Here is a 132,009-nt window from a genome sequence, read left to right on the forward strand (position 1 = left end):
AAGGGCTTGTGGGGGGGAAAGTGATTCCCTCATTTCTATCGACCCCTTTTGTGTCTGGACCTGGATTTTTAACCCTTGTTAACGAGTAATCCTTTAATCTCTTAATCCTTTCAAATAACCATATTTTTCTATAGGAAGGCAACAAAAATTAGATATTTTTTTCAGTTTGCTGAGGGCCAAAGCGTGCATCGTGTGCCTGGATTTTTCGGCACGCTCCGTAGTCCTGAACAAACAGGAACATAATCTCCGTCTGCCTTGAGCTCAAATGGTTTCAGTATGATAAAAAATATGCTAAATAATTTATTATATTTTTTAAAAATAAAATTAAAGCAAACTACTTAGTCTTTTCACTAGTTTTTATTCCATAATTTTCTCCCTCTTTTATATATATGTATATATTTTTTAGGGGGTTACTCTGAGCCTGATCATTTTTACAAGGGCTCAGCTCAAATTTAGCAGGGATTTTGGATACACGAGAGGTTTATTTTATCCATCCTCTACATCTCCTTTGCCTGCTAAACCCACCACATGCATACCGCCACAAGATACTGGACATTAATTTGTACATTCACAGGGTATTGTATTATATTACATTATATTATATTATATTATATTATATTATATTATATTATATTATATTAATATATAATACATATATTTACTGAGTTATTTGTCAGATACAAATATGGCCATCGGCCTTATGGAAATGAGATCTAATTTTATTCCAGCTGCCTATATAAAAAAAAAGGAAAAATTATTTAAATTTAAAACCTCTAGAACTTTTTTTTTTTTTTTTTTGGGTTTGTTTTTTTTTTTTTTTAATCACCATCTGCTCCCCCCCCCCAAAAAAAAAGCCACTTCCCTGTTTTAAAGCTGAAAAAAAAAAAAAAAAGGCTGAAACGAGCAGTTCCCTCGCCTCGTCCCAGCTCCAGAAGCCTCGAGGAATGTAAACTCGGCGGTAACTCTGCTCGCAGAGCACAGTTTGCATTTTCTGCCCGGCTCTGAGTGTGATACAGTGCAAAAATAAACCCTGGGAAGAATTTGCCAATTTTTAACCGCTTCCAAGGCCGCTGTGGTGCCCACTGGCAGCTCCCTCTCTCCTGCCAGGGTTTTTTTTTTCTCCAGTGATTCCTCATCTCCCCTGGCCTGGCGTGTTTTGCGGGGGATGTGAATATTTGGGTTCAGGCTGTGGGAGATTTCAGGGCTGTGCCAGACTGGCAGTGCCAGGGTGGAAGAAGAAGGGAAAATGCGAGAGAAAGAGCAGGGCTGAGATTTTATTTTCCTTCTGCAAGGCCCTGGGGTGCAGGGTGAAGGGGAAGAGGTTATTTATTTCTTAATGATAAGTTATTTATTATTTATTATAAATAATTGTTTATATTTATTTATAATAAATAAACAACTGCAGTGGTTATTTATTTTTGTAATTCTATTAAAAGTATTCCCTGGGTGATTCAAAGCTGGGGCTGAAGGGCTGCTTGCTTTGGTTTTGAGGCATCCCTGTGGGTTTCCAGTGGCCCAGTGGCACACCTTGTGTCCTTCCAAATTCATCCTGCAATCTGTTCCCCTGAAATGATCCCATTTCTCCTCTGTCAGCTGGGACTCATCCTGCAGGAACCATAACAGCACTGGCCAAGCGTGGAAATGATTTCAACGCAGTGAGTGGCACCTGTCCCCTGGTACTGGCAGGGCCAGAGGCAGAGTAAAGGGCAGCCCGAATCCTGACCCCTGATCTGGGAGTCACTCGGCCCTGGGGGTGCTGCAGGATTTGGGGTGCCGTGGGCCATGCTGCCCATGGGGCTGGAGAGCTGCCACCAGGCCCTGTGACAAGTGTCCCCACTGCCCCCTGCGCACTGCAGCCCCCTTAGCCTGAACCCAAATTCCTAGTGTAACACCCTGGCAGAAAAACACTAAAAATACAAAAATCCTATTTTTTTTTGTGTTTCCAGGCTGCCTGTAAAACAGTGTTTTGAGGATAGGGGTGGAATCCAAACCCAATTTAATTTTCCTGTGCAGGTCATCCCTGCTGCCTCAAATAAAATGAAAGCTGTGCAGTGGATTTGGGGCGCAGTTCTGTTTCTCCAAGTGTTTTTTTGCAAGGATTAAAGCCTGGAGGTAGAAGCTGAGTTACCCCGATTCCAGGGAGTGGCTGGATCAGGCCCTTTGTTCATTCCTTGGGTTTTTATCCTGGCCTGTTTGTGAGCTCACGACCCCGTGTCTATAAAACCAGTGCTTGGAACAAGTGGAAATTTGTGGGGGCCCCCCTCAAAGCTGGATTTTATTTCTAAAAGGGCGTTTCATGGTTGATTTGTGCTGCTAAGACACCTCGATGCCAACTTTTGGGCTCAGCCAAAGGGGTGCAGATACCCATGGAGCAGCAGAGGGCTGGATGCCCCCCCATCACCACGGGAAAATATCCCCCAGCCTCATTAACCCTTTTTTGGGGCTCATTTTTAGCATTTTTGCAGGGTTTTTTCCAAGGTCCCATTCTACTGGGTGCAACGGCACGGCTGAGCCACGTCCCTCTCTGGAAAGAGGGAGAGAAAGGGAAATCCATGTTGGGATAATTTTGTTACTGCCTTTCTTTGTTTTTAAAATAACTTTTAAGGAGAATATTCTGGTTTTGACCAGAATTTATTTACTTTATTCCTGCATATGGCTCTTGGCCTGGGTCCCAAACAGGCAGAGGTTCTGGCCTGGCTCGATTCAAAGCCAAAACGTGCAATGAAAAGAGATTTAAAGAGATTTTTTTTTTCCCTCCCTTTTCTCTTTCTTTCTAAAGCAGGTTTTTAACTAGTGAAATTGTTGCTGACAAGGGGGGGGATTTCAGTTTAAAAATTGCTAGCAGATTTCAGGGAATTATTCTGCAGGAATTTCAAGGGTTTCTAGGATTTTTGCTGTGGCTTTTTATTGTTGTTTTGGCTGCAAGTTAGATGTAAAAAAAAATAATATGAATCCCAAATTTTCCCCCTCCACTCTGTATTTTTCCATTGGCTCAAACATCACCTTTCCCCCCCAGATTTGTTGGAAACCAGCCCTCAAAGAGCTCGTGTAGCCCTTTGCCTGCTCTCACACAACGTGGCAGAGGGAACTGTGACTTCACCGGAGCAAATCTCCCCAAAAATGACCCTAAAACTTGGTTTTACATCAAAAAGGGGCTTTGTGGGGGTTGTCAAATAGCTTCAAACACCACCACGGGCTCATGGTGCTGCTGCCCTCCCTATGCTGGGGGCTTGGACCAGGATTTTTGCAGCCACGTGTAGATGGAGACACCAGGAATTCTTGCAAACACCAAAATTTCACTCATTTAAAAAAACCAAACAAACCCTCCCAACAACAACCAAACCCCAAATGCAACCAGGAAACATTTCCTCACTCGGGTGTTTTTTTTTTTGTTGTTGTTTTTTTTTTTTTTTTTTTTTTTTTTTTTTTTTTTGGTGAGTGTGTGTGTGTGTCCACAAAAAGACATAAATCAAATCTGACCACTCTCCCAGGACTGGTTTTCATGTTGGTATTGGGGAATTTGGGGAAATTTCTGGAGTGGGAAGAATGGGGAAGAATATGACCCTGAGTCTTTGTTTGGAGTGAGTGAATCCCAGTTTGTTTTTTGTCTCCTCCCTGCAGACACAGCTGGCAGAGGGGGATTCTGACATTGTCCCCATGTCACGATCACACTGCCATGGCAGCCCCCTGGCCCCTGCAGCTCAGATTTGGAAGAAGGAACACCTCAGTGCCAATGACCCCAGTGACATCCTCGGCACAAGGGTGTGGTTCTTTGCCACCACACTGGCCAGGAGGGTCCCCCCAAAATTTTTGTGTGCCAAGGGGAGCAGCATTCAGGGGTGAGGGGAGGACAGAAATCTCCCCAAATACAGTTTTGCTGGAGGGGAGGGCAGAGGAACAGGGAAGATTTGGGGAGCTGAAAGTGAAAGTGGTGGGCAGTGGGTGCAGTGAGCACTGTGAGTATTTTGGGGACCAGCTGGCACCCTGTCCCCTGGAGGATTCAGTCCCCAGGAGCTGGGCCTGAGGAGGGCAAAAGTGGCCAGTGGTGGTGTTTTGGAGCCCCAACAGAAGTGGGAAGGAATCTTGGGGGAATTTTAATCAGTTGCCAAAGCAAACAGAAGCGCAGGGAGGTAATGAGGTACCTGCTCCTGCCGCTGGATCCAACACCTCTGGCTCGGCCCCCGCCCAGCCCCCTTCCCACAGTGTGTGCTGGGCCCAGCGCTCCAGGGCCAGGCCGGGACAAACACCCTGGCAGCAGTGATGAAAAACCACCAGTGCCCAGTTGCACCAGTTCAACACCGGGCCCAGGTGGTGGGTCACACTCCCAACACTGCCCTGGAGCCCAGCGCTGGCTCGGACCCTCCAGTGGCCCTTAGATGAGGCCTTTGCTGTGGTAGGAAATGGTTTCTCTGAGGATTTTGTTTGCCAGAGGAGAAAACTGGGCTGGAATTTGCAAGAAGAAAGTTTGAGGGGAATGGCAAAGAATTATTGTATTAGTTTTCCAGAAGGAGCTTCCAATTGTGCCAGCACAGAGTGACGTGTCCTGGAGCGACACAAACGGGGGGAATACCCAAAAGTGATATTAGGTGAAGGGTCCCTTTCCTGGGAAAAGTTTGGCAACTCGAAGACTCCGTTGCTAGCCTCTGTCTGCAGCTAAACCAATTACTGCAGACAAATTGGCATGGACGTTCGCCTCACTGAGCTCTCGGCTGCACAAGGGGCTCGCTTTCCCTCCTCGCCTTCCCTCCTTGATTTCCCTCATTTTCCCTCTCTTTCCCCCTTCCCTGACATGATTTTATGAGGGAGGAAAATTACTCGGATGCTGAATGTACTGTAAGTAATAAGGGCTTTGAAAATAGGCTCCTAATTAAAAATGATACCACTGCTCGTTTGTTTTTAAGCACATATTAAACTTTTTTTCCCTTTCCTGCTGCATTCAAATGTTGGGGTTGCTGGCTTGGGTCTTTCTTTGTGAAAACTGGCTTTCCGTGCCGTGATTCTGGTTTGATTTGATTCCCCCTTTCTGCCCCCACCCCCCCCACCCCACCCCCCCACCCCCCCCGCCAGGGTCTGCTTCAAATTAACGAAAGCCAAATCCAAGAAGCTGGAAAGGGATATTATAGAATTTTCCATGTCCTTATTATTTTTTTTATTAGCAGGACCAGGCAGCTCAGTAGAGCAGGGAGGGAAAATGGAGTTTGTGATTGGGGGGGCTGTGTGAGGCACTGGTTTGGGGGGCAGCAGCCCCCACCTGCAGCTCAAGGACCTTGGGCTTGGGGAGCATATGGCCCAAGTGTTTAGCATAGGGATTGAGCTGCACCAGGAGATAGGATGTTCTGTCTGAACATGGGATTTGCAGGGTCACCCCTCTGCAGCACTCCAGGCTGGTGGCAGGGGACCCCCAGAGCTGGCGTGGCACCCGCACCATGGTGTTATGGCATGCACCAGCCTGAGCATATGGAGCAGGCACCGAGGGATGCTGTAACCTGCTGGAGGCTCCCTGGGGGATATGGTGGCACTCGGGGGTATGGAGACTGCTGGCTGTGACAGTGCCCCAAGGCCAGGCAGTTCCCTGGGGAAAGTTGCCCAGTGGGCGCTGGGTGCTGTGAGACCCTGTGGGGTCAGTGCCAGGGCCAGGCACCCTCTGCAGGGTGGGGGGGCCTTGGTTAACCCTGGGAAGGGTGTACAGGGGCTGTTTCATGGTCTGGTCCAGCCTTGGCTCACAAAACCCAAATTATCACAGGGGCTGGGGGCATTAGCAAGCTGCGTGGGGACAAACAGCTCAGTTTCCTCACCCCGCCCCATACCAGGGCGAGGGAATTCGGTGGGTTTGGATTTGTTCCCTGCCTGTTTCGCACTCAGGGCACTCGGAGCAGGGCCTGGAGAGTTAACACCAGGCACGCCAGCTCTTGGCTGCCGGCACATGCTCTGCCCGGCCCTGAACTGCCGCCAGCTCCCGCTCCGGGAACAACAGCCCCCATTGTGTGCCAGGCGCCCTGCGCCAGCACCCAGCTGCCGCCTGGGCCGAGGGTGCAGCGCAGGGCCACAAGTGGACTTTGTATCCCTGCTTTGGGCTGCTGGGTGGTGCTTTTTTTTTTTTTTTTTTTTTTTTTTTGTAATAGGAAGCAAGGAAACAGGGCAGTCGGCTCCCGGCGTTTCACCCAGCCGTTCTGCAGCAGGCCAGGAGGAAAAAAAAAAATTAAGACAATTGTTTGGCTCATTTTGCCTTTTATTTTTCCTTTTTTTTTTTTTTTTTTCATTTTCCTGGTTTGTTTTTTTTTTCTTTCTTTCATTTTCCTTTTTTTGGCCTTTCATTTTCCTTTTTTTGGCCTTTCGTTTTTTTGGGTTTTTTTTTGGCCTTTCATTTTTCCTTTTTTGCCTGTTGTTTTTATTTTAACTTTTACCCTCTTTTTTTCACCTTTCTCCCCTTTTATTCCCCCAGCTCTTTTTTTTTTCTTTTTTCTTCTTTTTTTTCTTTCCTTCCCCCTCCCCCCTTCATTTACCGCTTTTTTTCTGGTTTCTTGGATCTCTCTCTACGGTGGCCTCGGGTGCATCGCCTCTGAGGGCCTGTGTTTACCCAAGTGGCACCATGTTTGTCACCGGGGCTGGCTTGCTCCGGTGTCTAAATGTGGTGGAGGCACGTGACGGCGGGAGCAAACATCCTCTGCTGGCTGCCAGCGTCGGGGCTGTTCCTTCTCCCGTAGGATTGCGGCTGAAGCCTCCCAGCTGCTGCACCCAAATGCTGCCTTGGGGCTCAGCCCAACCCTTCAGCTGCTTTGGGGTGAAGAAGGGGATCTGTGGTCCCCACCCCAGCCTGCCTCCCAGGGCCCAAGGCAGGATCTCTCCCTGCTGTCCCATTCCCATGGAGCTGCAGGAGAAGCACCATGTCCCCCTGTGTTTTGAAAGGGGAAATCGAGGCACAACTCCTTACTTGCAGGGGAAAATCACACCTGCTGGATCCTGAATCTTTTAAAATCAACATTTTGGGGCCTTTTGGGGTGAAGGCTGTTGCTGTGGCTGAGATAGGGGGTCTTGCACACTGCTCCTGGCTCCCATGGCACTTTGGGACATGGGTGAACTCTGTGCAAGGAGCATCCCTGGCTGAGCAGGGCAGATGTTGGGGAAGGTGCCCAGCCCAGGTGTACAGGAGAGCACTTGGTAGCATGGAGCCAACAGGACCCGCAGGCTCTCACTGAAATGCCCGCGCTGGCACTCCCACCTGCCCAGCCATCCTGGCTGAGCTCCCAGAGCAGGGAGAAGGGGGAAGGCAGCATCACAGGCCAAGAAGCTGAGCCAAATCTCAGCCCAGTGATAATGTTGAACATTGATTTCTGTATTCCCCTTCCTCTGGCCTGGCAGGACTGTGGGGTGTGTGGAGCCAACAGCTCCTGCAGCTGGAGCCTCCATCATGGGGCATCCTGCATCCCTGTGTGTCCTGCATCCCAGCCAGCTCTGAGGCCCAGACCTGCCAGGGGAACTTCAAGGCAGAAAGAACCTCCAAATAAAGGGTATTTTGGAGGAATGGAGGCACCATTTCTGAATCCAGGGGGGTTTTGGCTGTGAGCAGGCCTTTCTGGGTGCTCTGCTGTGTCCAGCATGTGTCAAACTGAGTCCCGAACTCCAGCCCTACCCTGGGGTCCAGATACCCCTGACACCCTAAACACCCCTGACCCCGCCTGGATACCCCCATGCTGCTGCTGTGTCTGACACTAAGATGGGAACAGGGCTGTGGGGAGTGCAGTGCCATCCCTGGGCTCCAAAGTGTCTCAGAAATATGGGTTTAAGGTCACATTCCCAAATCCCTGGGGATGACACTCCAGCCCCAGCCTTTTGCATAGAACATGGATCTCTCCAGCCTGGTGCAGCCCAGACCTGCCAAGGTGCTGGTGCAGGTGTCACTCTGCTGCTGCCCCATCATTCTACCAGCTGTGGAGGGACATGGCAGCACTGGCACCCCACAGCAGCCCGGCAGCACTGTAAACCTAGCTCCAGCCTTGGAACTGGGAAGTCTGTCTCAAAACCAGTCTGACTAGAATAACTGGGAAGGCAACTGTGGTTTCTTTTCAGGAAAACAGAGATCTCGAAAAAGAACTGAAACTGTTTTCATTTGGACAAAAATATTCCTAGACATTTTTCCACATTTTGCCAGCAAGAACGAGCATTTGCTTTTCATTTTTCAATAGAAACCCAGAGAAATGTAATTGAAAATGATGTTTTCCCTGAGAAAGAAGAAAAAAGCAATTACTGTTAAAAATCCATTTTGGTAAAAACAAAGCAACTTGGTGAAAGAAAACCCTCCCCAAACCAGGCCTGGCCTGTGCTGACACAGTTCCCCCTGAGCTCTCATCCTGCTGGGTGCCGCATGCTGGGGCTGGCTGACGGCTGCTGGTCATTCTGACCCCCTCCCTCCCGGAATGGCTGGGAGCTGGGAATGGTCAGGAGCTGGGACCGGCCTGACAGCAGGAGTGGGACACGGCAGGACACCCCCACCACGTCCCACCACGTCCCCGCAGCCCGCCTGCATTTTGGAGCAGGGTGTGAAGCAAACATGAGACGACCTCAAACACTCAGTCCCATGGTGCTTTTTGGAATAGTGATAATTAAATTCAGACTTTTTTCCTTTCAAAATGCCCTGGAAAAATCCAATCACTTTGCAAATCAAAATAAGCATTTCCAATTAATCCTCTAACTTGAACCACATGGCTTTTAGGGAACGCGGTTGCACTCTGCTGAGATGCTATTTTTAAACTGGTGACGGCTCCGGCGATGTTCCGAGCGTGCTGCAGACAGGCACGGCACGGCCCGGGCTGCCGGGGGCTGCCGGAGGGAGCTCGGAGGCACTTTGTTCCCCTTCCTGTCCCCCAGGTGTGCAGGCAGTGCCCCCTGGCCAGTGCAAGGGCAGATGACAACTCTCACTGAACATCCGGTGGCTGCAAGGACACAAGCTTGAGGCTTCCTGAATTCAGCTTTCCTCCTCCAGCGGTGGTGGCCACTGTTGTAGAGGAGGCAGACAGCCACAACCTGCTCCCTCCAGCCAAGGGGTCTGAGCAGCAGCACTCCCAAATTCCTCCCCTGAAGGCTGAGGCTGCACAAACTCATCACAGGCTGGCTGGGCACTGGGGCTGTGCCAGGGGCAGAGGTGCTTGGGGGTGTTAGGACGGCATCCATGTCACAGATGGAGCATGAGGACATTAAAGTATCCTCCCAAACTCCCTCCTGGATTACTGCAGAGACTCTGCCAGCAGGGAAAAGCCCCACTTGCAAGGCCACTATGCCTGGCACCACTCCCAGTTGTGCCAGTGGGAGGAACTGGTGGCATACTGGGTCACCTTCCTCTCTGACACCTCTTTCGTCCCTGGGGAGATCAGCCTTGAGCCCGTGGTGAGCAAAGGCACCCAGGTGAGGGATGGGGCCACCTCCTGCCTCCCAGTCCCTGTCCCTGCTCCACTCCAGCAGTGGCATTTCTAGGGCCCCTCCATGGCGGTGCCAAGGCAGTGCTGAGTAGTGCCAGGTGCCACCCGCCGGGCCTAGAGGGTTATTTTTAGCCCTAGCTGGGGATTTGGGTGCTAAGCAGCCGGCACCTCACAAGCTGATTTGAGCACTAAGCTGAAAAGCTGGGGATGTAGCCAAGGCAGGCACGGATCTGGCCCTGGCCCCCACCTGCCCCCAGTGCTGGGGAAAGGGGAACCAAGATCTCTGCAGAGGGGGTGATGGGCAAGCCTGAGGTGCTGTGGGGTGGTACCCCCATCCTGCTGCTTGTGCCTGTCACCTCCCAAAGCCCAGGGGTGCCAGGGCCAGTGACATGGGGGGAATGGGGCTGTTGGATCCCCTCCAGTCTGTGGGGACTGGCCCTGGGAAATGCCACCGTGGGATGGGCAAGGTGGGGGCAGGCCCCAGCCAAAGTCAACTCAGCCACTGACATTCCCAGGCTCCATGTGCTGACGGATGCTCCAGTGCCCGGGACCTGGGCAAATGAGGTGCTATTCACCCCCCCAAATCCTCCTCTTCCTCACACGTGTGCTCCTGCACATGTTTTTCCTCTGGGACTGTTTTGGGTGCAGCCAGGAGCCTGCAGCATCCCATTTCCTCAGGGGCTGAGGCTGTGGCGGGGCCAAGGCTGGGTTTGGCACTGCTTTGGGCATGGAGCCAGCACCTGGAGCTGAAGCCATGGATATACTTACAGCCCAGTTCATCCCACTGTGGGGATACTGTGGATCACCCACATCATCCATGCAGGGAAAAATTAGGGTGCTGAACTGCTCTGGGAGCTGTGGCAAAGGAGGGACAGCAGGGCGAGACATTGGAGTGCTGAGAGTGCCCTTGGCCTCAGCACAAAACTTCTCACTGTGTTCCCTAACCAGCTCCTTGTCACCTTCATCACCTCCTGCTCATTCCTTGTCCCCCATGCTGGGGTCCCCAGCAGTCACGCTGCTGCTTGGGAAGGACCTATTCTCCTGGGGACACCCAGCATGGTGACATGCTATGGGTGGCTCATCACAGCAGGTGAATGGCAGAAGGCTTGACCTTGGCCTGTCACCCCATCGCCCCTTACCAGCTCCAGAGTGGTGCCCACTTCTTGCAGAGCCCACAGCCTCCCCGGCACGCCAGCTGGCTGCCAGCCCTGCCTGGTACCAGGGCCTGCCCGCTCCTGCCCGCACATGCCAGTGGCAGAGCTGGGCCCAGCCCCGGTGCTCAGCACCTGTGCCAAGGAGTGCAGCCTGACCCTGCCGACACCAAATCTGGCCCCACATGTCACACTTTGCTCTTGTACCAACGAAGGGTTCACTGCCCACAGTGGGGCTTGCAGCACCTAGCACCCGCCACGCCTGAGGATGGACAGTGTGGATTCAGCCAGCTCCACTCCCCCTCCCGAGGGAGCTGCAGCATCTCTGGCTGCGCCCGGGCTGGTGGGTGTTTGGCAGACGGGCGTGGAGGCGGCTCTCGGCACTGTACCTGAGCCAAGCAGGCGGCTCCGAAATGCTGCTGGTGCCAGCAGGGCATGGCTTGACCCCAGTGGTGGCCAGGGTTCCCAGGGGAGCTGCTGAGGGATGGGAGCAGGGACCAGCCCCAGCCCTGGGGGAGAAGGGCCTTTCCCTGGTTCTGCCCAACAGAGTTAGGGCCGTTCTGCGGGAGAAAGGAGGCGGCTGCATGCAGCGTCCGGCCCTGCCGTGTGGGCTTCCCAAGCTGCTTGCCGTTCATTTCAGAGCTTATTAAGAGCTGGGCTTTGTCAATAAGGCACCATATAAAGCACATTGTTGTCTCTTAGCAACCTTAACTAGTTTAAGAAGAATTTTATTTAGTGGTGTTTTTTTTTTTTTTTTTTTTTTTTTTTTTTTTAATATAGAAGAAATGTACCAGGAAACGGCTGCGCCAGCCGAGTTCATCCGGGAGCACCCGCTCTTCCCGCACGAGTCAGCGGCACAGCACAATGGCTTGGCCCCAGCTCCAGTCCCGGCTCCCAGCGAGCAGTGCCTGCTCCCAGTTACAAAATGGGAGGGCAAGGAGCACTGGGAGGCTGCTGGGGGAAGGACACAGATCCAGGGATGGCAATGTGGTGATGGAGAGATCACCAGGCTCTGCCAGACCCCATATGGGCAGCCTGCAGGAAGGTGGGAAGGGTGTGGAGTGACCTTGTACCTGGTATGAGAACAGGAGGGAGCCTTGGCCATGTCCCATTATTCCATGTGTCCCCAGCCCTGGCCCTGCACAGGAGCTGATGGAGTGCCATGGCCAAGGCACCAGTAAAGTGGTGGCAGAACCACAGGTCCTCCACTCCTGCCTAAGTGGAGACACGGCTCCCACCACATCACTGCCTGGGTTGAACTGGGATAACTGGGCCCCAGCCTCTCACTCTGCATGGCGCTGGAGCTGGTTAATGGCAAACGGCGCCTGGGAGCATTAACCCAAGCCGGGGGCGGGGAGGGGGGGAGGGGGAAAGGCGGGGGTACAAACAGGCGCTGAGGGTGAATCTGCAACCACAGGAAGTCAGTTATTAATTCGAGGGAGACGTTTTGCCCCTTGATTTACTGTCATTGGGCTTTTATGTAACGGCAGGGGCAAGGGTGGGCAATGCTGTGGGGAGAGGATAGACGAGGCAGGGTGCAGTCCAGCATCCCTTCAGTGCCTCCTTCTGCTGCTTCCTAAGCCCCCATCATGTGAAAGGAGAAGGGGATCAAGGGGATCAGGGTGGGAGCCCACTGGCTCAGTGTGCCACAGCGTGCCTGGGGAACACAGAGGACCCTGAGAGAATCCTGTGCCTTCTCCATGGGACTTCCTCCTCCCTGCCTGCCCCCCCCCCCCGCCCCAATTCTCAGTCTGGGCCCTGTTGTCAGTCTGTTGACATGGCTGGGGCCTCATGTCCTCATGTCACCTCCTTGGTCGGGGGACAGGAGCTGGCAGAACAGCTGCTGCCTGCATGGTGCTGGTGTGCAAACATGGGGGTGTTTGTGCATGGCTGCATTTGCACATGTGGATGGAGGTGCACGTGTAACCATGTGGGCATGTGCACATGCCTGTGTGTGTGCAGATGTGTGCACACATAAGTGTGCTTGCATGCATGTTTAGATGTGTATGCACACAGGTGCATCCTCTCAGCACACACCCTGGGCACCACCATGCACACGCTGAGGAACACACATGCACATGCAGGAGGGACAGGGGACATGAGGAGTGTGGGACCAACAGCAGCCTTGTGGCAACACTGAATGTCAGGGGACACAGCAACCCTGTGGCAGAGGACATGTGGTGTGTCAGAACCCCACGGCAGCTCTGTGGTGGGGGGACACGTGGGGTTCCAGGGGACACAGCAGCCCTTGGTGCTGGCTGGCAGGTGGCCCAGGCAGGAGAGGGTTGGGGGATGCAACACTCCCCTGCCTTCAATTGGCTGAGCGATAAATAAATAAAAGGGAATTAAATAAATAGAGGCGAGTCGGTTTATATAATCGCTGGTACAGTTTGTCCTGAACCTCTGCACGGATTAGAAAGCTGGCACCAGCCGTGGGTCATTAGCAGCTGGGCTGAGCCCCCCCAGCGCGACTGCCCTGGACCCAGTCCCCACCAGTGGCCCCCAGCCTTGCCCCCTATTTACCTACCCGGGTACTTTTTAACGAGAAACCTTGGGAAGGGCTGTGCATGTGTGTGCACGGATGTGAGAGTGCTTACAGGGATGTGTGTGCATGTGTGAGCTCTGTAAATGTGCACAGGAGGACACACAGATGTGTGCAGGCACCTGCCTTGCCCAGGTGTGCCAGAGCAGGTTGGTGTGTGTGCAAGGAGCTCTGTGTGTGTGTGCGTGCTTGTGTCCACTGTGTGTGCATGTGTGTGGGGGTGTGCACAGGAGTGTGTGCATGCACATGTATTTCATATTTGTGGGGGGGGGGCAGCACACACATGTGCCTCTGCACACGGTGTGCATGTGCAGATGTGGGGGGGGCACCTCACACCTCTGTGTACAAGCACGTGTGGATTTTCCTCCTCTGCTCAGTAAAGCACCTTTCTCCCACCGCTCCAGTTTCTTCCTATATGCTGGGGTGTTCCTGCAAAACAATTTGGTTTCTTCCCTGCCTTTTGGAACAGCGTTTGGGAGGTGCATTTGTTGAGGTGTGCGGAGAGCCCCCTCAAAAAGTGAGGCACCCAGGGCAGGAGGCGTCAGTGTGCCACAGGACATACTGGGTATCAGCTGGGCAGGGTGCCCATTTCCCCAGCCCCTCCCCAAACACTCCCACAGCACACACACACCCCCACGCCCCCGCCCCGGCCCACTGTCACTCGCAAACCTCGACTCCTCTCCTCAGCTGCCCCAAATTGCTCCGAGTGGGTCACGGCAAAGCGTCCCACACTGGGGATGGCCAGCGGAACCCCCGATGTCCCCGGGCTCATCCCAGACTGTCCCCGCAGTGCCCCGCGGGGGTGCCCCGAGCCCCGCAGGACGCGGCTGCGCTGCCGCCAGGTGCCGGGGCTGAGTATGCCCGTGACGTGTCTGTGCCTGTGCCCGTGTCTGTGCCGCTGCTGGTGCCCCTTCCCCTGCCGGTGCCGGTGCCGGTGCCGGTGCCAGTGCCCCTTCCCATGCCCGTTCCCGTGCCAGTGTCCGTTCTTGTGCCCATGCCCGTGCCAGTGCCCGTTCCCGCTCCCGTTGCCGTGCCCATGCCCGTTGCCGTTGCCGTTCCCGTGCCGGCGGCGGTGCCCGTTCCCGTGGCGCGCTCTTCTGCTGCCATCTAGTGCCCGTGCACGGATCCCCGCAGGGCGCCATTCGCTCGTGGCCTTCCCCCTGGGCGGTGCCTCGGCTCGGTCTGCCCTGGAGAAGCCATCCGTACCTTGGGGACACCTTGGCGCTCTTTCTGGGAGGTGCCGGTGGGCTGTGCCCCATGCCTTTGGACCCTGAGGTGGTGGTGGGCCCTTGGCTCTGGGGGGATGCGGAGCAGCATTCCCCCTGGAAACTGGGAGAAACCCAGCAGAACCATGGTGCCTGGGAAGAGGTCAGTGGCATGGGTTGCTGTGATGGCACTTGGATGTCCTGCCACACCCTTCTCCCCAGCCACCCCCATCTCACCGGGCACAGGCTGTGGTGGAGGGGTGCAGGATCCTGGTTTTAGCCACCAGTGTCCATCCTGGTGCTCTGTGGAAGGGACAGTGCCATGGAGGGGCCATGAGTGGCACCAACCTCAGGCTGCACCAGTAACCTCGTTGCCGTTGCAGCTGTGAACGCCCGGCCTGCGGATCCCACCACAGCCATCTCCGGCAGAGCCATTCTATGCAGGATGATGGAGAGCAGCTTTCCTGCCTCTCATCCCCAGCTCCCTGAGATGGATGGACGGCCTCGCCCTGCGCTCAATACCTGCTGACTCAGGGACTCGTGCGCCAGCATTGACGGATCAACCTCTGCATCGCTGCCGGGGCTCAGCAGTAAATCGGCTGTGCTGGAGCCAACCGAGCCCACAGAAAAGTCGTGTGTGGATGCTGGCCCTGCCCAGTGAGGAGGGGTGATCGATGGGGTGCCAGCAGAGATTCAGGCTCCTTGGGGCTTTGCTCAGGGACGTCTCAGCAGGAGATGCTGCAGAGGTATTTTTAGCCACGTAATTCATAGCTACCTCCAGCCTGATTAATTTTTTTCTCCCTTGGTCAATCCATCACACATTCTTACCCGGTGGATGGATGCGTGCCGGGAGCTGGGCATGCTGGGAGGGGTGGAGGCAAAACCTGGACACTGGGTCCATTTCAGAAAACTTCATGTGATTCTGTTTTTCATGGAGTAAAACAAAACACCTGTATGAGGGACCTCAAACGCTCAGAAAACCCCTGTCTCAGGTGCCCCCCAGCAGGCCAGGGTGGATGCAGCGGTGAGCTTCTGTGAGGCAAAATTGATTCTGGGACTGACCTGGACCACTTCCTGGGGTGCCCCAGCCTTTCCCAAGGCACTTTCCCAGCCATAGATGCCAAAATGGGAGCCAGGGAGAGGCTGCAATGTCCCACACCTGTTGTCTCTGGTGAAAGCATTTCCACTCAGGCCTGATTCAGCATTTTTTTTTTCCCCCAGTTGCTGCTGTTTTCCCAATTGCTGCTGCACCCAGGATGGGGACACACAGTCCTGCGGGCAGCCGGCATCTCCCAGGGGTGCGGGCACAGAAGGTGAATCAGGCAGCTGATGTGCTTGTCCCCTCTTTGGGAAATGTGAGCTTAGGGAGCTCAAAGGACAGGTCTGATTTGTGCTTTAGGCTCCCATTTGCGCTTGCACCCACCCCCGTTCTGGATCCTCACAAACTCCGTGAGCGCCACGGCACCAGCTGCGCGGGTGGGACCCAGCGTTTGTGGGTGCACCGCAGGGCACGTAGCAGTGGGGTCACCCTGACACCCTACAGAGGCCCTGGGCTCCTGCCAGTCCCTCTTCCGGCCGGCCGAGCGTCACTCTCCGCCCCCGTGTCCTGGCGCGACCCAGCTTCCCTGCGCCAGTGGCTGCGGCCCGAGGCAGCGCGGGGCTGCGGGGGCTGCCTCAAAGGGCCAATTTTCTTGCTGTGAAGCGCCGGCTCTGTTCGGCGTCAGGCAGGGCAGTGGGATGCTGGGGCAGCGTGGGTGCTCCTGAGGGAAGGGGCACTGTGCTCCCGCTGGGCATAGGCACTGTTAGTGCCCCCCACCTCCAGCTCTTTGATTCTGGCCCAGCCTCTTGCCCTGGAAACTGCAGCTGCCCACGGCAGGGTTGTGCAGGGCAGGATCTGATCTCCTCTCCCTGTGTTCTGTGTCTGAGCCACAGCAGAGCTGGCATGATGCCAGGCAGCATCCCTGCATGAGGAGGGGGATACCCCAGTGTCCCCAGGGTTTGGTTGGCTCTGACTGGGTTTTCGGGGTTCCTTTGCAAGCCTGAGTGGTAGCAGTGGCAGTGGTTCATGCTTCCTAGCAGGAATCTGCTCAGCCTGTCTGTTTCCCAGTTATCCTGTCCTGGGAGAGCTGCGGGGTCCCTTGCAAACAGTGATGCGTTTTTGGGAGCTTGGGGACTGCATCCCCTGGCTAAAGATTTGCTCTGAAGCTGCAGAGAGGTTCCTCTGCTTCCCAAAACCAGTCCAGGGTTGTACCCAAAGAAGTCTTAAATCCAGTTTAAAGCAATTCACAGCCCCTGCCTTGGGCCAGTGCAGGCACTGGGAGATGGACAGACAGACACCCAGACCCCCTTTGCTGGCGCCATTTCAAGGACAGCAGCTGAAGGGATTGGATGGGGCTGGCAGAGATGGGATGGGGCTCACACCAGCAGAGACCTTCACTGCCAAGAGATGCTGTTTCTTGCCAGCAGCAAAGATTTCTCCAAAAACACGTGAGTAAAGCACCTGGAGTGAGCTGAGGCAAGGACACTTAGGTTGGGACCCAGGGCAAGGCTGGGATCAGTGGGAAGCAATAGAAATCCAAACCCTTGAAACAGCAGGATGACCACTGAGCATGTGTGGGTCAGTGGGTTCCACTCCAACCCTCCCTCCTTGCCTTGGTCCCAGCCAGCGCCATGGCACAACCTTCCTGTCCTTGGCCCCAGGTCCCTCTTTTGCCCACAATCAGCTTCCCCCCTCCAAAATCAAACAGCCAAGAGCTGCCCTGCACCCCTGACCCGGTTGCCCTCACTCACCATCCACCAGGTCTTGGCTCTCACATCGTAGCAGAGCTGCCACCTCACTGAGCCTCCGGCTGCCGGTGCCACTGCTGTGCCTGCCGCCTCCATCCCCACCAACTACTCCGAAAGGTGGCTGGCGTATTGCCCTGCTCCCAGGGCCATCACAGATTTTTTTTTTTTTTTTTTTTTTTTTTTTTTTTTTTTTTTTTTTTTTTTTTTCCCTTTTCCCTCTAAAAGCACAGAGGGCAGCTCCCAGCCCTGGGGAAAAGCAGCCGGATGGAGGCGAGGAATACTCCCAGTCCAGGAGTTCCTGGTCTGCCCCCGGGGAGGCGGGTCGGCTGCTCTGGGTGAGCTGGTGCGTGGTCACTGCCGCGCAGAGGCTGTGCCAGTAGCTGGGCATGCCAGAGGGACAGCACCCACGTCAGCGGGACAGAGGGACTCTGGGGGGTGGGACAGCAAAGGGATGTGCTGGGTTTGGACGGTTTGGGAGTTGCTTTGGCTTTGTCTGCCCAGGGAAGGGGCTGCTGCAGGTACCACCTACAGCCTGCCAGCCTCCACTCCAGGGACCCCGACATATCCCTGCGTGGGCTCCCATGTCACTTGTTACAGTGCTGTCCTGTGTTCCCCAACACACATGTGCTCAGATGGGGGGACCCTTCTCCTTCTCTTTCTCCTTCTCCTCCTTCTTTCTCTCCTCTGGCTCTGTAGAAACTCAGGGATGAAAAGGGGCTGTGTGGGAGTCTCACTTGAGGATCTGGGGGAGCCGGACACCAGCAGACCTGTGGGGACTGATCTCTACTCCCAGTGTTGGGGCAGGATCTGGTCACTGGGGATTCCTGGCCCTGTCACCCTGGTCCCAGCATGACCTGGCCCAAGTAGGTTGGAGGGGCCTCAGGAGTGACATCCTTCTGGTCCCACTGTTTCCACATGCACTGTGAGGTTCCCCAAAAGATCCCAGTGGGGATCACATCTGTCCCCTTCCCTCTAAGACTGCTCCTTGCTCCCCATGAAGGGATGAGCCATCCTGGATTTTGGGCTTTGCCACAGGGAATTCTGATCCCAGTGAGTGCTCAGTGCTCTCAGTTGTCCATGTCACCATGTCTGTTTATCATCTGTTCTCCTGGGAATTGTGATTTGATTTGGAGTTTGGGGGTCATGGGCTGACCACCCCCATGTGTGGCTGAACAGCTGGCTCTGGCTTTGTTATTCTCAGGTTCAATCAGATCCTTCCCAGTGCTGCCTACTGCGACAAACTGGTCCCTGCTGAGTGCCCTGCCTTCCCTCGATGTCCCCTGTGCCCCCTGCTCTCCTGTCTGCTTGCTTGCAGACTTTCTAATCCCAGGGTTTTGCTGCAGGGATTGAGAAGGCTTTTGAGGAGGTTTGGGGTTTCTTTTTGGCTTTTAAGGCCCAGGAGTCATAGGAGAAGCTGAGTTTATGCTGAGCTAGAGATTTGATGACATTTGGGATATTCAGACAAGAAGCTTCTGGGGATGGAGCCATCCTGCTGCCTGGGGCCCAGGGCAGTTGGGCACCACCACAGACACAATGCCAAAGGATTTTGGGATAGGTGAGATGGCTGTGTGGGAGGAGAAGCAGCACGAGGGACAGGTTGCAGGAATTCAGCTCCTGGAAGTAATTAATTTCAAGGCATGGAGATTACTTCCTGATTTACTTTTTTTTTTTCCTAAATACTGTTTTTAATCCTTATTTTTGATCATAAGCCAGACCTTTTCTTGGGAAAAGAACTCTGTAGCTTCTCATGAATGCTTTCCTTTCCAGTGAGACTTTTTTCATCCAAACAAGGATTTGGGGCAGAAAATAAACCCAAAGTTGAGCTATGTTTGCAGCTCAGAGTTGGGTACAGAGGTACAAGGGTGGCATTGGGCAGCAGTGGATGCTGGGGCGGGGGGAGGTCAGGCAGATTGAGCTAAATGAGGAAAATCTTCCTGTTTGGAATCTTCCAGAATTGCTGTTTGGCTTGGAAAAGGTGGCTTAAAAGCAGCGTGTGTGACAATGTGAGCGTGTGTGCATGCACTGATGTGTGTGCACAAGCAGGCAAGTGTGTGTGTGACATGAGTGTGTGTGTCTGTGTCACATGTGTGCCAGCACACATGGACAATGCGCTGATGGTGACTGGAGCAGACACATCCTGCTAGAGGCAGCTCTGCTGCCCCAGGGCTGTGGCGCTGGCAGAAGCAGGGAGGAGATGCCATGAGACAGCACCCAAAAATACATTGAGAGGCCTTGGTGGAGTTGGGGAGAGCCTCTGGCACATCTCTGGCTGTGGGGAAGGGCTCTGAGGATGTCTGAGTGGACCCCAAACCTCCTGTCAGGATAGTAGTTGTGAGGGTAGGTGCTGTGGAAATGCCATTTGCCAGAGCTTGGGGTGCCACACAGTCCTGGTCCATCACCAGGGGCATCACTCAGACTTCTTGTGAGTCTGGAAGTGCTTTGACAGGCAATGGGGGGCAGAAGAGGGTGAGAGCCCCCAGAGTGAGGGGTGGGAGAGAGTGCTGACACCCACCCTGGCATGGGCCCACTCTGCCATTCCTGGAGCAGGGCTGTTGGGAAGCAGAGAGCCAGGAGAATGGATGTGGTGGGGAAGAGGCTGGGGCTGAGCCAGCTGCTCCAGCCTGAGGACTTGGGGTCCTGCCTTGGCATCTCAGTCCTGCCCAGGGTGATGCTGCCTCCTCTGACCCATCACTGGTGCAAAGCCCAGCTCTCTATGCTTCAGTTTCCCTGTCAGGAAGAGCTCTGCCCACTGCTGCCCACTGTACGAGTTCCGGGGGCATCCCCACAGTATCCCCCAGGGCCTTATGCCTGGAGAAGGGAGGGAGATGGCAGTGGGGCTGTTTGCAGGCTGGCTCCATGGGCCTCCCTGCTGCCTGAACTGGGTTACCCTGCCTGGGCTGCCACCTCACAGGGCTCTCTGTGCATTTGTGTGGGGGACAAGGAGTGTGCAGGTGTGTGATGTCCAGCTTCCATGTCTCCAGCCACCAGTGGCTCCAGTACTGTGCTCTCAAGGGGCTGACCTACCCCAGGCTTGGGACTGCTTTGGGAGGGTCAGGCCCTGCTGCTCTTTTGGGACCACTCTTTTAGTGATGAGGGACCAGTGTGCAGGGTCAGGCCAGTGTCCAATCACTCGCACAGGTACACCTGTGTGCACATCTTGCCTTGCTGTTCTGTGCCTCAGTTTCCCTTGGGATCTTTTTTCCCCTGGTGCTCCTGATGCCACTTTCTGCTGGTCCCTGCAAGATGCAATGATCCCATAGGATACCTTTGCTTGTGCCACAGAGCCACCAGGATCAGCAGGATGGACGTGTGAGCCCATCACCTGGCTCCATGGCAAGAGGAGGCAGATGGGGACAGGATAAAACTCTGTCTGAGCTCATGTCCCCAGTGATGGAGGCAGAGGTCTCTACTTTACTCTCATGTGGGACCCTTTCCATGAGGGTCAGCATCTGAGTTGGTATCACTGCTGGATCTGAGCAGTTTTTGGGATGTCACATTTTGGTGTCCGAGAGGAGAGAGAGGACAACAATGGGGGGTGACAATGACAGTGTGCCCCCACGTGCTCAGACCCATCTCTGAACATGCACAGCACGGCTCGGGGGTGCCATGCCTGCAGGGGGTGAGGTAAATTCTCCACCCCAAAACCACCCCTTCTTCAAGGCTGTGCAGGCAGGACACAGCTCCTCCCACACGCCAGCTGTACAAGCCAGACGACCCCACCCTCCCAGGGAAAGGAGGGCACGACAGCCCCCCCCGAGGCTGTACGAGCCAGACAGACCCCACTCCCAGGACAGCACAGCCCCCTCTCTTTGGACAGGGCCCTCCGCCCCTTCCCGCGGGCGATGCGGGTGTGAGGGCCCGCGCGTTCGGCCCCGCCGCGCCCCCAGACCCGCCTCACCCCTGGCGCCGGGGGGGGGCTCGGGGGGCGGCGCCGCGCGGGCGGGGGCGGGGGTGACGTCAGGCGCTGTCCGCGGTGCTGAGGGAAGATGGCGGCGCGCTAGAGCCGGGCGGCGGCCAGGGCCCCCCGCGCCCCCCGGCACCCAGACCGCCACCATGTCGCTGCTCTGCGTCGGAGGTACCGGGGCACAGGGCACGGGCCGCGGGAGGGACGCGTCCCGCAGCCTCTCTGCTCGGGGCAGAGAGGGGGGAGCGCGGGGCCGGCGGAGCTGAGGGGAGTGTGGGCAGAAGGGGGGCGGTGAGGGGGGGTCCGTGGGAACGGCTCCATTCACAAGCACCTGGCGCGTGGATTTATGAATGAACCGGCGGGGGCGCGCGCGCGGCGCGGGATCCGGGAGTGGGGGAGGAACGGGGGTGTGGGCGCGCCCTGATCGCACCGGGATCCCCCCGGAACACCCCGGGATCCCCCCGAACCCTGACCCTGACCCCAACCCCCCGCCGGGAGGGACAGGGCTCCCTCTGCGCCTCCCCTCGCCCCATGGGGACGGCAGGGGAGGGACGGGACTCCTCCGTAACCCTTCGTGGCTCCCCCATCGCGGCTCCCCCGCCGCTGTGGGAAGGAAGCTCCCTCCGTGACAATTCCCGGGGGTCCCACTTAACCTCACACTGCCGTGGGGAGGGAGCTTCCCCCATAACTTCCCACTATCGGAGGGGGAGGAAGCTCCCCTATAAAGCCCCCCGGGATCCCTCCGTAGCCCTCCCCGGCCGTGGGAAAGGGGCTCCTCCCTCGCCGCCCACCCCAGCCGCTTCTGGCTATCCCTCTCCAGCTTCCCGCCGCTTTGGACTGCCCTTCTTCCCACCCTGTTTTCCCCACATCTCTTCCCACACCCCCCTCAAGCACAAACCTCGACGTGCTCACCCCGAAACACCCCTGCCCATACATCCCCACCATTGAATCTCTCCCCATATACTCCCGTACCCAACACCCAGGACCCCACCCCTCATGCCTATCCTTAGGCACCCCCACCCTGCAGACGCAGCCCTCTGCATTCCCAAACATCCCCTCATTAAAAACACCCCATATGTGCCCCCAACACCCCACATCTGTCCCCGACCTTGCAATTACACCCTCAAGCACGCCCGACCCCTAAAATCCCTCCACTCCTAAACATCATCCATCCCCATCCATGTATCTCTTCATTCTCACTCCCCTGAACAGACCCCATGCACCCCAAATCCCACACTCTCCCCACTTCCCTCTGTGAAGCCCTAAATACCCCCCTCAAATTACAGCCCGAGGTCCAGCCCCACTTCCTGCAGCCCCTTATGCCTCTGCAGGTGTTGCCTCACTTGGGCATGGTGGGAGTCAGGGCAGCTGGGGGGGTCAGGGAGGAGCCTGGCGGTCTGGTGCTGGTGTATGCTCAGTTAGGGGATCTGTTGCTGGTCACCGCATACTGGGATGAACTGGGGGGAGTGCACAGATAGGGTATCCCTGCATCCAGCACACAGCTCTCCCAAATCCATGCACAGATGAGACCTGCAGGCTTGGCCTCAGCCTCGCTGGTCAGTCTGCACTGAATGCTCAGTAAGGGGAAGGCAGAAGTCGGGAGGGAGTTCCTTTACCCCTTTCTCAAGGCCTTATGACAACCTGATAGGGGCGGGGTGGCACTCGTGTGTCTTGGGGTCATAGGATGGAGGTGGCAGAGTGACAGCTAAGACAAGGTGGGGCATAGAGTGTCTGGGATTCCCCCACTCCAGGCGAACTTTGGAGGAAAATGGGGGCTCTCCTAGTGCTGCCTGAGTTCATCAGGATGGGGGCTGTGCCCCCTTCCACCCCCTGACATGTCCTTGTCCTTTAGGTGCTGTCACAGCCCCCTCTCTTGTGGAATGCCACAGCTGGCGTGCCCCTGTGTGCCCCCCAGCCAAGCCCCAGGTTTCGGGTACTGCCCTCTGGCGGGGGGGAGGGGGGCCCTCTTTACTCCCACTTAAAGGACTGTCACATGTGGTGACACCCTCGGTAGCACGGAGGGTGACTGCTGAAAAACAGCTCTGAGTGGGTTCGGGCTTCCCCCAGTGCCCTGTCACCACTCGGTGGTCACGCTTCTCATGCTATTTTGGGAGGTCCTGGGGGCGGTGGTGCCATCCCAGAGCCTCCCCCAGGCTTTCCCTGCCCCTCCTGAGAGGCTGCAGCCATGTGCAGCCCCCGGGGGCTTTGTGCCAGGGGTGTCCCTGCGTGACAGGCACTGAGTGACCCGGGAGTGCGGGTTAAGTGGGGACAGGAGGGGGTGTCTGGAGTGGCGGGAGGCAGACGGACAGATGGACAGGCGGGCGGACGGGCATCCGGAAAGACAGATGGAGAGACGGAGGGACAGATGGATGAAGGGAACTGGAGACGTGATCACGGAGGCTGAGGGGTGGGTGGATGGACTGACAGAGGAGTGGAGGGACGGAGGGAGAGAATGGACAGAGGGGTGGATGGGAGGACAGACAGGGGTGAGTGGATGGATGGACGGACAGATGGAAGACTAGATGGAGGGGTGCATGGAGGGTTGGACAGAGGGTTGGATGAAGGACAGAGGGATGGACAGATGGGGGGATGTGTGGAGAGACTGGTAAGTGGACAGATAGTGGGGTGGGTGGGCAGTGGCATGAGTGGATGAATAGATAGGAGAGTAGATGGAGAGACAGGTAAATGGATGGACAGAGGGGTGGACACAAAGGATATGTTGGGTGGTGGGGTGAGTGGGTGAGTGGGTGGACAGACAGGTGAATGGATGGATAGACAGAAAGATGGGTGAATGGAGAGACAGGAAAATAGATAGAGGAGTGAGTGGATGGACAGAGGGGTGGGTGGATGGATGGGCAGCAAGATGGATGACATATGGATAGGTGAATGGATGGAGGGATGAGTGGGTGGAGAGATGGGTAAATGGACAGACAGGAGGATGGATGTACAGAGGGATGTGTGGACAGGCAGAGGGGTGGACAGACAGGGGCCTGTTGGGGCATGCCAACAGCCCAGCCCAGTTTTCATGCCATTCCCAGTCCAGTCTCTGCCAGCTGCCTCCTGCCTCAATTTCCCCAGCTGGTCAACATCCCCTGAGAGGGGCCAGATCACCCCAGCCTGGGAAGATCCCAGCTTGTTGATGTCATGAGTGTCATACTGGTCCTCAGCTCCTTGCCTGGGGACTCAGGTTGAATTTAGCCCTAGGGTGGCACCCCAGGACTCGCCACCCCTGTGCCAGCTTTGATTGGTGGGAGGGCAGCACATCCCGCAGATGGTGACAGCAGGACTTCTCCCTGGCAGGAGATGACAGCCAGGAAAGCCACGTGTTCCCTGGGTAATTGTTTGTTCCTGTCAGCTCGGGTATTTTTGGAGCTTTTCCTTCCTCTGCTCTCCTGTTCCTTTTTGGAAGCAGCAGCTGGTGAAGAGTAGTGGGTGCCCCTGGGCCGAGGGGAAGGGGGATCCCTGTCAGCCACAGGCAGGTTCTGGCACCAAATGCTCTATTAGAATAGAATAATATCAATTTAAAATATGTATTAATATAATATAATATAATATAATATAATATAATATAATATATAATTAATATAATATAATGTTTAAATACATTATATTTAATTTACGTAATTATTACACACAATGGTGCCAGCCACCCCAGACAGCCCTCAGGCTCCCAGCCTGGTGTTACTCGAGGATCTTTGGGATCCTGGAGCCTTGTGCTAACCCCCCACGTGTGAATTCCCTATCTCTCAGTAAAGCTGCAGCTCCTGGAGCCCTGTGATTGCTTGGGAACATGGCTGCCAGTGACGTAGCTGGTGAGCTTCCTTCGGGCTAAAAGCCACCTAACGTGTCAACCTTTCGGTGGCACAGGGCAGGCAGCCGAGTCAAAAGGTCCGAGGCGATGATTTCCCCTGCCTCAGTTTCCCCGAGGCTTCTGGTGCCACGTGGCCTCCTCCCAGCCCTGCCAGGCACGTGGCGCTGGCGGCAGCCCCACGTCTCCTCCAGCCCTGGTGGCGGGTGACAAGCGGCTGGCGAGTGGCACGTCTCCGAGATCAAATTACCTTTGATGTCGCCAGGGCTATTTTCATCCCTCCTCGGTCACGTTGGTCCTGCACCCGCTGGCACCCCGCGTCATTTAACCGTTTTCCGAGTGCTGTGTCATTCCCTCCTGGCAGCCCCTCGGCCGCGGTCCCCCCCCGGCATTGGCACCGTCGGTACCTGGCTGTGCTCACCTCTGTTTATCCCCCGCAGCCAGAAGCTGGGACCGACCCCCACTCAACTGGGTAAAACTGGGGGGGGGTCAGCCAGAATGGGGAGGGGTTTTCCCATGAAGCTGACCAGAATCGGAGGGCTCCCTGCAGCCCCCGATGGGCAGGATGGGAACCAGCCCCACAGTGCCCCCACGGGGGAGACAGGGCTCGAATGCTATGGGGATGTTTTGGGGCTGTATAGGATTTGGGGGGGCATCTCCTCCACTCCTGGGGCTGTTTTTGGGCAGGGAGCGTTACAAGCCCTCGACCCTCCAGGTTTCCTGCAGGAAATCTGGATCACTGGTTTTGGGAGAGCCTTAACCCTGGTCCTGCTGGGCTGGTGCCACCCAGCTGGGACTCGAGTGGGGAACAGGGTCCCCCAGATCACAGGTTTTCCTCTAGATATGGATGGTAACATCATCTGTTTCTCTAAATAAATCCCAAATCAAAAGGTGCGGGGGTAACACCCCCCTCATAGAGGAAGGCTGGTCATTTGGGGTTGAAAGCTGTCCCAGAGTAGCAGGTTTTCTGGGGGACTCTTTTCTCCCCTCTGATGCCCACCTCCTGCTCATGCCTCACTTGGCATGGGGGATCCCAGCACTTTTCCCATCTGGCACCTGGGGGGGTGTGGGAGGCAACCAGGACTGGGGTCCTCCCACCCCCTTGATACCCTGCTGGGAATCCCCAACCTTTCCTCAGGGTCTCAGCCTGATTTTCTTCCCTCCCTTTGTCCCCACAGTTAAAAAAGCCAAGTATGATGGGCCCCAAGGTAAGTGAGATTCCACCTGCCTGCCCACCTGAGGGGAGAAGGTGGGGGGCTCTTGGGCTGGTTGGATGTGGCAGGGTCAGAGGAGGGGCAGGGGAAGGGAGTCAAGGGGACCCTTAGCTCTGGAGGCATCATTCGACAAGCTGGGGACACACACACAAATGGAGGTGCCCTGGATGGAGGAGGGGCTCACATCCTACTAGCTCAGACAGATGTAGGATCCCTCCTGGGACTGGGGTGGTGAGGGAAGTGTGTGTGGGGGTGGCAGTGGGCAGTGTCAGGGAGTGAGGACATACTGGTGGTCACTTCACCCTCTGCTTGTTCCCACAGAGAAGTTTAACACCTATGTGACCCTGAAGGTGCAAAATGTCAAGAGTACGACCATAGCAGTGCGGGGCAACCTGCCCTCCTGGGAGCAGGACTTCATGTTGTGAGTGTCCAGGGGGTCCCCTGCGCTCCCCCATCCCTGCTGCTTCCCCTCGCCCCCCCACTGCTCTGACCCCAGATGTGGGGGTCTCACCTGAGTCCTGGGCCTGAGGGGACAGGTAGAAGCTGGGGTGGTCCCAGGAGGCTTCTGAGACCTGAGAGGGCGTTAACCTGATACTTTTACTGTCCCCAGTGAGATCAATCGGCTGGACTTGGGCCTGACTGTGGAGGTGTGGAACAAGGGGCTCATCTGGGACACCATGGTGGGCACAGTGTGGATCCCCCTCCGGACCATCAGGCAGTCCAATGAGGTAGGGAGGCAGGCTCAGGCATCTCCCTGCTGAACCCCAAGGGACATATGCCACCCCCAGCTGTCCTTTCGCCCAGGCTGAGCCTTCCCACCCTGCCTGGGGCCAAACCCTGTGGGGTTGTGGGGCCACAAAAGAGAGGTCTGGGTGCTCTCCTCACCCCATTTCTATCCGACAGGAGGGCCCTGGGGAATGGCTCACACTCGACTCCCAGGTCATCATGACCGACAACGAGATTTCAGGCACCAAGGATCCAACTTTCCACCGCATCCTCCTTGACACCCGCTTTGAGCTGCCACTGGGTGGGTGCCCCGGCCCCCAGGCCCAGGCTGTGTCTTTCCTTGCCCTCAGCCCCAGGGCTGCTCATGAGCCTTGGAGCTGGGGCTGAGGGTCTGATCTTGTGGCCCCAAAACTTGAGGGCTGTTTTGGGGGAGGTCTGTGCACCAACTGGGATCTTTGCCATTGCAGATATCCCTGAGGAGGAGGCCAGGTACTGGGCCAAGAAACTGGAGCAACTCAACGCGATGCGGGACCAGGATGATGTGAGTGCAGTCAGACTTGGGGTGAGAGGGCAGAGGCAGTGCTGCCAGCAGGAGCCCTCACCAGCCCCTCTCTCCCCAGTATGCCTTCCAGGAGGAGCAGGAAAAGCCTCTGCCTGTGCATGGCTCACAGTGCTGTAAGTGCTGCCCTGTCCCTGCCCAATGTGGGATCCTCACACCCTCCTTTCTCCCCACCTCCACACCAAGGAACCAAGGAATTTTAAGGGGTGGGCTCCACATCTGCTTTGGGACATTGGACCCCAACACAAGTGGAGCTCAACTTCACCCAATATCTGGTCCCCATACCTGGTCCCCATCCCCATTCCTGTTGTCCTTCCTGTGTTTGCCAGTGTTTCTTCGCTGTCTCCCAGCTCCACAGTGGGTGAGCCTTCCTGTGGGTGGAGGGGAGCAGGGCATGAGAGCAATGAAGCTGATGAGGACAGTTCTTCCAGGGCAAGGGACAGCAGACTGGTGTTGAGGGCTGCTGGGTGAAGACCCTGCAGAGGCATTTGGGGTGGCAGCTTAGTTTTTCCCTACGCGTGCCTCAGTTCCGACTTCTGTAACCACGCCAGGGACATGCGCATCATTCAATGCCCCTGTGCCCAACCCCACGCCCTGACCTCTGTCAGAGCCACCATGCCTGGCCATAGCATTGTCCCCAGCCTGGGTCAGTGACACCATGCTCACCCCAGGCACTGTCTCTAGTGCAGTTTGGTGTCGTCGTGTTCAGGCCCAGGCAGTGTCCCAGTGCCAGTGTGCCCCATCCTGGATGCTGTCTCCAGGGCAGTGTCCCCAACTCAGTATGCCCTCTGTGGAGATCCTGGTTCCTCCCAGCCATCTGCCTCCATCTTTATTGTCTCTGCCCCTTTCTTTGTAGGCAACTGGAATTATTTTGGCTGGGGAGAACAGCAGAGTAAGTATCCTGCCCACTCCTCTCTTCCTAGCCTGGGGGTTCCCAGCACATCCCTCTTTGCCTGACCCAGGGCTCAGAGGACCTGGAGCTTGGGTCTAGCCTGTGGTCTTGTGCCATGACTCTGTACTGGGTGAGGACAGTGACACCAAGTGCCCTGTCCTGGGCAGGGCTCTCCCCATGGGCTGGTGGGGACATGGCACCATGGGGCTCTGTGTCCTTGGGGTGTCCCTGTGGCAATGAGCAGCTGGGACTTTGCCTCTGTGGTGGAACATTGGTAAGGGAGAGGGAGGGTCCCTGCCCCCATCCTCTTCCCCCTTCTGTATGTCCCAAATTCCTCATCCCCTCAAACCCTTCCTGTGCTGATAAAGTCAGCTCACCCCTCATCCTGCCCTGGGCCTACCTCCCCACCATGGTCCCACAGCGGTGGGTACACAGTGGTGGCACTAAAGGGTCTGTGCAGGGTGGGGAGCAGATTTGGGCCATCCCCTGCCTCATTCACTATGGCCCTTTGCAGACGATGACCCTGACAGTACCGTGGATGACCGGGACAGTGACTACCGCAGTGAGACCAGCAACAGCATTCCCCCACCCTACTACACCACGTCCCAGCCCAATGCCTCTGTGCACCAGTACCCCATGAGGCACCAGCAGCAGAGCTCCCGCGACTCCTACACTGACTCCATGCAGAGCTACGAGATGGACTACTCAGACCAGGCTCCCATCAGGTAGTGTGGCCACAGCCAAGTCACCCTGGGACCGGCTCTCTCAACCTCCCCCGCAGGTGACAGAGGCCAGCAGGTCCCCAGGGTGATGCCAGGGATGGTGCTCCCACGCGGTGGGTGACAGAGGGGAATGATGCTGAGGTGAGGAAGAGCGGAGTGATGCTGGCCCCATCCAAGCCTTTCCTTCTCACTGGGAAGTTTTCAAACTCTTTTGGGTCACTGCCCTCCTCTGTCCTCACTGGGTTTGGGGCCCCCCACCCCTGGCTGTCCATGCTGGGAGCTGGGCAGTGGAGTGAGGGCTGGCTGGGGGCACAGATGTGGCAGAGCCCAGCCAATGGTGCCAGCCCCATCCAGGTGGACAGAGCCTCCCTGCCAGTGTCCCCATGGCAGCAGGGGGCGCCGGGTGGTGGTGGGACCTCGCTGACCATGTTCCTCTCCTCCCCTGGCAGACGCTATGGTAGCGTAGACTCTGCCGCAAACGGACGCAGTGACGCTGAGTCCGGTTCTGAGTCGAGCAGGCGGACCAGCCGCCAGCCTTCCCTTGAGAGCAGGCGGTCCCTAGACCTATCGGATAGGTGGGTCGCTACCTGTGCCGTGTGCCGTGTGCCGTCGCAGAGTGCTGTGGTCGGTCCTTGCAGCCATGGTGAGGCCAACACCAGTCCTGGCAAGGGCGGCCTTGTGCCACCCTCCCCGTCCCGGATCGGCCTTGTACAGGGACAGCATTGGGATACTCCAGGTATCCCCCCAGCGCCTCTTGCTGCTGCACCCCAGTTCATGGAGTGACATCCCAGCATCCTGGTCCCGCTTGCTGGCACTGCGACTGTCTGGCAGCACTGCTGTCTGTTCCTTGTCATGCCAGCGGGTGTGGGACTGGGCCCTTGGGGATTCAAATGCCACCTCCTGTTCCTGGTCACCTGCCAGGGTCTGCCCGTCAGGGCAAAAGCTTCATGCAGTGATTTGGGATCCTGCGATGTGCCAAGAGCACCTCTCCCAGCTCTGGCCAGGATCAGGATGGGGAAGTATGGGGTTTCCAGGTGTGAGCTGTGTCTCCTGCATCTCTGTGCCCCAAGTGCTACTTCCCAAGGTACCTGGATGATGCCAGTACCCCTCCCAGCTGGGACCAGCCTGAGCCACCCCCAGCACTCTCTTCCCTGTGATGTCCCCTGGCTTCCCACAGCCTGGCTCAGCCACTCTGGGCTCTGCCCGGCCCAGCCCCTTGTCTTTGTCCCCTCACACACCCCCTGAGCCCTGGCTGCCAGTGCTGGAGACGTGGTGTCGGCCTCTTCCTTGGCATGTCCCTGTCCTGTCTGCTTGTCTGCTTCTGTCAGCTTGTCCCCACAGAGCCATGGAGCTGCCCTGTCCCTGGCAGCCTCCCGGGACACAGGGCCCCCGTGGGCCTCCCATCAGGCAGCTGTGAGAGGAGGGGGCTGGAAGGGCTGGGGGGGCAGACGGGGTGGGGGAAGGAGTCCAGCCTGGCCCAGGTAAGGACGTTAAGAGGAGTCAGGGGGTTGGGGGGGTGTCCTGGGGTGGGCGTGCCTGGGAGGGCTGCAGGGAGCACTGGGACGTTGGGGTAGAGGTTGGGTGACAGATCTGTGTGTCAGGGGCAGGACAGGGTGTCTGGCAGCAGCTGGAGGCAGGATCTAGCTGGGGGTGCTGCTCTCCCCACCCTGACTGGGGTGAGCCTAGGAGACAACACTGTCACCCCCATCCCCACTCTCAGCCCAGGGCACAGGCAGGGGGTTCAGAGTGTCTGCTTGGGGGGCTGGTTCCAGAGTTCCTGGTTCTGTGCCTTTGGCTCCCAGGACGAGGAGCCCAGTGCTTCCAGTGGGAGCTGCACATCCTCCTGTCCCTGGTGCAGGGTCCCAGGGCTCTGCCTGCGATGACACAGACCCATGGGAGCCCTGTGCTTGTGTCTCCTCACCCCTCAGCCCCACAGGGAGCAGCCGCTACGCCTCATCGGCCGAGCTGAGCCAGGGCAGCTCCCAGCTGAGCGAGGACTTTGAGAATGAGAGCCTGAGGGACTCGGAGCTGGACGAGAGGGACGGGGACTCGTACCATTCCTGCCACAGCTCTGTCAGCTACCGCAAGGACTCGCCGCGCTGGGAGGAGGAGGATGATGATGATCTCTACCTGGAGGAGGAGGAAGAATTCATTGAGGATTACAGTGAGACTGAGGAAGGCTACCCCAAGGAAGAGGAGTTGGAAGAGGAGGAGGAGGAGGAACTGCAGGAGCAGGACACCTATGAACCCTCTGAGCATGAAACATACCCACCACCACAGAAACCCCTTCCACAGCAGCAACAGCAGCAGCAACAGCTCCTGCAGCAGCAAAAACAGCAGCAGCAACAGCAGCAGCAACCCCAGCTGATCCCACAGCAAAAGCCTCAGCAGCAGGAAATGAGGGAGGAGATGAAAGAGGAGAGGAAAGAGGAGAGGAAGGAGGAGAAGGACACCTCTGCCCCTCAGGAAGCCCCTGAGGCCCTCCAGGCCCAGCAGGCAGAGCAGGAAGTTCCCATGCAAGAGGCAGCTCCAGAGACTGAGCCCTCAAAACCAGCTGAGAGGTAGGAGGGGGAACTGACCTGTCTTGTCCCTGGGATGGCACTGTGCCTGGAGGCACTGAGGATGCTCTGGAGGTGGCTCAGGATGGTGCTGGTGCTTGATGCAGGACCAGGGACCTTCTGCTGTGTCTGGAGCTTTTCCAGGTGCCTGAGCCATTGAGGTGGGGGAACACCTTATGCCACCCAGGGAAGAGCTAGTATCCTGGGCATGCTGCCTGGGCCCAGCCACCCTCTGTGCTAAGCATGGCTCAAGGTGTTCAAGAACCTGCTGGGGCTACAGAGCTGCAGGTGTATAACCTGGGACAAAAATTGGGCTGGGGGAATGGGATCCTGGAGCTGTGATTCCTCTCCTCTGGCACAGGCTCTTGGCACCCTGGGTGAGAGCTTGGTCAGAGGAGATTTCCTTTACAGAACTCAGTAGAGGACTGACTAAAAGCTCATCCATGGCCTCTTGTGCTGTACAAGTGAATAAATTGGTGGTCAGGTTCCTAGTGCAGCATGTGAATAATTTATATATTGGGTGTAGATTATTCAAATATCATTATTGACCATTTCCATTTTCAGTGAGTGTCACTCCTCTGTGCAGAGGTGAACTGTGATGGGCTTTTTCAGCCTTTTATTTAGTTTAAATTACACACCAGAAATGGAAAATCTCTAATTTAAACCAATGTGTAGAGACCTATTTTTAAAAAAACTGGATATTTAGGCCCAAGACTGAGGGCTTCGGGTCATGTCTGCCTGCAGTGCCCACTGGGCAGGGGTCTTAGGGATCCGGTGATAGGTTTTGGGGACTGTGGATTAGTGCTGGGGACCATGGATTATGCTGGGAACCCCAGATTGTGTTGGCACCCCCAGGTTAGTGCTGAGGGCCTCAAATCAGCACTGACGACCCCAAATTAGCATTTGGGATCCCAGAGTAGCACTGGGGACTGTGGATTAGTGCTGGGAACACAGGTTAATGCTGAGGATCCCAGGTTAGCAGTGAGGATCCCAGATTAGCACATACAAAGCTCCCCAGAGGTCTGGGCAGGTTCAACTCCTGAGCATCCCATGGCCTCTTCCCAGAGCAGTTCTGGATTCCTCTCTCCAGTGTCACATCACACCAGGCTGGTATGTTTGGAGGATTTATTTTCTTTTCCTCCATGTCTTGATTTTGTAGGAGAGGAGAAAAAAACTCCATAACACCTAGCATGTCCAGGCAGACACTTTTCCCTGGGCTTGGAACCACCAGGGTGTTAGGCACTCTTTACCCCAGGAAGAAGCTATGGCAGGAAGTGGCCAGAGGACATTGTGATGGGAAGATGGGGGACAAAGGACATTTAATTCACATGCTTGTGTTACCAACTGTCCCGTATGTCACTTGGGTGCCCAGAGCAGGGTCCTGAGGGTGGGGAAGCTTCTGACTTCTCCCCAGTGCTCTGCCCTGATTGTGCTGCCCCTTTGAAGCAGGACCTGCTGCCTTTTCAGGTCCTTCCTGGTACCAAGAGGTGTTTTTGCTGTGGCCACACTGTCTCAAGGCACATCAGGATCCCCAGATCGCAGCCTCAGACCTGCTGGGGGTGTGGGGGCTGCTCCCCTCTCCCTGGTGCTGTGCTGGGAGGTGACAGGGGATTTGTGTGCTTGCAGGGAGCCAGCAGAAGAAGAGGTGCAGGACCCCAAAGCACGAGCCAAAGCCAACTGGCTGAGAGCCTTCAACAAGGTCTGCATGCAGCTGCAGGAGGTGAGGACCCCCTGGCCACTGCCACGGCCCCGGGCCGGGTACACTGCCGCTTTCCACACCTGGGCAGCTTCCAGGGACATCCATGGACTTGGAGGTGCCAACAGTGATGCCCACAACCCCATTTCCACCAAGTGGGACACCCTGGAGGGGCTGGGAGTGCTGAGGATCCCCCATGTGTGCTGCATGCGTGTGCTGGTGCGAGCCCCCCGCCTCTCCCCTCTGTTGAGTTGACAATATTTTGTTTTGTTTTTAGACTCCATCCTCCATCTTTTCTTTTTGTTTTGGCTCTGGATTCGCTCCCCGGGGTCTCGATCCCCCTCCCCACCGCTTCTCTTTTCAGTTGTCCACCACCATGGCCCTTGCACCCGCGTCTCCCCTTCCTGCAGGGAAGGGGTGTAGCCTGCCTGCAGGTAAGCATGTCCATCTGGAACCTCTCAGCCATGTGTGTGCCTTCCCTGTGTGTGTGTGTGTGTCTGCACAGGGATTGCCTGTGAAGGAGGGGTAATGGTCTCTCTGCCCTTCTCATTCAAAATAATCCCCTCGCTGCAGGGGTAGGTGGCACTGCTGGATGATCCCTGCACACACACCCTCTTCCACGTGCTCTGGCTTTTTCCTGCTCTTCTTTCCAATTGCTGTGGGTCCTGGAGGACCTGCTGAACCTTTATGATGCTTCTTCGCTCCCCCAAGCCCTGAATTTTTGCACAGTTTAGCCATCCCCCCTGCTTTTCCAGCCTCAGCCTCTCTGCTGAAGCCCACCCCCTTGCTCACCGAGATCAGCCTCCTGAAGATATTTATTCCCAGTGCCAGCTTTTTGCTGGGAAGAGCCCTCTTGGTTTTGGAACACACTTTTCTCTGCCCACCCTGCTCATCCTTCCATGCTCTCCCAGTGCTGTGAGCATTCACTGCCCTGCGGGGGCTGTCCCCATGCTGGTGGCTCCTGCTGTGCCCTGACTCTGTCCCTTGTTTTCCAGGCCCGCGGGGAAGGTGATGGAGAAAAATCCCTGTGGTTCAAAGGCGGGTGAGTACAAAGGGAAGCTGGGTACACTCTGAGCCCCGGGATCTCAGCCTCCTCCTCAATAGGATGTGATTAATGAGCTCAGCAGTGGGCTTGTGTGGGGAAGGGTTGCTGAGCTGTGGGCAAGCAGGGATGCAAGTTTTTTGGAGCTGAATTTTGGGGCTGGTCAGTGCTTTAGGAGCAGCCAGCAGACATGATATTGCTCTGTGACCCCAAGAGCTGGTGCTGAGGGGGAGAGCGAGGAGGTGAGTTGAGATGGGGTTGAGGAGGGGTGGCAACTCCTGCTTCCCTCATGGAGCGATGTCATGGAGAATCCTGAGCCTCTCACCTGGACGGGCTGGAGGTCTCCGTCCTGTCTTGCCCTCACAGACAGCCCTGCCATGGACCTGGGCAGAAGCTGGTAGGTTGCCTGAGAACCCCCAGATCACTCCAAGCATTTCTTTCCAACAGGGCTGTGAACTTCCATTCTTTTCTCGGGTTCCCTTGCAGCAAAACTTGAGGCTCACCTGCTCAGTGCTCCCCTTTGGGGTCCCAGAAGGGAGCCCCAGGTCTCCAGCCTCACACTGCAAAGCCAAAGCTGACTAAGTCAAATGGGCAGTTTTTTTGCTGGGTTTCACTGTTAAGTTTCATGTGAGGAAAAATCACAGTTTTTGCCAAAATCCCTTCCCCCTTTTTAGTTTTTAGTTCAGTGATTCCTGCCCTGGCTGGGGTGGTGGTGGGGATCCCATAGGTGGGTCCCAGGATGCACAGGAGTTGCTTTGCAGTCATATTCACCAAGGCCTAGAGAAGAAATCCTTTCCTGTGAGGGTGGCGAAGCCCTGGCACAGGTTGTTCAAAGCAGCTGTGGCTGCCCCATCCTGGAAGTGTCCAAGGCCAGGTTGGCAACCTGATCTAGTGGAAAGTGTCCCTGTCCATAGCAGGGCATGGAACAAGGTGGGCTTTAAGGTCCCTTCCAACCCAAACCATTCCGTGACTCTCTGAAGTGCTGAGTGGCCGTGGGGCAACAACAGAGGGCCCCTTCCTGCCTCAGCTTCCCCTTCCCCGCTGACTCTCCTCTCTCTTGCAGGCCTGGTGGTGGGCTGATCATTATAGACAGCATGCCGGACATTCGCAAGCGAAAACCCATCCCCCTAGTTAGCGATTTGGTGAGGTTCCTCCCTCCCAAGGCATCCCCCCACAGCTGCCAGCTTTGCTCCTGCTGCGCTCCACGGACTGCGCCACCTCTGCCCCGCTCCCCAGCTGCCTCTAACATGGCTTGTGTTCTCTGTTTTCTTTCCTGTGGCCTGGCTGGGCCTTCCCTGCGGCAGGGGGGCGGCTGTAAAGTTTCTGCGCTGCATTAACAGCATGCCCGACATTAAGCCTGGACGCAAATCTCTCCCTCTAGTCAGCGATCTGGTGAGCGCGGTGCAAGGGGTTAAAGAGACAGCGCCCTTGGGGGCCCCCAGCCCTGCCAAAGGGGGGCGGGGGTGTCCCACACTGCCTGGGGGGCTCCTGGCCCTCCTTGCAGTGGGGAACTGGGCTCTCTCTACCCGAGGGTGCTTCTCTTTAACGGAGCTCTTGATCCCTACCCCAAGCATCAGCCTAAAGTTTCCCAGGGCTGCATCTGGTTTCCCTTTTTTTACTGGTGCTGTGTCCCTGGTCCCTTCCTGTCCCAGCTGCCATAGGTCCCTGCAGCTTGGACCACACTGGTGCTGGACAGACAGACCCCCGTACCAGGGATGGGCTGGCAGTAGCTTTTCCAAGTTGCCCAGTCCCTGTGCTCCTGTCCCCACTGTCCCAGTATATGGGGCAGGAGACCCCTGATGTATGGGCCCCCATGATGGGGTCCCCTCCAGTCCCTGGGCTCTACTGCACAGGGTCACTCTGCTGGTCCCCTCCCACTCCTGATGACAAGAGACAGCAATTTTGGAAACCAGACACCTTTGTCTCCCAGAATTAGGTGCCCTTTCCTCCTTACCACTCTTTTTACACCTTGTCAGCTCCACTCTGTGCCCCTCCTGGGGTGCCACTCTCCTGTTCCCAACCTGTCTCCCCCTATCCCCCCACCCTCTTGCTGTCCCCAACTTGGTGCCCCCACCCCAGCCCTCCTGGGCAGCTGCTGATGCTTCTGCACTGTGCTGTGTTGGTGTTTTGGGGGTGGGGGGTGATGAGGTGGGCACTGTGGGGGGTTTGGGGGGGGTTGCTGCCTTTCTCTGCTGGGATTTGCAGGCTACAACAGTGCTGTAGCTTGGGGGCACAGTGCCCCCCCACCAGGGACTGCTCAGTGCTGGATGATGGGGTGTTTCCCCAATTCCCACTGGTTCTGGCAGGGAAGGGGCTCTCCTGGGAAGTGTTTGCACTAATTGCTTTTTATTCCCCTCTCGCTGGCCCTGGCTGCCCACAGGCCATGGTAAGTGCCCCTACCCCATCTCCCCAGGGGTCTCAGACATGTGATGAGAGGCTCTGTCCCACTGGAGCTGAACTGGGAATGTCATAGGCTGCTGAACTGGTTCCAGTTCCACTGCACAGTGCTGCTGGCATCAGTGGGGCCTGGGCTGTCCTCACTGCCCCCCATGCAGCCAGGACCCTTTCTTGTCTGGGACTGGGGTCTGTCCTGGGTGTTTCACAGCCACTGGAGGTATAGGAGGGAGCTCTCATGGTCTGCTGGATCTGGGAACTCGTTTTCTTTCCCACAGTCCCTGGTCCAGTCCAGGAAAGCAGGAATCACATCTGCGCTGGCCTCAAGCACCTTGAACAATGAGGAGCTGGTAGGTGCTGGGGTGGGCTGGGTTGGGGGTGGTTGGGAGTGGGAATCTGAGCCTTGGGGGCCAGGCCAACAATGGAGGTGCAGAGTCTATGCCCCACCAGCATCCTCTGGTGAAGCCTGGGCATGTGGGATGCTCATGGCAGCATCTGGGGATAGAATCATGGGATCATTAGGGTTGGAAAGGACCTATAAGATCATCAAGTCCAGCTGTCAACCCAGCACTATCACCATTAAACCAATGTCCTCAAGTGCATCTTCTGCCCTGCTTCAGCGTTTCTCCCCCTCTCTCTCATCCTTGCACAGAAAAACCATGTTTACAAGAAGACCCTGCAAGCCTTAGTTTACCCCATCTCCTGCACAACGCCCCACAACTTTGAGGTGTGGACGGCTACCACTCCTACCTACTGCTACGAATGTGAGGGGCTGCTGTGGGGCATCGCCCGACAGGGCATGCGCTGTGCCGAGTGCGGCGTCAAGTGCCACGAGAAGTGCCAGGACCTGCTCAACGCTGACTGCCTGCAGAGTAAGGACCTGAGGCCCACAGCCTTGTCCGTTCTCACCTTGGAGAGGGAGGAGGGGGCAGCCCAGGAGAGCTCCACTCCTGATTTGGGCATGGGAGGTGTGCTGGGCAGGGCAGACTTGTCCTGGGCAGGGGATAGATCCCTCCAGGTTTGAATTAATTAAGGCATGGAATCATAGAACTGCAGAATTGTTAGGGCTGGAAAAGACCTTTAAGATTATCAGGTCCAACCATTAACTCATCACCCTTATGGTTACCATGAAACAATGTCCTCAAGTGTCACAACCACATGTTTTTTGCACACATCCAGGGGTGACTCCAACACTGCCCAGGCATCCTGTGCCAGGGCTGGACAACACTTTTGGGAAAGAAGTTTCCCCTGATACCCAACATAAACCTTCTCTGGTGCAACTTGAGGCCATTTCCTCTGTTCCTGTCCCCAAGCCCACCATGCCAACCTGTGAGAGCTCTTGTCTCTTTCCTGGGTACCACCAGCCCCCCACCCCATCTCACCCATATCTGTCCTCTCCCAGGGGCGGCAGAGAAGAGCTCCAAGCATGGAGCAGAGGACCGGACCCAGAACATCATCATGGTGCTCAAGGACCGCATGAAGATCCGGGAGCGCAACAAACCAGAGATATTTGAGCTGATCCAGGAGGTGTTTGGGGTCAACAAGACCACGCACACGCAGCAGATGAAGGCGGTCAAGCAGAGTGTTCTGGACGGCACCTCCAAATGGTCAGCCAAGATCAGTATCACAGGTAGGCAGCTTGTCACCTTCAGCCTTGGGGACCATGGGAATGTCCCCATTGCCCAACCTCTCATTCTGCCAGGCAGCTTCAGCCCCTAGGGGGACACAGGTGCCTGTCTTGGGGTTCTTCATGTGGCTGTGGCACTGACTTCTCTCTGTCTGTTCTTTCTGCCATGCTGTGATGTGCTGCAGTGGTCTGTGCCCAGGGTCTGCAAGCAAAGGATAAGACAGGTTCCAGTGACCCCTATGTCACTGTCCAGGTTGGAAAGACAAAAAAAAGGACTAAAACTATCTACGGCAATCTCAACCCCGTCTGGGAGGAGAATTTCCATTTGTAAGTTCATCCTCGGTCTCCCTATTCCCCTTCCTGGCCACTTGTGGTCGTGCCAGGCTGTGCTGGCTCTTGCCATGTCCCACTAGGGAGGAGGGAGCCAGCCGGGACTTATCCTGCCTCCACTGAGGTGCTGGGGTCCCTTGGGGTTCTGTTTTATGTCATGAGGGTGTGACTCCAGGGGCTGATCCAGGCTGTGCTGGGGCTGCCTGGGTGTGGCACAGAGCCCACTGGGAGGGGATAGGTGCCCCCATATCTGCTCTCTTCCCTAGTTCTGCTTCGTGCTGGTCCCTTTTGTCTCGGGAAGCAGTGATGGGGAGTAGCTGGAAAGATTTCGCTGCTCATCCTGGGGCTTGCCCTTTGTCATCTCTCCAGCGAGTGCCATAACTCCTCTGACCGCATCAAAGTCCGCGTGTGGGATGAGGACGATGACATCAAGTCCCGTGTCAAGCAGCGCTTCAAGAGGGAATCTGACGATTTCCTGGGCCAGACCATCATTGAGGTCCGGACCCTGAGCGGGGAGATGGACGTCTGGTACAACCTCGGTAACCAGCACAGCCTGGGAACCCCTCCCTGGGCTCAGGGGATGACACATCCTGCTCATACTGGGACCCCCTGCCCTGGGCTCCAAGGGGGAAGTGCTACCAGCCATAGGCTGAAGGCTATTGCAGCAGGGTCTGCTCTTAGAGACATTTATTATCAAAAGTCATCAGAATAAAGTGTTTTCCCAGAGTCATTTTTAGAATCCTCTACCCAGGAGGTTCTAGAATGGTTCCCCCTGCAGAGGGGAAACCGAGGCACAGAAAGGCCTCGGCCTGTCTCTAGCAGCTGGAAATGTGGCCAAATCCCACCCCAGCCTGCTGCACACGGTGCTGGGTGTCCCCTCAGCCCTGGCCCTGTGTCAGAGCATTGTGCCCCTCTTTAGGGTTGGCAGTAAGCAGGGTTGCCCCAGGGAAGCTTCACACTTTGTCCCTCTCCCTGCACCCACAGACAAGCGCACAGACAAGTCAGCAGTGTCGGGAGCCATCCGGCTGCACATCAGCGTGGAGATCAAGGGCGAGGAGAAGGTGGCTCCCTATCATGTTCAGTACACCTGCCTGCACGAGGTGAGCAGCCCACTCAGGCCCCTCCCCAGCAATGCCACCCTGCCACCACCTGCCCTGGGGAGCTGATGGGACTCATTTGTACCTCCAGAACCTGTTCCATTTTGTGACGGATTTGCAAAACAACGGGGTGGTGAAGATCCCCGATGCCAAGGGGGATGATGCGTGGAAGGTGTACTTTGATGAGACAGCACAGGAGATTGTGGACGAGTTTGCCATGCGCTATGGGGTGGAGTCCATCTACCAGGCCATGACGTGAGTCCTCTGCCCCCAGCTAGTTCAGAGGGGCTGCACCTGCCCCCCAGGTGGTGGGTTACTGTCCCCATCTTCCTCTCCTGCTGTCATTAGCACTCACCTCCCTGCCGTGGGTACAGACTTGCCCCAAACCTGTGCACCCATCCTTCCCCTTTCCAACACACACTGGCACCGCCTCACCTCAAGTCCTGTGTCCAGTTTGGGCACCACAAAATCAGAATGATCCAAAGCTGTTGGAGAGTGTCTAAAGGAGGGACATGGAGCTGGGGAAGGGTTTGAGTAGCAGCTGAGGGCACTTGGCTCATTCAGCTGGAGCAGAGGAGACTGAGGGGAGGCTCCTTGGAGGCTGCAGCTCCTCCCGAGGGGAGGCAGAGGGGCAGGGGCTGAGCTCTGCTCTGGGACAGGGACAGGAGCCCAGGAAGGGCTGGAGTTGTGTCAGGGCTTGGGATGGAGCTCAGGGAAAGGTTCTTCTCCCCGAGGGAGCTGGGGCACTGTCCAGGCTCCCCAGGGAATGGTCCCAGCCCCAAGGCTGCCAGAGCTGCAGGAGTGTTTGGACAATGCTCTCAGGGATGGTCAGGGTGGGATTGTTGGTTTGTCTGTGCAGGAACAGTGGTTGGACTGATGATCCCTGTGGGTCCCTTCCAATTTGGGATGTTCTGGGATTCAATAACTTAAGCCCTGAATAAGGGGATGTACGCCCTCCTTCATCTCCTCCCATGGCCCTCATCCCTCAGCTGCCGCCTCTCTCTGTAGGCATTTTGCCTGCCTCTCCTCCAAGTACATGTGCCCCGGCGTGCCAGCGGTGATGAGCACCCTGCTGGCCAACATCAATGCCTACTATGCCCACACCACCGCCTCCAGCAACGCCAACGCCTCTGACCGCTTTGCTGCCTCCAATTTCGGGGTAAGTCCCATGGTACGTAAACGTTCTTTTCTTTTTCTCTCCTTTCTTTGGGAGGGGGTGGGGGGCTTGGGGAGCAAAACGAGCTGTGCAAAACACCCTGCTCCAAACTGCAGCCTGGCAGCAGTGTGGTCAGCCCCTGCTTGCCCCAAAAATCATCCTGCTCCTGTTTTTTAGGAAGGAAAAGAGCCACCACCTTCCCAGGAGAAGGGCTAGATTTGCTCCCCTAATTATTAAGGGAGCCTGAGCAAACTGGGACAGTGGGTGGCAGCATGCCAGGAGGGGAGACACCAGGAGGGGTGGCAAAATCAGAAGCATGTGGCCATGAACCACCTCTGCACTTCATGGGGGGTCTTGCACAGCCTCGTGTGCTTTGGGGGACCCCGGCCTACTGCAAACTCAACTGGTTTTGCCACCACCACTGGATGCCAAGTGGGGCAAGTTTGTGGCAGGGCCGGGTGCCCCTCAGGGACGTGGGTGAGGAGGGGCTGAGCCCTCACCTCGGCTCCTCCCTGTGCCATCTCAGAGGCAGGAAATGGTCACTCTGGTTGTGCATGGGTTGAGCCAGGGTCAGTGCCCAGCCCCGGGTGCAGCAAGGTGCTGGGTAGCAGGGACACAGCCAGGGCCGAGCACAGCTCTGGGCAGCTTTGGCTCACCTCCACGTTGCTGTTGCAGGTAGTAGCTAGAGCTGAACAAGCTGTGCCTCCGGATCACACAGGAGGAGGAAACCATACCAAAACCCCACCTTTTCTTTAACATGGAGGATTTTAAAAACTTGTCTCTTTCTCTTTTTTTAGAGAGCCTAAGGTTGGGTCCTAAAGTGCCCAGCTGTGTCGCTTTAACCCTGAGTACCCGTCGTGTCCAGTGTTAGAGTGCTGCAGCCGTTCCTTGGGTGTCGGGGACGCACGGTCCGGCCCAGGGCCCGGCTGGGCCATCCCCGCAAGCGCCGAAGGTTTGGGGTGGCCAGCACAGGCTGGGTGTGGCCGAGCCATGGACTCGCTGCCCTGTCCCACCCCTGTGTTCATATCCCAGGTCTCAGATGTTGCTCCGGACTCACCAGAGCCCTGCGGGTCAGCCCTGACCCGGTATAGCCAATGCTGAGGAGGGGACCTAGGGCTCTCATGGGAGGCCCACATGGCTGTCCAAAGCCTCCCCACCAGCAGGAATGCAAAGACATTTTGGGGCTGATATTGGGAAGAAATTCTTCCCCGTGAGGGAGTGAGGGACTGAGGTTGCCCTGAGAGCAGCTGTGGCTGTCTCATCCCTGGAAGCATTCACAGCCAGATTGGACAGGGCTTGGAGCAACTTGGGATAGTGGAAGGTGTCCTTGCCCACAGCAGGGAGTGGAACAAGGTGGTCCTTAAGGTCCCTTCCAACCCAAATCAGTCTGGGATTCTATGATGAGTTGCTTTGCCAGCAGCTCTGACCCCTGATTCAATCTGCAACCCAAGATGGGATTTGCATCCTTCTGCCCTGTGCTCCCGGGGTGGAGCTGAGCTGAACTACAGCCCCTCAGCACAGTGGAGACCCTCCCACACGGGGTGTTTCCTGCCAATGTCCCTTGATGCAGCCCAGTGGGGTGAGTGAGGAGTCCATGGAAATGTCCAGCTCCTGGAGCCACCCTGAAGATGGGCAACCACTGCACATCTTTCCCTGCTCTCTTTCCTGAGCTCTTGGAAAGCCCCAGCCAAGGGGCTACTGATCCTGCAGCCCCTCTCCCAACTCTTGTCCTGAGCCCCAGCCATCAGCAAGGAGATACTCTTCTCTGCAGGCATGCCCTGCCCACTCAGGGCTCAGAAGAAAAGAAAGGAAGGAAAGGAAGGAAGGAAAGGAAGGAAGGAAGGAAGGAAGGAAGGAAGGAAGGAAGGAAGGAAGGAAGGAAGGAAGGAAGGAAGGAAGGAAGGAAGGAAGGAAGGAAGGAAGGAAGGAAGGAAGGAAGGAAGGAGAGGGATGAGTGAGGGTTAGGCATAGAGCAGAGAGACAGTGGCGGGGAGGGTCGGTCCCTGCCTTTCCTCTGTTCACTTGCCTCTGGGGCATTTCTCTGCAGAAAGATCGCTTTGTCAAACTCCTGGACCAGCTGCACAACTCCCTGCGGATTGATCTCTCCATGTACCGGGTAAGGTGCCTGCCCTGCCTCAGTGTCTCCACCTGAAGCAACAGGTGGCTGTTCCCTCACCCTAACTTGCCCCTGTGAATTTTGAGGGCAACTCTCCTCTTGCCTTTTCAGAACAACTTCCCTGCCAGCAGCCCTGAACGGCTGCAGGACTTGAAGTCCACAGTGGATTTGCTGACCAGCATCACCTTCTTTCGGATGAAGGTACTGCTGGGGCCCCACTCACCCTGTCCCTCAGGAGATCTGACTCTCTTTGGCCTGGTTCTCTGGGGGTTGGGGTTGCACTGGCCTGTGGTGCTCCTGGGTGGGTGTCTGGGGTGCTCCAAACACCACGCCCTCCCTGCATACCAGGTCCAGGAACTGCAGAGCCCCCCACGAGCCAGCCAGGTGGTGAAGGACTGTGTGAAGGCCTGTCTCAACTCCACCTATGAGTACATCTTCAACAACTGCCATGAGCTCTACAGCCGCGAGTACCAGACAGACCCGGTGTGTGGGTCGGGGGGATCCCGGGCACTGACCTCCCCATCCCATGCCCTTCGCCTTTTCCTCATGCTCCTGTTCCCTCTCCAGAGTGCTCAGTCTGTGCAGAATGATCTCCAGGTCTTGGGGTTTGAGCTGTGGGGTTGAGATCAAGACAGACAAGAGAGGGCTGCATGAGTATTCCCTCCTGCCCCCTTGTTAGCCGACACAAAGTGGAGTCCTGCACTGGGGTGACCGAAGTCTCCACTGTGTCTCCACCCCTCCAGACTAAGAAAGGTGAGGTGCCCCCTGAGGAGCAGGGCCCCAGCATCAAAAACCTGGATTTCTGGTCCAAGCTCATCACCCTGATTGTCTCCATTATTGAGGAAGACAAGAACTCCTACACGCCCTGCCTGAACCAGTGAGTAGGAGCTGGGGAAGGGGACACTGCTGTGCCTGCAGAGGGTGCCCACATGGAGGCAGTGGGATCTTGAGGCCTTTGGAAGTGGTTGGAGCATCCATTCTGCAGATGGAAAAGCTGAGGCTGCTGGGAGGTGTGTGAGGGATGTCTGTCCATGTGGAGGGCTGATTCACCCTGTGTTCATAGCCTCAAGCTGTGCCATGAAAGATTTAGGTTGAACATCAGGAAGAATTAATGGAAAGGGTGCTCAAGCATTGAATGGGGCTGGCCAGGGAGGTTTGGAATCCCTACCCCTAGAGGTGTCCAGGGAAGGCCTGGATCTGGCACTCAGTGCTCTGGGCTGGGTGACAAGTGGAGGATCATGGACAGGTTGGACTCAATGACCTTGGAGGTCTTTTCCACCCTAAATGGTTCTGTGATTCACACTCTCCCCTTGCCCCAGGTTCCCCCAGGAACTGAATGTGGGGAAGATCAGCGCTGAGGTGATGTGGAACCTCTTTGCTCAGGATATGAAGTATGCAATGGAAGGTGAGTCCCACCTGCCACCCTGAGCCAGAGGAGGGGGAACCAGGGCAGGAGCTGTCCTCAGCTCACATCTCACCCCTTCCCTGGGCAGACCCATTTCATCTCCTCATCAACACCATGAGTACCTTAACCCTGCCCCAGAAGCACTTCGACCTTCACCCTACTCCCCTGGAGCTGCTCCTGGGGAGCCATCCCCCAGATTTGGGACTCAGTGACCCTCACACCCTTTCCCCATGCAGAGCACGAGAAGCACCGCCTGTGCAAGAGCGCAGACTACATGAACCTGCACTTCAAGGTGAAGTGGCTGTACAATGAGTATGTCACCGAGCTGCCCTCCTTCAAGAGCCGCGTGCCCGAGTACCCCGCGTGAGTGCAGCCCCGGGGCCGGGGAAGGGGACTGGCACCACGAGAGCTGCTGGCCTCAGCATGGATGGGTCTCTCTTTCAGCTGGTTCGAGCCCTTCGTTATCCAGTGGCTGGATGAGAACGAAGAGGTGTCACGGGATTTCCTGCACGGAGCACTGGAGCGGGACAAGAAGGATGGGGTATGAACAGAACTAGGGATGCAGTCTTGGAGGCGAGGGGCTGTTCCTTGATGCCCACTATATCCTGACTGAGGCCAAAATCTTCCCCACACATCCTGCTGACACCTCGTCTCACTCCCACAGTTCCAGCAGACCTCAGAGCATGCACTCTTCTCCTGCTCCGTGGTGGACGTTTTCTCCCAGCTGAATCAGAGCTTTGAGATCATCAAGAAGCTGGAATGCCCCGATCCCCAGATTGTGGGGCACTACATGCGACGGTTTGCCAAGGTGGGCACCTGCCAGGGCAGGGGTCAGCGCCACCCCGGGACCCCAGTCTCAGCCCTGGCTGAGGCTCCTGGACTCTCTGTGCCCCCTCCATCCAGCTGTGGGCAGCCAATATGCCACCAACACACTCTGGGACACTCCCAGCTCTGTTAGCACAGGAGATTAATTAATTAATTATGAGCTAATTGATGAGTTATTTGCTTAATTAATATAGATTAATTAAAACTGGCTTGCTGCAATATAGGAGGGTGTTGCATGCAGGCTTGGTGGTTGTTGCCTTCTCAGCTGTGCTGGAGCTGCCCATGGAGACTAGTTGTGCTGGATCTGGCTTCCAGTGGCTGTGCTCATGTGGCCCCTGTTGCATGAATATGAGCCAGGTGTGTCCAGGTGAGCAGGGAAGCCAATGGCACCTGGCTTGTACCAGCAATGGTGTGGCCAGCAGGACCAGTGCAGTGATGTGCACCTGTGCTGGGCACTGCTGAGGCCTCACCTTGAATCCTGGAGTCAGTTTTGGGCCCCTTGTGACAAGAAGGACATTGAGGGGCTGGAGTGTGTCTAGAGAAAGGAAGAGAGCTGGGGAAGGGGCTAGAGCACCAGGAGCAGCTGAGGGAGCTGGGAAAGGAGCTCAGCCTGGAGAAAAGGAGGCTCAAGGGAGAGCTTCTGCCTCTGCACTACTCCCTGACAGGAGGGGGCAGCCAGTGGGGAAGTCGGGCTCTGCTCCCAGGGAACAGGGACAGGATGAGAGGAAACAGCCTCGAGTTGTGCCAGGACAGGTTTGGGTTGGATGTTGTTAAAATTTCTTCACTGACAGGTTTGTCCAGCCCTGGCACAGGCTTCCCACAGCAGTGGTGGAGTCACCATCCCTGGAAGTATTTAAAAAACATGTGGATGTGGCACTTGAGGTTTAGTGGTAAACATGGTGGTGGTGCTGAGTTGATGGTTGGACTTGAATTTATAGGGCTTTTCCAACCTTAATGATTCCATGACTCTATGATCCATGAGGCCAGAGGGTCTCTGTATGTATCCAGATACAAGGTTGTTTCACTGCTATGGGACTCATGGATTCCTTCTCTCCCTCGTTTCCCTTTGTTGCTGCTGTCTGGGTGTCTTTGTTGGTGCCCTGTTTGGTTGCAGACCATCAGCAATGTGCTGCTCCAGTATGCTGAGATCATCTCCAAGGATTTTGCCTCGTACTGCTCCAAGGAGAAGGAGAAAGTGGTGATGTATCTCCTTGTCCATGTGCCCCCACATGGTGACCCCAGCTGTCACCTCAGCCCCAGGGTGGGTTGGTCTCTTCCTGATGGCAGTTCCTGGCACACTGCCAGGGTGGCTTCTGAGCCATCCCTGTCCTTATGTCCCCCAGTGTAAGGTGGGAGGGTCCTGGGGCTGTTGGTAGCTGTCCCAGCCATATTTATTGTTGCTGAACCCCCTCTCCATCCCACCCCTCCAGCCCTGCATCCTGATGAACAACATTCAGCAGCTCCGTGTCCAGCTTGAGAAGATGTTTGAAGCCATGGGTGGAAAGGATGTGAGTATGGGGAGGGACAGGAGAGAGCTCTGTGGGGGGTTGGATCATTCCCCTCCCCCCAGAGGTAGCCCCTTGCCCAGTTCCCCAGTGCTGGGAGCAGACCCATTCCACACTCCTGCATGGGATCACACTGTCCTGCCTGATGGCACCCTGCTCTCCCACAATATTGGACTGGGAAGGGGATGCCCTGCCCAGAGAGGCATTTGGGATGCAGAAACCTACCTGAGGGCAGGTTCAGGGACCCTGTCAGCTTCAACAACCTATCCGTCCTGCAGCTGGACACAGAAGCCAGTGATATCCTCAAGGAACTGCAGGTGAAACTTAACAACGTCCTGGACGATCTGAGCCGAGTCTTTGCCACCAGGTACAGCTGAGTGAAGACGGCAGGGGCAGTGGGCAAAGGAGAGGTCTGGGGGTCCAGAAGCTGTGGCTGGGGGCAGGGCGGGGGCTCTGGAGGGGGAATATGCTGAGCTGCTTGTGTGTTGTGGTCCCCAGTTTCCAGCCACACATCGAGGAGTGTGTGAAGCAGATGGGTGACATCCTGAGTCAGGTGAAGGGCACCGGCAACGTCCCCGCCAGCACCTGCAGCAGTGTCGCGCAGGATGCTGACAATGTCCTGCAGCCCATCATGGACCTGCTGGACAGCAAGTGAGTGTGGGGGACAACTGGAACCCCCACTCTGCCCCTCCTGGCCTCGTCAGGCAGTGCGAGGGACCTGTAGAGTCAGGGTGACGTGGGAGGGGTGACATGTGGGATCCTCCAGTGCTGTCTCCTCTGTGCAGTCTGACACTCTTTGCCAAGATCTGTGAGAAGACGGTGCTGAAGCGGGTGCTGAAGGAGCTCTGGAAGCTGGTGATGAACACCATGGAGAAGACCATTGTCCTACCCCCACTCACAGACCAGACGGTGAGTGATGGGGAGAGGGACCAGGGACCCTGAGAAACAGGTGACTGACTGGGGCCAGTGTGGGACATTGCTGGCCAGGTGCCTTCACTGGCATGTGAGAGGGTGGGGACTCCACTGACGTCTCCAAACCCATGTTCAGCTCCTGGCCAGGGAAAGGATGGAAGAGAGATAGGTTATCCTTGCTCCAGGACCTTCTTGGTTGGCTTTGCCAAAGGACCTTCCTGCCACCTCCATTGTGGCTTGAAGAGGGGACACTGGTTCTTTCTTATCCATCCTTCCCTCAGAGCTGGACAGCATCCCATGCCATACTCATCCACACTAGCTGCAGGCATGCTCCCTGAGCCAGGAGGTGAATCCAGAGGCTCCTGGAGCATGGGGCGATGCTGCCTGTTGGCCTTGCTGAGGGGCTAGAGGTTTTGTGAGGATGTGGGGACATACTCCCCAGCAGGGCTGAGCTTTCCTTGCTCCTGGGGGGTTTAGGAAAGCTGAGCACACCCAGGGAATGGTCCCTCTCTGAGTTTCCCTATTGCATTGCTGTTTGTGTGCCCCACCCTGCACCTGAAGCTTCCTGAGGTGGTTCCTTTGAAGTCAGACAGGAAGGGGCGACACTGAGTGCTCTTGACCAGCCACACACCTGTTCTTGTCACTCTTTGGTGGCTTTTGTCACTGTTACAAGGCTGGGTTCAGGCTCCTCCTTGGAGTTCCTGGAGCTGTCAGCCTTTATGTCACCTTTCTGGGGCTGTGGAGCTCCTGTGCTGTGTCTGTGAGGGACAGCACAGTGGTGATATGTCAGCCCTCAGTGGTGCCATGTCACAGCCCTGAGCCTGGCTCAGGTCAGCCCCACTTTGCCCCCGACTGGGCTCACACACCCTTGGCCAAAGGTGGCCAAATCTCATAGGAATGCTGGTGCCACTGAGTCCCAGTCCCCATCCCAGTCTCTTTCCAGCCGTGCTCTGGAGACAGTGGGGCCTGCGCTAGAGCAGAGGAGGGGGCATGGACATGTGGCTCTGTTGGGTGATTTTCCTGAGGGCAGACAGTCCCTGGAGAAAGCTGTGCTGGGACTGGTCCGTCAGGCAGGGGACATCTTGCTCAGGTGTCCCTGGGTGCCAGGCCGCAAGGTGGCCAGACAGGTTAGCAGTTTGGGGGTCCATGACAGAGCCAAGTGTCGAGTAGGGACCCTGGAACTGAGCCACCCTGGGGCAAAGCCCACCCCTGCAGTCAGGAGGGGCTGGACAGGTAAGGATGGGGCTCCTTGGGGGCTGTGGAAGCCTGCGGTGCAGTGGCAGGGCAATGACACTGAGTGCTGTGGATGGGGGACACCGATAGCCCTGTTGGGGGTGGGGGGCAGCCAGGGCTGGCACTGGGGAGGATGGAGGAGGCAAGGGCTGACACTCACGTCACGGTTGTTTTCTCCAATTGCTCCTCTCGCCTCTCAATGGCAGATGATTGTAAGTACGGCAGCTCCCTGTCTGTCTGTCTGTCTGTCCGCTCTGTGTCGGTCCTGGCCTCGCCGGTTCTTGTCTTGTGTGGCTGCCCGTGCCCTGCCCACACCCTCCTTCGGCTCCTGGTCCAGCTCCTGGTCCCCACCCCTGCCTGGCACTGGCTCCTGGCCGGCACATGCCAGTGGCCCCTCCGGGATGTGGTGGGTAGAGAGGTGTTGGACGGATTGGCAGTGCCGGGACGTGGGAGTGACAAGGGGAAGTGATGGGGTGGGAGGGGACAGTGATGGCAGTGCCGTGTCACTGAGAGACTGCCGAAGCAAGGCTTCGTGCTGAGGGGAGAAATACCGCGGGAGGCACGAGCAAGGAGCGGTGCGTGCCTGGAGTCAGGGGTGCCCTTCCTTTCCCTCATGCCTCAGTTTCCTCTAGAGGCCCTGGCTAGGGTCTAGCTGTGGTGAGGGTGAGGGCAGAGGCTTTCCCTGCCAGGAGGAGTCTCTCGGCGGGACGCGGCGGTCCCTGGCCCCGGTGCTCGGTATTGCGGCAGGCTGCTGGGCACAAGTTGTGAGGCTCTTCCCTGGTCGGGATGTGACCCTTGGAATCTGGACTCCTGGTTCCCTTCTTGGCCTCGCTGCTGGGTCCTTGCATGGCTTTGACTGAGCAGTTTCCTTCTGTCCTCTTCTGACCAATGTATGGCTGTGGGTTTATGCCCCTAGGAGCAAGGGAAGAGTGTCCTGTCCCCACCCCTGCTGTGACTCAGGCACCTGTGCAGGAAGAGCAGTGAGAGCCAGCTGCTGGGTGCTGGTGCCAATCCCTGCAGGAGCAAACACTCCTGTGCTGTCCCTCAACACCTTTTGTGTCCAACAGCAGCATTTGGGGTGGCCTTGGGGGCAGCCTGGGGCTGAGTGTCCCCTCAGACCTCAGGGGGACCTCATGATGACCTCATGGAGACCTCATGGGGACCTTGTGGGGACCCATGTCCCAGCTTTGCTGAGGCTCTGGGGGGCAGAGCAGTGTCAGCTCTGTGTGGTACAAGCTCCTCTTGTTTACCCATTACCCTGTGGCAGGGCCAGAACCCCTCCCGGCAGCCCTGCTTGGCCCTACCTGTGCTGCTTGGTCCTTCTGAGGCATCCCATCAGCTGACTCCATGCTCCCCTCTCCTGATTCCAACGGTCCACCCTGAGAGCTGAGTTATTCCCCTCGATGGCACTGCTGCCTCATTTCACACGGTTTCTCTTGCCTGGGTCAGTGTGGGTTGCCACTGGGTCCAGCCCTGCACAAACCAGACCTCTGCGTGCCAAAGCCAAATCCCAGCTACTCCATCCCCGCTCCCTCCCGAGTTCTGGGAGCGCCTGCCAGAGCTGAAGCAGGATGTGTGGGAGCATCAAAGCCTACCCACACACAGCTGGATCCTGTGTTCCAGTGAGGATCATCCCTCATGGATTCAGCATCTCTGTATCCCAGCAAGGATCATCCTCATAGATTCAGCATCCCTGAATCCCAGCAGTTTCCCAGTGTGAGGACAAGTTCTCCAGCAGTGCAACATCCTGCTTTCCAGTGGGGATCCAGCACCCTGATGACACCAGGCCCTCACTGAATATCCTGATGGGGGCCAGTCCCCCACTGGCTGTCCTTCAGGAGCTCGTGATGTTTCTGCCACCTGTGCCCCTGTGTCCTGTCCCATGCTGTCCCCCCACCCCACACTCAACCTCTGACATTGCTTCTACAGGGCACGCTCTTGAGAAAACATGGCAAGGGGACAGAGAAGGTAAATAGCTGTGGGCTCCGTGTGTGTCACTGCCCCGGGGCCACACTCGTGGTCTCACACCCGCCTGCTGTGGAGATCCGTGCTTCCTCTGTTGTGCTGTCTGGATGTGCTGTTGCCTGCGTGGTGTCGTGGTGAGGTGTGCTGTGCTGTGTGCTGGGGACAGCCCCAGTTCTGTGTGTCCCCGGGGTAGGGAGTGGGGGCTCTGTAGTGTTTAGTCCCTGTGAGGTGTTACCTGTCCCCATAGGGGGCACTGCTCCACAGCCCTCAACCCCAGCTGCCTGGCTGGAATGGCGAGAGGTTGAGACCTCATGCATGGGAGATCCTCCACACAACCCCATCCCACTGTGGGGGGCTCAGGAAGAGAGGCCCCCCCATGCTGGGCCGTGCTGGGCACAGTGAGGGCCCTGGGGCTGCTGAGATCCCCCGGATCTCTGAGCCCACTCCTCCTTCCTTGCCGGACCCCAGCCCTCTCCAAGGGCTTTCTCCAGCACATGGGCTCTTGCCCTGTCCGAGGGCTCCTCACCACAGGGTGGGGGCCCAGCAGTGTCCCCAGCCTGCTCCTCAAACCCTGGCTCTTGGGAAGAACCATGCCAGCATACATCCGGACAATGCCTGCGGCTCCCCCTCCTCTCCTGGGGGACACTGGCTCCTGCCCAGTTTTCTGAGTGTGCTGGGTGAGCTGATTGCCTCTGATCTCACAGCCCCAAATGCGATGGGGACCAAACATGTCCACCCTCAGAAGAGACCTGGAACACTCATCACAGCTTCACCAGCACGAGCATGGGGCTGAGCCTTTGCAGCTGTGAACTGGTGCTGAACCAGCAGCACCAGTGGAGAACTGGGCAGAGCCAGAGGAGAGTACAGGGCCAGAGCCCTCATGGCTGGGGTATGTGGGGGACTGGAGCCGCGGCTGAATGCTGCTGAGGCCACCAGTAACTGTCCCTTGCTGTTCTCTTCCAGAGCAGGGTGAAGCTGCCCAGTCACACTGAAGTAAGGACATGGTTCTTCTGCTCCCCACTTGGCACTGCTCTCTCCCTTTACCTCCTCCCTCCTCCCTGTCCCTTGTCCCTTGTGCTCTGGGCTGGGGGCTCCCAGCTCAGTACAGTGTCTTGTCATGCTCTGTTTTGGGGACGCTAGTGTCCCCAGTTCTCAACCTGTCCACTGGCTGGGGGAGATGGGAACAATAAGGGTGAAATTAATGGGACAGAAGTGGGTGGACAGAGGGGTGGACACAAAGGGTTAATGCGGGCATACAAAATGAGGGCATGGAGGGGGCAGACCCCTGCAGAAGGTACTGGTTAATGGGAGAGATGCTGAGGTTTCTGTATTGGGAGGGACTGGATCTACTGGTGCTGGGAGAGGGAAGGTGGTGGAGGTCTTTGGGCCCCAGTTTATCCAGTTGCATTTGCACACTAGAGGAGCTGAGGAGGAGAGCTTGTGCTCAGCCCAGTCAGAGATGCTAGCCCAGGGCACTGAGTGGGATCTGCCCATCCAAGGGGCTGCTGTGCCCATGGGCCCCACAGAATGGCTCCATGGCCCCTGTCATGGTGGGGATACAGGTCAGGCAGAGGCAGCCCGCGTCTCCCACCTAGGGGACTCCCTGGAATGCCAAGGAGCTGGGAACCTCCCTGGGACTGGGCAGGGCTCTGTGTGGCTGGGGGCTGTGTGGTGGCTGTGGGGTATAGGACACATCCTCCCCCTGCCTGCTGTCCCTCACACTCACTCTCTGCTCCCACCATGTCCGATGTCCAAGTGGTCAATGCTGTGCTGTGCCAGGCCCTGCTGGATGCAGGAGCAGGTGCTTGGAGCACAGGAAGCAGGATGGGGCTCTTGGGCTGAGCTGCTTGTGCTGAGCAGAGCATGAGGCCCGGGTGATGTCCTGCCCTGGGGTCCCCAAGACTGCATCCTCACAGCTGTGCTGAGAACTCTGGCTGAAATGGGGGCGGCCAGCCTGGTACCTGTGTCACCTTCTTGGCTGCTGTCCACTGGAGCCTGGAGGAGCCCCTGGAACTGCAGCAAGCTTTTGGCACGATGTGCCCAGCCTGGCCATGCCACCCCCAGCCTGGATGCTAACTGGGGCTGTCCCTGTCTCTTTGCTCTCTGCAGGGCACACAGATGATTTTCAACGCGGCCAAGGAGCTGGGGCAGCTTTCCAAGCTGAAGGTGAGGGCCGGGGTGCTGGACTGGGGGTCACTGAGCTGCAGGTGAGGGCTGGGGGTACTTGGTTGCTGGGTTGTTCTCTGTTCTAGGATGGGTGCCAGTGCCACTGGCACTGCCAGGTGCTGCCAGGACCCCACCACTGCCCCCTTGCTGGCTTGGCTGGGCTGGGCTGGGGGCAGCAGAGTCCTGGTCCTCTACTTGAGAGCAGGATTTGTGTTCCCCAGGACCACATGGTACGTGAGGAAGCTAAGAGTCTGACCCCGAAACAGTGTGCTGTGGTGGAGCTGGCGCTGGACACAATCAAGGTGAGGGCACTCTGGGGCATTTGCGATGTCCCCAGGGCTCTGACCCTGAGGCCCACAGGGAGCACTAGGGGGACCCTTGTAGAATTGCTGAGCATCCTGAGGCCTTTTCCCCTCCAGCAATACTTCCATGCCGGCGGTGTGGGGTTGAAGAAAACGTTCCTGGAGAAGAGCCCTGACCTGCAGTCGCTGCGCTATGCCCTGTCCCTCTACACCCAAGCCACAGATCTCCTCATCAAAACCTTTGTGCAGACCCAGTCGTCACAGGGTAGGACACACTGCCTTGGCCCCCACTGGGTCCTCATCCTCCTCAGGGCCTTGGCTGCACTGTGCCCAGGACCCACCTTGGCTCTGTCCCAGTGGGCTGGGGGTCCCAGACAGGCTCACAGTGGGGGAGAGATGGGTGGAGAAGGAAGGGCTTTTTCCTCCTGTACCTTGCAGGTGAAGAGGGGCCGTGGGTGCCCAGCAGCCTGGCACTCCCCAGTCCCCCACCAGCAAGAACAGTGGGTCCCCGGTGCCAGGGCATTGCTGGACTGGCATGGAAATGGATCCTGTGGGTGGGGGGAAGGTCACCCTCTGGCCAGGTGTCACAGTGTTTGTCCCCTCTGGATGGCCCCAGACACAAAGCACAGACTAATCACAGGGTCCACAGGATCTGGATGTCGTGCCAGGGCCTGTCCTGGGCATGCTGGGTGCCCAAGCCCTGATCTGGGCTCTGGGTTGCTGGGGTGCAGTGCAGGATGCTGGGCAGCTTTCAGGGCAGGATCAGCTCTCAGCTCTAAATGCTGTCCTTTATTCACGTCCCTTGGCTGCTGGAGGAGGGCCCTGAAATGCTCAGTGGTGGTCACGGGCCACCACAGGGAGCCCCAGCCAGGCTTGTCTGCGTCCTCGGGGAATGGGACGTGCGTTTGCTGTCCGTGAGTCTCCTTCAAGGGACGTCTGTCCTGTTTGTGCCTCCTGTGCCAGCCATGTCGGGGGTGTGGGGTTGGGTCTGATGGGTGCCAGCACCCCTGGGTGTACCCTGTCCCCAGGAGCCCACACTTGGAGCTGGGGGTGCCTGGCACTCCTGTGTCGCTGCAGTGTTGTCTGGGTGCTTGGCCGTCAGTCTGTCTGCGAGATCTGATCTCTCTTTCTCTTTGTTCCCCCCCTCCCTCCCACTGTTCCTGTTTGCCACGCACATCATCTCCTCCCTCCTCTCTTCATCATCTCCTTCCTCCTCTCCATCTCCTCCCTCCTCCCTTCTTTTGCATATCCTCCCTCCTCTCTTCGTTGTCATCTCCTTCCTCCTCTCTTCTTCATCTCCTCCCTCCTTCATCTCCTCCCTCCTTCATCTCCTTCCTCCTCTCTTTGTGTACTCTGTGCCGTGTCTCTGTCTCTTTCTCTCTCCTTCCCACTAGTTCATGGTGGGAAAGGGATTAGGTTTACCCTTAGTGAAGAGGTTTATCCTGAGAAGGGTACGTGTGCTACTCGCCCGCCCCTGCACCTGCCTGCCGCCAGCCTGGGCTAGTAACAGTCCCAGCACCGCGGGCTGGGGTGGCCTGGGGACCCCCCAGCATCACTGGCCTTGGAGACCCCCAGAATGGGCAAACTGCCACTCCCAGAGCTGCTTTGGGGGAAATTTGGAGGAACTGTGCTCAGCCATATTGGCCACCCCCAGAACGGGTCGGAGGCTGTCCCTATGGGAAGGGGAGTGTCTGCCCGCACGCTCTGGGTACCCCTCATTGTCCCCAGCACTGCTGCCCGGGGGTGGGCACCCACCCTGACGTCCCTCTGGGACATGTGGCCATATCTCCCTGGGCCATATCCTGTCCCCTTCCTGCCCACCCTGCTACCCTAAGGACCATTACTAGCCCTGCTCCGGCGCACTCTGTCTGCCTGTCCTGGGGCGCAGGGAATGAGCCCCCCAGGGCCCTGCTTGGCCTCCATCACACCCCGCTGGGGGCCGGGGCTGCACCGCCGCTTGGCCTTTCATACCCAGACCCCCCTCCCCACCCGCCATCGCCTCCATCCCGGCTCAGCATGCGGGGCGGGGCCGGGGGATGGAGGGGAATGTGCCGTCACCAGCCTCGGCCCGGCCGGGCACCCTCAGTGACACGTGGAGACATGTCCTCCTTCCACTGCTATTCCCACCCTGAGAGCTTACCACTGAGCCCTGGTGGATCTCCGTGGCCCCATCAGACCCACAGAGCCTGTCCCTCTGCCTTGCACCCCCATCCTTCACCCATGGGTGCATGCACAACTCTGGGGTGGCATGGGGTGGGCTGACCTGTTGGCCAAAGGTCACGCAAGGTCTCCAGGCTTGAGGACCCTTGGGCTTGATGTGGTCCCTGGGATGGAGGGGTACGAGGAGGTGGGTCAGCCTCGAGACACTGGTAGGGCTGTGGCTGCCCTGGCCGGGTTCCTCCTGCCCAGTGCTGGGCCCATGACACTGTCACCCTCTGTGGCCAGAGCACTGAGAGCTGTGACACTGTCCTCTGCCCCTCACTCCTGTTTGGGCAAGGGGGGGTTCACAGGGGTGGGATGGCAGAGTAAACCTGCTGCTGGGGGTGTCCTGCCGTGTCCATCACAGCTGCTGCACCCGCACTGCTGCGCCCACAACCCTTTGGGATGCACCCTAATGCCCACCCCTTACCACCCCACGGTGACCTGCCTCCTCAGTGGGTTAGTGTTGGGCAGGGCATGTCAAGAACATTGGGAAAACAGGCACTTCCATCTCCTCTCTCTGTCACAGGCTCTGGCGTGGATGACCCTGTAGGGGAGGTGTCCATCCACGTGGAGCTCTTGACCCACCCCAGTGGCGAGCACAAAGTCACCGTCAAAGGTGGGTTCTGCTGGCCAGGGTGCTGGGGTGTGGAAGGTGACAGTGCTCCCTGAGCCTCACTGTCCCCTCCTTGCAGTGGTGGCTGCCAATGACCTCAAGTGGCAGACCTCAGGCATCTTCCGGCCCTTCATCGAGGTCAACATCATCGGGCCCCACCTCAGTGATAAGAAGAGGAAATTTGCTACCAAATCCAAGAACAACAGCTGGGCCCCCAAGTACAATGAGAGCTTCCAGTTGTGAGTGGCACCACAGGCTGGGAATGTGAGAACAGGCTGGGGGATGTGTCCCCAGCATGTGGGGACCTCCTGGGGTGTGCCAGGGAGTTTGCTCATCCCCAATGGGATGTTTCAAGTATTTTCTCATTGGTAAAAGCAGGGAGAGGGAAACAGGAGTAAAAAGGACAAGGCTTTTCTAGCCATGGGGTTGGGGACAGCAGCCATGTGGGGGCTGTTAGACGGCCAGGCGAGGGGTGAAGCATGACCCCATCTGCCAACACTGCCCGTCCCTTGTCCCCCCGCAGCACGCTGGGGACGGAGACGGGCCCCGAGTGCTACGAGCTGCAGGTGTGTGTGAAGGATTACTGCTTCGCCCGGGAGGACCGCACCGTGGGCATCGCCGTGCTGCAGCTCCGGGACATCCTGCAGCGCCCCGGCTGCGCCTGCTGGCTGCCCCTGGGCCGCCGCATCCACATGGACGACACCGGGCTCACCGTGCTCCGCATCCTCTCCCAGCGCAACAACGACGAGGTGGCCAAGGAGTTTGTCAAGCTCAAGTCGGACACGCGCTCGGCCGAGGAGGGCAGCAGTTAAAGTCCTTTGGCCCCCCCCCCAGCCCTCGCCTCCCACTCCCGGCCCCCTGACAGAATCCTCTAGCCGTGTATAAGCCATAGGAGTGGCCACAGAGGAGTCGCTGCCCTGGCCCTGGGGAGGGGGTGCTGTGGCTGCAGTGACAGACCCTCCCCTCCCTCCCCGGCCCCGCTGGCTGGGTGACAGCGTTGCCGAACACAGCCAGGCCCCCGTCACACCCCGCAGGAAGGTGCTGGGATTGGGCGGGCGGCAGGGAGGGGCTGGAGCCGAGCCTGGGTGAGGGGAGCATTCCGCTCTTCCGCAGCCTGTCTGAGATAGAGGAACCCCAGTGGCCCATCCCTGAAGATCCACTGTCCTACCCAACCCCAAACCTCATCGAGTGACACAAGGAAAGGGCTGCAGGGGGTGTGTGTCTCGTGCCATGTGTGGGTGTTGGTGAGTGGCTGGCACAGCATGAAGGCCCCATGTCCCCATCCCTGAGTGTCGTGGTGTGTCCTGAGGGCAGGGCAGCTGTCAGCCCTGAGCACATATGTGTACATATGTAAATACTTGTACATACAGGGCAGCTGGACAGGCTGTGTCTTGCACCCGGAAGGGCTATTGGGGCTGTTGGGTTGACGGGTGCAGCCCCCACGGGCCCTGCACAGGGTCCCCTCCCTGGCTGGCAGCAGCATCACCAGGGTTGGGAGCAGCAGGGAGCAGCCCCCGGCCCATATCCTGTCTTCCCTGTCTTGTTGCCACCGTGGGCTACCCCACTGCCCCTCACAAGGTGCCAGGGCTTGGGGAGACAGGGATGGGGGCACCAGAGCAGAGGGACTCATTCCTCTTTGCTCTGGCCGGTGGAGACCAGCATCCCTGAGCAGTGCAGCCCATGGGATCTCCTTGGCACAAGCAAAACCATTCCCACCCTGCCCCAGAGAAGCCCTCCTTCCAGTCCCCCAGTAAACACCAGTTCTGTGCCCCTCAGTTCCTCAGTGAGCACCATTTCTGTGTGCTAAGTGGTGTGCATGTCTCGTGCGAGTGCCTGGGAGGCCTGTGTGTGTGGTGTTGGGGTGGCCACCCCAGCTGGCCAGTTTGCCCCAAGTCCTGGGGCAGACAGAGGCCTCATGACCCCACAAGGCAATATAGCTCTCTCAACCCCCTCCCATCCCAAAACAGGGTACCCCAACTGGCCCCCACGCTCCTTTGCCTAGAGCGTTTGCCTGGGACCAAAGGGTTTCACTTTGCTCTCTGGTTTCTGTTCAATGTTTACACCCTTTTTCTACCAGCTGCTCCTGCACAGCCAGGCTGGGGCTCGGCCCTGCAGCCTGATCGTGGTGCCCCTGGCCCTGTGCCCCCTCCCCTGTTTGGCATGTGATTGAACTGACCAATTCTGCTCCTGTAGCACAGTGTCACCGATGCCTGTGTGTCTGTCCCGCCAATGGCGGCAGCTCCCATGGATGCATGACAGTGAGATGTTTTGCACTATTTTGAATTTTTTGGGCTCTGTAAAAATATTTTATTATAACTGACATTAAAAAGCACACCCTTCACTGTGGCTCCTGTGGGGAGTTGGGATGGGACAGGCACCTGGGCTTCCTAGCCCCACTCCCACCCCAGTCCAGCATTTCCACCTTTAAAGGGAAAACCAGGGATATCCAACCTCAAGGATAACCAGCTCCATGGACCAATAGCCCAGGGATTATCCCTGTTGTCACTCAGCCTCCCTGAGGGTGCCTTTGCAAAACTAAGGATATGTGTGAAATGGAATCACAGGAACACAGAATCCTGAAATGTTCTGAGCTGAAAGGGACCCACAAAGATCATCCAGTCCAACCCCTGTTCCTGCACAGACACCCCAACAATCCCACCCTGAGCATTCCTGAGAGTGTTGTCCAAATGCTCCTGGAACTCTGGCAGCCTTGGGGCCAGGACCATTCCCTGGGGAGCCTGGACAGTGCCTCAGCAGCCTCGGGGGGAAGAACCTTTCCCTGAGCTCCATCCCAAGCCCTGACACAGCTCCAGCCCTTCCTGGGCTCCTGTCCCAGAGCAGAGCTCAGCCCCTGCCCCACTGCCTCCCCTTAGGAGGAGCTGCAGAGCTGGGGCAGATGTGTCCTGGGAGGTGACACTACTCCCAAGCACAATGCCGATAATTCCCAGGCATGGGAGTGATCAGGGACAGCCAGCACAGCCCCATAAAGGGAAAACCCATCCTTTGCTGGTCTCATGGCCTTCCATGATGGGATGACTCTATCAGCAGATGAAGGATGAACTGCTGATGGCACCTGCCTGGACTTCTGCGGGGCTTTTGACACAGACCCTCAAAACACTTTCCTAACTAAATTAGATTGATGTGGGTTTGATGAATGCAGGGCCCTGATGACCTACAGAGAGAGCTGGGGCTGTTCCTGGGCTCTGGCAGAGTCCTGCTTCACCCTTGAGAATTGTGTGGCTGCCACTAGGCTTTGCTAGAATCATAGAATGGCTTAGGCTGAAAGGGACTTTAAAGCTCAAATCCAACCTCAGCCTCATTCCTGAGCTTTTGTCTTTTTCCATTGATCTTTGATGGACACACCCTTTCTTGGGGTTTTCTAGATTAATTAATTAGCTTTAATCATCATAATTTCACATGGAGCTCCTGTCCCTATGTGAAAAGAGAGCAAAGGGTCCCTGGAAGGCCGTGATAATACAAGCTGTGCCCCTGCAGCCCAGGGCGGTTCATGGGGAGCAGAGATGCATCTGCAGCCCCTGGAGTACCCTGAGCAGAGCAGGGGGATGTACTCTGAGGGAGCTCTGAGCCTGTGCAAAGGCTGTGCTAGGGCAGGCTCCTGGCAGCACCTGAGGCTGGAGCAGCTCATGCAGAATCTCAGGGATCCATCCATGGTGGAAAACTTCTGGAGGGCTGGCACCCATGGGAGGAACCCCACACTAGAGCAGGGGAAGAGGAAGAGGAGGAGGAAAGAGCAGCAGAGACAAGGGGTGATGGACTGAGCACAACCCCCATTGCCCATCCCCCTCCACAGCTGTGAAGGAGGAGGTGGAGAATTTGGGAGGGAAGTTGAGCCTGCGGAGAAGGGAGAGGTGGGGGGAAGTTGTTTTATGATTTACTGTAATTTCCTGTGATCCTCAGAGGAGCTGATTAACAACAATTTAAACAATATAATCATTTATGCACCAGCTGCCCACTGTGAGCAGGACAATAAATATAGTCCATGAGACAGTTGCCTACAAAACCCTGTTCAGTAAGTCCAAGTGAAGCTCTGAGTGAGCCTGGTGGCTTTTTGGTCTGTGAGCTCTGGGATGCAATGCTGGGCACTGGAAAACCCAAACCCACCTCAAGTGGGAAATGGAGTCCCTCCCAGCCAGCAGGACCTGGTGTAACCAAACTCCTTTAAGGCTAGAGAAGAGAAGGCTCTAGAGAGAGCCTTCTCAGAGCCTGTTTAGTGCCTCAAGGGGCTCCAGAATAGCTGGAGAGGGACTTTGTACAAGGGTCTACAGGACAGGACAAGGTGAAATGGCTTCCTGCTGCCAGAGGGCAGGATTGGTTATTACTGCTCCATCTTCCCACCATCATATCTCACCTTAGTCCCAGAGTGGAAAATAGCTGGGTTCTTGAATTTAAATTCAAGTCACGCTGAGCCCTGACTCTCATGGCACTTCATCCTACCACCTTCATGCACCTCTCAGTCCTAAGGTTCCCAAAGCCATTTTAACTCAAGACCGAGACACAGCATTTCCAGGAGTTCATCTACTCCTGAAATAGATTCTGTTTATGAGGAAAGGGAGAGGCTTGGCTTCAGGAGATACTGCAATTCCTCAAGAGAGGATGCTGTGGGACAGTGTTTAACTGGAACTGCACAGGTGGTTCAGGGAGGAGTGTACAATTCTTTACTCCTTCTCAAGAGATGCCAAATTGTGATTAACTGCACCACACCTTTCTAGAAATGCTCCTGTTCCAGCTGGTGACCTTACTCCTGCCAACACTCCTAACCCTAAGCCTGAGAAGTTAAAGTCTGCATGTCATCAGCTAAACCAGGTGATTGAAATAAATCCTCTCTGTCTTGACAGGAAGCAGATAAGTCTGTTCCAAGCCTGCTGACCACCCCTTCTCTAGGGGCTAAAGAGCTCCCTAACACCTCCTTCCCTCTTTAAACTCCCTCACAGCACCCTGCAAACAGCCTCAAGGCCAGAGTTACATGCAAAGACTTTTATTACCTTCAAAGGGTTAAAAGGTGGCCAAAAAACCCAGTGTAAACTCAAAAGGTGCTGAACCCCCACCCTCCTGGCCTTCCCAAACTTCAGAGGGTTCAGACACCTCAAAATGGGACACTGGGAGCAGCCCAGGGGCAGCCTCAGGCCCAGAGGTGTCCATGGCCAGGTTGTGGGTCTCAGGGATGTGGAGCTCATCCACATGCACCGGGAGGTGGTGAAGGGCAGCTGCACCGGGAAGATGTGGCTGGTGTCCATTAGGAGCTGGTCGGGTTCCCCCCCACGCCCCGTACTGGTCCTGCAGCCGCCTCTGCGGAGACAATGGTGAGATCGGGACTGCCCCAGTGTGAGGGTGGCCATGCAGGGCAGCCCCCCCGGTCCCACTCATCTCCACGCTGCTGAGGACGCGGGGGCTGCCGTGCTACTCCTGCTCCATGGCCGGGGTGTACGCTTGGAGGATCTTCACAGCCTGGAGGAGAAGGTGGGGACAGGGACGGGCTGGGCACACCCTGGCCTTTCTGGGCGCCAGCGTGGTCTCCAACTCAGGGCAGCCCGGGAAGGGGTTGCCCAGAGGCTCCAGTTTCCCTGCCAGGCCTTCACCATGTGGAAGCTCCCCTCATCCCGCAGGTTCTCGTAGTCCTGCTCTAGGTGGGCATATTTCTGCACCAGGCTCCCGCTCCTTCTCCAGCTTCCCCAGCTCCCCCTGCAGCCTCTGTCTCTGCCGCGCCACTCGCTGGGGCAGCTCTGTTGGGACGGACACAGCGCGCAGGGGGGGCAGCCAAGCCATGGTCCCTCGGAGAGGGGATGTGCAGACACATCGAGCCTGCAGGACCTGCCCCTACCCACGGGATGAGGGGGTCAGAGCACCCCTTTTACCTTCCAGATCCTGTGACTGCTCCAACGTGTGCTGAATCAGGGCATTCCCCGCCTTTCCCAGCTGCAGCTTCACAGCCTCCATCTCCACCAAGCACTGCGGGAAGGCAGAAGGGAGGTACTACTTGAGCCCTGCCCAGTGGGCTCCCTCCAGGGGCCCCTACATGTTCCCAGGAGAGCCTTGTGGAGCCCCAGAAGAGCAGGAGTATCCCCCAACAGACCTGCCTAAGTTCCTTGACCTCCTGGACCAGAAAGCTGTGCCTCTCCAGCTGTGCCAGCTGCTGGACCTCGGCAGCACGGGCCATGTCCTCTTGCAGCTCCTGGATCTCATCCCACAGGCACTGCAGCTCCTGGGCGTGGACAGGGTGAGCCCTGAGAGCTGCTGCTGCAGATGCTGCTTCTCCTGGGCCTGAGGTGAGAGGCAGAGCTGATGCCATTTGATTTTGCCTTTTTTTTTCTTCTTTTCTTTTCTATGTTATCTGAAGTTGTCACACATATATTTGTAACTCTGTAGCCTATTGTATTACTAATTAGTTTTCCTAGTACTTTTCCATGGCCTTTCCCTAAGCAGAAAGACAAAACTAATTCCAGAGTTCCAAGCCCCGGGAGTTGCAGGGCTGCCATGCTATCTTGGTTCTTCCTGGGAGCCAAGGCCAAGAACAACTCTTCGAGATACATTTTCATGGACAAAGTATAGCCAGTGCTGAGCAGGAGCCTCCAGAGAACGGGGTTTGACCTGGGGGAAAATTGAATCATGACTTGTCCTTCTAATTGGTGGTTTTTATCAATTATGCTAATTTCCTAAAACCTATAAATATGTGCTTATCCCTGTGGGGTTGGGCTTTTGTGGACATCTTTCCATAACTGCCTCTGAAGGTCTTTATGATGGAATGTAGAAAATAAAGATCCACTCTTACATTACCTCCTTACTAAAATTATCTTGAGTTTCATTTCCGGGTTGGGAAAAAGGCAACAGAACATCAGGCAGGGCTGGGAACAGGGGCAGGGACACATCCCCATGTGTCACATTGCTGAGAGCCCTGCAGACTCAGAGGCTGCCCCCCTGTAATGAGACCCCATTTCCCACCATCTCTTTGAAGTTCTGAGCCTTGGAATCCCCCCACACAGAGCTCAGGCCTGGGAGAGCAGCTCTCCCTGACCTGCCACCCCCATGGGCTCTAAAGCCATAGCAAAACTCATGTGAGGATCCCTTCCCCACCTCCAGCAGCATCCCCATAACAGGATTACCCTGCTCTGTTTCCTCCAACTCCCAGACAGGATCACACCACCACCTTTATCCTCCAGAGACACCCCCAGCAATGGAGCAGTGACAGAGCAGAGAAACCCAGATGGTGAAAAGGGATGCTGCCAGCAGCAGCAGAGTGGAACGTGTCACACCAGAACTGTCCCTGGCACATGACACTGCTGCAAGGCTGCACCCAGGAGAGTGCTCCCCATCCCAATGCCACCAAAGAGCACAGAAATGCAGGAATAAAGCCCAAAGGTACAACTTCTCCTGGGGACCCACGTCAGGCAATCAGCTCCTGTCCCAGGCCCAGGAGGCAGCTGGGACAGGGACAGGTTACAGGTGGTCAGCACAAAGCACCTGCCCCTGCACCTGGGGCCCACTGGCTCATCCAGCCTGCACTGCAGCTGCATTACCTTGATCTCCATGCATTTGTGCATCTGCTTTTAGTGCTCAATGGGGACAGCGACCAGGATCACCACAGCCTTGTGGTGCCACACCAGCTGTGGGGGCAGAGACAGGACAGTAGCAGCACTGGCATCCCCAGAGGGGACCCAGGCACCCCCTGCCCTTCTGGGCTCCCCCCTCAGCAATGGCACTGGGCAAAGGCCCTGGGCAAAGGCCTGGATGATGACAGTGGCCTGGCCCAGGTGCAGGAATGAGTGCTGGGCCAGGACCATACACAGGGTCTTCTGCAGCACCATGGCAACCCTGGTCCTCTGCAGCACCCTCACAGACCTGCAGGGAGGGCAGGGAGCTGGGCAGGAAGCACAGAGCCAAGTGGGGGAACAGCAAGCTGGGCAGGAGGTGGCAGAGCCTAGAGGGGGAACAAAGCTGAGCAAGTGGTGGTAGAACCCAGAGAGGAGGTGGCAGAGCCTAAAGAAACAGCTGAAGAAGGAGTGGCAGAGCCCAGAGAAGGGACAGCAAGAGCTGAAAGAAAGGGCAGAGAGCAGGGCAAGGGATGGCTCCCTGGGCAGAGGGAGGACAAAGCCCTGAGCAGAGCCTGCACCCCATTCCACGGGGCCACCCGTGTCAGAGCCCAGCCCAGAGCCGGCAGCACTGCCGTCTGTCCCCAGCCCTGTCCCTGCGCACCTGCGGGCCGTAGGCCCCAGGCATGGCACTACAGGCACAGCACAGCCCGCGGAGCCGCCCGGAGCGCTGCCGAGCCGGCCAGACCCGCAGGTGCCCTGGGCTGGGCGCGGGCTGCCCGCAGCTCCTCAGCACAGCCAGCCCAGAAAAACACCTTGCTCTTCCCACATTTGCTGAGGTCCGGCGGCAAAGGGAAAATCAGTGCCAAGACTGAACACTCCCCACTGTTATAAATGTGCGGAGATAATACTTTTCTCCTTAAAATACCTTTATTAATCAGCTCTTACAAGGGCCGCTCGCCGCTCGAGGGAGCTTGCAACCGGGTTTGCCCTTGAGAACGAGGGTCCTGGTCAGCTCTGCAGCAGGAGGATTCAACACAGCTGGAAAACCCTTCCCTCGCCGAAAGTCTCCACAAGTTCTGACTCCTGGTTGTTTGCCTCGGGGTCTCACCTTTCCTTTGGCATTATTAGGTTACAGCGAGTTACAAAAATTGTATTAATTAGCTCTATTGATACTCTAGGGTATATACAGCTTAGTACTGGTTTTTTGTGGGTTTAAATCTTACTTAGATTTATCTTTATAGGGGGTTTTTGGTGTTAAAAAGGGTCCCAGAATGCATTGGGATTTCTAATTTACATGTTTTACGGTGTTGCCCCGGGGGAGGGGGCAGGGGTCGCAGCAGCCTCATGGCATTTCGCAACCAGCATCAGCGAGATGGCCGCGCTCCATGGAGAGGGGGCGCCTCGGGGGTCCTGCGGTTTCGATGGCGGGGGGGGAGGTGCCGGTGGCGGCGCCTCGGCGGCGATCCGCCGCGGCTCGGGGAGCGGGTCTTTTTGGAAAGGGCCGGGCCGGGGCGGGGGCCGCCCCGTTGGGAGAGCCATGCCGGGATGGGGCAGCGGTGGGAAGGCGCAGGCACGGGACGTTCAGCTTGTGCTGCAGCGCGGGAGTAGTCTTTGGGAGCGCAGGGGTTCTCCGCGCCGGGCTCGGGCTGGTTCGGCAGCTCGTGCCGCGTGGCGGCAGTTTTATGGGCTCTGGGAGCCGGGCCGCGCCGGCCCGAGGCAAGCGGATGCTCGGGGCGGGGGGGAGCGGCACGCCGGCAGCTCGGCGGCCATCCGCCGTGGCTCGGAGAGCGGGTCCTTTTGGAGCGGGCCGGGCCGGGGCGGGCCGCCCCGTCGGTAGAGCCACGCCGGCGGTGGCGGGCTGCCCTCATCGGCGGTGCCACGGAGGGGGTTGGGGCCAGGACGGCCCGTTTCGGTGTCTGTGCAGGCTTTCCCGGGGCGGGGGGAGAGGGGGGCTGCGGGCGGCCTCCAGCGACCAAGCAGCCCCCCCTCACTGCCCCCTCCAGGGGGACCACGGAGGTGGCTCCTTACTGTTACATTACAATTTAAGATTATTACGTTTAAAATATTAATACACTTATTCCATGACAATTAAGGGTTTCAACTTTTCAAATTTTCAACATTCTAATTTTCATTTTTATCACCAGGATCCTCCAAAGGAGATCCTTCCCATCCAGCCTCCCTAGAGGCAGAGTTCATCCCCAGCTCAACCATTTCTGTGCCTCACTGGGCACCGACACACGGGGAAAAGCATCTGCAAGGGATACTCTGGTGCCACAGCTGCATCCCCAAAGTAGGACCTTTACTTGAAGCAGTCTCCCAAGGGCACTGCTGCAGATCTGGTTCATGTTGGTGTCCTTCAGCTCCTCTCTGCTCACCAGAGGCCTGTACCTCTCCAAGAACTGGTACATCCATCTGTGGGGGACAGAATGGGGTCAGAATTGTCGTGGCTGGAGAGGGGGAAGCACCCAGGGTGCTGCTGGAGTAGAAGATACCTGGAGGGATATCCTGAGGCTCTGATCTGGATGGTCTCCAGGACCCTGGAATCTTGGAGCTGCTCCGCTACTTGCCTGGAGTCAAACCTGGGGCACAGAGGGGCTGATCCAGAACAGGTCTCAGGCAGCTGGGCACACCCCAAACCATGCAGAGAAAGAGGGACAGGAGTGCACCACCAGTTTCCCCATCTCCATCCCTCCAGCCAGACACACAAAGGGCTGTTCCTACTGTTTCCCACTGCTGGGACTGATGCAGCAGATGTAGTGAGGGAGGTGCTGCCCAGCTCCTCAATCAGCCAGCTCAGGGAGGTTTTGTGCTGCAGGGAACAAGGCAGGAGAGGCTCAGTGCCAGCAGGAACCTCTGGGGCTCAAGGTCCCCAGGGCACACAGAGCTCCTGGTGAGGCCAGCACACCTTCTCCCCCTCTCTCATACCTGCCTGGAGGGGGACTTGCTCTTCTGGCTCCTGGGCAGGGACTTACAGCCAGAGCAACTGGGCCCCCTGACCCTGCTGGGCCTGTGGGACTGCAGGGACATGGGGACATCTCCATCCTCCAGAAAGAGCTCAGTGAGGAGGGCAGACTTCCCAGAGAGAGCTGTGAGAGCCAGGCAGTCCCTGCAGAGCCACCACTGAGAGCCACAGCCCCAAAACCAGAGACACAGCCTGATGTGCTATATCCAGCTGTGCCCCACCTGCACCCTGCCCCAGGAACAGCCCTGTGCACCTTCCCAGGTGAGCTCAAGAACCAGGGAGAAACAACAGCATTAAACACATGGAAGCAGCAAAAACCTTAAAGACTGAGCAGCAACGTGGCCAAGGTGGGTCCCAAAATGGGGAAGCCAAAACAAGAGGAATGAAACGGGGAGCACCCACAGCTCATAACACACACAAATGGCTGAAGCTGTGTCAGAGGTTGGGATGGAGTTCAAGGAAAGGTTCTTCCCCCTGAAGCTGCTGGGGCACTGCCCAGACTCCCCAGGGAATAGTCCCAGCCCAATGCCCATTTTCCCATGGGAAAGGCTGCCAGAGCTCCAGGAGCATTTGGACGATGCTTTCAGGCACAGGCTGAGATTGTTGGGGTGTCTGTACAAGGTCAGGGGCTGGACTCGATTGCTGTTGGTCCCTTCCCACCCAGGATTTCAAGGACTCTGCTCCCAGGGCACCCTGACCAAGGCCAGCTCTGCCTGGGGCTGGCACACAGGGATTTACCTCCTGTCCCATCAGTCCCTCTCAGGCTCCCATAGCCCAGCCAAGCTTTGCCTGCTCAGCACCTGCCCAGGGGATCTCACCTGGCTGGCTCATAGTAGCCCCACCAGCTCCTCAGGAACAGCATCCCTGTTCTTCTTCACAAACCCATCACACTGGTATTCCACCTGGCAGGACACAACACCCACACCAGCCTCAGCCTGCAGCTTCCCAGACCAGTTTGGTGCAGAGCTCTGCTTGGACATAGTCCAAGCACTTGGGAAATGTCCGTGCAGGAGTCAGAAGTGGTGGCCACACTGCTCCTCTTGCCCTGCTGCGAGGCTGCTGAGGGGAACCAGAACAGAGTTTCCATAGTTTTACCCTCAGATAAGGAGTTTCAGCCCAGCAGGATCCACCTCCCACCCTGGGAGCGTGCAGAAGGTGCCGCCATGATCTCCAGGCAGGGGACCATTGTGTGGAGACCCTCCCCCGCCCACCCCACCCACAGCATTCTCTACCTTTCCAGCAAAGTGGGAGACAGTGAAAGCTTGGGCTTCTGGAGCTGCTGAGGTGGGTCTGGTAAAGCTTCTGGACCCAGCTCCCATCACTGCCTTGAGGCATCTGAAAACCAAACAGGTCAGAGGGGGCAGTGGGGGGGTCTGGGTGGTCACAGCAGTCCTCACCCACCTTGCACTCCTCATTCAGCAGGTCCAGGATGCCAGGCTGGCCCTCAATGAGCTCCAGGCACAGCTGGCTGTCACAGAGGTTGACAAACACCCAAGGGACCCCCTCCATCACATACTCCTCCTGATCCAGCTCAAAGATGTGCTGGAAGGCAGAGACAGGAAATCAGGAGTGGCCATAAGGGGACAAAGGTGCTCAGCCCCCAAACAGCAACTTAGTTTCCATATGACCCCTGACTAGCCCTTTCTGTGGAGCACTTTGGGAGAGAGCAGGGACTGTGCTGAGCCCTGGGCTTGCAGGAACTGAAGCACAGCCATGGTGGAGACAGAGCACAAAATCAGCAGGGAATGCAAGGCCCCCCCTCAGTGGCTCACTGCAAAGGGACACACCTGGGGACACTCCTGGGCAATACCCACCAGGTTAAAGAGCTGCTGGAGCTTCTCATTGGCGTAGCTGATGCAGAACTGCTCACAGCTGTTGTGCTCAAACATCTCAAACTTTCGGGCAGCAGAGACCAGTGTGATGCACCTCCCAAGCGGAGCCACCTCAGGCACCCAGCTGTCCCCACTGCAGGGACAGGCACAGCTGGGTCCCAGCTGGAGAAGGACCAGGATCAAGTTCTTCCAGGCAGCCCAGGAGAGGGGAGCTGCTCTAACCCATAGATGTCCAGGATGCCAATGGAAGTGTGGTGACCCTTCAGTGACCCTCCTCACCATCCAGCTCAAGATCTCTCTGTACATGTGCTTGGCCAGGGCATCCCAGGAATCTGGTACCTGCTGCCTGGACAGTGGCTTCATGAAGGTCTCGCCAGTAGTGACCAGCTTGACCATCACCTGTGACACCTCCATGCCCAGCAGAGCACAGAATAGCCCCAGGACCTCGCTGCCTGGCTGCAAAGGGACAGTCCTGGTCACTGAGGCCTGGCCTGGCTGCAGCTCTGGGGACAGTTTGGGGTGGCATCAAGTCCTCTCCCACCTCCACAACACAGCTGTCCCCACACCACTGCTGCCCTCTGATCATGATGTTGCCCAAGTGCAGGATGGCAGCTCCAGCTGCTCAGACTCAGTGACACCTGCAGGGGCACCAAGAGATGGGTCCCTCATATCCACACACATGAGGGACCACCAGGCTGCCCTCACATCCCACAAAGCAGAAGGATGGAATTCCCAGTAAACAGCCAGGCTCCCCAGCACTGGGGATGTCTGGCCCCAGCACTCCTTCCCCAGGGTTAGGGTGAGGACAGGGGGACAGCCAGCCCTGGGAACAGCCCTGCCCACCCCTGCATGGCTGAGACCTTACCCAGGAGGAACAGGGAATGCCTGGTGCTCTCCAAGTCCTTGGCGTCTCTGGTGCTCTGGAGCATTGGCACTGGGAGCTGTAATGGAAGGACTCTGCCCCACCTATGAGGGACACGTGTCAGGCTGGGACCCAGCACAGCCCTGCCCCACAGAGCTCCCAACCACCTCCCTCCCAGTCCTGAGTGTCCAGCAGAAAGAGGACAGGGCTAGATGGGATATTGGGAAGGAATTGTTGGCTGTGAGGGTGGGGAGGTCCTGGCACAGGGTGCCCAGAGCAGCTGTGGCTGCCCCTGGATCCCTGGAAGTGCTCGGGGTCAGGCTGGATGGGGCTTGGAGCAGCCTGGGATAGTGGAAGGTGTTCCTGCCCATGGAGGGGGACAGAAGGGGTGAGCTTCCTCCCTACCCAAATCAGTCTGTGATTCTGCAATTATCATCAGCAGAGCTCCCTCCAGCACCCAGCCAGCAGCTGGGAAGGCAGAAAGGGCTGGCACTGCCCAGCATGGGACAGACTGGCAGAGATGAGGTCATGGGGACATGTGGGGACACTCATGGAGACCCAGGCTCTGGAGCTTGGGCAGTGTGGCCGAGGCACAGAGCTGGTAGAAGATCTGGTAGTTCATCTCCTCTTTTGCCTGTGGATGAACAAGAAAGTCACCCTGAAGTCACCGTGGGCCACCCTGCAGCAGCACTGCAGCCCCAGATTTGGGGGCAAGGGACACCTTCCCATCTCCCAGCTCAACTCATCACCACTGGGGTCACATCCCCCAGGGATGCTCAGAAAGAACAATCTCCCACTCCAAGGACTGGGGCTCCCATTCAGCTCCATCTCTGTGCCACCCCAAAGACTCACCTGGAAGGTGACAGGACTTCTCCAGCAGGTAGGTTTTGATGGTGGCCCCTGTGACATTCTCTTGGATAAATCCAATCTCTAAGTACTTCCCAAAGCAGCTGCTGTTGTCATTCCTGGTTGTTTTTGCATTCCCAAATGCTTGGCAAGCAGGGAGAGAGGTTTGAGCTGGCCCCAGACCTCCAGGTGCACTGGGGAGGTTCAGTCCCTGCCACTCATTTTCCAGGGAGCGGACAGATGCAGCCTCACACCAGGGACCCAGGCCATGAGGAACACAGGGAGAGGCTGCAGGGACACCCAACCCTCCCCCCACAGAGTCTGGGCATTGGGGGTACCCACCTCCACAAGGGGGCTGGAGCCCAGTACCGTCTCCTCCATGCTGGAGTTGCCCCAGCAGCCCCTGGCCATGGTGAAGAGCCTCACAGTGTACCTGGCCCACCCTGTCTTCCCTGCATCCCACTCCCCACTAATGGTGAGGGATTGGTTCTTCCCAAACCTGCTGCTCAGGGACGTGGGAGGACACACCACATCCCAGAGGAACCTCAGGCACTTCCCTCCATCCCCCAGGGGATTCTCTTCCTTCACCATCTGCCTGAAGGCATCCTCTGCCACGGCAGAGATGTGGGGGTCCATGTCCCCCAGCTCACGGCTGCTCGTAGGTGTAAATCACCTCCTCCTCATAGATGGACAGCAGCTTGTAGGGGTGGATGGTGATGAGCATGGTGCCTGGAGGAAGAGGGCTGTGCCAGGGGGTGTGCCCAGGCCCAGGGCAGGGGGCAGAAGGGGGGCTGAGGGCTCACTGCAGTAGGTGTAGATGGAATTGTCCTGCAGGAAGCACCAGTGGAGTGAGTGCAGCACAGCTGGCTCGTGCAGGTGGCTCAGGGCCACCAGGTCATGGGCACCCCAGAGGCTGCAGAGAGGAGGCAGCTGGAGCTCAATGGGGTAGGGCAGTGTCTGCAGGGATGGTAATGGAGCTGAAGGGGGGCTGAAAAAATATAGTGGCCCCATGAAAGCAGGATGGGGCTATGGTAGCAGCACAGCTGGAGGGCTTCTGTCTGCAGGCAACACTTGAGCTGGTGATCACCAGGACTCACCCCAGCCAGGGTCAGCTGAGCTGGAGGCCTTTTGGGAAGCCAGGGAGGAGCAGGAGTGAGGACCAGCTCCCCAGGTGGCCAGGGGACACTAGGCACCCTGAGACAGACACTGCAGGCTCTGGGCACCTCCTCAGGCACCAGGTGGGCCATGTCCAGTCAATGTGTGAGCCCCTCAGGCCTACTGAGGAGCCCAGGCTAGTTTGGGGTGCAGAGTGAAGCATCTCCCTCTCCTGGGGATTCCTGACTACCTGGGAAGCACAGGAGGGACCCACAGGGCTGCACCTCCAGCTTTACTGAGTCATCTTCCAAGAGGAGGTGGAGAGTGGTGTCTCCTTCCTTGTAGCCTCTGGTTATTTCTGTCACCCTCCAGACTTCAGTGTGGTCAGGGATCCACAGCCAGGCATCCTGTGGGACACAGCAGAGAGAGGGCCTCTGCAGAGAGTCATGGCCACAAGCCAAGGAAGCATCTGGCCACCAGCACTGGAGCCAAGTGCCACAGCCCTTCCTACAGCTCTCACCTGGCACAGGTGGCCAGGCAAGCCATGGGTGTGTGCCCCCCACCCCTGAAGGACTTCACACCTCCACCACACCTGGAATGACTCTCTCTAGAGCCACCCCACAGGGAGCAAGATCCCATGCTCAGCACAAACAAAGCAGCACAAAAACACAGGAGAAGAGAGGCGAAAACTGGGCCGAAAAGCCGCAAAACCATGGTACAAACACCTAGTCAGCTGGCAAGAGAAGGAGCCCCAAGCTGGCACAGGATGATGTGAGGTCTGGGGACAGGGAACCTGCTCCTACTGCCCCTGGTCCTGGCACAGGTACCCATGGTCACACCCTATGCATCCCTGAGATTGTTGTCCAAACACTCCTGGAGCTCTGGCAGCCTTGGGGCTGGGACCATTCCCTGGAGAGCCTGGGCAGTGCCCCAGCAGCCTCGGGGGGAAGAACCTTTCCCTGAGCTCCATCCCAAGCCCTGACACAGCTCCAGCCCTTCCTGGGCTCCTGTCCCAGAGCAGAGCTCAGCCACTGCCCCTCCAGGGCCTGAAGGATCACTCTGTTTTGCTGGTTTTGCAAATTCAGGGATTGCAAATTTGGCTGCAGCAAGCATTTCCAGGTCTTCAGCACCATTGGAGTCAATCACTCGAGCATTGGATAGGCCAGGGAGGGAGAAGGAAGGGCTGAGCTTTGGGTTCACATCCAAGAAATCCCCATCGGATCCCAGAACAGTTTGGGCTGAAAGGCACCTTAAAGGTGACTCTCATTCCATTCCCCACCATGGACAAGGTCACCTCCCACTATCCCAGGTTGCTCCAAGCCCCATCCAACTTGGCCCTGGACATTTCAAGGATGGGACATGGGGATTCAAATCACTCTATGAGCATGGAAGCAATTCCTGCACCACTCAGCCCCAGGTTCCTGCTGTACATGCAGGGAGGAAGGGCCATGTTTTGGGGCTGTCCCCTGGCTGTGGTGATAATTTCTGACACATCCTGCTGCCAGCTCACGGTCCGTGATGGGCAGAGCTGGACTAGCTCCCCATCCCCAGCCCCAGGGCAGAGGACAAGCAGTCAGCTGAGTTGGGCAAGCAGCAGCACTGGTGGGTGCTCAGGTGACACCAAACCCTCGTCTCACCTGTGCTGAGCCCCCTGCAAAGTGCTACAGGCCACCAGACTGACCACCAGCACAGAGGTGATCTAGGGGACACCCAAGCCACCACAGCCCCTACAGCTACAGGGTGTGGAGCCTCCCAGGTCAGTAAGGACCCCCCTAGACCTGCATAAAGGGGGTGAAGCCCCTCCAGCTCCCTTCACAGCATCGTGGGTGGGACTCCTGAGCCCCTCACCTGCATGTACGGGTCTCTGGCAGCCATAGAATGATCCCCCCACTGCTGCTGCTGCCAGTCCTCCTGATGTCTTTTTCTCTGGCCCTAAAATATGAATTGGACACAATTAGAATGATAAAAAGGTACCTTTATATGAGGAACCTCAGGTGCACAAATTCATCAGGTAGAAAAGGCTGAAGACGCATACTGCACATGACCCGTGCACAGTTTTTATAGATTCTACAAATTAGCACATATGACAAGAATCCTCCAATTAGAAAAGCGCCTGGTGCAGTAATTCCCCTAGTTCTAGCATCTTGCAGGTTCCCCCCCTTAGGATAAGATCCAGGCCCTGTTTACAAAAGTATGTCTCAGAAAGCTGGTTTCAACCTTGGTTTCTAAGTAAAGCCAAGATAGCATAGGGATCCTGGAAGTTGTTTTGCCTTTCTGCCTGGGAGAAATGTGAAACTAAGCTACAATATGAAACTACAAAGCAGCAACTATATGTGTAAAGGATACAGAGAATATATAAAAGAAAAAAAGGGTAAACCCAAAAAGGGCATCGCTCCTCCTGCCCCGCCTGCAGCCCTTTCTGGCCGTTAATGCTGCTAATTGGAGGGGGAGGGGATTATGTCCCCCAGCCCCTCCCCAGGCTGGATGTGTTCCTGGGGGTGCTGGGGTTGGTCCACCCACGGTGCATCACCCCGAGATCCCTCTCAGCTTGGGCACCATGATAACCCTGATTCGGGGTCCCCATAAGAGGTGCCCCAACACCTCACTTGGGGCATATAGAGAAGCCTCATTAGGCACCCCCAACACGGGACACCCCAAACTCTCCTCTCCCACCTGGGACATCCCAAAATCGCCTCAAGGGCAGCCAAAGACCTCTCCTGTTTCGGATACCCTGAAACTGTCCTCATTGAAGGGCACCCTGAGGGCCCCCAACAGCACAGCCTCCACTCCCCCCATGGCAGGGACTCCAGTAAGAATGGAAAGCAGTCACCCTCATACTGGTGGTGCCCCGACACCTCTGGGTGTCCCCACTGCTCACAAGTGCTCCTGTCTGGGCCCCCAGTGCCCATGGGTGCTATTCTTCAGGGGTGCCTGTGTGCATAACTGCGTTTGCCATGGCCCCCAGCTGCCCATGTGTCCCCACAGCCCTGGGTGCTGCTATCAGCAGATCTCTGCTGTCTCCACACACCCAAGTGGCCCAAACAGCCCTGCAGGGCCAGAATGAAACCCTGCTGTCCAGGTGCCAAACAGAGCATGGGTGCAACTGGGGACAGAGTGACAATGGGGGTGAGGGATGATGAGCATGGAGAGTGGTTTGGGTTGGAAGGGATCTCAAAGCCCATCCAGTGCCACCCTTGCTATAAGCAGGGACACTTTCCACTGTCCCAGGCTGCTCCAAGCCCTGTCCAGCCTGGCCTTGGACACTTCCAGGGATCCAGGGGCAGCCACAGCTGCTCTGGGCACCCTGTGCCAGTGCCTCCCCACCTCACAGCCAACAATTCCTTCCCAATATCCCATCTAGCCCTGCCCTCTGGCAGAGGAAGCCATTCCCTGTGTCCTGTCCCTCCATCCCTTGTCCCCAGTCCCTCTCCAGCTCTCCTGGAGCCCCTTTAGGCCCTGCAAGGGGCTCTGAGCTCTCCCTGGAGCCTTCTCTTCTCCAGGTGAACACCCCCAGCTCTCCCAGCCTGTCCCCAGAGCAGAGGGGCTGCAGCCCTTGGAGCAGCTCTGTGGCCTCCTCTGGACTGGCTCCAGCAGCTCCACATCTTCCTGATGTTGTTTCCACGGGCTGGGACAGCTCTGATGTTGTTTCCAAGGGCTGGGACAGCTCTGCAGGTGGGGTCACACCTCAGTGGGGCAGAGGGGCAGAATCTCCCCCTCCCTGCTGCCCATGCTGGGGGCTTCCGCCCAGGGCTAGGATGGATTTTGGGACTGGGACCTGTCCAGCAGCACCACAGTGCCTGGAGCAGGAGGGTATGTGGGAACAAGGAGAAGGCCAGACCCAGAGCAGGGTCACCCAGCCTGTGGGAAGTGAAGATGTCCCCACTAGTTCCTTCTCCTGCCCCAAAGCTGGCACCATTCTCCCCGGGCCCAAGGAAATGGGAACAGGTACCAAGAGGCTCCAGGTAGGGAGACACCATAGCTAGCACAAGAATTCATATATAGTAAAAAGTCTTTATTAAGAAGGCTTTGAAGTCAAAAAATAAAACTCTTGATACAATTTTCATAACCGTCAAGTCAGCTCAGCAAATATATAATCAGTACTTTAGCCATGTAAGGTTAAAGGTCCGTTATTTTCTTTTTAAAATAAAATATATTTTAGTTTTTAAAATTTATTCAATAAAGTACATATTTTCCTATAAATTCCCTACATATACATAAAGAGGTAAAAATAAAAAAATAAAACAAAACCCCCCAAAAATAAAAACAAAACTAAAAAATCTCGAAAGCCAACCAAAGAACAAAAAAAAAAAAAAAAAAGAAAAAAACCCAACCAAAACAAAAAAGAATAAACTCCCAAACCAACTCCAAAATTAAAATGGAGATAGAAATCTGTCTGGTTTTTGTGACATGGTGTGTTAACTGTACCCCCTCCGTTCCACAACCTCCTGACCTCACATCACACATTTTTGGGCAGTTTTCACATTGGCAAAATACAAGATAGACCTGCATTACAAAAAAAAAAAAAAATTATATATATATATTTGTAGAACCACTGAGAATCACAAAAAAACAAAACAAAACAAAAAAAAAAAAAAAAACCACCAAAAAAAACCCCTACATACAAAAAGAACCACAAAAATTATTATAATAATAATAGAATGATTTTAAAAAAATAAAAGACAACCCTTGTGTGTCCTAAAATTAAAAGTGCAACCGGACCTTTTCTTTCTGGTTATTTCAGTTTGCAAACGGAATACTGGTATTTGGGAAGGACTGGTGGAGAACAGCCGGGCTCCCTCCCCAGCCCCACAGCCAGGTGAAGAGTTAAAGCTATTCTGTAAACATCGGAGTTTCCTCCTCGCGGAATTCACGCCCCTCTTTTCCTCATCCTCATCTTCTTCTTCTTCTTCAGCCCCTTCGCCCCCACCCTCCCGACCCCCCAGATTCGGCCTCCCCCCGCCCCTTCTGCGCCCTCTGCACCTCTCCAGCTCCTCACGCTGCCTCTCCCCCCTCCCCGCCCCGTGCGCCCATCGGATCTGTTATTAAATAAAAAGCTCGATTCAAACAGTATAAAGTCCTTAAAACGCCGTGGTGTTGCAGTGGAGGGTGGGGGCTGCCAGGCAAGCCCCCGGGCTACGAGAAGATGTGGATAGCTTGGGTGGCGGGCACGTGGCACGCAGGGCACTGCGGCTGCGCCCGGCCGCAGATGCGGAGGGCACACTCCATGCAGAACAGGTTGTGGCCGCAGGGCACCAGTGCGGCCATCACCTCGCTCTCCAGGCACACCATGCACTCCCGGGAGCTCTTGCGGTGCCCGTCTGAGCTGCTGGAGTCGGTAGGCGAGCCCGAGGCAGCTGAGATGCTGCCAGGCAGTGAGGAGGAGGAGGAGTAGCCGGTGCTGTTGGAGAAGGAAGAGAGCGAGCCCTGGGCAGGCAGCCAGGCCAGGGCACCGGTGGGGTCACTGGGGATGCGCCGCGCCGAGGGGTGCTCCAGCCCCGCTGCCCCACTCTCGGGCAGGGTGGGCGAGTGGCGCGGTGTGGCCGGGCCGCTGTTGCGTCTCTGCGAGCTGTTGATGGAGGAGCAGCTGCTGAAGGCTTGCAGGGGGTTCCCCGAGCGCTCAAAGGGTGACCAGATGGTGGTGGTGGGTGTGGTGAGGTCGAGGGCCAAGAAGTCGAAGCCAAAGTCGCACTCATCGGAGCCCAGCGGGGCCGGGGGCTCACTGAAGGTGCTGTAGGGGCTGGTGGGGCTGGCAGCTGCCACGCGCCCGCTGTAGAAGGACTCAGTGGAGCCACTGCCCAGGGAGCTGAGGCTGTCGTTGCGCAGCGCGACCGAGGGGCGCTGGGCAGGGTGGGGGGCCTTGGCCCACGGGGTGGCTGCGCTGCCCTGCAGGTCGAGGCAGACATCGGTGCCGTTGGAGTGGAAGTCGTTGTCGGCGTTGACGTCGATGAAGGAGCCTGTCCGCATGGTGATGTGCGCCTCGATCTCCTCCCGCGCCCGGTCCACGTTCTCGGGCATGCCCGTCACCTCAAACACGGGCTCCTTGTCCCGGCTGGGCGTCACGATGTAGGTGTGCGTCTGCTGCTGGATGCGCTTGATGGTGGCTCCCTTGGGTCCCACCACCAGCCCCACCACACGGTAGGGGACCCTCACCTGGATGGTGGTCTGGCCTGGCAGGTTGGGGGGCCCCTGCATGGCCCCTGTCAGCCCATTGACTTTGTTGCGCGTGGCCCGGATCATGGAGAAGTGCTCGGCAGCTGAGAGGATCTCCCGCTTGGCCATCTCCACGTCCTCCTTCCTGCCAGTGACGATGAACACAGGCTCCTCGCCCCTGACTGGTGTCTTGATGTACGTGTTGGTCTTGGCACGCAGGGCTTTGATTTTGCAGCCTGCAGGGCAAGGAGAAGGGAAAAAAATGACACATCAACGCTGAGAACTCATAGTGACCCTCTGCTCACCCAGGATGGGGACACAATGGACCAGCAGGTCCCTGTGCCTCTGCACCTGGAGCATGGACACCCTTGGGGGAGGGGTCCCTCCCACCTCTGAGGCAGATGGGGGCTCATGGCTCAGTGCAGGGGACTGCTCTGGCTTCTCACAGCTGGCACTGTTCTGACCCTCAGGAGTTGGGGATCAATAGGATTCAGCCTGCAGCCCGGCTCCAGAGGGCTGGGACAGGCGTGGGCAGAGGTGTCAGGGCAGGCAGCCAAGGGGGCACCATCAGGGCCACTGAACAGGTGAGAAGCTGGATTCATTCCAGAAGTTTTTAAGGAGGTACAAGGAAAAAAGATACCAGGATGGAAAGGAAGGAAAAAGCTGTTTGGATCCTGCAGCTCCACTGACACCTCTGAGCCAGCAGCTGAACCTGAGGAACAGCCCTGGATGCTCTCCTGGAGGGACAGGGGAGCTGGACCTCCCCAAGGCAGGAGACACAGCCACCCCCTCCCCTCCTTGTCCCACAGGACAAGTGCCTGGGCTGGGGCAGGGGTGTGCTCCCAGGGCTCCTGCTCTCCCTGTTCTGGAAAATCCTGCTTCCCCTGCAGAAGGAACTTGATTCAGCAGGCAGAGCTGTCCATGGCTGGGTGTGGGACTGTGAGATGGTGCTGCAGCTCTGCCTTTGGCCCGTACAGCCCTGGGCACAAGGGGCTGTACAGAGAACCCTGCCCCGGCCCAGCTGGGCTCCAGCTGTGGGTCCTGGCAGCATCATCCAGCCAAAGGCTTCTGCTCACCTCTGGGGCTGCTCCAGGGCCACTTTGCTTTGCTCCACTGAGGAGCAGTCTGTGGCTGCCAGCCCAGCCCCACTCCCTGCACCCCCAGCCCTAATTGCATCCACTCTTAATTATGTCCTACAAACCAGGCAGAGTGCAACCAGAGCTGAGTTCACTGGCCACTGGCACACACAGCAGTGAGTGACCTCCGTCTGTTCCCTCCACCTGAGCTTTGCAGGGCACCCAACACAAAGCTGAGAGCCAGCAGAGATGGAGGGTGCTCCATTGCAGCCCTGAACTTGTCCCTGTCCATGGCAAACGCTGCAGATCCCTGTGGATAAACAGCTCGACTCCTCTGGGCACAGCCAAGCAGCTGCAAGTGCCTGGTTGGCTCCTCTGAATGGCTAGGGCACTCCTTCCCCTCCTTCTCTTCCCAGACACTCCCTGAGGAAGGGCAGGGCTGCTCTTCCAGCTGTGAGGCTGGAGAAGGAGAGGCCTAGAAGGCTGAAGGGCCTCAGCACATGAAAGATGCAAAGCTGCTGGAAAGAGTCCAGAGGAGGCCACAGAGCTGCTCCAAGGGCTGCAGCCCCTCTGCTCTGGGGACAGGCTGGGAGAGCTGGGGGTGTTCACCTGGAGAAGAGAAGGCTCCAGGGAGAGCTCAGAGCCCCTTGCAGGGCCTAAAGGGGCTCCAGGAGAGCTGGAGAGGGACTGGGGACAAGGGATGGAGGGACAGGACAAGGAGGGATGGCTTCCCACTGCCAGAGGGCAGGGCTAGATGGGATATTGGGAATGAATTGTTCCCTGTGGGGTTGGTGAGTATTGGGTTTCTGCAGGCAGGTTTTGGTAGCAGCAAGGTTACAGGGGAGGTGCCTGTAAGCAGCTGCCAGAAGCTTCCCATCTCCAGCAGAACCAATTCCAGCTGGAATTCCAGCTGACTCCAGGATGGACCTGTTACTGGCCAAGGCCCAGTCCAGCAGAGATGGTAGGGATAACTCAGGATCATGGATTTAAGAAGGAAAAAAGGTCGTGTGCAGCTGTAATTTGGTCTACAGAAAAGCAGGGTTAGAAGATGTGAGAGAAGCAGCTCTGCAGACACCCAGGGCAGGGCAGAAGGGGCAGGAACTGCTCCAGGCACCAGAGCTGAGATTCTCCTGCGACCTCTGGGAAAAACCAGGTGAAGGCCATGGAAGTCCACAGGGGTGCAGAGATGCACCTGCAGCCCCAGGAGGAGCAGGGGCTGCCCAAAGGCTGTGACCCTGAGGGAAGCCTGAGCTGGAGCAGGGTCCTGGCAGGGACCTGCAGACCCGTGGAGGGAGAAGACCATGCTGGAGCAGGTTTGCTGGAAGCACTTGTCACCCTGAGGGAGACCCAGGCTGGGAGAGTGTGTGGAGACCTGTGTCCCATGGGAGGCACCCCACACTGGGGCAGGGGAAGGGCTCCAACTCCTCTCCCTGAGCAGCAGCAGGAACTATGTGGGATGAACTGACTGTGATCCCCATTCCCATCTCACTGTGCTGTTGGAGGACAGAAGGAGAGCCTAGTAAGGAGGGAGAGGTAAGGGGAAGGTATTTTTAGGATTTATTTTACTACTCATAGTCCTGCTTCAGTTTTGTTAATAATAAATTCAATTAGTATCCTCAAGTTGAGTCTGTTTTGCCCTTGACAGGGCAATATTGGGTGAAGGATCTTTCCCTGCCCTTATTCCAAGCCATGAACTCTTTGTTGTATTTTCTCTCTACTGTCCACTTGTGGAGGGCAGTGATGTAGCAGCTTTGGGGGGTGCCTGGAACCAGCCAGAGTCAACCCACTACAGTGAAACAGGCTGCCCAGAGCATCTGTGGCTGCCCCAGGGTCCCTGGAAGTGTTCAAGGCCAGGGTGGACGGGGCTTGGAGCAACCTGGGATAGTGGAAGGTGTCCCTGCCCATGGCAGGGGGTGGAGCTGGATGAGCTTTACTATCCCCTCCAACCCAAACCATTCCGGGATTCTATGACTCAGCCAGGGCTGGAATGGCACAAGAATTTGAGTCAGGTCTGTCCCAACCAGGTAAAACAATCCAGGCTCTCCAGCAGCACCCAGAGAGCAGAGGGAGAACAGGAGCCATGCTGTTCCTGCAGCCCCAGGGGTGCTGCAATTCCCACAGCATTAAGCCTCGTGGATGACAAGTAGAAACCTGTCACAGTAAGTGAGAAGCAGGAGCTGCCCTGGGTGTCACAGCCAGGCACCACTGACCCCTGGCAGGTGGATTTATGGCTGGGGCACAGAGTAAAGCAATGGCCCAGGGACTGGGGCAGGACAGAACCATCAAAGGTGACATTTACTGAAGCCATTCTCATGTGCCAGCTCCTACAGAGCTGTCCTGGGAGAGGCACCTGCAACCCCCACATTCCTCTCCCAGCTTTATCCTCGTACCTGCTGGAAGATCTGCCCCTGCTCCACTGCTTGGGAAACCAGGACAAGCCCAGGGCAGTGGGAACAGGCTCTGCTGGGGCTCCTGTGGGCACCAGTCTCATGCCCAAGGTCCCAAATTCATCCTTTGCAGCATCACAGAATCATTGAACATCCCAACCTGGAAGGGACGGACCAGGATGGAGTCCAAACCCTTTCCCTGCACAGACACCCCAACAATCCCACTCTGAGAATCCCTGAGAGCATTCCTGCAGCTCTGGCAGCCTCAGGGCTGGGACCATTCCTTGGGGAGCCTGGGCAGTGCCCCAGCACCCTTGGGGGGAAGACCCTTTCCCTGAGTTCAATCCCAACCCTCACCAAGTGGCAGTTTCAGGATGCAAAGCCACTGGCAGCTCCAGGAACTGCACACAGAAGCCACTCAGGAGCCACATCCCATGGGGGACACGGTCCAGTGAGGCTCCTCCTCACCCCACTCTGTCATACCAGCAGCACCAGTGGGGCCCAAATGATGCCATGGCAGCACCAAAGAGAGAAAGAGTTTGTTTGGCTGCCGCCGTGAGCTCTTCATAACGACAAAGCCAGAAACCTTGGATAAAAATCAAAGGGGTGCCTGGTTTGGCCAGTTCCACCCTTCTCAAACCAGCAGCACAGGAAAAATGCCCCCAACCCATGGCTGCTGGATGCTGCCAGGGCCATGGATGGCACCAAACACAGCTGGGGTGGGAGCTGGGTTTCCCAGGGGAAGGGTAGAAGAGGAAGATGGCAGATCTTGGAGGGTGGGGGTGTGGGGTCAACCCCCACCTCTCCCAGAACCACACCAGGAAACACTGGGAAGGGAGGGAAGCCAGGGAAGCACTGCCTGAGGCCACATGCTGGCACCTGCACCAGGAACTGTGCCTGTGAGGAGTCTCCAGCACCAGGACACACCAGGGAACCAATGTGTCCTGCCCTGGCCCCAGGCCCAAACTCCTCTGAGACACCTCTTGGCCACAGGGACTCCCAGGCAAAGGTCCCAAAGCCTGGAGCAGGCAGGATGGGCAGGATGAGCAGTCTCCCCAGGCTGGGGTTCAGGGAAGTATTTAAACCCACAGGCACAGTGAGCAATGGCTCTGGGACACGGGGACCTGGTGATGAGACACAACCTCCCAGCAGGACAGCCCTCACCCCTGAGGTGGCTGAGCCAGGGCTGCCCTGCTCATGCTCAGGAGAGGGGGATGGCACCTTGTGGCTGAGCCCCCCAGAGCAAGATGGACTTGACTGCAAACTGGGGGTTTAACCAGCAACTACAGCCAGGGGAATCATGGAATGGTTTGGGTTGGAAAGGATCTTACAGTTGATCTTGTTCCACCGCCTGCCATGGGCAGGGACACTATCCCAGGGTGCTCCAAAACCCATCCAGTTTGGCCATGGACACTGCTACGGATCCAGGAGCAGCCACAGCTGCTCTGGGCAACCTATGCCAGGGCCTCCCCCACCCTCACATGGGTAAATTTCTTCCCAATATCCCATCTAGCCCTGCCCTCCGGCACTGGGAAGCCATCCTCTGTGTCCTGTCCCTCCATCCCTTGTCTCCAGTCCCTCTCCAGCTCTTCTGGAGCCCCTTTAGGCCCTCCAAGGGGCTCTGAGCTCTCCCTGGAGCCTTCTCTTCTCCAGGTGAACACCCCCAGCTCTCCCAGCCTGTCCCCAGAGCAGAGGGGCTGCAGCCCTTGGAGCAGTTCTGTGGCCTCAGCTGGACTGGCTCCAGCAGCTCCACATCTTCCTTGTACTTGGAATGATCCAGACCAGTACAAGACATTTCAGATGAGCCCCTGCAAACATCCACACCAGCATGCTGTGACACCATCCTGGATGACCACATCCCTGTGAAGCTGCTGCAGGATCAGGGTCATGCTGGAGGGGGCTTTGGAAAGGACCTGGAGCTGCCTGGAAGTGCCAGTGAGCTCCCAGCCCAGGCAGTGCCAGACCTCAGCAGCAGCAGGTGGCATCCACACATTCCCCTGGCCAAGGGCTGCTGTGCAGCACCAATGGCAACAGAGCAGAACAAAGTGCCAGACTTTGCTGCAAGTCTCCACCAAAGCGGCTTTAAAGATCCAAATAAAACCAGCCCAAAACCAGAGGCAGTATGGAGGGGACAGGCCCAGGGAAGCTCCAGCCCCAACAGCCCTTTGTGAACACCAGAGCCTGGGTCGGGCCAGCCTGAGTGGCTTAGCTGCTGTGTTCCATCTCTTTGGTGGAGCTCTGAGCCCCTGTGGGCACAAATTCATCCTGGAACTCCACAGCCACACTCAACTGCCAGCAAACCCTGGTATTCCAGAGGTCTCAACTCCCTCCAGGTCACAGCCCCCTGTGCCACCACACCCAGCTCTGCCTGCAGGGACAGCCTCGAGGAGGGGGTGAGCAGGACACTTCCCAAACCATCTGTCTCAACTCCATGCTGTCCTCTTTCACCCTCTCCCCATCCCACACAGCTCCCATTACACTCCACTCTGCAAAACTGCCCTGGCTGAACCCACCTCATCTGCCCTTGGGATGGGACATTGGTAATTTCTGACAATAAACAGAATTCCAGGGAACTCTCCCTGGGATAATGTGATGATGGAGGCAGCACCCCAGGAAAAGCATCACCAAATAAAACTTGGCTCTCTGCGAGAAGCCCCAGACAAATCAGGGCTGAGATCACTGCAAGAGCCCATGAAAACCAGTACAACAGTGGGAGAGAGGGTTGGGAAGAGCCTCTCCATCCTCTGTGCTCCAATGGCCATGCTGGAGGTGATAGATCCCACACAGCTCATCCACGCCCTGATCCCAGCATGGCCAGGGCAGCCTCTGCTCCCACATCAGATGCCTCCTGAAAACAAGGACAGAGCCAGCTCATTCCCTTCACCACACCTCTGCTTGACCAAGGAGGTCTGTGCTGGCAGTGCTCAGCTCTGACCTGGTAAAACTCAAAAAGCACCAGCAAAACTTTTCTAGAGGAGCCCCTGGTGGCACCTGCCAGGAGGATGGTGTCTGCCACAGGCTTAGGAATCCTCTGGTGCCTCACCCCTGAAATGCCCTACCCATGGCTTTTCCTCTTCCCCACCTCTGCAGCATCTCCCGGCCTCTGATCCAGAGTTCTGGAGCTCCTGGTCTCCTTCATTACCAGTGAATGGCACAGGATGGGCCAGGACTGGGGCCAGGCGTGGAGGAGAAAATACTGCACCTCCATCACAGCTCCTCTCCCTCTGCTGAGCACTCCTTCCCAACTCTGCACACAGGAACAAACTCATCCCTGCAGCCCTGCAGCAGCTGCAGGAGGTGAGCACATCACACCTTGGCTTCTTCTCCAGACACTGGAAGAGTGGGGCAGGGAGGCTGGGCTCTTCTCCCTGGGACACTGCACAGGCAGTGCCAGCTCTCAGATGCACAGGCAACCAGATCCATCTGTGTGACCAAGCTCAGGAGTTCCCAGCTCTGCTATGACCCAGCTGGGAGGAGGCAGCCAGGAGGATATGCCAGGTTCCTCCAAGGACATGGCACCTTGGTAGGAGATAAGAGAGCAGCAACCTAGGGCTCCGAAGTGAGAGGATTCCTTGCACCTGTGATCCACGGCAAGGTTACAGGTGCCCAGGCTGACCCAGAGAGACCCATAGTCACCTGTACATCTTCTCAGCACAAGTGGAATGCCAGCCACACTCTGGCAGTGAGGAGAGGTGCCATGTGCCATCATTCCCTGGATCTACCCTTCAAACATCCCAGCATCTTCTATAAACAGCAACTTTTCCTTTGTAAAGCTATGACAGTCCCTGAGTATCACAGATGGGGAGAGGAGCTGTGGCTCCATCCCATGGGAGTCACCTAGTGTGGGAGGGGAGAACAGACACTGCTGGAAATGCCCCTCCAAAGCTGGGACAGCAGGAACCCACAGCAGCACAGTGCCCATGTGCTGTGGGCAGCTCAAACACCTGCCCTGTGCTCCTGGTGATTCCTGTTATCCCCATGGCTCTCTCTGCTGGATGGCAAGAGGAGCCCACACTGCTCCAGTCGGTGCCCACAGCACATTTTGGAGATGGTCCCTCCCATGGCAGGAGTCATGACCAGGCTTGCAGGCGAAGGCACAGCCAGGTAATCCTGCCCGGCCACGCAGCTGTGTGGGCAGGGGGGAGAGGAGCTGCAGAACCCTGCTGGAAGATGCTGCTCTGTGGTGTCACCAATGCCAATCTGGACATGGGGTCATGACAAACACTCCTCCAGCTCAGGGAAGAAAACACCAGTTTGATTTAGAGAACAAAGATTTACCTGATGGGCTGCTGCTGCTCCTTTGTGAAAATGTTAAATTAGGATATCTGGAGGAGAGAAACTGAAGAAAAGAAGTAGGAGAAGTTGTGTCCAACTGCCTGTGTCTCATCTCAGCCTGCACAAGACAGGACATCCATGTGTTGGTCCTGGCTGCCAGGACCTCCCTGGTCCTCACTTATCACAGCAGCCAGTCCAGGTCTGGACAAAGCAGGACAGGTCCCAAAGTGCCCCAAGGTGTGTGGGGAGAGATCCTGAGCCTTGCCCCAACTCCAGCCCCTTCCAGGGCACCCGAGATGCACATCTTCATCCCTTCCTATGTTCCAGGTGTGGCAGAACCACAAACTTCTGCTCCCTGGGTCACGACCAGGCTGGGCAGTGAGGGAAAGACAAGTGACAGGGACATGGTCTAGTGACCCAATCTAGCCTTGCAGTGTCACCAGCAGGGCACATTTTGTCACCACGATGATGATGGTCCAGCCAAACACCTCAAGGCTCAGCTCTACAGCCAGACCTCACTGCCATGGGGCTGTCAAAACTGAGGGAGACTCACAGGGAGGACCTGGGAGGCAGCATAGGGTGAGTGAGAAGGGCTCTACTTGTGTAAGCCCTGAGGAATAAACTCAGTATTGCTCAGGCTACACCTGAGTTTCCTTGTTGTAATCCAGCTGCCAGCAGCACGGAGAGTAGCTGGAGCACAAAGACACTGCTGCCAACCCCAAACTGCCCAAACCACCCCATCCCAAAATGTGATTGAGGGTGCCATGCAAAAATCCAGTGCAAGGCCACCACTCTGCATCCCAGCAGGCCAAGACCAGGAGAGGGGCAGGAAACACAAGAGGAAAACCCTGGAGAAGGCTGTTCCTGCCCATGGGCTGGGGCTGCAGCTTCAGCTCACAACTGGCCCCAGGTCACCTCCAAGCCCACAAGGTGCCCCTCAAGCATTCCTCCTCAAGCCAATATAATTTCTTCAGCGGTATTTTTTTCAAAAGTTTCAAGAGCCCGCGAAGCTTAGCAAGCACCCAAACTCTGCCAAGGTGTTTGGGCAAGTACCTGGCTGTGCACCAAACTCCTCGGGGTGCCGGAGGGGCAGCACCGGGGTCTCATCACACCGAAACACCAAGGAAAGGAAGGCATCGACCGGCAGCTCCCGGGCCAAACGCAGCCATTCCCCCGGCCTGCTCCCCCGGCAGAACTACCGGGTTCCCAGCAGAGCCCAGAGCTCGGCACAGGTTCGGTTTCAAGCCGCCGGACCCTGCGACTCCGCAGAGCCCGGCGGCGAGGCCACCGAACCCGGATGTCCATGCAGCCCGGGAGGAGGAGGAGAATGCTCGGGAGCGGGGCGCGGCGCCACGCTCCGCTCCCCCGGCTCGGCGGGGTCCGGCAGCCCGGGGGAAGCCCCGGCCGGGGCGGTGGGACCGCAGAGGGGTGCGTGGAAAGTTGGGAGGCCGGGAAGCGGGGCCGGCTGGGAGGCAGCGGAGGCCAATGGGAAGCGCAGAGCATGATGTCACCGCGCTCATCACAGCATGGCTCTGGCTAACAAAGAGAACAATGAGCCTGCCCAGTTCCCCGCTTCCCCCCTGGAAAAAAAGCCCCCCGACCCCCGGCCTGCAGCCCACCGGGCAGGGAGGAGTGGGAGCTGCCGGCTGAGGGCAGGGCTGGGGTGCCAGACCCCACAAGGGCAAGGGCAAAACACCCCGGAGGTCACGCTCCCTGGCAGGGGATTCCTGCCGGGATCTCTGCGGGCAGCAGCTCCCTTCCTTTTTTTTTTTTTTTTTTTTCTTAAATCCTGCGCTCTGGGTCTTTTCTTTTTTATTTTTCAAGGTGAAAGTTTGGTTTATTTGGTATGTCCTGGAGACAAAGCCCACTTCAGGCACACCCACCCGGCGGGGGTTGGGGCGTCCCTTTGTGACAGCTGGGTGCGAGGGGCTCCTCGACCACCTAAAAAGAAGGGGTTAATGACCATTTATATCGGATTTATCAGTAGGATTTGTAAACGAAGTTCGAGATAAGGGGCACCGTGTACACGCCGAGTCTGAGATACCGAGCTAGAGGGGAGGGGGCAGAGGCACAACTACAATGAAACCAAAGCTCTCGCCTCGCTCCGTGTCCTAGCAGCTCCCGTGGACTCGCGTGGCTCCCGGGAACTTTCCGTGATCATTCGGCGTTATCTCACCCGGGCCGATGGAGTTTAATTGCAATTTCCAGGCAGTTCGGTGGGACCGGCGCGGAGCGCAGTTCCCGGGACCCGCGGCCGACTTTTGGGGCCGCGGGATCTGTCGCCGTTAAGTTTCACCTCCCCACGGAGACAAAGCCCCGAAACCGCCCCAGATCGCGGCGGGCCGGCCCGAGGGAAGGGGGTCTCCGTGTCCCGCCGCGTCCCCACACCGCGTTACCTTGCCGGCCCACGATCTCGGCGACATGCTCGGAGCTGGGCACGGGCACGCACTCGGTCATGTTCACGCTCTTCTTCCTGCTCGCCGGCGGCTCGGGCAGCAGCGCGGGCGGCCCCAGCGGCGGGGCCAGGCTGCTGAAGGCGCCCGCGGCCGGGGCGGGGGCCGGCACCGGGGAGCCGCCGCCACCGCCGCGCTCCCGCTCCCTTAGGCCGCCCGGCCCCGCGCCCCCCGCCGGCTCCTCCGCGCCCTCCAGCCCCAGCAGCGAGAGCTGGTCCAGGGCGAACCTCAGCGCGGCGGCTTCGCCCTGCGCCGGCGGCCCCGGCGGCCCCTCCCGCTCCCGGCCCGGCTCCGGCTCCGGCGGCGGGTCCTGCCCGGCTGGCGGCGGCGGGCTGAGCAGGGTGAGGCAGCGCGGCGGTCCGCGGGCCGGCTGCCCGGGCTCGGGCTGGTACATGGAGCCGGGCATGGCGCGGAGCGGGCGCGGAGCGCAGCGGGCCGGGGCCGGGGCGGTGCCGCTGCCCGGGGCCGCCGCCGCCGCCGCCTCCCTGCGCCCCCCGCCCCGCCCGGCGATGGGCCGGGCCCCGCCCGCCACGCGCATGCGCGCCACAGTCCCGCCCACAGGGCCACGCCCTTCTGAGCCCCGCCCTCCCCGCGGAGCCGCGACCTCGGCCCGGCCCGAGGGGTCCCAGCATTGGGGGGGGGGGGGGGGCGGAGTGTGGGGGGAAGGGAGCCCTGAGCATCGCAGTGGGATGGGAGAAGTCTGAGCACCGTTGGGGGTCCAAGCAGCACTGGGGCGTTCTGAGCATCACAGGGGAGCTCCGAACATCCCGGGAACGATCCGAGCATCTCCGGAGGGGTCTCTTAAAATTGCAGGGGGTACTGAGCATCCCAGAGGCACTCCAGCATGGCAGATAGTTCTGAGCATCTCGAGAAGTTCCGGGCATCCGAAGGGGATCCCGGCCATCGAGGAAGGGCGCTTACCGAACATCCCGAGAGATTCGAGCATCCCCGGGGGCCACGAGCATCCCCGGCACACGGCACTGCCGCCCTCCCCCCATACGCAGCTCAGACGGCTGTTCCCATCGCGTAGCCGGGGCTGAGCTGCCTGAAAAACGCCGCCGAAACCGAGGGAGGCGGGAGGCAATCGGGAGGAGACAGCCCTGCAGTGCCAGCGCTGCCACCGTTCCTCAGCAGAGGGGACCGAGCAGGTCAGTGGGTACCGCTCGGCACCGCAGGGACCGGAGCCGCGCAGAGCCGGAGCAGCGGCAGCTCCTCCCGGCACCGGGCAGCCGCTCCCCCCGCCCCTTCCAGGCACTCAGGGACAGAGCTATGGCACAGCCCCGCACCGGGACCGCTGGATTCCTGCTTCTCGCCAAATTACTAAACTTAAGAAAACATAAAATTTCTCTTTCCTCCCATCATTTCCCCATGGATCTTCAGCTTCTATTTCACAAGGTTATTCCACAGGGTCCCAGAGCACTTCGGGGTGGAAGGGACCATCCAGTTCCAACCTTCAGTTTTGCTGCTTACTCTCAGCAGCAGCGTCAGCTGGTTCTGCCTGGCAGATACACAAACACCTCAGCAGCCTGAATACCCCGAGCCCAGGGATCCCAATCACCTTCCCCACAATCACCGTCACCACAGTAGGTCCCTGCTGCCATGGATGTCCCTCCATGGCTCGCTACCAAGCAGCTGCCCCCAAACCTTTTGTCCCACCTGGGGCAGTGCTTTACAGGGCCTTCCACAGCCAGTTCTTTAGAAAACCTTCCCCGGCCGTGCTGACCCAGCACACTCCTTCCCTGGAAAAACATAGACCAATTCCCAACTCACTCAAGACCCCACATGCCCAGACATTCCCATTCCACAGCTCGACACTCAAGTCTAAATTTCTCTATTTACACATAATTGTCTTTCCCAATCACTGTCTTTGGGATTAATTCAACCGTTTGGCTTGGGATTGTTTTTAATTGCAAGAACCATCAGTGTCTGGGCTAGAAACCCCCCCTTCAATCCACCCACTCTGTTCCCATTTCAGATCCCAGCAAACATTAACTCCTGCTTCTCCATGGCCCCAAAACAAGCCACATGGGCTGGCACTGTGCTTCCTAGCTGGTGACTCTTCTATGGACAGAGACTTTTGCATTCTGATACTTTGAAAAGGACAACTGAAACTTCTGTGGGACCTTTTCAGCAAGGTAACAGCCACCAGGAACTGTCTCCTTAATTCTTTTCCCTCCTCTCACCTGACAACTAAACTCATTGTCTTCCAGATGCTAAAAAGTTTAATGAAAACAGTTAACAAGCTGCTTCTCCTCCTGCTTTGCCTCTTCTCCTCCTGCTTTCTCTCCAGAGGACTCAGCTGTGAACTCCCACCAGCCCTTTTCCTTCCGTCTGCCTGTTGAAGAGAAAGCTGGAGCAACTTCTGTTTTCCCCACAAACAGCTCAATTTCATGGAGATGTGTCCATATCCATCCTGATTCCTGTCCTTACACAGATGCAACAGCATCAGCACTGTTCTGAGAATTCTCCCACTCCAGACCTGCCTTCTCCATGCCATGAGCTCTTCAGAGAGCTGGCAGGCTCCAGGATTATTGCATAGAATCCCTGAATATCCCAGCTTGGAATAGACCCATAGGGATCCTTGGGCCTGCACAGACACCCCAACAATCCCACCCTGAGCATCCTTGAGAGCATTGTCCAAACACTCCTGGAGCTCTGGCAGCCTTGGGACTGGGACCATTCCCTGGGGAGCCTGGGCAGTGCCCCAGCAGCCTCAGGGAGAAGAACCTTTCCCTGAGCTCCATCCCAACCCCAGGACACAGCTCCAAGCCATTTTTGGGATGAGGGTTTGTATCTATTGAGGAGAGAAGCTTCTCCTCCAGGGACAGACACAGGAAATCCAAGTCTGACCTTGAGACATCTTTCCTTCACCACTTCCCAAAATATTTAACATAGTAAGTTGAAACAACTAAGAACAGTGGGATTTCCATAACTTGAGACCGAAGGATACAACTACTCCTGTCTGAGCTCCTTTTGTTCCCAGATAATGGAGGAAGCTCAGGCATGACCAACACTGGCTCTGGTAATTCCACTAGGCAACCTTGAGCAACCAAAGGTTCCTCAGAGATGTCCTTGCTGCAGTTCCAACATCAAACACACTCCTGGCCACCACATCACCAGCTCTGAAGCCACTGACAAGTCCTGTACGCGGGCTTTCAAAGCCCCCTCAGGAACTGCACTCCCAACACTGCCATTTTTGTCTCTCTGCTCTCTCATTCCTTTTGGGAAATTTCTATGTCAAGTCCAACAACACCCAGGGAAACTGCCAGTTGTTATTTTAAGCACTTTGGCAAACCTGATTTGTAGATGTTGTGCCTCTGATCTGTTCCATTTTCAGCAGAACTAGCTCATACTTTCTTCAGAGAGTCTTAATTCCACACATGACACCAAGTGGCCTTTGGGTTTTTTTTAACCTGAGCATTTAGCAGTTCTTAAAGAGACTTGTGTCTCCCATTAATAGGAAATGAGTCTACAAACCAGGGAAGTCATTCAGCACAACTCTATTTCTTTACCAAAACATGACCATGTAGAAGAACCAACTTCACTAAACAAAAGACAAAAGAGAAGGCATGGTTGCTGCTTCCAAGCCCATCTGTTCAGGTACTTCCCCATTTCCCAGCAGAAGTCATTCCCAAACATTAGTACCACCTGTAACTATTTGGTGTCTGACCATTAAAGCTGTGGTTGCTCCATCCCTGAAGTGTCCAAGGCCAGGCTGGAGAGGGGTTGGAGCAATCTGGGATAACGGAAGGTTGGTCTACCCCATGGCAGGGGTAGAACTGGATGGGCTTTGAGGTTCTTTCCAACCCAAACCATTCCGAGATTCTGTAATCTACAGAATAAAGATGTCGCCAAAAAGAACAATAGAATCCCACATACAGACAGGGAATTTCAGAACAATGGACTAAAGCACACCAGGTGTCACAGTCCATTAAGGTGCTTCTTATACAGAGAAAAATCAACAGAAGTTCAGCAGAACATCAACACCACCACAGCTCCCAAATCCCTCAGGAACAACTCTGCAACTGCTGCTTATTCCAGGTCAAGTGTGCAATGGCGGAAATAACAATATCTGAGCTGGAATATTTATTCTGCAATAGAGACCATCCTTTGTAGATCCACTTCTAAAGATGGGATTAGTGAATGCAGAAAGGGGAACCCTCCTATTCCCTCACCAAAAAACCCCACATTTCTCATAGAATCATCCCAGACTGGTTTGGGTTGGAAGGGATGCTAAAGATCATCCACTTCCACTGCCTGCCATGGACAGAGACACCTTCCACTATCCCTGAGTGCTTCAAGAACCCTCAAACATGGCCTGAGACACTTCCAGGGATCCAAGAGCAGCCACAGCTGCTCTGGGCACCCTGTGCCAGGGCCTCCCCACCCTCACAATCAACAATTCCTTCCCAATATCCCATCTAACCCTGCCCTCCGGCACTGGGAAGCCATTCCCTGTGTCCTGTCCCTCCATCCCTTGTCCCCAGTCCCTCTCCAGCTCTCCTGGAGCCCCTTTAGGCCCTGCAAGGGGCTCTGAGCTCTCCCTGGAGCCTTCTCTTCTCCAGGTGAACACCCCCAGCTCCCCCAGCCTGTCCCCAGAGCAGAGGGGCTGCAGCCCTTGGAGCAGCTCTGTGGCCTCCTCTGGACTGGCTCCAGCAGCTCCACATCCTCCTGATGTTGTTTCCAAGGGCTGGGACAGCTCTGCAGGTGGGGTCTCACCTGAGTGGGGCAGAGGGGCAGAATCCCCCCCTCCCCTGCTGCCCACGCTGGGGGCTCAGCCCAGCACAGAGGGGTTTCTGGGGTCAGTGCCCATGGCTGGGGCAGGCTGAGCCTCTCACCCACCAACACCCCCATGTCCTTCTCTCCAGGGCTGCTCTCTGTATTTTACCATTTGTCTTAATCACAGCACATTAACCAAATTCTGTAAAATGGGATCCAAAATTTGTAAAAAATAATACTTTTAAAGAATCATTTTAGCTGCTCTTCTCCTCTTTAGGAGGTCAATCTCTACTTTCTGCAGCTCTCCAAGCAGATGCAAATACCATGCAAAAAGCACAGGCTTGGAGCACAGCATAGAAGAGGTGCTGCAGCTCCGAGCAAAATCACAAAAAAGCCCTTACTCTGTGTGGGAAGGCTTAAGGGAATATTTCAGCACATCAGGAGCTGAATCACTGCATGTGGGTGGAGCCAGACAGATTGACAAGATCTAGAACTTGAAAGATGACCTCAGCCTGAGATCAATCATCCCACAAAGTCGCTGACTGAGGGAACAGCATATGGGATCAGCTCAAAGTGATGAGGCTCAATGTCACCGTGGTGTGCCACAACTGCAGCATAGGCACAAGCTACAGCTGAGGTCACCTGAATCTGGCCCAGATGAACTGTGATCCCTCATGCCACCAGGGCAAGCAGCCTTCTCTGTTACTCTTGGCATCCCCATGACAGCACCTTCAGAGACTCCCTTCCTAGAGAAGGACATGAAAGGGGCACCTTGGGGGAAGCGATTAGCAAAGGACTCTTTTTCATGCATTAGATGAATGAAGAATTGAGCTGTCAGGTAATGACTTTGGAGTTGTGGAGAAAGCCAACTTGATGGAAAGCTAAGAATTAACTGCAGATCAGACAAAACCATGAAAAATTAAAAGCTGGTACACAACGCTTTCAGGTTTTACAGCCCTTCAGATCACTAAATCCCACAAAACGTACCCAGTAGGCTAATCCAGGACATGAAAGTGCACTCATCTTGCAAAAAAAAAAAAAAAAAAAAAAACCACGTTAGGATTTTTTTAGGGTTCAACTTTTTCCAAAAGCTCAAGCTTTTGGGTCTGTACCCCACCTAGAGCACCATGTCCAGCTCTGGGCCAATATCAGGAGGACGTGGAGCTGCTGGAGCCAGTCCAGAGGAGGCCACAGAGCTGCTCCAAGGGCTGCAGCCCCTCTGCTCTGGGGACAGGCTGGGAGGGCTGGGGATGTTCACCTGGAGGAGGCTCCAGGAGAGCTGGAGAGAGACTTGGGACAAGGGCTGGAGGGACAGGACACAGGGAATGGCTTCCCAGTGCCAGAAGGCAGTGCTAGATGGGATATTGGGAAGGAATTGTTGACTGTGAGGGTGGGGAGGCCCTGGCACAAGGTGCCCGGAGCAGCTGTGGCTGCCCCTGGATCCCTGGAAGTGTCCAAGGCCATGTTTGAGGGGTCTTGAAGCACTCTGGGATAGTGGAAGGTGTCTCTGTCCATGGCAGGCAGTGGAACTGGAAGAGTTTTAAGGTCTCTCCCAACCTAAGCCCCTCTGGGATTCTATGTATCAGAAAACTTGTCATTTGTAAATGCAAATGAAACCAGATTTCATCAGCAAAGCATTTCTGAATTTTTCCACTGAATACAAACCAGTTCAGGTGACTTATTGTCCAGTTCTGTGCAGTCTCCAACTACTGCTGTCTGTAACTCTGCAAGGTAAGAAAAATCACCTCTGAGAGTTTAATTTAATGAATTGACTAAAAGCTTTCACATTGGAGGTCAATACTATTTCTTACTAGTAGTTAGTGTCATTAGCTAGTCAGCAGTAGTTACGGGTATTGGTAAGAAATTAGTAATACTAAATGAGATTGCTAAGCAATGCCCTGACAATTCCAAGCACATTTGGTGGGTCATTCTGGAGTTCAAAATGTTTTTCTCTCCCCACCCTCCCAAATGTTCTGTCACTGTAAATACCATTTAGCACACACTGTTCTGTGCTGTTCTCTCCTACACCCCAGCTACTCACGGGATCAGCATGGGGAGGAGGGGGAGAAAGGTTTTCCCTCATTAATTCAAGTTGATCCCTGCTAATCTGAGAACAAATCCAAATTTTTAGCTCACTACAGCCCATAGAGGACATTATTTTCTGGGCTGCAGAATTAGGACACTACCTTCCTGTGGCTGTATTTCATTAAAGCAGGAAGGTAAAATAGGCAACACCAGGATCCTCAACCGACCCCAAAGTCTGGAGCAATTCCAGCAGATGCAGAAATTCCTGTTCAGAGTGACAACAGCAAGGAATATGCATTTTCTGTGATAGGGAAAAAGTGGTATTATCCAAGTATCTGCATGGGCATCTGGACTTGTGGAGATTGTTCTTATGCACATAATCCCAAATAACTAGGATTTCCTGATTGGAGAGGTTATTACCAAAAATTTTACTTTTTCTCCATTAAGCGTTCCCCTGCCTCCTTTAAGCATTTTCTCCAATAAGCATTCCTCCTCCCTCTTTAAACACATTATCCTGCACTCTTTCCAAGGACCAGAATGATCAGTCCACACAAAATGGTCCCTCCTTAAAGCAAGACAAAAGCACATGACCCAGGAGTCCTTCCAGGTGTCCTGCTTAATTCATATCCCACAGAGCAGTGATGAGTATTTAGATGGGATATTGGGAAGGAATTGTTGGCTGGGAGGGTGGGCAGGCCCTGGCACAGGGTGCCCAGATCAGCTGTGGCTGCCCCTGGATCCCTGGCAGTGTCCAAGGCCAGGCTGGACAGGGCTTGGAGCAGCCTGGGACAGTGGACAGTGTCCCTGCCAGGGCAGGGGTGGCACTGCATGAGCTTTAAGGTCCTTTCCAACCCCAACTCCTAGCCACGACATCAGAGCCTCCCCAGGCAGGGTTTAACATGCCTGCATTGCTAGAGTCCAGCCATGTCATCCCCGACTCTCTTCCTGGTGTGCTCAGTTTACAAGAGAAAACTCCTCCCTTTCCTTGCTCAACAGCCAGTTCAGCAAGTTCAATTTCAGATGTGAATTGAGCCAACTTTTCCTGGGCAGAACCACCTCTAATAGCTCTGCTGGGCAAATTTAGACTGCACCAATATCTATTCCAATTCATTCTATGGTTTGAACAAAATTTAATCCAACTAGAATTCAGTAAAAATAACACTCTCCAAACAGCAGGATAATGACATTCCCCTTTAAATCTTTAAGTTTTATAAGACAAAGTGGAGAGGAAAAAGCTATAGTCATCAGCACCCTATGCAGAAGAGAATATTAATTAATGAAATATAAGCTTTGCCCCAATTCCACTGAATTGCTTTTAAGTACATTATTTACTAATCATGTGCTTAACAAGTTATACCTCAAACAAGCTGCTTTCTCCCTGGGGATAGATTTGATGATGGCAGACACTTTATGCCCATCAGTCACATCCAGGGCTGAGATAAAACAAACTAATCCAGTTGTTATTGCAGCAACATGAAAAAGACATTATGGTCAGTGAAAAGAAACACTTGATTTCCTTACCTTGGTAAGCAGGTACAGTTATTTCACTTTCTTTGGTTGTGAGGAGAGTCCTAGGTCCCTTTTTGGCACTTTGCACAAACAACTCCTCCACATCAATGAAAGCATAATAAACTTTGTAAACTGAAGGGAGGAGAGCTGAACTGGGAAAGCAGCTGGGGGAGGGAACAAGAGAGTTGGCAGCAATTTAAACTTGATATTCAGTGTGTCAAAATACAAGTATCAGCATCTCAATCACCTGTGTTATGGTATCTCAATGGTATGGTTAGATTCAAGTAAAAGTAGGTAAAACATCACCAGATATTAAAGTTTTCAAAAAGACAGTGTCAGAATAAGATTGCTCTGGTCGCAAGGTGTGCAGGTTTTGCACAGCTCTGGTGTGGGATATGAACTGCTGGAGTTGAGATACAAAGGGCTATATGGAAACAGACTTAAGTTGAGCCAGGAGAGGTTTAGATTGGCTATTAGGGTATTTTCTGTTTGTTTGTTTGTTTGTTTGGGGGGGGGGGGGGGGTGGGTGGGTTTCTGTTTGGTTTTTTTTTACAGAAAGGGTTGTCCAGCCCTGGCACAGGCTGACCAAGGGAGTGGTGGAGTCATCATCCCTGGGAGTGTTCAAAAGCAGTGTGGATGTGGCACTTGGGGATACGGTTCAGTGGTGAATGTGGCAGTGCTGGGCTGATGGTTGGATTTTATTATCTTAAAGCTCTTTTCCCACCTTAACAATTCTGTGACTCTCTATCACCAACCTGACCAAGAGATGGGACACCTTGGCAGCCTCTCCCTTGGGGAGGACACAAGAGAGGATTCTGCAACAAGAATGAACTGCTTTCCACGAATTTCCCTCCACATTCCCCTCTGCCAGGCCTCAAATGTCAAGATCCAAATCTCAGAGTGGAGCCCACAACAGAACTCCCAGAGCATCATCTCCACTGGGAGAAGCAGAAAGGGCAGAGCACAAAACTCCAGGTAAGGGCCTAAGGCAGACTAGAAGAACCTCTTCTTTGTGAGAAACATTTAATTCAACACCATGACTTACAAGAGGACAGATTTACAGAATAGTAACTGTAACAGACTGCTCAGAAAGGAAAATAATGGTTGCTGCCTGCAGTGCCAGGTAAAGCTCCCCAAAGCAGCACCTGGCAGAGCAGCAGCAAAGTATAATTCAGTCTCCTTGCAGTACTCAAATGAGCAATATCAACCAATTTTGTGTTTTCAAACCTTTAAGAAAAGAGTGAATAAAGGATCAATCACTTTGGCATGGGATATTTTTCAGAGATCACTAAGCTGCACTACTCCCAAAGGCAATTCCATGGCCCCTGGCTGTCAATGCTAATCTTTCTCACACAATAAAGGCTCTGGGAGCTACTTTCTTCCCCAAGTTTTGGGATACCAACAACTTGTACAATTGGTTGGTGGCACAATATTTAATCCACCACTTTGTAGTGTTCTCTCAGCCAAGATGTCCATGTATGTATTATGCAACGGATACCCTAAGACTAAAATAATTTTGCAACCCAGTCAACACATTCCCCAAGGTATCAACTCTCATCTTCCTCCCCTCTCCTTGTCTCCCTTCCCAGAGAAATTCATTTTTAGCCACAAGTTACCCCAATATGCTCAAAGATGTACTGGAAGAGACTGATGAATCAATCAAGGTAATCATAGTGAACCTCAATACTTATAAACACATTAAGGCAGGTTTCACATCAGTCCAATTTTTGACACAAAATGCTGGTCACTTCACTGCACATGCAAATATGAAAGATTCAATACTTAATAAAAAGCTTTAAATTCATTTTTCAGATATCAATTATAGAAAAATCAACCTTTTTCCTTTCTTTTTTTTAAGAGGTCAGAACATTACTGCACACAAAAGCAGGTGTGTAGCCACACCTGTTGGAATGGATCCCCTTCCCTCCACACTGAGGAACAGAGGGCAGGTTCTTGGCACCAGAAGAGAAAAAGGAGGAAGTTTTCCTCATTATCAGTCAGAAATGAGTCATCCTTCCATCCCCAGTTGAGAAAGTCCTTCTGACTGGACTTAAACCAAAGTAAAATATACCTCAGGCTGGGTATATTTGCTTCAGAGACTCTGTTCAGAATTTCTGGACACAAAGAGCTCTGCATCCAAACTGTGGTGTGGAATAACCAAAACCCCCAATTCCCAGAGCTGGCAGCCCAAGTCCTCGAGTGCAGCTTCTCCTTCTCACCCAAGCTCAGGTGGGAGAGGCAGTGGCAGCTCAGCTCTGAGACTACACTTCCAAGACCAATGTGGTCTTGTGAGGAAATGGCAATTCAGTGACTGGAATTCACACATGGAATGAACCATTCACAACATGAAATGACCTCCCTACAGTCAGGTACAAACAGCTAGCCCACAGCAGAGTAGCCAAGGAGTGAAACAGCATCTCTCTCCCTCAGGTTACAGAAAATTGTTTCTGTGGGTCATTAAAAGTACTCTGATAGAAAAGCTTAAAAATGTATCACCCAGCACTGACCCACAAAAAGTAGTAACAAAAAAAACCAAAACAAAACCAAAAGAGCCTAGGATTTCCCCTCCCACCATGTAGTATTCCTTTATCCCCTCCCATTTTTGCATTCCCAATCACCCTACCCCTTTAGAAAAAGGAAGGGCAATAGAGTTTAGTCAAGTTCCATCTGCAAAACTCCCAGCAATGAATGAACCATCAGCTTGCACGTTTCCTGAAGTCCATCCAAAGGCTCTGGGGTACAGCTGGACTGGTGATGCACTCTTGGCTCTGTGAATGCTTGTGCTGACCCTGCTGAATGGGTTTATACTGGGAATTCTTAGATGGAACTCCCTGAAAGAGGAAAAAAAAGACCTTGTAACTCAAAAAGAATTTTTGTATCTTTTCTTGAAAGGAGAAATCCCACTGTCATAATACATCCATGTCTTTATCTCCTGGATTTCACATGCAGCAGTCAGTTTGTTCTGGCTCCTGCCTGTTGCCAGCCTCTACAGCAGAAAGGAATTCAAGGTATTCACTGTCCAAATAAAGCTACTGTTGGTGATACAGGAAAATGGGAAAAAAGAGCCCAGACAAAAGACAGGATCTCCCAAAGGCCAAGCAGATTGCACATTATAATCAATCCTCAAGCTGCAAGGTCTGCTTAACAAAATCAATCTTCCTCCTACTTGAAATCCTCATTCCCTCCAAAGGAACTCTTCTGCTATTCATCCTAAAAAGTTCCTTTTTTCTCCCACCACATTGTTGATTCTTGTCTCAGACGCTCCAGAGGAGGCCACTAAGTTATCTTAGGGCTAGACAAACCTTTCCTATGAGGACAGGCTGATAGAACTTGTCTGAACCCTGAGCCTCCTATTCTCCAGGCTGAGCCCCAGCAGCTTCCTCAGCCACTCCTGGTGTGCCAGAGCCTTCCCCAGCCCTGTCCCAACAGGCCTTGGACACTGCCAGAGATCCAGGGGCAGCCACAGCTGCTTTGGGCACCCTGTGCCAGGGCCTCCCCATCCTCACAGCCAACAATTTCTTCCCAATATCCCATCTAGCCCTGCCCTCTGGCAGTGGGAGGCCAACCCCCCTTGTCCTGTCTGTCCATCCCTTGTCCTCAGTCCCTCTCCAGCTCTCCTGGAGCCCCTTTAGGCCCTGCAAGGGGCTCTGAGCTCTCCCTGGAGCCTTCTCCTCTCCAGGTGAGCACCCCCAGCTCTCCCAGCCTGTCCCCAGAGCAGAGGGGCTGCAGCCCTTGGAGCAGCTCTGTGGCCTCCTCTGGACTGGCTCCAGCAGATCCTCCTGATGCTGTTCCCCAGGGCTGGGGCAGCTCTGCTGGTGGGGTCTCATGCCCACCTGCCCCATTCCTGACCCAAGGCCAACAGCCCTATCAAAGCACAGTCTAAAAAAAGCAAAGATTCATCAATATTTAAGATTTCTCCTGAAAACCTTCCTGTTCCCAATGTTTAAGGTGAGACATAGCACTATCACCTTACCTAGACTATACATTTTCCATCTCCTGGTCATGGTCCTGTTCCTCCTCCTCTTCTTCTTCTTCTCCTTCCTCCTCTGCTCCTTCTTTCTCCGAGGGAGGCTCCCCATCCCTGGCGATCTCCTCCACGTGGGCCAGCATGTCAGCCATCAGGGCCTCCTCCAGCCTCTTCCTCACCTGCTGCACCAGCTCCTCCTGCTTCCTGCCCAACACAAGGGACACCAAACATCAGCCCCCAAGGCTGCCCCTGTTAAGGGAAAAGAATCTCCAATCCCACCATCATGAGACAAGCACGGACTGGAAAATCCCTCTAAGAACTCCATTGTATAACAACAACAAAAAAAAAAAGCCCCAAAAAACCCCAGCCAGCATTGTACTGTAAGTGAAGATGAAAAGTAATTTAAAATTTTGTCCAGTATTTATGAGTCCTGCACTTCTTGATTTCTGGCTGAAATTTGGCTCATCTAGCAGCTGACCTTTTTTTTTAGCCTAATGCTAATTTTTAACTCCTACTACTAATATCTAACAAGTCAGTCTACCCTGAAAGTGCACAGACTTTCAAAAATAAGACTGGAGAAAATTAAGTTTCAGGCCATTTCTTTCTGCTCATTTTCCTTTTGAGTCCCAACCCCAAGAAGTCAAAGATGCAGCAAAGAAGTTATCAACAATCAGTGGCTCATGGGACTCCTATTTCAGCTCAGCCACAGGACATGAAAGTTACAAACAGACTGTTTTTCTTGGTCATTTATGTCTCAATCAAGCCCAGAAAAGTCATCCTGCAATTCCAAGAGATTTATCAAGTAGACAAAGCAAGGACTGCCTTTAAACACTTAATGAATGCAAATTGCATGCTGCAGGCCTTTGGTATATTCAGTTCTCCATCAAAAGCTTTAAGCTGAGCTTTACCAATCCTGATTTAACAATATTTCATTACTAAAGCAATCTATAGCAGAATAAACTGCATCTTTGTTCCCGGTCACCACAGCAAACACAGGATTTGGTCAATCCATAAATTTTATTTAATTAATTTACTAACAGAGATGAAGGTGAAGAGAAATCCAATCCTACTGTTAGGATTTTTCCAATCCCATTTCTGCTCAGAAGTGCCTCAGAGTCAAGGTTCCCCAACTCAGACACTTTTGTAATAAAAGGAAACTTGACATGAGAAACAAACCTGAGCCTCAAATTCCAGAGTAACTGAGCATGGGCAAAATAAAAAATAGTGGGCTTTAAGCACATGACAGAGCTTAATATAACTACTTTTGTCTACTCTATTGCTAGAGAGCCAATCAAATTAATTCCCAAGCCACAGTGCTCCATCAGACATTTAGAAAGAAAATAAAAGCACTTTCTGAGCACAAGGAACCTCGTTCCAGGACAGAAAATGCAATTTCCAGTTCATACCTGATATCTTCATCTGTCACCATGAAGGCTTTGCAGAGAGGCTGGGAGGTGTTCAGCCAGACCCCAGGGTTCTTCTCCACGGCTGCAGAGAGCTGCCCAGTGATGGGCATGGTGCTGGTGTGCAGGGCACTGGCGATGGCAGAGAGCAGAGTCTCGTCCGTGCAGCCAGGGCCAACCCCTGCAAGGGGGAGGGAAATCCATAACCAGCACTGCTCCAGGCAGGGAGCAGGAAATCAGGACAATGAGAATTAAATTTTAATGGCAAAGCACAGGCTGTCAGTTTGAAAGCTCACACGACATAAATCTCAGACCTAAATGCTTCTAACAGCACCCATACAGCTCTCTACAGGTATTTAAACTTAGAGCTGTTCCTCATTCTGTTACAACCAAAACCACAATAAACCCCAAAAAACTGGGAAGAGAAGGTGTTTCCATTCTGCTTGAACGAGGCTCAGAGAGCTGGGGTGCTCACCTGGAGAAGAGAAGGATCCAGGGAGAGCTCAGAGCCCCTTGCAGGGCCTAAAGGGGCTCCAGGAGAGCTGGAGAGGGACTGGGGACAAGGGATGGAGGGACAGGACAAGGAGGGATGGCTTCCCACTGCCAGAAGGCAGGGCTAGATGGGGTATTGGGAAGAAATTTACCCATGTGAGGGTAGGGGAAGCCCTGGCACAGGGTGCGCAGAGCAGCTGTGGCTGCCCATGGAAGCATCCAGGGCCAGGTTGGACAGGGCTTGGAGCAGCCTGGGATAGTGGAAGGTGTCTCTGCCCATGGCAGGGGGTGGAATGGGATGAGCTTTAAGGTGCCTGCCAACCCAAACTCAAAGAGCATTCTGGGATGCTCTGCTGTTTCTGGAAAATGAATCCTCCAAAAGGCTGCTTCAGTGACTCCTCAGAACAAAGGGCACTGGGACCCCCAGGCAAAGCACTACAGCTCCTGCTGCAGCAGGAATGGCTACGGCCCTGCCAGGCTCTGGGAACAGAGAGCTCACCCTCAGCACCTTCATTCACTGCTGCCAGGTGCCAAAATGCCAGCCCTGAGTGAAGGGCACCTCTGATTACCTTGCAACCCTTTGGGAAGGTCCATTGTTTTCACCAGCTCCTCTGCAATGTCAAAGGCATTCAGTCCACTCAATTTCTTCTCCCAGAAGAGCTGCAGTCAAAGCAGGTGGTTATTGGTGGTTATTGGCACAACCAGAAATGGAACTGACAACTCCACAAAATCCCTGCTTCCTGTGCAGAGATGGAAGAGTGCTGGGGACAGTTTAATGTGGATTTACCAGAAGGGATCTGCCACCTCCAACAGCAGAACAATTCTCATTGCCAATCAGCCCCACAACTCCTCTCTCCCAGTTTACTTCCTTGGAAAAAAACTCTTTTCTTTCAGGGCCTGGTACTTCCACTGCTCTGAGCTGAAGCAGCAAGGCCAGGCTTGCTGACTTTCAGCTACAAGCTCAGAGTGTGAGACAGCCTTTTTTACACCCTATTTCTCTCCAACACATCCCACAGAAAGTTAAGGAATGCATGAACTGTATTCAAGGTAAAGTATTATTTTCTTCCTGTCCAGCAGTTTGGTCCTTTCCCCCATGTCTCGTCCTTTACCAGATTTTGAGTCACAGACTCTCCCCAGACTTAAAAGCACCTGAATGTCTGGTGTGGTAGAAAGTCAAATACATCACCTTGATGCACCTTTAACTTTGCACCCTGATGCAGGAGGGATATCAGGAGGATAGCAATGCATAGCTAGAGGATCAACTGTCTTGCAAAAAACCACATTTTTATTGAGACTTTGAGAAATCGAGAATTCACCTCAAATACTCCATGTATATCTCATCCCTTTTTCCTGCCTGTCAAAATCCAAGTGCAACTGACCCCACAACGACTTTTCCAAAAAGGGTAATCAGGGTAGTCACAGCCCAAGCACAGGCTGGATATTCTCTAGACTTTCAAACAGGTGATATATATATATATATATATATATATATATATATATATATATATATATATATATATATATATATATATGAGTTTTTGTTGTTGTTGTTGTTGTTGTTTTTGGGTTTTTTTTTGTTGTTTTTTTTTTTGTTACCCAGAGAAGCTGTGGCTGCCCCAGTCCTGGAATTGTCCAAGGTCAGGTTGAATGGGGCTTGGAGCAACCTGGGATAGAGCAAGGTGTCCCTACCCATAGTAGGATGGTGGAATGGGATCATCTTTAAGATCCCTTCCAGCCCCAAACATTTCTGGGATTCTGTGATGTTTAAGCCAATGCATGATGGGACTTGGCACAGCTTTCAAATTTTGCAGAAACATCTGGAGTCTGTTGAGCAAAAGTTGAAAAATTCTGCAGTCCAGTAAAATATCTTCAACAGGAACACAAATCCAGCTTAGAACTGTGAGAGGGCATTTTATCTTTAGTGTTATCTTTTATTGCCTTAAATATAAAAACTGCAACAACAGGAACAAGGAATAGCAACAACACTGTGAGCATACAGGATCTACTTCCCCAGAAAACCATGGTAAGACTCTGGCAACCTGCTTAAAAAACAGGAAAACCCACCCCAACCACCAAAAAACGCCACCCATTTCGGATAAGTTCCATCTCATACCTGGAGGTTCTAGCCGAACTAGGTTTATGTGATTCTTAAAAACTGCCTTCAAAATGTGTTTAAGTTTCTGAGAAAGGTTTTCAGTGTTCCAGCAGGTACAGCCTATTTACCAGGGTCTTCCCTTGTCCTGAGCACCCTTTCCTTTAATTTTGGTGTATTCTCTTGCTTGCACATTATGATAAGAAAAACACTTTGATTTTGTATTAAAAATAACATTCTAAGTGAATTTATGATCTTATACTGGCAGAGTTTACTCCTACTAATGTACAGTCCCTTGCACTGCAATGAACACCATACTGGATGCGATGCGTGCAGGAACATGGATTTAATGGAACATTAAATTCTTACACAATTGCAACATTTGACAGTGATTCTAAACCTAAGTGTCCTCTGAAGTGGTTAGAATGTCTGAAATTTTTTGTAGATAATACCTAATTTCAGCATTAAGGAAATTCAGGTTTTGCTACACCAGAATTGTGATCTAACCAAAGGCTGGAGTTTGTAAATCCCAATGCACAGAGTCCATAACTAGAGATTGGGAATAGGATTTGTTCTGATTTTAAGAGCTGGAAGCACTGCAATCCACTGCTTCTGAAAGATTTTTCTAAATTCTGAAGTGTCAGACATCAGGAATTGCCAGGGAGTATCTGTTTAGCATCACAAAATTAAAGCTGATTATTTTGGGATCCTCCCAGTAACAAATCCAGGAGTTTCTCAGCCTTACCTGCCTGGGCTGGTCCACAGCTTTCTGAGGGTCACTCTTCACCTTGTTGCTGGGGTGGTTTGTGATCTTTGTGACAGGCTGTTTGAAGATAGAGGCTGTCTGTCTCACGGGCAGGGCTGTGTTCAAATCAGGCTTGCCCTGTTTCAAACAAAAAGAAAAGGAAAAACCCACAAAAATAGTTTCAATTTGCTAAAATGCTACTACAGATATAAAGAAGTGCAGCAGGGAACAGTTCCTGGGCTTGAAATCTTGTCTAATCTCAAGTTATACAAGTTAGGCTGCTAAAAATACATAACTAAATTCAAATTTTGCCTTAGACCTATCAAAGTTTACCACTCATTCTGTTTAACATAGCAGCCTCCTCCCATATTAGCTGACACACACAACAGTTTTACTCACATTTTTAATGACTTTAGGAGTCAGAACAAACCATGTGTAATCACTAAAAGAGAGGATTACCACACAATATTTGTAATAAATAAAAAAATTACAGGGATTTAGAGGCTGGTTTCTGAATCTGGAAACCACTCCAAACCAACTCTTCCAAATCCAGTTGTGACCAATAAACAAACCAACATAGCTGGAAGCTGAATACTTTTTTTAACCTTTGGTTCTGAACAAAGCTCAGCTTTTAAACGAAGCTCATAATCAATTCTGCACTACACGACTGCATTTTCTGTTAGGGGAAGCACAGGAAGACTGCTCCTCAACCCCAAAATCTAACACACAACTCTTGGAATGGCTGTAGGACACGCTTTGTTCTCGGGGATGCAAACACTGTGTCTGCTTCACAGATTTATTCATGAGATGTAGAAAAGATGTATTCAGGACAAATATAATTCTGAACCATCTGGGTGCTAATCCATTCAGAAGCCAGTGATAACATTTGTACATTTATTGAGAGTTTTGGGCAGAATTTTTAGCCTGAGAGGTATGTGAGCTGCTGGTCTCTGCCTCAAGGCAAGTCTCAAAATACCACTGCAGCACCCAGGACTGCAAAGAATGTTCCCAGCACTCTTGTGATGATGATCCTTGACTGGCTGATGTATTTAAAAAATTATCATTGTGCCTTTTCCACATTCAGTGTTTAGGTGCATACACAGCAGCTTTTGGGTTCAGGGAAAGATTTTAGCACCTGATGAAGATCCTTAGGAATGACTTGGGACAATCAATCCGGACAGGGAGCCTGTTACTGCCACCCTGACACCCCAACAATCTGAATTTTATTTTATTCTACAAACAGGCCTCACAATCCTTTTCCCTCTCCAGCTTTTTGTCCCAAATGCCACCTCTCCTTCCATCAATGCCAAAGCTGTGTCACCAGCACAGCCTGGGAGAGCTCCAGTGAGTCACTGGCAGGAGCTGCAGCATCTCCTCATCCCCTGTGGATTCAAATCCCTCCTCTCCTCTCAAACCAAAGGCAAGGGCAGGGCAGAGCTGCTGCACAGTCCCAGGAGATGTGGAACTCTGGAACTGATTGTGCTGGAGAAGGTGAGCTCACACTTCAGGGAGAGGGATCACAGAATCATGGAATGGTTTAGATTGGAAAGGACCCTAAAGCCCATTGAGTCCCACCCCCAGCCATGGGACGGGGACACCTTTCACTGTCCCAGGCTGTTCCTGCTGCTCTGGGCACCCTGAGCAGCCAGGGCCTCCCCATCCTCACAGGGAACAATCCCTTCCCAATATCCCATCTATCCCTGCCCTCTGGCAGTGGGAAGCCATTCCCTGTGTCCTGTCCCTCCATCCCTTGTCCCCAGTCCCTCTCCAGCTCTCCTGGAGCCCCTTTAGGCCCCGCAAGGGGCTCTGAGCTCTCCCTGGAGCCTTCTCTTCTCCAGGTGAACACCCCCAGCTCTCCCAGCCTGGCAGAGCAGAGGGGCTCATTCCCACAGGTCAATTGAGGAGCCTCTCTTGTGTTGGGAATTGAGGAAGGTGACAGTCTGTTCCTTGCCCTCCACCACAGAAGACTGAGCAGTGACACAACTCTCCTCCACGGCACCAACCCCCAGGGAGCAGCATTGTTCAACCCCCACCCACAGAGATGTCCTGACACAGCTCCAAGTTCACACTTCAGTTATGAAAGGCTGCATTTTCCCTCTCTCCCAGACACTGCTGTGGCAGCTCCACAGCGGGGAAGGGAAGCTCCAGGGCCACTCAGCCTTACTTTGGCTTGGTTGGAGCAGTCGTAGCGCATCCTCTGCCTGTTCTTGTTCATTTTGTTCATCAGCATTTTCCCCGTGCGGAAGTCAAAGGTGCCGAGGTCCATGGAGCTGCCCAAGTAACGCGCCAGCTGCGGCTTGCTCCGGAACTTCTTCCCACTGGGGCTGGAAAAAACACACCAGAGAGACATGGAGGGAAACTTAAACCCTCTGGACTTCCACAATGGCACCTCTGCAACTCAGAAGAGAAATTTTTTATTTCCTTCCTGAAAAACACATGCTGGACTTTCAAGAATGAAGCTCACATTCAACTCTAAAATGTGTGTTTTCACTTTCACACTGACTCTGCCTCCTGTGGAACAGACAAATTAAGTTATAATGTTTCTGTATGTCACCAGGAAGATTCAGATCAGGTAAACAAATGTAGCATAATGCACACAATAACCATCAAGGGCAATCTCAGCACAGATGCATTTTTCCTTCAGTTGTGTCTCATAGTAAATGACCATTTTCAAGTATAATTTCCTCTCCCAGGACCGTTGCATTTGACCAGCACCACAAATGCTCCTTGTCTCCTCTCCCTGCCCCTTGAACAACACATTCAGGTTTGCTGAAAAGACAGAAGTCTTTTGTAGCATCCTGAAGACTTCAGAAAATGAGAAAACCAGAAGTTAACTACTGACAAGCTGCAAAACAATGAATCACAAAGTGATGCAAAGATAAATGTCAAAACCTCATAAAACTTTCCATTAATGGTAAAAGGGAAGAGACATTCTCCTGTTACATCTGGATTTCCACGAAGATTCAACCTGGAGAGCAGGCACAAATTATATCTTTACTGATGTTTTCTTTGGGGTTTTTGTATTTTTTTTTAATAATCCAACATCATAAGTTTTTTTTTTATTCATAAAGCAAAAATAAGCCAGTGTGTTATGGCTGCAGTGTAGGACTGTAAAGACAATAAGCGCCAAGTATTCTTCACCTTCTCACTGAGCATCGTAACAACACCTCTATACTCCCTCGACTACTCTCACTTCTGGATTTCACCACCCTGCAACTTGCATATTCAATCCTAGTTCACATCCAGAAGAAGCTCATTCCCTGTATATCCATCCCACTATCATAGGTTAATGGGCTGGAAGGCATTTTAAGACCAAAAATGCCAGTTACAATGTTATCTCACACGGGTGAGATACTGACAACCTTACCAGGTCTTAACAACAACAAAACAAAAATAAAACTGGAAAAGTCTATTTTCACCTATTGTCTGCTGCTCTCTAGCTTTATTAGGGGAAAACCAACATAAGTAGAGAATTTCTGGTATAGGACAGTGACAAAGCAATTGGGCTAAGTCAGACTATGCATGAAAAAAAATAGATTTGAAAAAACCCCCCAAACCCAGTAAGTACCCAAGCATTAAAATCTCTCCAAAAATGGAGATAAATTTAATATAAATTACACTAAAACTGAATTTAGAAAAAGTCTCTTGAAGGAGTTAAGACTGAAAGGTTGTGGTGATCCCACACAGCATCTGCTTAGGAAGCTCCTGGCTCCAACTGCTCCCAAGCTGCTTATCCTGCCTGGATCTTCTCCCTGCCACCACTACTGCTCACACAGCCTAGTGTTCATGCAAATGAACCAGCTGAGGAAAATAATCCATCTTGGGAGGGCAGGGAGGGGAGGAGGAAACACTCCCTCACTGGTTATTCCTCAGCTGGACCAGCTCCCTGTGGAGCTGCACTTGGGCCAGGAGATAACACAGAGTAGGACCAAGCAGCCAGGAACAGAGCCTGTGTCCAGCCTCAAATTTGTGAATCACTTTCTCAAACTATAAAGGGAGTTATTTCAATCAACTGGTTATTCCTCTCTCAATCCAGAGAGAGGAATAACCAACTCCAGCATCTTAGGGCAGAGCTGTTGCTGCCAGTGAAGCCAGGAAGAGAAACTCCTGCTACATGAAGAACATCACACTGCTTCCTCTTCCAAGATCCAAGATCTGCTGCTCCAATTTGGGGCTTAGTGTCTTAGCAGGTTTAAAAATAATGCATTAAAGTGCAGAGTAACTTCCAGAACAGTCAGTACAGTCAAAGACAGGATTTTAAGTGAACAGAGTCCTTCATCTCTGTGTGTTTAGTATGTGCTGTGGTCATTTTGCAAGGAAGAACTGAAAAGCTGCTCAGAGTCTCAAAAAACCCACCTGAAATGACTGAGAGTCCTGTCTCTTCCTGGGGAAACTTGGCCCAAAGGAAAAGCACTGAAATGTTCAGAAGAAAAACTTTTATTCTGATTAGGTCTTGCAAAAGGCAGGATCATCCCCAGGCTCTCTGGGACAGTAGCAGACCAGGCACCAAAGCTATGACCAAAAGGTGACAGTGAGCTGAGAAAGGAAGGGATGGGGTACCCTGGAGCTCCTGGGAACCCTCTGGCAGGACCATGCAGGACGTTGGGGCACCTACACACACCTGGGAGGGTCAGAGGTGTGGGATGGAGCCAGAGGAACCCAAAAGTCGAGCGGTATTCCTGCTGCACACCAGGACAGACAGAAACTCCCCCAACACCACGGAACTCGGAGCCCTGTTAAAGTGCCCTATAAAAGTCACAAAATACTGACTTTACCTCCTTCCATTCCTCCTGTACTCTTGGTTTTGAACAAAGATTTTAAAGAGGCCCAGAAACGAGACATTTTGGTACAAAGCTGCAAACCCCAACCTCTGCTCTGTAACATCCCCCCAGGCAGTGACACTGAGAGCCCGGATTGATCCTGGGCTCCCAAATTAGGCTGTCAGTTCCCTGTGTGTGAAAGGCAAGGACACGGCCAAGTTGCAAAGGAGTTTACAAGCTGCAAAGAATTTTCCATGCTCGTCCATCACCAGCTCCGGGGCTTTATTCGCTCGGGCCGTCTGGCTCCCTTGAACAAAACAGACCTGGCTGCTGGGAGCCACCCGAGCCACCCCCAGCTCTCATTCCCAGCCTTTTCCGCGGGGATTAAGCCGCCTTTGGGGCAGCCTATTGAAGGTCCAGGCCTGCCAGGTGCCCCTGCTCTCCATGTGCAGCTCACCCTTTGTTTCCTGCCTTACATCTTTAAGGAGAGAGCGGCTGCCCAGGCCCTCTCCCCTCCTCCCTCATCACAGTCTCCTCCCCTCCGCTCTCCCATTTAGCCTGCACAGGATCTGCACAACTTGGGAAGCAAGGGACAAAAGACAAAAAAACCCCTGAACAAACCCAGCCACCGCCTGCCTCTGGAAGAAATGGAGGCAGGAATAACCCAGGGAAAACGGGTCATTGAAAGCAGACACTCAGAGCCTCGTTTCCTCGCTAGTTGGGGCAAGGGAAGAATATAAAATGCTTCTACCTCTTGGTTTCCATCGTGCTCCCTGCACTCACTTCTCTCCCCAGCTCTGCTCCAGGCAAATCCCGGCAGCAGGGGCTCCTGGAGGGCTGCAGGAACTCCGATGGTGTTCCCAGGGAGATGGGGACCCCAGGACACCACACAACCCACCACTGTCAGCGTCTCTCTCACAGCATCCTCACATTATCCCTGGACGCAGCATCCACACTCCAGCTGGGTTATGCTGGGATAGGCTGGCACAGCCATAAAAACCTCACCAGAGCAGACCAGGTGGGCGACACTTCCAGTTGCCACAGCCCACCCCACCCCCCACACCCATCCCACAGCTCTGCACAGAGCAGCCTCAGGGACCCGACCTGTCCCACCCCACCGGGGCTGCCCCAAGCACCTGGAAGGGATGACACTCACAAGGGATGATGCTCCCTGCCCTGCAGGGCAATGTGGGGGGTGGGGGTTCATTCAGCAAGTTGGACTCCAACCATACCAAAAATAACCCCTCCAAAAAACACCTTCCAGAAGCATCACATCCCTAAAGAAGAGCCCAAGTGGCAGCTCTGTAACACCGGGACAAACACAAATACAACCAGATGATTTTGCAGGGCTCAACTCAGGCATCATGGAATCATGGAATTGTTAAAGATGGAAAAGACCTTTAAGATCATCAGCTCCAACCATCACCCCAGCATCACCACCATGTTCACCACTAAACCATGTCCACAAATGCCACATCCACACGTTTTTGAACATTTCCAGGGATGATGACACCACCACTGCCCTGGGCATCCTGTTCTAATCCTTTACAACCCTTTCCATTAAAAAAATCTCCCTAATACCCAACCTAAACGTCCTCTAGTGCAACTTGAGGCCGTTTCCTTGTCATGTGAGAAATCATAAGCTTCCCTGCAGGCAAACCAGAGCAACAGAGGAAAAGCAAAGCACAGACTCAGTAAAAGCATTCTGCTCCACAGTTGGTTTTTTTTGGAAAAGATTGTACTGATTAAAATATCCTTGAAGAAGTGTTAAAAACATTCCCTTCCAACTTCTTACATTTGTGCTGCAAAGGTAAGGAATTCTCAACAAAATAAGTTTCACACAAGAGTGTGAAATTTCCCAGCAGTGATGTCAACAACCTGAGGCAGAGATGAGCAGCAATCCAAAATTTCTGACACTTGATCAAAATCCTCCTTCCCCTGTGTGAGCCAAAATTCTCTCAAAGACAACCTGCCACTTTGATAGAATCCCTGATTTGATTTTCTTCCTGAAATCCTCCATCCCTGCACTTTTCCTGCTCACTCTGAACCCAGCCCACAAGTCCCACTGTATCAGCAGCAACCCTCTTAAGGATGAGGTTCGAGGACTGGCTTTAAAAACACGCCCAGGTACTCACACCTTGAGGGAGATGTAATTTCCAGTCAGAGACTGGCTCACACACACTTCTCACAGGGGGTTTTCTACAAACCCACCCTGCATCTGTACATCCCTGGGAGCTGGACAGAACAATCACCCAGGTAAACAACAGGCAGAACTTGCACAGGTATTACTGAACTGCCACACCTGCATTTACCACTCTGAGGTAATGCAAAATGCAACAGAAACAAAAAATTAGCGCAACAAAGCTCTATTCTACCTTTGATCTCTGTCCAAATTGATACAAAGGGAAAAACTCATAACAATTTGGGAATAAAAACATGCTACTTATCCTCTCTCCCCCTTTTTTTAAAGTTCGGCTCTGACACTGCAACTTAACAAACAAGTTCGGGGAAAAATAGGATCTCTGAAGCTTTCAGCTGCTGCTGGTGGTCTCATCCTGCCCTCAGCCTCCCAGCTGCAGCAGCAGAATCGGCTTCACACTTTCGAGGATGGCATTTTCTGGTTCACTCACTCTTTTCTCACAGCCATAATCTGATTCTAAAAATGAAATCTGAAGCTAAAGCTGTGGCTGCCCCATCCTTGGAAGCGTTCAAGGCCAGGTTGGACGGGGCTGGGAGCCACCTGGTCCAATGGAAGGTGTCCCTATTTCCATGCACGGCAGGGGGTGGAATGAGATGGGCTTTAAGGTCCCTCCCAAGCCAAACCATCTTGTGAGGATTCTGTGACAGATGCATAAGTTGATGGTATGGATTTTCCCGACAAACAGGGCCAGGTAAGGACACAGGGAACAGCTCCTGCTGCGTTCCCAGCTCCGGCTGGACCCGAGTTTCACACCTCAGCCCGCGGGTGCCTCGTGGGTGCGGGGAGGATCCATATGGCCACCTACAGCCATATGAGCCATGCAGGGCTATAAATAGAAACCCTCCAGCTCCCGGGCCATGTGCTCCCCCCACAGCCACACTCCCGGGAAGGCGCACCGCGAGCAGCGACGCTCCCTCCCCAGAATTCCTAAGTACACCCAAAAAGCAGCAGAGGAAGCCCCAAGAAAGGAGAAACAACACCTCTGCTGCTCATCTGAGACTAAAGAACGCCGTGTATTCGCAGGGCACGAGCCGCTCTGAGGGGACGCGGGGGCTCCTCACGGCGCTCCCCCGTCCCTGAGGGGGGGCCGAGCATCCCCGCCCCCCGCGGCTGCCCCGGGCCAGCTCCCCGCTCCCTTCCCCTCCACCTGTGGCTGCAGCCCCGGCCCGGCCTCCCGCGGCCCCCCCGCGCCCGGGGCGGCCCCGCCGAGCGCTCCCACCTCTTCCGCTCCATGGCGGCTCCTCCCGGCCCGCTCCCGCCTGGCTCCGGCCGCCTCCCGCCGGCTCCTCCCGGCCGCCGCGCTCTCCTCCCGCCGCCGGCTCTTCCGCGCTCCCGCTGCCCCCGGGAGGCGGCGCCGCGGCCCCGGCTCGTCCCGCTCCCGGTCCTGCTCGTCTCCCGGTCCCGTTCCCGCGGGCGCCGCCGGGCCCTGGCCCCGCTCCCGCCGGTCGGTGCGCGCCGTTCCCTCCGCCCGCCCCTCCCACCCACCGAGCCGCCTCCCACCGCCCGCCGCGCCCGGATCCCTCCGCCCGCATATAGTCCCTCCCCCCCGCCGCCCCCACGTGGGACTCCCCCCCCATCGCAGTCCCGCTTCCCCCGGTGAACCCTCACGGTCCCGGCCTTACCCCAGCGCCGAGCGCCGCTGGCCCCCACGGTGCCCCGGCAGCGCCGCTTTGGGCATCTTCCCCCGCGCCCGCCCCGGCCGCACTGGCGGCCCCGCGACCCCCGGCCCCGCCCCGCGCCCCGGGGCCGCGGACCCGCCCGGACCCCCGGGGGAGAACCGGCCCCTCGCGCTGGGGCTGCCCCCGGGGGGCTTCGCGGGGTTCGTGCAACAGCAGCATATCCAAAAAAACCCCAAACCCAACAAAAAAAACCCAACAAAAAACCAACAAACCGCTAAAAAAAAAAAAAAAAAAAAAAAAAAAAAAAAAAAAAAAAAAAAAAAAAAAAAGGGGCAATCTGCACATGAGGAACTAGAGTGAAGACAAAGCAATGAAAAGTTTTTCAGGAAAGCGTGTAAACCAACACCTACTGCAGCTGCAGCGGCAAATTCCCTACTGTGGTACCGCCAGGAGAGGAATCTGCCTGCCACTGCCAAGGAACATCCACGTCTGAACCCCAGTTCTGGGAATGAGGTACTACCCAGCACCTGAATACCGGCAGCTCGTGTTCCTCGCCATTCCAGTATCCACATGCTGGGAAACACCACAAGGCAACTTCTTTCCCAAAGCAAGGCAGAGGAATCAATTTTCCTTTAGTGAATGATGTATTAGATTTTTGTTAAGAATCCTGCTTGGAGCAGCAGTTGGAAGGGATCAGTGTCAGACACTACAGCAGGGATGTCCATAGGAGTGTGTCCAGTCTCTCCAGCCACAGCTCTGGTCTGACATCAAACTGTGTGTCAGTAGCCAGTGCTTCCTCCAGTCTTCAGCTGGCAGTAACACAGAATCCTGGAACATCCTGAGCTGGAAGGGACCCACAGGGATCATTCAGTCCAACCCTGCACAGACACCCCAACAATCCCACCCTAAGCATCCCTGAGAGCGTTGTCCAAACGCTCCTGCAGCTCTGGCAGCCTTGGGGCTGGGACCATTCCCTGGGGAGCCTGGGCAGTGCCCCAGCAGCCTCGGGGGAAGAACCTTTCCCTGAGCTCCATCCCAAGCCCTGACACAGCTCCAGCCCTTCCTGGGCTCCTGTCCCTGTCCCAGAGCAGAGCTCAGCCCCTGCCCCTCCGCCTCCCCTCGGGAGGAGCTGCAGCCCCTGAGGAGCCTCCCCTCAGTCTCCTCTGCTCCAGCTGAACGAGCCAAGTGCCCTCACTCTCTCCTCAGAGCCTTCCTCCGCTCTGTGTTCCTCTTTTGGACACTCTCCAACAGCTTTGGATCCTTCTGATCTTGCGGTGCCCCAAGTGCCCCAGCACTGGAGGTGAGGCTGCCCCAGGGCAGAGCAGAGTGGGACAATCCCTCCCTGGGCCTGGTGGCCCTTTGGGCTGTCAGGACACAGCAGTGACTCAGATCCAACTTGCCATTGACCAGGAGCCCCAGGTCCCTTCCCATGGCACTGCTCTCCAGCCTCTCATTCCCAGTCTGTCCCTGCATCCAGGGCTGCCCCATCCCAGGGCAGGAACCAGCACTGGCCATCGTTAAATATCACATGGTTGGGTATTACTTATTACCTTTTCTTTTCTCAGTTCAGGGCTCACTCGCTCGTTTCAAACTCCCTCGTTTGAAAAGCAGCAGGAAACTGAGGGAGGATGTGAGACATGTCATGGATGAGAGGGAAGCCCACATCCCCACAACGGGCTGCAAATTGCCCATACTCCGGAGTAGAAACTGGATACAATTTCCAAGAGCAGGTGCGCCTGTACGCGCTTGCTAGGTTACATTTGCTTTGCTTAAAAAGTTTTAAGATCCATTAGGGTGGAGGTAGTGTCTTTAATTTGATTTGATCAATACTGAGCTTTGACCTGAAGGCATCCTAGCTCCCCAGGGACTGGCATGTGGTAGTTTATATTGTCTCCTCTGGGCTCTCAGGTAGGAAATGTCTCGCTCTGCTATTGCTGTTATTTCCTGAAATCTTGCACCAAAGAGATGGAAAACTTCCAATTTCCACTATTGATCAAACCCACACTATTTTCCATACATACACGTCCCTGTTTCTCTTAATAAAAACACTCCAAAGCTCACAATCCAGCTCAACTGATACTGTTGTAACCAAAAACTTGTACTGACATGGAACTTTGGAGTGCAAAAGGGAAACTGAAGCATGGTGAAACCCTCAGCGGTATTTTTTAAGAACGAACTGGCAGAGGTGGGAGCAAGCAGGGCTGTGAGTTTGGATGTGGAAGAGGATCCCTGAAGTGTCCTCTGGACCTCGAGCTGAGGATATCAGGAGGTAGAAAGTAAGTTTCCACTGCCATCTGGCACTGGTTTGTGGAAGGGAAACATTTACTCTCTTCTAGGACTGCGTGAAATGTTTGGGTAGAAATGAACTCAAGCTGAAGGGAAAATATTCCAGTGTTCCTCTGGGAACACTGCCAAGGTGAGGTATTTGCAGGTATAACCACCAGCTGAAAGTGGATTCAGCTGCCAGAGACTTTGTGTTGCCCCAGGAGGAGCAAATAATCCAAAAAATCACCAAAATCGGTTGTTGTCAGGCATAGAAGGAAGCAGCAGGATATCCCAACAGAAAAACTCTTGATTTCACTCTGCGGGTATCCCTGGTTTGAAGCTTCCTACTCACCATTTCCAGAGACAACTGAGGAGCTTATTCCAGTGCAGGATTCGCCAAGGAATTCCTAACCCAGGAGCCCCAGCAGAGGCTCTTGCAGAAGAAGAGACCAACAAGGGCTGTTCCAGGCTCACAGCCCTGAGGTGGCTGCAGTAAAAACCCCCTGTCCCATCTCCACTTGCACATTCCACCAGGGAAGTGAAGGTACCACAACAAGGACAAACACTTGAAGAGGCAGGAAGGAATGCAAAGCCTCCGTTTTCTTAGGGGCTGTTTTAAAGTTACATCATCAACTCAGAGCTTGTTTTATGTCTTTAAATCCAAAGCTACCTCTGTGCCCCCTCCAGGACTGGAAGGGGAAGCTTTTTGCCCCTCTGTCAGGTCATTGTTTTTTAATTTGTTCCTCTAACATATATGGCATTCATAGCTCACTATGAAAATAATTAACCTTTACAAGAGAGGCAATGCTAGGATATCAAAAATTAGAAAGATCACCCATGCCACTTGCCCAAGAATGCAGAAGGCATTTTCAAGAGTGTGCTTCTTGCTCTTGTAGCAAGAGAACTATAGCAATTAAGTCAGTTATACACTAATCCTATGGTTAATTAACAATAAGTCCATCACTAGAAATGCTGCATGAAGAACAAGGAGCTGAACAATCCCCAAACAAATCCAAGGTCTGTACACTCCTTGCAGTGCTGCCTGTGCACACAGCGGGGATTTTAAACATGTTTTTCTCCTTTCAGTATCTCATCTCACCTGCTGGGCACACCTCTACCACTGGGGCTGTGTAAAGGTGACTGTCAGGGCAAGGAGCTGTACTTGAGGACCCCTATGAGTCCCTTCTCACTCAGGATATTCCAGGATTCTGTGATTGCATCTTACTGGACATAGCAGAGCAGCAAAGGCAGTTTTTGCATTTGAAAATTACAGCCTTTGCCCCTAATTAATTAACAATGATGCTGCTGAAGCAACACTAAGAAATTTTACTGTTAATTAAGTAATCCAAGTGTCCCACATAGTGCCACTGTTGGGGCAGGTTTTCCAACAGTTTTCCATAGAAACATCCCTGAGGGTGACATAGCCCTGACAGTGACACATAGGCAGCACAGCTGCAACTGGGATTTTCCCCTGAAGAGATTCAAACTTTGCATTACAGCCAAACGTTCAAGTAAGATTAAATTAGGCACTAAGCAGAGAGAAAACTGACCCTGTTCTCACACAGAGGAAGTTTGTTTGTAAATTCTGGTCTTTGTGAAAAGGAATGAACTTTCCCCCCCCAGTCTGAGTCATCTGTGGCTGAGACCCAAGCAAAATAATCCTCCTTCTTCCTTTTTCAAACAGCTAAAAATGCTCATCTAAAGGGTTGTGTTTGGGGGTTGGTTTATCACTGATTTAAGTTCACAAATAAATAGATCTATGGATTCAGAATATAGATTCTTTCACTACTCAAACCTCAAATTAAGAAATGAGCATCTCTCTGAACCTCTGGTTTTCATCCTGGTACAAAGAAAGACACCCAGGATTTGGGGCCTGTCTTCTTCAAGCCCCTAGATTAAGCCACAAAAGCTTAAAAACCAGGTCTAAGAAAAAAAAAGCTTAGACCATTTAAGGGGTCCACGAATTGATATTAAAACCCCCAAATCCTTTCTTTAAACTAAATTTCAGGAATCTGTCATCATGAAACTCTGCAATATTGGCTGTGAAAAGTTAACTGTATCCATGAGGCCACAGTGATCCAGGAATGATAAGCCTAAAATCAACACATATCTAAGAGCAGCTCAAGAGCTGTAATTGATATAAATAAATAATCAAATCCAATATTCTAGTAGCCAGTGGTTGATTCCCAAGGAACCTGCACAGGAAAAAAAGGCAAACACATGGCAGACCCACCTTAGCACACACAGTCCAAAAAGCTGAAGACACAAGAGGGTGCTCAGAGAAGCTGTGGGTGCCCCTGGATCCCTGGACTCGGAGCAGCCTGGGATAGTGCCAAGTATTCCAACCCAAACCAGTCTGCAATTCCATGATTTTATAACCCAAAACCAAACCAGGAGTCTGGTCTTAAGAATGTGGACTAAGAAGGTAACACACACACACAAATACTCCAAAACCCAACCCCCCAAAAAGGTCATTCACTTGGTTTATTTTGTATGCCAGGTTTATAAATTACTCCCATCAAGGCAAGATGTGCTGGCAAAGTGCTCAGAGGAAGTGGTCAGTGAAGGTGAATTTGCTCACAGCTGCTCATTGGAGGAAGAGACAGATCACAACTTGTTGCAGAATCTGTGTTGGGCATTTCAGGGTCACCCCCAGCAGGGTCTCAGTGGACAGATGGCTCCAAACACTCTCCAGCAATAACAACCCTAGAACAAACACAGAGCAGTTGTTTAGCAGAGCTTCGTGCACAGTGCCACAGCAGCCAACGTGAGATTTCAAAAGCCTCCAGTATCCAGGCAGGAAGTTTCTGGTACAGGAGCTGATCCAGATGTGAGTGTGCAGGCCTGGAGTCCCTTTGGAAGGGAGAAGAGGCCACCATAGACACATCCCGTTTCTCTGCTCCCCTTTCCAGAGGACTGACACACAAAGCTCTTACTTCAAAATGGGAAACACAGACACTGTTGGCTCAGGAATAGAGCTGTGTTCCTACTACTGACAATTTTTAAGGAAGGAAAGACCTTAGAAAGTAATTGAATTGCCTCCACATAACTTGAGAGCTTTTCTGCATCCAGGTTGGACAGGGTTTGGAGCACCCTGGGATAGTGGAAGGTGTCTCTGCCCATGGCAGGGGGTGGAACTAATGGGATTTAAGGACCTTCCCACCCAAACTGTTCTGTGATTTTATAGTTCTATGATTTGTCTGTAAACATCACAATGACCCAAAATGCCTCCAGTTCAGCTAACTTCCAAGACAAGTTTCATTCCTCTCTTGGTTACAGAAGGATCTGTGCAATACTGAGTTTGCGAACAGTAAATCATTTCAACTGCAACAACTGTTGCTAAAAAAACCTTAAAAAGTACTGTCTGTGCTTTCCAAACTGACTGACTTCCCTACAAAATACTTTGTAGCTGGAACACATCTAGCTCACTTTCATTAATCAACATTTAGATGTAACAGTTATTCTTACCAGAAGAAAACACTGTGATGGACAGTTTCCCCTTTAATGGGAATTTTCCTTTTCCCCTTTAATTTGTATCCTTTAATGAATTGAAAAATCTTCATGACTCCCTTCTATCTGCAGCAAGGAATAAAGAAATCCAAACCCTGCCTACTAGAAAGAATATGCAGTTAGAGCCCCAACAGAAGGATGTCTAATTGCTCTAGCTTTAGAAATTTAGGAATTGCTGCTCCAGTTTCAGAATATTCAGAACAGCACTTCTGATATGCATTTAAAGAAGGAAAATAACCAAAACTTTGAGAAAGCAGATCTTCCAAGGAATTTGTGGAATACAATTACCAGCACTGAAAATTCAATTTACTTTTAATACTAGTTACAAGGAGCAGAAAGGAGTCTGAATTTGCCTCGCCACAAAACTAGTCCTGAGCTTGTAGCCCTTCTAGCCCTTCTGCTCAGGAACAGAAGTAAACAAATACATCAGAAGTTCCAAATTAGCTTGATTTGACCTCTTAAGAACTGCATTATGTTGTGGAAAACCCACTGCTTGCAAAGTAATCACTTAAAAAACATATTCTAATGAATAGTTCATCCTTCTGGAGCTCGGTGAAATTCCATTAAGAAAAAAAAAAAAAAAAAAAAAAGACTGTGCCCCAGGCAAAGAGGAAACATGAACTGTCACACCAACACAGGGTTATTGTCTTCAAGTGTTCCAGGCCAGGTTATCCTGGACAGGGCTTGAAGCAACTTGGGATAGTGGAAGCTGTCCCTGCCCACGGCAGGGGGTGATCAGGAGGAGCTTTAAGGTCCTTCCAACCCAAACTCATCTGGGATGCCATGATTCTATAATTCGATTGATTAAGCCAAGAGATGCACAAACAAAACTCACCATTAGAGGGAAGCTCAGTCTTCAGTTTTGTACTTGCCACCGATGTAGGGAACATACTGCAAGACCAGCTTCCAGTCTGTGGCCCAGATCACACCAACACCAGCCACCCCACCCCATGTCACAAGGGTGGGGGTCCTAAAGAAGAGACACACACCCAGGTACACAACAAATTACCAGTGTGAAAAGCCTGGCAGATGCTCATGGCTGAGGTACCTGAGAAAGTCACTTCAGTCGGGAAAAGAGCTTAGAATTCTGGAATTTCCTGAGCTGGAAGGAACCCACAGGGATCATTCAGTCCCACTCCTGACCCTGCACAGACACCCCAACAATCCCACCCTGAGCATCCCTGAGAGCATTGTTCAAACACTCCTGCAGCTCTGGCAGCCTTGGGGCTGGGACCATTCCCTGGGGAGCCTGGGCAGTGCCCCAGCAGCCTCGGGAGGAAGAACCTTTCCCTGAGCTCCATCCCAAGCCCTGACACAGCTCCAGCCCTTCCTGGGCTCCTGTCCCTGTCCCAGAGCAGAGCTCAGCCCCTGCCCCTCCGCCTCCCCTCGGGAGGAGCTGCAGCCCCCGAGGAGCCTCCCCTCAGTCTCCTCTGCTCCAGCTGAACGAGCCAAGTGCCCTCAGCCTCTCCTCAGAGCCTTCCCCAGCTCCGTGTCCTTCCTTTGGACACTCTCCAACAGCTTTGGATCCTTCTGATCTTGCGGTGCCCAAACTGGACACAGAAATCTGAAGCAACCTCACAGACATGGAACAGCATTAGTTCTCAGGGCAGCCAAGATGTTTGACAGGAAAAAGGTCATAGTCTTTTAGTAAAAAATACTACTACTCAACAAAGAGAAGACACACTGCCATACACTGTTGCAGCCATATCCCATCGATTCTGCCCAGCCAGACACTTCGTTTTGTCTCTCACAGCCCTGCAAAGGGCACCCATGGGCACTGCTATATTTATATATGTGAAATACAGCCAGCGCCGGGTGGGCCGCAAGCCTTTCCCCGGCTCCTCGGCCCCGGCCCGAGCCCTGCTCCGCACCCCAGGACCGTCCCCAGCGACCCTCATAGAGCGCGGAGGGAACGGAGAGGTCTCGGGCAGGGCTTCGGGAAGGGGTCGGTACGCCCTTCAGGCTCCCACAGTCCGCGCTGAGTGCGCGGCCGTACCCGCAGGACGCAGTGAGGGGAGCGCGGAGCCCCGCGCCGGGCAGACAGACCGGGGCGGGGCGAGCAGAGCCCGGTCCAGAACGGACAGAAAGCCCCGCGTCGAAGCGGGCAAACCCGGGGTCAGGGCAGGCAGACCCCGGACTGGAGCGGAAGAGCCCGGGTCGGAGCGGACGGAGAGCCCCGGGTCGAAGGGGGCAGGCCCCGGCAGACCCAGCCAGCCCAGGTCGGGGTGGGCACCGCGGTCCCTCCTCACCAGGTCTGCAGCAGTTGCGCGTAGCGCGGCCCCAGCAGTTGGCTCAACATGGCGATGGAGCCGCCTCAAAGTGACCCCGAGCGCCGGCGCGGCGTTAGAACCGCTCCGAGCACGCGCGGGGCCGCAGCGGGGCGGGGCCGCAGCGGGAAGGGGCGGGGCCGGAGGGGCGGGGCTGGTGCAGGAGCGGGGCGGGGCCAAAGCGGGGAGGGGCGGGGCCGGGGCCGGAGCGGGGAGGGGCCGGAGCGGGGGGGCGGGCCCCGCGCCTGAGGGGGAGGTGCACGCGGACCCCGAGGGGACACGGGGACTAAGGAGACGCGAGCCGAGGGGACGGGCTGTCGCCACGCCGGAGAGGGGACACCAGCCCTAATGAGAAACGGGCCTTGATGGGAGACGAGCCCTGAGAGAACGGGTTTGTCTCTGTACTGGAGGGGGGACGAGAACCCTGAGGGCACACGACCCCTTGAGGGTGTTATATATATTTTATATAAAGTTGGCTTTTCGCAAGATATGTGTTATATAGTAAATAATGTTGTGGTAAGGATATAGAATATATAGAATGTAAGTTTTTAATTCTGCTTTTAGAAAAGTAGGTATAGTGGTAATAGCTGATGCAATATGCTTAAACTGTCTGTTTGGTTGGGATAACATTCAGCAAAAATGTAAAGAGGACCCTTCTATTGATGCACTACCTATCAACATCTACCACCTGAAGAAAGCACGGACCAAGGCCCAAACTGGACGCGATAAAAAGGACACAGCCACGAAACACGCATGCTCTAAAAAGGCGGACCCAAAGAGGGGCCATGTAAAACAGTTCCTGGAATATGGAAACTAGTTTATGGAATTTTATGAATATTCATATATCGATGTAACGGAAAGAGTATTTAACGAGCGACTCTGAGAAGGCAAAATGTGGACTTGGCTGAATGCCAAGTCACCCGGCCGGCCGTAACTGGCTTTTTCTTATCTCCTAATTGTCTTAATTATTTTATTAAACATATTTCTTAAAATTTACTAAAAGGTGAACCTCGTTTTTCACAATTTGGGGGCTCTTGCCGGGATATACCTCGACCCTGAAACCCCAGGAATTCCAGAGCGAGGGAGGCGCCCCGCCTGGGTTTTTGGCGGCCCAAAACTTTGTTTTTCCTAGTAAGAATTGGGGATTGCAGGTAAACATCCGAAAAGACAAGCAAGGAGAAAGAAAAAGCAAGTAAGGAAAAGGGAAAAGGCTCCCTAAAACTGCAGTATTTTTTTGCTCCGTAAAAACCTCGTGCACGAAGAACCTGAAAAAGAAAACGACTGTAAGTAACTTTCAGGGGAGCGGGTTAAAAGGGGTCTGCGTGGTGTGTGAATGAGACACTGGCTGGCTACTCCAGACTGGTGAAGCGAGTGGGAGCTTCTGAGGCTGCGTTTCCATTATCTCGCGAGAAAAATGGCCAGTAAGGAAGCGAAGTGAAAGAAAAAAAGTGTGAAAGTGACCCCCGGGTGTTTGGGACGGGATCCCAGAGGAAAAAGGGGGTTGTAAAAAAACCCCGGGTGGCTGGGACGGTCCGGGGAGGGTTTAGACCCTTCAGGGAGGGAGCCGATAGTTTTCCTATACAGTCCACTGGGAAAACGGGATATATATATATGCATATATAAAATAATAATAATAATAATAAAAGAAATAAAAATTGTGTAAGTGGGGTGAGGGAATGTATGTGTAATATAGAATGCTGAAGTAAAAAAAAAAGGGAATTTTTGTGTTGAAAAAAACTGTGCATGCAACACATGGTACTGTACTACTGAGATAAAGAGTAAAGAGTTTCTGTGCCTCGGAGAGGGGGAAGGGAAAAAGGTGGTGTTCAGGCTGTTAGATAAAGAAAAGAGAGACCGAACAATAACTAGACAAAATCCTAAAAATGGGACAGAAACTTAGTAAGAATTGGAGTTTTGGAAAAAAGGAAAAAAAGGAGTTACCAGCAGAAATACCCCAAAATAGCCCTTTAGGAATTATGCTAGCAAATTGGGATCTGAATCCTAGTACAAAGAAAAAAGACAAAGTAAAAATGATTCAATACTGTATGATTGAATGGACAAAAAGAGAAATAAGATCTGACCATATTTATTGGCCCAGATATGGTTCTTTTGAAGGATGGATTTGTCAAGCTTTAAATATGTTTATAAATTCAAAAGAACCGCTTAATCCAGAAGAAAAAAAATATGCTGCCTGCTAGAAAGGAGACATGGACCCTATGGGGATAAGGATTTTTAAATTATCCGAAACCCCAAAGACAGAGAAAGAAGGGAAAAAAAGAGAAAAGGGCCTAGATGTATTAAAATTTTTGCCCCCACTAGCTCTGCCAAATGCCCCACAAGCCCCTATTGCCGCGCCGCTTTCTCCCCCAGCCCTGCTGCCCCCCCCAGCCAACCCCGTTTCCCTGCCGGCCGCCCCCCCGTATTCGGGCCCCCCGCCCGCCTTGGCCCCTGTCCCAGCGGCTGCCCCCCCGTACGCTGTTCCCGCACCGCTGGATGCCCAGCCGTCCACGGCACCTGTGTTTGCTCCGGGCCAGCCCTCATAGCCGGAGGTCGCTCCAATAGACATGTCAGGACATGTCCCAGCTTCGGTTCCGGCGGCATAGGCTGCAGCAGCTCTGCCAAAAACCCCGCCTGCCCCAGCCACGGGCACTTCAGCCACCCTTCTCCTGCCCGGGGCTGCTCCGCCTGTCCCGACCCCAGCGGCTTTGCCCCCAAGAACTCCAGCGGTGCCGAGCGTAAACCACGTGCAAAAGATCCATGCCCCGATTTGGTTTCCGCCGGAAAACCCTGCCCTGTCGGCGGTTCCGGCAGTAGCCCCCGCTAACCCCCTCCCCTCCCGGGAGGACCCAGCCTCGGGGCGGACCCCTGTCCCCACTCCTCCCTCTCTGCCCGGCGCAGCCGCCCCTGCCTTTGCCACCGTCCCCATAAGAACGACACCTGCTACCGGCCAGAGGATTTCTCCTTTTAAAGAAGAAACACCACACCAACATAAGGATAAAAAACAGAAAAACTGAGATAGAGAGATTAATTTATTCCCATTACGAGAAGTCCCCATGGGAGGCGAGAGTACAAGATTTGTAAATGACCCTTTGACTTCTTCAGAAGTCAGGAGTTTTAAAAAGGAAATTAAAGGCTTATTGGAAGATCCTGTAGGTGTTTCAGAGCAATTAGACCTCTTCTTAGGGCCAAATTTTTTTACTTGAGCAAAGTTACAATCAATTATGAAGATTATTTTTTCCCAGAAAGAAAGACAGATGATTAGAGCTGCTGGTATAAGGATCTGAGAGAAGGAAAACCCGCAGAGAGAACCAAGAGACCAAAAAATGCCAATAGAAACCCCAAATTGGAATCATAATGATGAGGCGGGACGGAGATCTATGAATGATTATCGTAACTTGATAATCAAAGGAATAAAAGAGGCTGTACCACGAAGGCAGAATGCCAAGAAAGCCTTTAAAGGACAGCAGGGGAAAGAGGAAACACCGACTGATTGGCTTGAGAGACTCAAGAAAAATATGAAACAATATTCTGGAATAGATCCTGAAACACCTGCTAGACAGGCTTTATTGAGAGTTAATTTTGTTACTCATGCCTAGCCAGATATTAGAAGAAAGCTAGAAAAAATGGAAGATTGGCATGAAAAATCATTAAATGATTTATTAAGGGAGGCCCAAAAGGTTTATGTTAAAAGAGATGAAGAAAAAGCCAAAGCAGAAGCTAAGATCATAGTAGCCATGATGCGAGAAAATAATCTCCAAAAAAGAACAAAGCCCCCAGGTACCACTCCTAAGTATTCAAGTAGTAAAGACAGGGAAAAGGAAAAAAACAGAGTCCGTATACAAACAAAATCTCAGGAGCACTCTACGAATGTCTGTTTCTTTTGTGGGGAGAAGGGACATTACAAACGTGAGTGTCCCCATCAAAAAAAGGATCTGAAAATTTTCAGAGAGATAAACCAAAAAGAGGAATAGGGGAGTCATAGGCTCTATTTTTTAGGAGACAAATACCATCAAGAGCCTTTGATAACTTTAAAAGTGGGTCCCCAAGAAGAGGAAATAGAATTTGTTGTAGATACAAGTGCCGAGAGAACATGCTTACTAAATGTTCCCACAGGTTATAGTGTAAGTAAAGACACTGTAAAGGTGTCAGGGGCAAAAGAAGAAAGTTTTACAGTTCCTGTTATTAAAGATGTGGTGATAGAAGGTGAAACTAGAATTTGGATGGGAGATGTCTTATTAGTCCCTGAGGCAAGTAGCAATTTATTAGGGAGAGATTTACAAGTAGAATTGGGAATAGGGGTCATACCACAAGAAGGGAAAATGACAGCTAAAATTTTAAAACTTGACCAAAAGGATGAGGATAAAATTAACAAAGAAGTCTGGGCTAGAGAAGGAAATAGGGGAGGATTGAACATAGACCCCATAAGGGTCACAATTGAAAGAGAAGAAAGTCCTATACGTGTACGTCAGTACCCGATATCCTTAGAAAGGCGAAAAGGCTTGAAGCCGGTAATAGAAGGACTAATAAAGGATAGGACATTAGAACCTTGTATGTCTCCTCATAATACCCCTATTCTACCAGTAAAGAAACCTGATGGGAATTATAGATTAGTACAAGACTTACGGAAAGTTAACAAAAGAACCCAGACCCGTTATCCCCTGGTACCCAATCCTTATACTCTTCTAAGTAAGGTCCCACCCCAGCATCAGTAGTTTAGTGTAGTGGATCTAAAAGATGCTTTTTGGGCGTGTCCACTAGCAGAGGGAAGCCGAAATATCTTTGCCTTTGAATGGGAAGATCCACATACTGGAAGGAAGCAGCAATTAAGATGGACTAGATTGCCACAAAGTTTTTCTGAGTCTCCCAACTTATTTGGACAAGCTTTAGAAACAATATTACAAACTTTCCCTACTCCTCCTGGAATTCAAATTATACAATATGTAGATGATCTCTTATTATCAGAGGAAGTTAAAGCTAAAGTTAGGGAAGCTACCATAAAACTTTTGAATTTTCTTAGGGAAAAAGGATTAAGAGTATCAAAAGAGAAACTGCAATTTGTAGAATCTGAAGTGAAATATCTTAAACACTTAATAAGCAAAGGTAGCCGAAAATTAAACCCTGACAGAATTGCAAAAATTTTATCCCTCCCTCCGCCTTCTTCAAAGAAGGAAATAAGAAAACTACTTAGATTATTGAGATATTGCAAATTATGGATTGAAGGATATACACAAGCAGTAAAATTTTTATATGGAAAACTGACAGAAGAAGATAATATAAAGTGGACCAAGAAAGATGATGATAAATTAGAAAAATTAAAGTTGAAACTAGCCTCAGTGCCAGCCTTGAGCTTACCCTCATTAGAAAAACCTTTTCATTTGTATGTAAATGTAGAAAGTAGAGTAGCCCATAGAGTCCTAGTTCAAGAGTGGGGAGGAGTGAAGAGACCAATAGCTTATCTATCAAAGATGTTGGACCCAGTGAGCCACAGCTAGCCGGTGTGTATTCAAGCTATAGCAGCTACTGCAATCCTAGTAGAAGAGAGCCGTAAGCTTACTTTTGGAAGTAAACTAGTTGTGTGTACACCTCATGCGATTCGAAGTATATTAAACCAGAAGGCAGAAAAATGGTTAACAGACTCTAGGATGTTGAAATATGAAGCAATCCTGATAGATAGTGATGATCTGATATTAGAAGTAAACAAGAGTTTAAATCCAGCACAATTTTTATATGGAGAACCAAAAAGTGACTTAACACATAATTGTTTAGAAATTATCCAGTACCAAACTAAAGTACGAAAAGATCTCGAAGAGCAAGCCCTTTTAGAAGGGGAAATAATACATGTGGATGGTTCTTCCAGGTGTATACAAGGGAAAAGAATGTCAGAGTATGCTGTGGTAAATAGGAAAAATATGCAAACCATTGAAAAAGGAAAGTTACCTTCAAACTAGTCAGCCCAAGCTTGTGAATTATACGCTCTAAAAAGAGCACTAAAATATTTGGCACATAAAAAAGGAACTATATATACTGATTCAAAATATGCCTTTGGAGTAGTACACACTTTTGGAAAAATTTGGGAAAAAAGAGGATTACTCAATTCAAAAGGAAGAGGGTTGATACATGAGAGCCTTATTTTGGAAGTCCTAGAAGCACTAAAATTGCCTAAGGAAATAGCTGTGGTACACATCAAAGGGCATCAAAAGGGAATGACCCCAGAAATAAGGGGAAATAATCTGGCAGATCAAAAAGCAAAAGATGCAGCAGAGAATGGGACCAAAAAGGTTAAACTAATTCTGACTTCAAATGAGGAGGAGTTGGAAACTCCAAAATTCAGTAAAGCAGAAGAAGAAGAATTAAGAAAAATAGGGGGGAAGTCAGATGAATCAGAGAGATGGAAACTTCCTGATGGGAGGCAGTTACTTAATAAGCCACTCACTAAGAAAATATTAGAAAACATGCATCAAAAAACACACTGGAGTACTCAAGCTTTGTGTGATCACTTTCTAAGGAATTATGGGTGTATTGAGATTTTTGGATTGGCAAAACAAGTAACTGAAAGATGTATAATTTGCCAGAAGGTAAATAAAAAGGTAATGAGAAAAACAACACTAGGAGGTCGAGAGTTAGCTCTCCGACCATTTCAAAATATTCAAGTGGATTTTACTGAACTTCCTCAGATACAAAGATGGAAGTTTTTATTAGTAATAACAAACCACCTAACTCATTGGGTAAAGGCTATTCCCACAGTCAAAGCCACCGCCAATGTAGTATGTAAGACCCTTTTGGAACAAATTATTCCCAAGTATGGAATGGTTAATAGGATAGACTCAGACAGAAGAACACATTTCACATCAAAAGTCTTACAGCAAATAGTTCAAACCTTGGGAATAAAATGGGAATTACACACCCCATAGCATCCACAAAGTTCAGGTAGGGTAGAGAGGATGAACCAGACTCTAAAGAGAACCTTAACAAAATTAGTAATTGAAACCCAAATGTCATGGGTAAAATGCCTACCTTTAGCTTTACTGAGAATTCGCACACAACCCAAGTCAGACTTGGGAGTGTCACCTTATGAAATGATGTTTGGATTACCCTTTCTGACCACCAAACATAAAACAGCCACATATGATATAGGAGAAATGAGTGTTAAGCAATATGTAAATACAATTGCAAAAACCCTTGAAAATCTGCGATTGAAAGGGATACTCCCTCAAACTGCACCTTTAGACTTTAAAATCCATAATATTCATCCAGAGGAGTGAGTACTAGTTAAAACTTAGAAAGAACAATCTTTAACTCCACAATGAGAAGGTCCTTTTCAGGTACTACTGACAACTGAGGCTGCGGTCCAGACCAAAAAACGAGAGTGGATCCACGCCAGCAGAATCAAAGGACCCGTGAAAGAACCGAAAGAATGGACTGTAACATCTGAACCGGGTGATACTAAACTGACTCTTAAAAGAGGACTGAGTAATAATGAACTGAGGAGAACCTAAATAACTCAAGAAATATATAAGAATCATACCTAATTGGGAAATAAAGGCAAACTTATATCAGTAGTTTCAAGCCCTGCCTAAAAGAACTCCAAAATATCTCCATTATTCTCCCCATGAGGAAACACTTCCACGTCAAACAAAAGGATTAAGACTGATTTTGGTCAGAGAATTCTCATATTCTCTCCTTAAGACTTATACACAGAAGAAGAGGAGTTAATACTCTCATCAGAACAAAAGTTCTATAACCTACCGAATTCATCCCAATACTAAACATGCTAGCTGAGTTAAAAATAAAATTTGGTATTGTAAATTCATAAAATAACACACCTATTGTATAAAGTGTTGAAAGACAAATTTATTCCCCATCCTGGTTAAACCACTAAGAGCTGAAATAGTAACTTTACTTTGTGTATGAGAATTACTAGCGACTGCTGAGTGGGAAAATACCTGAAGAACAGTAGGTCAAAGACAATTTGCCCAGAAATTGGCAAAAAGGAAGTGACAAAAAAATAGAGGGCAAGACTGGGTTGGCCGCTGTACTTGCCACCAAGAAGATCATCTACTCCTGCTGTGGGTTGCAACCCCATAGGCATAGAGGGTAGAGGTATAAGCCATACCAGACCTCTGTCATTCCTTCTTCTGTCACTCATTCTTTGTCTTTTCCCTTATGGGATATCGGCAAAGCCATGCCACAGATGCTATCAAAAGTTATACATAGAAAAACACCGAGGTTCCTTCCTTATTACACATTCCCATATCAACAGTCACTGCTATAACCCATCCAAATTAGATAGTTGTACTCATAATGGGAAAAAATATTGGATTGTGGAAAACTTGGGAACAAGTGGTGACAGGTTGGGAAATAAATGTCCAAAAGGAGAAAGATGGATTTGTTTTACATATGCTGTTGGGAGTAAGGTCCAAGATTTAGTAAAAGAACAACTGGTAAACAAAAAGACAAAGCCAGCACAGCAATCAAAACCGGTACAAATCTCACTCCAGAATTTGTATACAAAACTGGACCAGCAATTAGAAAAAGAAATGGATATCTTGAGACAAGGGAAAAATCTGTTTGTGGAACTAGGGGAAAGAATAAGCAAAGAACTTAACATAACCAACTGCTGAGTCTGTGAAGGAGCTTTGATGTCAGAGGAATGGCCATAGAAAGGCAGTAGCTTAGGCCCAGTTGAACTCCTTAAGTGGAACCAGACAAATACAAAAGGGGAAAACCGACCAGAAGGGTGGATTCTAAGCTCAACAGTAATAGGTGAAGAATGTCTCTGGCGCGATGGGAAAAATTTTCTTAATGAAGTGAGAAACACTCCCTGTAAAAGATATAAGGTAAGCAATGAAACTTTTACTTGGTGGATACCAGAGAAACCAACTAAGTATTGGACTCAAAAGAAAACAAAGGGGGAAAATTGTAAATATAATAGAGTAAATGAACTTTTTCAATGTAATGACACAAGAAAAAATCCCTATTTTGGGATCCCAAAAGTATCCAAATTTTGGGAGAATATAAATCAACAAAAAAAAGATTATTGGAAGGCACCAGATGGCTTATTTTGGATATGTGGAAAGAGAGCATACCCAAAACTCCCCTCTAAGTGGAAAGGGAGCTACACTTTGGGAATTATACAACCAAAATTCTTTCTTTTACCAGAACCAAAGAGAGATCAATTAGGGATACCAGTTTATGAAGACTTAAAAAGAAATAAAAGGGATGTAATTGGAGGATTCCAGAAATGGGGGGATGATGAATGGCCCCCTAAACGCATATTGGAAACATATGGGCCAGCCACCTGAGCACAAAATGGAAGTTGGGGATATCAGACCCCAATTTACATGCTGAACCGCATCATAAGACTCCAAGCTGTTGTAGAAATAATAACAAATAAAACCAAGCAAGCATTGAAATTAATATCAAGTCAACAACGCCAAACAAAGGCCGCAGTATATCAAAATAGGCTAGCTTTAGATTATTTACTAGCTGAAGAAGGAGGTGTTTGTAGAAAATTTAATACATCAGATTGTTGTTTGAAAATAGATGACAACGAAGATGCTGTTCTAAATATAGTCAATGATATCAGAAAAGTAGCTCATGTGCCAGTCCAAAAGTGGGAATCAATGCTAAAAAGCAGCTGGTGGGATAATTTACTGAGAATAGAGTGGTGGAAAAAACTAGGATTTTTTCTCTTATGTGCTACTGCTGGCCTGATATTCCTTCCTTGTTTAATTCCCTGTTTTATTCGGCTGATTACAAATGTAGTTCAAGACATACAAGTGGTAACAGTACCTACAGACTCAAAATTGACCACATCCGAAACGGCTCAAAAGATTATGGTGTTAAAGAAGCAAAATGATGTAATAGACCCCTTTGAAAAAGCAAAATTGATCTATGAAAAAAATGAACAAATAATGGAAGCTAAAAAACAAAGAATATGGCTCAAGCCAAATGAATTATAAAGAGAAAAGGGGAGGAATTGTTATATATATTTTATATAAAGTTGGCTTTTCGCAAGATATGTGTTATATAGTAAATAATGTTGTGGTAAGGATATAGAATATATAGAATGTAAGTTTTTAATTCTGCTTTTAGAAAAGTAGGTATAGTGGTAATAGCTGATGCAATATGCTTAAACTGTCTGTTTGGTTGGGATAACATTCAGCAAAAATGTAAAGAGGACCCTTCTATTGATGCACTACCTATCAACATCTACCACCTGAAGAAAGCACAAACCAAGGCCCAAACTGGACGCGATAAAAAGGACACAGCCACGAAACACGCATGCTCTAAAAAAGCGGACCCAAAGAGGGGCCATGTAAAACAGTTCCTGGAATATGGAAACTAGTTTATGGAATTTTATGAATATTCATATATCGATGTAACGGAAAGAGTATTTAACGAGCGACTCTGAGAAGGCAAAATGTGGACTTGGCTGAATGCCAAGTCACCCGGCCGGCCGTAACTGGCTTTTTCTTATCTCCTAATTGTCTTAATTATTTTATTAAACATATTTCTTAAAATTTACTAAAAGGTGAACCTCGTTTTTCACAAGGGGACACAGGCCGAGGGGACGGGCTGTCCCCGCACCGGAGAGCGGACACGAGCCCTGAAGGGACAGTCTGTCCCCATGTTGGGGAGAGACAAGAGCCCTGACACCAGCCCTAAGGGGACACGGGCTGAGGGGATGGGCTGTCTCCATACCGGAGAGAGGACAGCAGCTGCCCTGGGGAAACAGACTGTCCCTGCACTGGAGAGGGGACATGAGGCCTGTCTTCGCACCAGAGAGGGAACACGAGCCCTGACATGAGCCCTGAGGGGACAGGATGTTCCCAGGCTGGAGAGGGGACACTGAGGGGTGGCAGTGTTCCCGCACTGAGCTGG

The 132,009-nt window shown here is 53.8% G+C and overlaps 4 protein-coding genes across 9 annotated transcripts; 1 reads left to right on the forward strand and 3 right to left on the reverse strand.

Moving 5' to 3' along the window:
* The first annotated feature begins 21,085 nt into the window (after nt 1-21,085).
* On the forward strand, nt 21,086-58,287 carry UNC13A (unc-13 homolog A). 4 transcript variants are annotated; one of them, XM_083879716.1, is made up of 42 exons: nt 21,118-21,173; nt 25,989-26,018; nt 26,346-26,445; nt 26,635-26,752; nt 26,928-27,051; nt 27,218-27,291; nt 27,371-27,425; nt 28,166-28,201; nt 28,716-28,926; nt 30,852-31,484; nt 33,108-33,201; nt 34,173-34,219; nt 35,283-35,361; nt 36,892-36,963; nt 37,266-37,485; nt 38,016-38,243; nt 38,426-38,567; nt 38,940-39,109; nt 39,555-39,670; nt 39,759-39,922; nt 40,676-40,838; nt 42,871-42,939; nt 43,051-43,140; nt 43,288-43,422; nt 43,683-43,816; nt 44,259-44,344; nt 44,581-44,707; nt 44,789-44,885; nt 45,009-45,152; nt 46,284-46,367; nt 46,600-46,677; nt 46,953-47,041; nt 47,173-47,325; nt 47,460-47,583; nt 50,749-50,787; nt 51,748-51,777; nt 52,894-52,950; nt 53,172-53,252; nt 53,370-53,517; nt 55,981-56,070; nt 56,147-56,306; nt 56,591-58,287. In XM_083879716.1, the coding sequence occupies exons 1-42, from the start codon at nt 21,152-21,154 to the stop codon at nt 56,877-56,879; spliced, it is 5,202 nt and encodes a 1,733-aa protein (XP_083735842.1). In that variant the 5' UTR covers nt 21,118-21,151; the 3' UTR covers nt 56,880-58,287. The 4 variants fall into 4 exon arrangements, with proteins under 4 accessions (XP_083735843.1, XP_083735842.1, XP_083735844.1 ...); XM_083879717.1 differs by lacking the exon at nt 25,989-26,018 and having other exon boundaries at nt 21,086-21,173; XM_083879718.1 differs by lacking the exon at nt 51,748-51,777.
* A 17,913-nt stretch (nt 58,288-76,200) lies between these two features.
* MEX3D (mex-3 RNA binding family member D) lies at nt 76,201-87,958 on the reverse strand (the record flags this gene model as incomplete). The annotated part of the gene is made up of 2 exons (XM_083880069.1): nt 76,201-77,597; nt 87,496-87,958. 2 exons carry the CDS (start codon nt 87,956-87,958, stop codon nt 76,345-76,347), a joined length of 1,716 nt encoding a protein of 571 aa, XP_083736195.1. The 3' UTR covers nt 76,201-76,344.
* An 8,867-nt stretch (nt 87,959-96,825) lies between these two features.
* Nucleotides 96,826-112,926, reverse strand: MBD3 (methyl-CpG binding domain protein 3). Of its 3 annotated transcripts, none has more exons than XM_083880140.1 (8): nt 112,684-112,926; nt 108,861-108,917; nt 106,669-106,828; nt 104,505-104,642; nt 102,237-102,327; nt 101,179-101,356; nt 99,779-99,976; nt 96,826-98,636 (listed from the first exon to the last, which is right to left on the reverse strand). In XM_083880140.1, the coding sequence occupies exons 1-7, from the start codon at nt 112,695-112,697 to the stop codon at nt 99,784-99,786; spliced, it is 831 nt and encodes a 276-aa protein (XP_083736266.1). In that variant the 5' UTR covers nt 112,698-112,926; the 3' UTR covers nt 96,826-98,636; nt 99,779-99,783. The 3 variants fall into 3 exon arrangements, with proteins under 3 accessions (XP_083736266.1, XP_083736268.1, XP_083736267.1); XM_083880142.1 differs by lacking the exon at nt 112,684-112,926 and adding an exon at nt 109,126-109,144; XM_083880141.1 differs by lacking the exon at nt 108,861-108,917 and having other exon boundaries at nt 112,684-112,925.
* Nucleotides 112,927-117,814: 4,888 nt separating this feature from the next.
* Nucleotides 117,815-121,229, reverse strand: UQCR11 (ubiquinol-cytochrome c reductase, complex III subunit XI). The gene is made up of 3 exons (XM_083880143.1): nt 121,108-121,229; nt 119,694-119,828; nt 117,815-118,054 (listed from the first exon to the last, which is right to left on the reverse strand). Exons 1-2 carry the CDS (start codon nt 121,155-121,157, stop codon nt 119,708-119,710), a joined length of 171 nt encoding a protein of 56 aa, XP_083736269.1. The 5' UTR covers nt 121,158-121,229; the 3' UTR covers nt 117,815-118,054; nt 119,694-119,707.
* Nucleotides 121,230-132,009: the final 10,780 nt, after the last annotated feature.

Source organism: Zosterops lateralis, assembly GCF_965231275.1.
Source record: "Zosterops lateralis genome assembly, chromosome: 29".
Classification (NCBI taxonomy): Eukaryota; Metazoa; Chordata; class Aves; order Passeriformes; family Zosteropidae; genus Zosterops; species Zosterops lateralis.

Bases quoted from the DNA above. Each gene is read 5' to 3' on its own strand.
- MBD3 (XM_083880140.1), bottom strand. The intron at 104,643-106,668 runs GTAAGGCTGAGT...TGTTTGAAACAG, and splicing joins ACTGCTCCAACCAAGCCAAA to GGCAAGCCTGATTTGAACAC. The intron at 99,977-101,178 runs GTATGAACTGGA...TGTGTTGGGCAG, and splicing joins GTGACAGATGAAGATATCAG to GAAGCAGGAGGAGCTGGTGC.
- UQCR11 (XM_083880143.1), bottom strand. From the start codon at position 121,157: ATGTTGAGCCAACTGCTGGGGCCGCGCTACGCGCAACTGCTGCAGACC. The intron at 119,829-121,107 runs GTGAGGAGGGAC...TCTCTTCTTTAG, and splicing joins GCGCAACTGCTGCAGACCTG to GACCCCCACCCTTGTGACAT.
- UNC13A (XM_083879716.1), top strand. From the start codon at position 21,152: ATGTCGCTGCTCTGCGTCGGAG. The intron at 47,042-47,172 runs GTACAGCTGAGT...TGTGGTCCCCAG, and splicing joins AGCCGAGTCTTTGCCACCAG to TTTCCAGCCACACATCGAGG. The intron at 50,788-51,747 runs GTAAATAGCTGT...GTTCTCTTCCAG, and splicing joins ATGGCAAGGGGACAGAGAAG to AGCAGGGTGAAGCTGCCCAG.